Genomic DNA, 144,179 nt, shown 5'->3' on the forward strand with positions numbered 1-144,179 from the left:
AAAGATAAAGAGTGGACTTTAACAGCCAAGGGAGGAAAAGCAACCTTTATGGGAAATGGAAGCACTACCAGCCTAAAATAAGGAACAGAAAAAGTTACAAAAGATGACCAGAATCAAATACCTCTGAACGTTTTCAACATAAAAGAGATATATCTGCATGGATCTCTTCAGTTTATCCTCAGTGCCTTAGTCTGCAAGGGTATCTGGCTAGCTGATGGTGAGATCTTTCTAAGGGCAACTACATATCATGGCTTAGTTTTGCATAGTTGTGTATGTATTAGGCAAAGATCACCTGTTAGAGGATGAGCTGTGTCCTGACTATKCAACTGCCTAGATTTAGCACTTTGGCAGCAGCAGCATTTATTGTTGTTGCTCTATATATTGTTTGCTGGCACTCAAGTTTGTTGTGTGAAAAAGGACTGGAGAAAGAAGTGATTCTTCTAGAAATCCACAAGCTAAGAAYATTCTGATAGTCATTTTTTCCCTGTTGCATTGATGTATGTCTCAAAAAAGGACCGAAAACCTGTTATCACATTCCACATTTCCTTATTGCCTTTCTCACTTGAAACAATACTGTCTCAAAATAAACATGTTGTTGCAGAGAGCTTCAGAAGAAGAATGGCTGTCTGCCTGCTGTCCAGTCATAGCAGAAGATTCTCTATCAGTGTCAAAAATGTCATTTCAGTTTCATGGCCTGAATGACTGACTCCAAATTGTTTTAGATGAAGCATTGATGTTTTAGATAGATGATGTTCTCATCGGCCCTTTTATGATCTTTTCTATGAGCTCACTGAAGCAGAGGAGCTTTGGATACTAGGTAGCACAAGCTGTTCATTCAGTGTTAGTTGAATCATTGCAAGTTTAAAGGAAGGAGAGCTCCCTTCTCTGAATTATGGACTGGCTTCATTATAGTCATTATTATGGCCAGTTTTCCCATGTCTTTTTTTGCAAGGCAAGAATAGTGTAGTTAAATTCTGAAATCTTAGAGATTGATCTAGCATCCAGAACATCTTCATATCTGGGAACTGGAAGATTGCTGAATGGATATAAGCTATGTACTGTTTAAGAAAACTTCCCAAATGCAGTTTTTTCATCAAAGTGAGATGATTTTTTATGCTATAGATTTTGTAACCTTAAAGGCAAAGAGGGACTGGCTGAAGAGAAGGGGGGTTTATTGTTATGACACATGTATTTTTATGTCATTATCATATGTAGCTTACAATTTCACCACACAAAAGTTTTAATTCATCATAAAAAATTTTCAGTGCTCAGACAATGTTCTTGGGTCCCTGCTCTTCCAGTTTACCTGAAACACTCAGCTTATAGAATATTATATTCTGAACTAACATATACTTATCAGTAATTATTTAGTCAAGTATGCATATTACATGACATTTGTTGTCTTTTGCCTCCAACTTCTATGGCCAAACGCTATGGATAAATATGATTTATGTCATTATACAATAACTGATGAGTGGGTTGATTTAAATGTCAGCTGATGTCTATTTATATGCTGTTATTTTTCTTTAATTTTCTTAAGTAGGTAGTAGGTATAACTAGCTAAAATCAAGTACAAGCTACATACATACTAAGTTTTAACRTATTTTCTTCCTCATTCCTTCCCCCAACAATGATAGAAGCACTTACTAAAGACATGGCAGAATACAGTAATTTTCAATCTGACCTCTTTCACAGGCAATTACTTTCACYTTTAAAATACTTTCTGACTGAATTATTTGACATAGAGCAAGACATTTGGTAGATGTAGGTGGCATGCAGGAGTTTACTTTTTCAAAAAACAGCTAACTAACACTTGACTGTGATGTCTAAATACGTCCAAAGTCTTTACTTGAATCTAAACCTGGGAGCTGGACTTACAAAACAGGATCAGTCATGCACCATATAAAAAAGGAAAGCCATACACATTTATAAGCTTAAAATAATTTTTCAACTTTCTTTTTTAAAAWTTAAAGAAAAAAAGGCATCATATCTAAGAATTGCAGAAGGTGACAGATACACCTCCATTTTTACATTTGTGCTTTTATAGCCTTTCCAAGAGAACAAAAATCTAACATAAACAAGCCTCATCTAACTTAGTGATTTCCTGAGATAGCTACTGGGTTTGATTTTTTTTTTTTAATTATTGAATAGTTAAACATGTAACTCATAGCAAAATTCGAAACAAAGTATCTATTCTTTATGCTAGAATCATTGAAGGGGTTAACCCCCCTTTCAAAAAAAAGACTTCTAGAAAGTTCAAACATTAGTGCCATATGTTATATATAATTATATATATCATTGTACACACATACACACATTTGTTCTGTATGACTTACATAGAACATATTTATATTTGCTGTATTAGCCCCATCTGGTGAATTCTTACTGCACTGCAAACTCATCAGACTTTGTGCTGAATTCCTGTGTCCAGTCTCTTTAGGTGGGTAGTCGGGCACACACAGAGACCCATATTATTTCATTTGTCCACTGTAGAAACAATAGAGGCACTAAGGAGAAATCACCATTAGTATAATATTTCCATAGTTTCTAAGTTTCTCTTCTGCTTTAATGTATTCATCTTGCAGGTTAGGGTGGTACCATATTCATTTGCATCCAGAAACACAAAGACTCCTGTAAGGTACTTCATTCACAAGCTCAGCTATCCTTCACTTCTGTTCTCTAGTGTTGAGCTGGGGAAATCTGTGACGGAGCAGAATCACTTTCTCTCTCTCTGCTGCTCCTGTAGAAAGTTTAGCATTAAAATTGTTTGTGAGAGGGCTGTTGCCATTTTACGTGACTGCAAAGGGGCATTACCCATCAGTGAGTTCCTTTTAAAGGGGCTATTTGTCCACCCTTAACATGATCATTTATATTTGTCTGCTATCAGCCTAAGCCAACGGTGTTTTGACTAGGTTGCATTTTACTAAACTTCTGCAAGTCTAAATGATTATAAACATTCTTCTGAAGTGCAGGATCAGGATTATAGTTTCTAGATAACAAATGAATAAGGTGCTTGTCTTTAAAATACAGGTTAGCAAACCCAGTCGTCTGTTGATACATTGTATTTCATAATAATGTACTGTAATGGGCTGTCTGACTGGAAGTCTGACCTTGCATTCCTCCTGAGACTTGTTCAGTTTCTTTCTATTCYCTTTCTTCTGCTGCATATCTAAAGCAAGTAATAAGCTTTTAAAGAACAGTGTTGTTTGAAGGTTACCTAGGTAGAGCAGGCTCTGTAGAAAGATGAGTGATGACTGATTCTTTTACTGCCAGACTTAGCTGATAAAGATTAGTTCCTCTCTGCTAAGGTAAGTTGAAATGTGGCTACATTGTGATTCTTTCCATCACTTCCTTTTAGAAAATTCAAACATAATCTTGTCATAATCTTTTAAATCATTCTGGTCGGTCTAAATTATAGTTTATTCTGTTTCTTGTCTTCTTTCCTTCCCACAGCTGTTACAGGAGGGAACTGTGGCAAAGTAATGCCAGCTAATAAATAGTGAGACACTAGGCTCTCATGGCCTTTATTTTAAAAAAGGTGAATAAATGGAGTTGTTTAAACATATCTTAAACAGCAACATTAAATAGGAGCTTATCTTAAGTAGGAACTCTACATCTTTAAGTGATTTCAGCCTTGGTTACTTTTATATGATCAGCACAGGAGGAACTTTAGACTGTAACATATCACTTCAGTACAATGTGCTTCCTTGCATTCTTATTCTGTCTTGAATAGAATATAAGCAAGCTCATATTAGTCTCATCATTATACCAACTAGGCCAGTATCTCTCATTTTCCCAGAATAATTTTGTGTCTATTCTTTAAATTAAATAATTACTTCAGAGGTTCCACCCAGGCAGAGTTTCAGTTACAGGAGACTAGAGTGAGGAGAATCTCCAGGCTTTGTCATTCTGTCAGTGTAAAATTTAATGTAAATTTTGTAAATGTAAATGTAAATTTTAAACTCTGGGGTGTGTCCCAGAATATAAACATGAAAGTAATTAGCAGTAATAAGTCAGATCTTGAGATGATTTTTCTTGCTTTATAACACAATGTAACATGACTATTTTAAAAAGCCTACTAAATCCTCTTGATTAAAGAATTATTCTTCTTATGCTATCTTCATTTTAAGCAAGAAAATAGAAACTAGACAGGAGTGAAAGTCCAAAATATACAATGAAGTGTTAATGTTACATCTGAAACAATAATTATATTTCTAATTACTTCATTCCCAAGATATATTTTCAAAATTATTTGCATTTTTCACTCAATTTTAAAAGACATATGCCACAGTCAAGAGATAGAAACTCAGATGAAACTAGGTTTCAGCTACATTTATCCTTATAAACACTGAATCTGTGCAAATTCAAGATCAGCCAGTAGATAAAGAGGCAAAGACTTTTGCTTCCCTGGCTGAAATAGTGGATCTCTCTGCTCATCAATGTTTTCTGCTCCAACAGAGAAATCTTTCTGAGGGAACCAGTTTGCAATTTGTTGGATGTAAGTAATCTAGGTGTTAATATGACTCAGAYAGTTAAACACTGCCTAGGTTTGTAAGTGTAGTCTGGGAATGATCAAGCCCTTCACCTTGTTGTGGTCTCAGGACAAAATCAAACATGAGAGGGTGACTGATCCAAACAGGCTGGATTCTGAGAATAACTGATCCAATAAGCACAACTACACTCTGACCATCATGGATTCAGGGTTAGGATCACCAAAGCTGACTCTGTTACTACTGCAAAGTCTGGCAGCAAAGCTTTAGTAGAAACATTGCTGGTGCTGATGTCTCTGTGAGTGGCCGCTTTGGGGTTGGCTTCTTCTCTGCCTATCTGATTGCAAAGCTGACTATGATCACAAAGCAGAAAGACAGGTAGTATGCATGGGCACTTTCCGTGCAAGGCTCTCTTGCCGCCACAGTTGATAATGATAAAAGTTTGTGAATGGAATTCACTGTGCTCTGTCCCCTGGCTGGCTAATGTCAAGGAGAGCAGTAGGATCACAGACACACAATCTGGTATAATAGTATACCTCTACCTTTAGTAGCATATTTCCCCTGGCTGTACTTCRTATGTAGCAGGAGAGTGAAGAGGTATCATACAACATAGCAGCACTGCTGCTTTTCACTTATAGTAAGCTTAACATTTAAAGAAAAAAGACAAGCTTAATGAACTCATGTGTGTTAAACTCTTTCTTGCAATTCATATGTTGCTGTATACTGCCCTACTTTACTAAGATTCTGAAAGTAGGGGGAAATGTTATGTATGGAAATGGTMTAATCTCTGTTGTTGTTGCCTTTTTTGGAGTGCAGAGTAGGTATAGAGCATCAGTTCATAATTTTCAGGTAGTCAGTGATAATTAATACATTTGTAATGGGACGATCTTACTTAATCTTTTATTTTTGAAAAGAAAAAAAAAATGCTATTTGCCCATTTGTGCTGCTATCAGAAGTCTCAGATTTCACTCAAGGGTAACCCCTGGCCTGTAGAACAAAGATTATCCTAAATCCTAAGGGAAATCAAAAAGAATACTTGAAGAAAGGTGAATCAAAGAAATTGTGAAGAAGCATTCTCAATTCATCAGCTGTCCAATTACACTCTTTTTAAGTGTTTTGTTTGAGATGCTAATAGTACATACTTTGAAAGACTAGTTGCATACTTAATGTCCTTGCAGCATTCCCAGATGCTACTAGTATAGCATTAACTAAGCTGGCTTTGTACTGTTAGAATTAATATTTACAAGAATAAGGACTCTACATTAGGCTGTGTGAGAATTTCTTTTTCTTCCTCCTTAATGATCTCTTAAAATGTACTATCTATGTAGGGTAGAGTTATGCTACTTATCAGTTAAACTTAGATACTGATCTTCTAACTGAACAATCCAGAGGACGTTTTATGAAGCTACCATTTATGTTACTGGATATAATAAGACACAATTCATGTTGTTGTTAAAATCTGGACTGCATAAAGTTCCTAAAAGAGTTTTTCTGTTGAATTTCAAAGTCCAGTATCAGAGATACTATTCTCTTTTGCCTCAATGGAGGAAAAACTAGGAACATTTGTGAAAAACATACAAAAAAAAACTCTATTGATCATTTTAATTATATRTTAGCTGGGTGTCTTGTGTAGGACCATGTATAGTCAACTGCCTTTCTATATGAACTATCTTCATCTCAAGTACTGGCATTTTATTGACACATCACAGATGTGTATCACTAAAACAGTAAAAAGATACACTCTTCAGGAGAGTAAAAATCAGGTTCAAGTGTCATGGCCTTAGCTTTTATAACTATAGAAGATATAGGTTGATCAGGAAGAGACCAAGTTTTGATCAGTGTCTCAGATCATATTATCAGGGAGGATACAATGAATTCTGTAGGAATCTGTTCAATTGTGGGAAAGACTACTTGACAATTAAAATAAGTATTTTTAGCTAAAAATACCAATTATGTAGCTAAAGTAATAAACTGCAAATGGTTAAACTATATTTTGTACTGCTGTACCTTTAAGCTCTATATTTTGGGCTAAAAAAGCCTCCCAAAGCAGTTAGATATACTTCTAAAATAAGTCTAATTGGTACCGATTAATTTGCAATGTAGGCTTTAAGCAGCAGTTATTATGGCARTAGCTCCAAACCTGAAAACAAATGAGCAGAAGGCAATTTAGAAAGAGACGTAAAATGCCAGGTGTATCAGTATTATCTCCTGAATGTATTTTATGAAAACTTAAGGAGGAGCTAGAAATACTTCTTACATGACTAATAAGGGTTGCAACACTCTTGAAAAACAGTGACATGCGGGAAAGTCAGTCAAGATAATAGGAGTGTGAATGCAGAGGTTTATGGAGAAAAGAACGCTCAATTCTTTGTAGTTTTCTACTTCAGAGAACTAAGGAGAAGGAAGCCAGATAACCACAGCTATCGCTGGTATAAACTCAGAGCTGTATTTCTTTCAGATAAACAAACTTGGAGCAGTTCTACAGAACTACAGGTGAGACAGATAAATCTAATWTTGAACAAATGGTCTGAGGAAATAAAATTTTAGATAGGTCATCAGGAATAGCAGCTATCCCTGAGGAAGAAAGCTGCAAATCCCTTGTTTTACCGTGCTAATCCTCTACTCCTCCTTCCTCCAACTTAGCTTTATAGGTCTGCTCTGTAGATTTACACTGTCTGAAAGATAGCAAGAGATAAAAAATGCACCTTTACCAGTTTTTCCGTAGTTTCATTTTAGAATAAAGAACTTTTCTGGTTAAAATGAACTTGCTGCTTTTATTTTGTAACAAATTTAAAAAGACATATTTAAAAACTAACTTGAATTTGACAAAATAAAGGTACTTTCACTATTCCAGAAATATCTGCCCTAAATAAAGTGGGTTTGCAGATATTTTGGGCTGCCAACATCCAGAGAGTGCTCAGCTTCTGAATCATGAGGTCAATGTGATTCCCACACAGCTGAAAGAGTCCTTCTGGAGGCTTTTTCTCTTTTTTTGGTCAACGTGAGAAAAAAGGTGGAAATCTTTCCTGGCAAGTGTTAATCAATATCACTCTGGTTAAAAAATAACTCATTATTTCTAGTAACTCTAGTCTGTCCTACTTTATAAAAGTAAAGCACTGTAAAGCAGCTGTATTACACTGACATGCATATTAACTGGCTAAGAATACCCTTGCTGACTACAAAGCAGGATTTCAGTATAAATGGCAAAGTTACTTCAGGAGATTTGCCTCAGTGTGGCAGGAAGCATCTCTTGAGAAAAGTAAACTGACTTTCCCTCTAATTCRCTGTGCCTGGTTACTGTAGTCTACAGATAGATTTGTACATGATTAATCAAATACTTACAGAGCTCTTGACAAAATTTCTCAAGCATCTACTCACAGTCAGCTTGCATCAGAATTATTTTACTGCTACTGTTTTTTTTCCCCCAATGTCCTTTTCTGAAGAGAAAGCTGAGATTCAGAGCTCCCCTGATTTTCACAAGAAATGACTCTTTTGATCTATGGGATATAGCAAAAAATAACACAAATTATATGCGGGCAGAGTGTTCATCATGGATAGCTGTGAAGACTTACTCACTGATTATTTGAGTAAGTAGTCCATAATTTTAGAACCTTGCTTTTTCCTTAACAATATATCTCTAATAAAATCAAAGTACCAAGTCTGAAATATCCATTTACCTTTAAAATGTTTGCTAAAATTCTGTATATTTAATGAGACATCAGCAGGTTTACATGTGCCTGATTCACATAATTTCTTAAATACACCTACTGCATTTTTTTATTCTATAATTCAACTCTTCATAATTAGATTAAAAAAATCCTTCACTGCAAATTCTACAAGCAGGTTTATCAGATTCTTTTCTGCACCAGTTTAAGCTAAAGTTCTGCAAGATTCTTTACTTCTCTTTTAGTTTGGTAATTTCAATTTCTGTGCCCTCTTAAAAGCAGGATGGTTAAGGTGATTCTATGCTTAATATACTCATTAAAATGTGTAACTGATATTTTTTTACTTGGTTTACCCTGATTCCAGCCCTCACTACTTGGTAAACCTACATTCTCAGCTCCTTAACCAAGTAAAATTCCACTTACAACTAGATTTGAAAGTCTAAGTGATCTGCACATCTCTTCCTTCTCACTCCCTGAATCCTCTGATTTCCAAGGTAAATCTTTCTTCAAGGAATTTCTTCTTTCTCTGTAGGAACTCTGCTTATTAAGAAGTAACTGCTTCAGAACTGCTCTTTAAGTCTGAAGGCCTTTTCAACCATTTTTCTCCTTGCTTATGCTGAAGGCACCAGAGCCCTCTGATCCCAAAGATGTTAGAAGTCTTTTATATAAAAATACTTGATCTCTCTAGTGCAGATGACTACATGAACTACTTCCCTCAACATCTGCTTATCCTCTTAAAATCCAAGACTTAAATTTACTTCTGTGTCTATTTAAAATTAAGCCAAGATTTATTTTCTATTGTCAACTTTTCTGTCATGTTCTAATTATCCAGCTAACTCAACTCTTAAAGGTTTGTGTTCACTAATCTGAAAAATAAATACTGTCACATTAAGAATAAATCAGTCCTATTGTTAGTGATGAGGTACAGAATAAATGCTTCATGACATAATTTTCAATAGTATATAGCTCCCTAGCTTCTAATAATCCCAAATTATTGACCCTGGAGATTAGTAGCAGACTTTACTGCCATGTCAGGAGAAACTCGCTTATTTTTTCTTCAGTCATTTGATCCTAATTTTCATTTACTAGTATTACAGATATCTTAGTACATTTTTGCAATCTCTATTTTGTTATGCTGAAATCAGTAACTTCTACCACAACCTTTTTACCTCTTTTTGGAACATCCAGCTGGCTTAATGGAAACCTCACACARAACAGTTATCAAAGCATAGAAGAAGAATAATGGAGAAATTATGGTAGAACTTTGACTATTGAGTGTAAAAATACTCATATTCCTGTGCAATGTTTCCACAGTGTCCTATCTGAGTGGATGGCAGATCTCTAACAAGCTGCTTCAACTTAGCAAACTGCTAATAATTCTTGCAYGAGAATACTTTGTTTCTAGGTTGTGCCCATCTGATCAAATACTTCTTTATGCTGTGCTGTAATAAGCACATACGGCAAGAATGCCAGTATGAAGAGGATCATGAAAGCACAGACATGAAGAGAAAACCCCATAACAGGATGGAAAATGGTCTTGAGCTCACTGACGCATGAGCAGGATGCAAACATTAAGGCAGAAGAGACAAGCTGACAGGAATACATTTGTGAAGAATCTGCCTGCCTGGTTGTAAAAGAGAGTGCTCTTGTTTTCTGGCTTCAGTTGAAGGATTCCAGATGCAAATAAATTGTATTTATAGAATGGTCATACTTGGCCTGGATAAGAAGTCATTCACCAGGAATTCTTGTTAGCATGCACCTGCCTGCAAACATTTCAGCTAGAGCACTTGCTCAACACTTCTGAGCTACTATCACCCTTACTTTTTTTTAGCTATGAATAACTATTTTCTGAAATCAATTGGTTCTGTTCCAAAGCTTTCTACTGTGTACAGATATTAGYCACAGATATTTCTTGTCCCACCCCAAATATATGCAAACTTTAAGTATTCCTCTTCTTGAGGTATTTGATAGTCAGGACCATTTCACTATCAGTAGTAACAGTCTTGTTTCGGTTGTCTTGTTTCATATCTCTTCCAACGGTCCTCTTCCAACCTGCTTTGAATATTAGAGGGACTTTAGRGCAAGTTTCTTTACAGTGTGCCTAGTGTTCACACATTAAGATAGGTGAGGAGACTGAGAAGTATCTCAGGGCTTTCACAGTGGCACCTTTCCATGCCAATAGTTCAAACATTAGATTTTAGAGTCTTAGTTCTACTTTTTTGAAGCTGTCTTGAAGGATATGGTGCTGTTACCAAATCTGCCTGACATACAAAATGATGTATGCAAGTACCCCACAGATACTCACACCTGCTGTAAGTATGCAACAGCATTTAGTTCCTGCTACCTGTACAATGACTGAGCAACCTCAGTGACATCTTTTTGAGCCAAATGCTTGATTAATTTGATTAATTATGTATGTCACTTTTCCATTACTGCATACACTGTATAACCTACATAATCTAAACCCACAACCTTTACTGTTAACTGAATACAAGTTCTTATAATTTGAATATATTCAGGGAGAAAGTATAAAGCTGTTGATGCTGAGTCTCTATTATGTTACTTTGATGTAACTTTATGTGCACTCCAACTTTTTAGCACCTTCATGGGAAGTCTAGAGGTTTTTATTTCTTTGAGTGTTTTTTTAGTCAAGCCTCCTGCTTCTAAAAAAGTTTCTCTCTAAATTTCTTCTTTTTCTGAATTAGGATATTGAAACTTGTGCCTATAAAAGAAAAAAAGGCTCTTAATCGTAGATAATAAAGTTACAGTTGCCACTATATCTGTTATTCTTTCCGTAAAACTAACATTTATTATTCCCTATTATTTCATGCTTTAAAAAGGGGTTCTAATGGGCATGGTATTCTACTGCCATTCTCCAAACTGCATAACTATATGTACTGGTTTTTGAGTATAATATTAGACAAAGAYAGCATGTGTTTCAGAAAACAGGTACTACAATCATCCTGCAATGCTCTTAAAACAAAAAGCAGAATCAAACACTGGAAGAAGCACTTGTAACTATGTGGAAGACGAAGTGTCCTTTTTCTCTAAACCTGCATAGGAATAGTTATTGTTTTGTACATGTAATTTCAGCTGGAAAGTGCATAATCATATACTTATGCCAGGTAGATGTAAACTGTGGTATAAAGCACAAAACTATAAAGACAGTATCCCTTGCTCCAGGCACAAGGGAATATTAATGGGGGGGGTGGAGGAGAATATCAAATTGCACTGGTTATAAACTTAATCTACATTTACTTCATTTTGCGATAAACAGCATATAACACAATTTASGTTCTTATTCAATAATAATGCTGGAGCGTTGTTAACACTGCATGAATCTAGGCTTGTCCATGCCCATTCTCTCAGCCTTTCCTGTGCAGCTGAGCTTTTATTATAAGTTATATTTGGTGTTTGTTAGTAGTGGAATTATTGACTTTTGCTACAATAAATATATTTAACAGTTGAAGTTTCCTCACCATTCCTTCTGAGAGCRGTGACTCTGACAGTTACGACACTCCTTAACATACACTTCACAAAACATAACTGCTTAAAAGCAAAAGTGCACACATACTGCTCTTATTCCAGTTATTGCTGCCACCTACAGTTCAAAAGTATAATTTCATTTTATGAGGTCGATTTTATTCTGTAGTTTCTTTTCATCACAAATATTGTAGCTTTCTGACTATCAGTCCCATTTCTGGTATGAATCACTTTTTTCGCAACTTTAAGATCTTATGATCACTTCATCTTCCAATAAGACATGAGAAAATAGGAGACAAGACAGCCTGAGGAACAGTTCCAAGAAAGCACAAAGTTTTGCAGTCAGAGATCCCTGGCTGGCTTTACATTTCATTATAGTTATACAGATTCTCCATGCATAATCGTATGTGTTAAAGAAAAACAGACACCTATTTCCACATCTTTCTACTTATGTCACTTTTCTGAAATCTACTGCTTAGGTTATTTCAGTTGCTGTGGTTTTATTTTTCTTAACTAAAACCTGAAGCACTGAGACAACAAGATGACAAATCTGTATCAGAACTTAAATAGAATGAATTTATTAAGAAAACATTTTATAAGGCATTAAGGCTGGAATTCAATTCTCCAAGTAAATTTCATTGAACTTCCTCGAGGCTTATGAAAATAAAAAACTTAATTCAGCAACACAGAAGAAGCTTGTGACAGAATCAAGAATAAAAACCAGTTTTCCTGGGTGTTACTTCAGTGCTTTGGATACTAAATATCTTTGTTTCTCTCTTCCTGCCTCTTTTACTTTGTTCTCTGTTAATTTTGTAACTTTCATGGGGCAAGGAGTTCCATGAAACTCTGTAATTAAAAACAATTACAGTGCAAATGTATATGGGAACAAGTATGGTGTTCATCTTTAGGAAATCAGCAAAGACAAGATTGAGGCCTATGCAGCTAGTGTGGAGTGTATCTAACTTCATAGCACGTTGTTGGTACGGAACAGCTTTTGGATAAAGAAGGCCTGGTTCTGCAACATTTGATCCAAATGTGAATTTTCTAAGAACAGAAGTTGCTCAGATTCAAACAAGAAAAAGGAGAAATCAACTATCTGCCTGGGCTTAGACTGAATATTGTGGGTTGTTGGTGGTTTTTTCACCTTTGTACTTACTTCTGTAAGTAACCTCTGAAGTGATAAATCTTACTGAATACACAGCAGTTTCCCCATGTTATTTATTTTAGTACTGCATCAATAGGAAAAACTGAAATCTCGTGTAACCATCCCTCAGACACTGGCTACAACAGCTATTAAAAAAATGGCAAGGATGTTTTTAGTCTAGTTCCTAAGGAAATGCAATGTACGCAATATTATCCCTGTTTGCCTGGCCTAACTGCTAGGAGACAACAGCTAACTAGTCACCAAGCACACACGTGTGCACCAGCCATAGTGCGTACTGCCTCTTGCCCAGGCTGGAAATCAAAGCGAGGTAGATAAAGGATAGGTGAGTTTAGGAAGATGAGATGTCAGGGACGTCTAGGCGACATGCGCCTGAACGTGCCAGGAACATAGGACTTGAAAAAATCAGGTGTCTGCATTTCCCCTATTTGTAGAAATTTTGTCATAACAAGAAAGTATTTTAATCCTTTGTTGGAAAAAAAAAGAAGAAAAAAAGAAATGTTTTGCTCAGATTTCCTTTTTCTCTCCCTCCCCTTCCTCCCCCTAAATTAACTCTGACAGAAATGATGTCTGGAATTTTTCAGCCCTAAAACTGAAGCAATGCAAAACTAGAGTCAATTAAAATGCAGCAACCATGGGAACAAAATGCCAATCCTAACTAGCTATCAACAGCATACCAGAACAAAAAGAGTATAGCTCTATTCACAATTCATGAAGAAAATACTAGCTTTATACAGGCACACAAGTACAAGAACTTGGGTTAAGCAGAGCTGGGAAAACTGAGATGGTTTGGTACGAGATTACTTTCCCCTAGTGGAGGGATACTAACATTTCTGACAAAAAAAAAATCAGTCTGTTCAAGGCTGCTTTTGAGAGTTAAATAACATAAATGCAAAAAAAGAAACGGCATAATATGAGTATTAGATTAGACAACATAAATTCAGGTCCAGGATCCCGCAGACATATGCAAAACCTTCCACAGGTTTTCATATGCTTAAAAATAAGTAAATCTGTAAGTCTGAATGACTGAATCTACAGTAAACAAGGGATTATAATGGAAAAGATTTTCCCTGAGAACACCTTGAATACATTCATCTTACTATTTTGAACTTCTCAAAAGACATACACACAAAGAATTTTAGGAGAATATTCCTGGAAAAATAATTAGATAGATTTCTGTAAGTTGTAATAGCTTAGCAGTTTTCTAAAACATAGAATTTACTAGAATTTTTTTACACAAATGTTAGAAAACAATCAAACATTTCAGTTGACAGAATTTGAATATAAGAAGGTTTCAGTCTAAGAGGCCTGTCCTATACGAATTTATACACTCAGATTATATTTAATTGAAGAAAAATGTGAAAGTTACACTCATGCTTGGTTTTAACTGCCACTCTTTATTAAGACAGTGGTAAGAAATCATTAAGCTGCTTTACAGAATCAAGCAACCAAAGCAGCAGCAGGACCATTCAAAAGATAGGTGGTATGATAACAAAAGATCATGTAATACTCAAGAAATGATTTTGGTGTACATTATTTTGTACAAGTGCATGTATGTTAGAGAGAGGAAAAAGAAAGATATTGAGAAGCACCACAAAATCAGACCTGCATTAGACACAGAAAAGTAAAAAAAAACAGCCAGAATAAGCACCAGAAGGTGACCCCCACAAAAACTTAGAACTTTCTAGGCTGAGTGCTGGCTGAAATCCAGCTTTTTGCAGTGGCTTAGAACCGTGAGCAAGTAACTTCACTCTTACAGTTCAATTTCTCTTGTGTGCTGAGAAACAGCTCACTTGACACCCTCTTAAGTTATTGTTGACACCTCAGGGAATTTTTCTGTCCAATCAAAATAACCACAGGACCACATATTTTGGCTAACTGCTTGGGTCAGAGGTGCAGCAACACTATTTGAAAGGGTAGAGTCCTGTAAGTCATTGCATCAATGCAAATTCTGATGCAGACACTGTAGAAGTGACAATGAAGCAAGAAGCCGCTATYTTAATTCCTTGACTGATTCTATGTGATGCCTTATCCTTCATGCATCTTCTTGTTGGAGAAGGTACCCAGAACTACTGAAAATTCCCTGAAAGGCATAGCACTGCAGCAAAACAAGGCCTGTAGGCCACAATCAATCAGATTTGTTTGTCTAGGTCAAACTGCAGGATAAAGGATGTTAAAGGATGTTTTGTTCCTCAAATGAATAAACAGCWATTCTTTTGAGCAGAGGGACTGTCTAGATTGATGTCTACATCAGTCATTTGTGACACTTAATATTTATATCCATAAAAAGTAGAACAGCTCCAAGAAAGTTTTAGAAACTTACTTGGGAACACATGTGATGCAAGTCATTCCCCTGGGAAATAGAAGACCTGCATTTAACTCCCCATTCTCTATTGGGTAGTTCAGGATTTAAAAATAACCTCCCTTGCCGAGCTAAGTATCTTAATCAYAGGGCTACTCAGTTTAATGAGACATACACTCAGCAAAGTCTTTATGCTAGATCTCAGTCTGTAGGTGTGCCCTCCAAATATCAACTGAGATATTCTCATTAACATCATGTGTTAAAGGCCAAATCCAGGCTAAGARTCCCAGGAAATTTCAGACTAAAGGCTCTCATAAACTATCATTGGCATCCATCTAGTAGCYACTGTTAGCACCTAAATCCTGAACAGAAGTAACTGCATAACTATGCAAGTCTTCTAAAACTCTTGGATTTGATCCCTTGCCTCTTTTTATCCCAAATAAATATATATACACTGAGAGAAATGGTTTAATTCAGCTCGCAGACGACTGCTACTTGCTCTGCGAGAAGCCGTTTTGTTTTCCCGATTAGGTGAAGTGCTCTACCACAGCATCCCTAAGCCATGATTCACGCRGCTACGCCTGGCTGAGCAGGCGCGCCCGCCCGGGCTCGGGGGRCACCTTGCCCGGCAGGGCAAGCCTGCTGCGGCCGCCAGCCTCCCCGCGCTACCCCACAGCCTCGGCCAGAGCGGGAGCAGGGCCGCAGCCACCTGTGCAACCGGCTTGAGGGGAGCCACCCCTGCGCGCCCCAACCCGCCCGCGGCCGGGCGGGCATGGCGACCCCGCTGCGGCTGTGAAGCGGGAGGCGCTCAGTTCTGAGGGGAGCCAAGGGCGGCTTCTCCCCGCACGCCGATTCCGGGAACCCTCCGGGCAGGGAGGGCGGAGAAGACCGGCGCTTTCTAGCTCCTTCTCAACGGCACAGTACGGCGGGGCGGGGCGGGGCGGGGCAACCCCCGCGCCCGCGCCCGCCCCCTCCCGCTTCTAGGACGTTCTGAGGGGCGCGGAGCGGCAGATGAAGTCACCGCACCGCTTGCGCAAGCCCACGGACCCCTCCCCCGAGCGCTGCCCGCGCCCAACCGCCTCCCCGGGCGGCCACCACGCATGCGCCTCCCACCCCCCTACCGGCTCCTCAGCCGGGCTGGCGGTTGGACAAATAGGAGAGCGCGCGCTCCTGCAGCCTCCTGCGCATGCGTAAAACTCCCCCCGCCCTCACATTTGAGACAACGGCAACGGCGCGCGCGAGACTTCCCCCCTCCGCCCCTAACGGGCGCCTTTCGCGGACGGCTACTACTGGCTGCGGCGGGCTCGACCCCGCCCCCTGGAGGTGTGGGCGCGAGTCCCCGCCCCTCCTCTCCCCCCTCCCGCCCTCCGGCTTGCCCCCTCCCCCGTGCCTGTCAGTGAAGGTTCCCGATGGTTCTGGAAGGAGGTGGCCCCGGACCTATATAAGCCGAGCGGGCGGCGGGGGGCGCGCACTAGTGGAGACGGTGCGGTGCGGTAGAGGGCGTTCAGCGCTTGACTGAGGAGGCTAGCAGCCGTTCCCCCTGCAAAGGTGAGCGGAGGAGGTGGCCGTAGCTGGAGCCGGTGGCACACAAAGGATAATTACTCTAAGCGCGTATTTCCTATTTAGATTTGAGCGGCTGGTGCCTCCGTGTGGTGCTGTAATGAGGGTTAAAGCAGGCAAGCGCGTGGCGCAGGGCACGACCTTCTGGCTTTAGTCCCAGGCAGAGCAGACTTGGAAGGGTGGTAGGTCTCGGGAGGTCAGGGTTTCGCTGGAGGGAGGGAGCTGTGGTGTCTGAAGCTGTGTCTTTCTATGCTTAATTTCCTCTTCCAACAAGGTAATGGAAAGGGTAAGAACAGCAGGCAGCTCCTCATCAGGAGTGGGTGGAGGGAGGCTTAAATGGTGGAAAGATTTTTATATGTGTGTATGTATGTAACTCTTTGTCTCGGGGAGGGTTGTCCATTTGTCCATGCGGGCTCAGATCGATCTCTGCTGTGCGGCCGGGGAGCGCTTTGTGAGGAGAACTGCTCTCGCCTCGCTACAGCAGAGCGGCTGGGGGAAGGGGAGGCGGAAGCTCCGAGCTCAATGAATGAGCTCGGCCATGGCGGCACAAGATGGAGGGACCAAGACGGGCGGTTCTTGCAGGGAAAATGGATGAGGAAAGCGTGGGGTGCCGGGAGGGGAAGAAGGGAGGGAAAGCTCTACTCAGCAATGTGCTCAGCTCGTGGAGGAGGGTGCTCGCTGCGCGGGACTGGTGCTGTCAGCGAGTGGGTGGAGGAAGGGGGGGCGGTGGTAGAGGAAGGCTCTGGCAGTTTCTAGAATCTTTCATGGTTCTAACGGGAGCCTGCAGGGGGCGCCGCGCTGCGCCGCGCCGGAGGCTGATCTCGCTCGGAGCCTCTCGGCAGACAGTCGCTCTAAATCGCTCTTGCGAATTGTTTAAAGGACAGCTCCCATCGGAGGGCTTGCAGCCATATGCGATACTTGACTGACCTGCTTATTTCTTACCGTATTAACCGGAGTAGTTACGGATTAAAAGAAATCTTGGGGGGTAAAGTGAGGACGTGGATGGAGAGTGCCTTTTGTATAGTTTGAGTTTTCTCACTGGAGAGGGATTCGTAAGTAATAGATGGTGAAGTTTGAGTAACACGTGTCTGTGTGGCAAAGTCGTTTAACCAGACTGCTGCTCGCATGGTAAAGGGTTCGGTAAGTTCTGTGAAGATAATTGAACAAAACAGGAGCTGAATGGGACAAAGAGAAATCATTCTTTTACGYTGAGGCTTTTAATGGACTGGAGAACAATTCAACCCTTATCTCTAAAACATTAGGTCATGCTTTCAGTAGGATTTTTCTTTCTGGCAAAAATACGCAGTATTCAGCCTGTGGTCGGGGGCGAAAAAAGTCCTGAATTAATGAACAAATTTTACAGAGGAGAGGTGATGTTGTTCTACATTATTCTAAACAGTATGAAACAAAGTGAATGTCAAGGAGAGTCTGTAGTTCTAATTTCAGATTGGTTCTCAAAGTTCAGAAAAGTTTAAATTATTACAGGAAGGAAGCAAAAACTTCTTAACTTACTGTTGTTGAGTGTTGTATTAGAAGCCACATAGTATCTTGACCTCGAAATCACAGAATGGTTGAGGTTGGAAGGGACCTCAGGAGATCCTATGGTCCAATGCCCCCTGCTCAAGCAGGGTTATCTAGAGCATGGTAGACAGGGTTGCATTCAGGTGGGCTTTGAACATCTCCAGAGAAGGAGACTGCACAACCTCTCTGGGCAACCTGTTCCAGTGCTCCATCACTCTCACAGGGAAGAAATTCTCCCTCACGTTCAGGCGGAACTTCCTGTGCTTCAATTTCTGCCCATTGCCTCTTGTCCTGTCACATGGGACAGCTCAAAAGAGTTCATCCCCATCCCCTTGACACCCTCCCTTCAGGCACTTAGAGACATTGATGAGATCCCCCTTCATTCTTCTCCTGGCTAAAGAGGCCAATGCAATTGTCATTGCTTGTAGATGGGTATATACATCAAATGACAACTGGTTCAGATGGAATTTCAACTTGCCTGTCCTTTACAGATGCCAGAAGCTGTGCAGACTCAAGATCAACCAATGGAGGAGGAGGTGGAGACTTTCGCCTTCCAGGCTGAGATCGCTCAGTTGATGTCTCTGATCATCAACACTTTCTACTCCAACAAGGAAATCTTTCTGAGGGAGCTGATTTCCAATTCATCAGATGTAAGTACTTGACCTCCTAGAAGAGCTTGTTTCAGTATGGTTGCCAGAATTCTTTGGAGTAGTCAGGGAATATTAAAGCCTGTCTCTTCTCTTACAGGCATTGGACAAAATCAGATATGAGAGCTTGACTGATCCAAGCAAGCTGGATTCTGGGAAAGATCTGAAAATTAACCTGATTCCAAACAAGCATGACCGCACTCTTACTATTGTGGATACAGGCATAGGGATGACCAAAGCTGATCTAGTTAATAATCTTGGTACTATTGCTAAGTCTGGTACCAAGGCTTTCATGGAAGCACTGCAGGCAGGGGCTGATATATCCATGATTGGTCAGTTTGGTGTTGGCTTCTATTCTGCCTACCTTGTTGCAGAGAAAGTGACTGTGATCACCAAGCACAACGATGATGAGCAGTATGCTTGGGAGTCATCAGCTGGAGGATCTTTCACTGTCAGACTTGATAATGGTGAGTGTTCTATGTTTCTGCTCTAGTATATTTTCAAAAGATACCTGTTACTCAGGTTCCTACTCCAGATACTGTACAGCTCAGTAGCGTCAGTATATATAGTATGGGTATTACTAGTCACATGGCAGATGAAACACAGCTACAGTGGTAAGTCTCTTCATGTTCCATTGTACACTGAACAACCGTTCACATGCAATGGGGGAATGGCTGCATTAAATGATGCATTACAGTGAAGATGAAGCTTTTTTTAGCTTGAACATGGAAATATTCTTGTAGACTCCTACAGCTCTACAGTTCAAAAAAAAAAAAAAAAGAGCTGATTAACTTGAGAAAAGTTTATTCCAAACACTTGTTGGATATTTGCTAGTTACAATAGGCGTGACTGGAGTATTTGTAAGGTGGTTTCTGTACACAGAAGCTTACATTTTCTCCAGTGGTGAAGAAACTCTTGATACGGGAATACTTTTTATACAAGGGTACTTTAGAACCTACCAGAGCTCGGTCAGCTTTTGCACAACTAAAACTTCTAAACTCCGTTCCAGGGGAACCTTTGGGCCGTGGAACAAAAGTTATTCTGCACCTTAAAGAAGATCAAACTGAATATCTGGAAGAACGGCGAATCAAAGAAATTGTGAAGAAGCATTCTCAGTTCATTGGCTATCCTATTACACTCTTTGTATGTATTTTTCTTGAAATAATTGTCATGTTAAGTGAAATTTTATTTATAATACAGAAAAGTGGTTTATGCTAGATGCATTTCACTAAATTTGTTAAAGATACTATCTAGATAACTCTTGATCAAATACAAGTTTCTTAATCCAAGCTTTATTTTTCAAAGATTAGTAAAAGTATTTTTTCAAGCTTGAGGTTTGGGGAGTGTGATACTGTGTCTTGATGTAGTCTCACTGTAAATTCAGCATGGTGAAATGAAGTGGCATAAGCTATCAAGCAAATGAACCAAAACACCATTTTGTCTGRCACCAGAACATGAGTGCTTAATTGAATCTAGGAGAAAAATTTCACAGTGGGTTCATGTAATTTCCAGCTTTGTTAGACTGCAAGAGATCTTAGAGCTATTCGGAAAAAGTTTAGGTTTCTTAATGATCTTTTTTTGTAGGTGGAGAAAGAACGTGATAAGGAGGTGAGTGATGATGAGGCTGAGGAAAAAGAAGAGGAAAAAGAAGAGAAGGAGGAGAAGACGGAAGATAAACCAGAGATAGAGGATGTTGGTTCTGATGAAGAAGAAGAAAAGAAGGATGGAGATAAGAAGAAGAAAAAGAAGATTAAGGAGAAGTATATTGATCAGGAAGAGCTCAACAAGACCAAGCCTATTTGGACAAGGAATCCAGATGACATTACCAATGAGGAATACGGGGAATTCTACAAGAGTCTAACCAATGACTGGGAAGACCACTTGGCAGTCAAAGTAGGTTTTTTGTCAGTTTCTCTTTTGTAGTCAAACCCTATTTGCTAGAGCTGGAGGCTGTCTAAGCATGCTGCTGAACTTCAGTCCACTGCCTTGGGTATTTTGTGATAAGATGCTCAATTTTTGGAGCAGTGCTATTTTTAGAACACTTCCATTATGTGATAGTTATGCTTACTAGTAGAGTTACTCTGGCTGCTGCTAGGGTTGCGATTATAATATTCATCAGATCTGTACTTCAAATCTATTGCAAAGAAATGTGAGTGGAGCTGTTCTCTCACTTTGAATAGCTTAGTAAAGACTTAAAAAAAAAAAAAAAAAAAAAAAAACTTTAGTAAAGACTAAGCAAATTAACACATAAATTGCAAGTAAAAGTAAATGCAGCTGTTGCTTAGTTCTAGAAGTGTCTGTAGCTAAAGGGGGATAGAGAGGTGGTCTGAACAGTCATCTTGATGCAGCCATAGAGGTGTTAATAAGAATGCACATCTTTCATAGAGCGTCACTGTAGAATACAGGGAGCTAAGCATGTTTTTGGAATCGGTGTACTTACTAATAGCAACTGAACAGAACTTCAGATGTCTGTCTGGAGAAAGTTTTTGTTTTTGGTCACTGTCTCGCCTACTGCTAAAAAGCTGGTGAGAGCCCTTTCCTGGACTACTTTAATTTGGGTTAATTAATATTTACTTCCTGCATTTGAAGATAATGTTGAAAGAGTGTTTAAATAGGAGCCATATAAATTGCAGTAAAATAAATGCTTAGTCTTGTTTTTTTACAGCACTTCTCTGTGGAGGGGCAGTTGGAATTCAGAGCGCTCCTGTTTGTCCCACGGCGTGCACCCTTTGATCTGTTTGAAAATCGGAAGAAGAAAAACAACATCAAGTTGTATGTACGCAGAGTTTTCATCATGGATAACTGTGAGGAACTCATTCCTGAATATTTGAGTGAGTATATTCTTTTAAAGAGAATGTTTCCTGTAATGCTAGAGAAACTATTTAGGCCATTTCAGTCTATCTTCATGCTTYAAAGGAATCTGGGTGGAAGACCAAGCTGTAAAAAGCTGATCAGAAAATGTGTGAGCAGTAAAGTACTGTGTGCTTTGTGTTGCCCAGGATTCTGCAGAAGCCAATTAATAATAAAAAAAAAAAGGTTAAATTAAAAGGTGGCTTAAGTGGTGAATTACCTGTTTCTCTTGACCTGTGAAGTWAATTCTCACCATCTTGTTGCAGACTTCATGAGAGGTGTGGTAGACTCCGAGGATCTGCCCCTAAATATTTCCCGTGAAATGTTGCAGCAAAGCAAGATCCTGAAAGTGATAAGAAAGAACTTAGTGAAGAAATGCTTAGAACTTTTCACTGAGCTGGCTGAAGACAAAGAGAATTACAAAAAGTTTTATGAACAGTTCTCCAAAAACATCAAGGTTCGTAGTCTTTCTGCTTAATGAACATCAGTGAATTAAAAAAAAAAAAAAAAAAAAAAACTAGTGTGTTCTTTAGTATTTGTATAATACTGAACTACCGCAGTTCAGTTTTGAATCATCTGGTAGTTCTGAGTTTGTTTTCTTTTTCTAATTTTCAGCTCGGTATACATGAAGACTCCCAGAACCGCAAGAAACTGTCAGAATTACTGAGGTATTACACATCTGCATCTGGTGATGAAATGGTTTCTCTGAAAGACTACTGTACTCGAATGAAGGAAAACCAGAAACATGTTTACTATATTACTGGTGAGTTGGTACTGGAAATAGTATGTGAAAAGTACACACACACTTAACTATTCTTATATTCTTATCTCAAATAGAAACTAAGTTACGGTAATTTTTCCTGTATTTAGAAAGAGAAATTACCTTAATTTAAGTGGAGAATTTCTTGATGCAACAGCGTAAGCCTGTAAAAAGTTACTGATTTCAGTTGGTATGCAACCAAGTTGCATTGCACATAGGTCATTAGTCGAGGCAGCAATTCGGATACGTGATAGAGCAGTCTTAGCATGCCTCCTGAGAAGATGGAGGTTGCTATGTAACTTATTGCCATGTATTTTGACTTCAGTGTTCTTTGGCTAAGATAAGAGCATCTGAATTACACTTGAGATTCAAAGTTCAAACTAGTTTAGCTATTTGGTTAACAGATGCTGAGGCTGTTCTGAAAAGGCAAATATCTAGAAACTAAGCTATATAGGGCTTTTCATTTTGTTCCTTTGTTCTCCATCCTTGGCAGGAAAGGGAAATTTCTTCCCTAGCATCCTAGGAAATTCAAACATACTTTCAACTCAGCTAAGTGTTTGAAATTGTGTTGAAAAGGATTGAGGCTCTTCAAGCCAGCCTGATCATTTCAGCCTGTCAAACCAGCTTAAGTCCTTAGCTTCCATAGGATGGCTGTGAAGCATCAATGGAGACCTACATAGGTTATTGTAGAAAAGAAGTTGCCATGTTTTAGTGCTGAGGCTTGAACAGAGCTGGAATTCTCATGTCTTGCAGGTGAAACGAAAGATCAGGTGGCTAACTCTGCTTTTGTGGAGCGTCTCCGCAAACACGGCCTGGAAGTGATCTATATGATTGAGCCTATTGATGAATACTGTGTGCAGCAGCTGAAGGAATTTGAAGGCAAGACCCTGGTTTCTGTAACAAAAGAGGGTTTGGAGCTTCCAGAAGATGAAGAAGAGAAAAAGAAACAAGAGGAGAAAAAAGCCAAGTTTGAAAACCTCTGTAAAATAATGAAAGATATCCTTGAAAAGAAAGTAGAAAAGGTAAGTATAATACTGCTCATACTTAGCTTGTCTGCATGTAGCAAAAAAAAAAAAAACCTCCTTTGCAGATAGCTCAGAAACAAAAGCTTAAATGTAGTATCTGTAACCTCCTTTTTCTCTGAAGCCACAATCGTTCTGCAGAATATCTTGCTTTTACACGCTTAGCCTTTAGTTTTGTGAAGTAAGGTGTATCTTGAATACAGTGACTTCATTATTTTAAATTCTTCAGCTTTTCCATGACATTGATGCAACTTCGAAATGTTACTGTTGCTGAAATTGAGTGTATTTGCTCAGGTGGARGTACTGAAACATTTAATCTCTTGCTTTGTTCCTATCTCAAGGTGGTTGTGTCCAATCGTTTGGTTACTTCTCCATGCTGTATTGTAACAAGCACGTACGGCTGGACTGCCAATATGGAGAGGATCATGAAAGCACAGGCATTAAGAGATAACTCCACGATGGGATACATGGCAGCAAAGAAGCACCTTGAGATTAATCCTGATCATTCTATCATTGAAACACTGAGGCAGAAAGCAGAGGCTGATAAGAATGACAAGTCTGTGAAGGATCTTGTCATCTTGCTGTATGAAACAGCACTCCTTTCGTCTGGGTTCAGTTTAGAAGATCCTCAGACACATGCCAACCGTATTTATAGAATGATCAAACTTGGTCTGGGTAAGTTAAAAACGTGTTTTCAGCTCTCCAGTAAGCTCTGATTTGGCTTACATGTGTTTTGGGGCAGTCAGTGTCTCCAAAACAGTGGAGTACATGGGTACTTCGAAAAAAACCTGTGGAAAGGGGGGATCCTTAGGTATTGGAGTAGTAAGATAACTAAAACTTCTGAGTTCTGTGACTGGCATTAATTGTTTCTTTCTTCTACAGGCATTGATGAAGATGATACTGCTGCAGAGGAAGCTAGTCCAGCAGTTACTGAAGAGATGCCACCTCTTGAAGGAGATGATGACACATCACGCATGGAGGAGGTGGATTAGAACAGTTTACAGGAACTCATGAATGTTTCCTTGGCTAATATGAATAAGTTATATTTTGTATATTATGAATGTTACCTGCCAAAAAACAAATCTTTGACAACTTTGTCTGCATTCCCTCCTTATTTTCAAAGATGTTATACCTTTATTTTTGTTACATTGCTTTTTTTCAGCTGATGTGAGATACAAATGCCATTGAGGGAATACTTTCTTTAACACTGTACAACCCTAGACAGGCAAGCAAGGAGTAGTTATTTTTGTCTGTATTAGCTGGTTGCAGGTGGCAGGGTTTTTGACTTATTCTTAATTGCCAGAAATTTGGGAAAGAAGTAACAAAAGATGGTATGACATCTGGATGCTAAAGTTGTAATAAACATTCTACAGCTCTTCAACTCTACATACATCTAACCTACAGTACCTAGTAACTAGGTATCTATGAGAGCTGAAATACTTGGGGAGGCTTTAACCCTTTTGCTCCTAACAAGGTCTTGATGTTAAAAGTTGTTTTTTATACTGTATAAGGATTCTGGATTGCACTCTACCATAGAATAGAATCCACTGTAAATCTCTATTGTGACTTAATGCAACTTTGCATGTACAGTTCAAACCTAGAACTGTAAGAATAAAAGTGTTATGAAAGAATTTTGTGACTGAGTTGTCTGTTAACACTGAGAACTAAAACTTACTCTCCTAGGCATTGGTTGCTACTTTGGATTTCAAGTATTAGCTGTTCTCTTACATCAACAGGCAGTACCATTCGCTCTGCACTGCCTCTAGAAACTTAGCAGGAACGTAGAACTACTTTTCAAGGAGCTTAAGATAAAGTGATGGCTTTTCTGCATGTAGAGTACTGCCTTGTTGTACAAGTGTTTCCTCTCAGCTTTTTAGAAACTACAAAATTGTGCCAAGTTTTGCATTCACTGCTTTTCCTCGAAGGAGAGTAATGAAAGGAATTGAAGGTGGTTGACAGCAAACTTGAGCAAGCTTTATTGGCTGCTAAGTGCCTGTTGCAGATGAATTAATTGTAAACTCCATTTGCTTAAGTATTCACAATGAACTTGTTTCTACTTCAGCATATGTACTATTAGTCAAGTACAAATAAAAGCAAAGGGTTGGAGATAGATAGTTTTCCATTACATTTTGTAGAGGCACAGTAGCTCCTTCAGCAAGTGAACAGTGAAATACAGGTTACCAGCTGTAAATGTGTGGTGGAGGTTAAAGGTTCTGGAGTGATACAGCCAGCAATATAGCACCAAGATGGTGCTTAATAACTTCCAATCTGTCTTGAAGGAGACAGGTCAGAAGCTACTCTAGTTCTCCTCCCAAGTTTGGAAGTGCAGAGAGGGGAAGATCTGAGCAGCCTTTCCCTGCTAGGTTTCCTGTTCTGATCGGGAGCTCCTATCTGTTTCTAAATCATATAAGAAAACCTGCATTTGGAGGTCCTAAGTTTATTTGTTTTTTCCCCTTATATAATAAAGTAACATTGGTTTTGAATGTAATACTGGCTTGGTTAATTTGGTTCTTCTGTTCATAACATAATAGTATTTTTCAGGTATCTAAAATGATAAGCTTTTTTCTCCAAAGATGCAATTTTTAACACTATATGTTGTTGCTGGTTCTTCAGCATATTGCACATTCATGTTGAAGTTGTGTTTTTTTCTGGAGATAGATGAAGTCTCACATGCGCAGTCCATAGAATAGACAAATAGGTACATTAAAGCAGTTCTGCTAGCTGATGGGTTGAGACACCTTTTTTGGTACTTCTTCAAAGGCTAACATTCTGCGTTTCAGTTTAGTGGATTGATGTGTTAATTTTTTTCTAAATCATTTTTCCCAATGTGAAATCATGAACTAGGTTATGAAAATATAAAGCACCTTCAGTACTGTTTAAGTAATCCCTAAAGGCCTAACATACCTTTACTGAAACTTTTTTACTGTATTCTTTGAAGTATGCTTGAATTAGATTGTGCAATGCTACTGCAATAGATACTTACACTTGCCATTGATAACTGGGGTTATGTACCATGAAAGAAAACAGGTATCAGTGGCATCTATTTCCTAAGTTTATGAAAGTAACTTGCAAAAGACTATCCTCTCACTTACCAGCGCTTGGTATGTCTCTTCATGTGCGCAAAGTTGTGTGTCCCCCCTGCCCTGTGCCTCAAGCTCTTGCTAACTAGAGGAATTGTTAATTTTTTTAGCATTTGGGAGACGGCTAAAGARAAAAAACAGTCTGTGTGGTGTTTGTCATCCATTCTTAATGGAAGACATTAATACTGTGTCGTTAAAGTGTCCAGGATCATTTTGCATTACAGGCATCTAAAAAAGATTGCAGAAAAGATTGATATTTATAAAAGTTACACATCAAATAAGCAAGGTAAAGGTAAGAGAGGTCAGAAGATAAACATCTTTTTTACCGGCTTGAAGATAAGATCTATTCCATTTTCAATGTCAGTATTTATAGTTAGCAGGTATTGAGTTCTGTTCTTCAGTGCTCTTGTTTAAGCAGCATTAATAGGATGAGATGTCTGTTTTATACATTCATTTTCTTCTGTTGCTATAGTAATGAATGTGACATCAAAACAGTGCCCTGGTGTCTTTAAAGTTCTAAGAAGAGTTGCACAGTAGGAGATGTTGGTATATCAGCACTAACTTGCAGTTTGGGACATGATAGACATGATGATCAAAAAAGGTAATAAACGTGTCTTGGGTGATGCTCAAATATTAAAGGTTACAGGGTTGATTGGTTTCAGTCAAATAGGTATTTTYTCCAAAGTCGCTGGCAGAAATTTTTAATTGGTAGAACTAGTCAAAAAAAAGGGAAAAAAAGGTTTGTGTTTCAAAAGTTGAAAGAATTAATTCTGATTCACACTTGAGATACTGGCATGGAAGTTTTCTGGCAGACTTGCAGCTAACAATACTGTCTGCCTTCAGGGACAGGAACATGACTTAGAAAATAATGACGATCAGCATTTCTAATCTTTGTCAGTGAAGTCATGAGCTCAAGCTTTCACCTCCCTTGAAAATTGTGCCTGTTAAAAGATTTATCTCCAGCATTTCTTCGAAGTGTGAACCTGTAACTTGCTCAAAATGCTGAGTACAAGTGGATATTTCAGAGTTGTTTCCTACCTTACAGCATGAGAGCAGTCCAATGTTACACATCTTGTGAAAAGACTACAAAGGCAAAAAGTCCCGCTTCTGCACAGTGTGGAGATCCCTTCTCATTTATCATACTTACGCTGAAATATGTAGTATGTTAATAAACCCATAATCAAAAGTTCTCGTGTTCAACTACCTTTATGCTGCAACAAGTCCCAGTATTTTTTTTTCTGTAGCACACATTTTGTTACTATTACAAGGGTTCATAGCTGCAGAGCACCATAGTGAAACTTCCAGGAAAGGCAGCACGACACCCTATAGTAATTCTAGGGGTTTCCAGATTCATGGTGAGTACTGCTTGGCGTGCTGCTACAGTGAGGCTCGTGGTACAGTGTTGCGTGGGGTTTACAAGTTCATTTTTTCCAAGCAGAAATGCACAACAAAGAGCAGAGGATTAGATAACTGTATTAAAAATGTTTCTTGTTACTCAAGCTRCACGACACTGGGGCCATCACTCTGAACAGTGATTACAAAAACCTTTTTTCATAGTGTGGTATTGTGCTCTCTCCTTCCTTGCCATCCAGATTAGAGACTGCACAACTGACAATCAGCGGTTTCTTTTAGACTCGTCAAAACTTTTCCCTGCTGATACTGTGTCTTAAAAAATCAGGTAGCGGTTAAGGCCTTRGGGATACTGGCTTCAGAAGCGTTTGATTCTACTGCTGTCTGAAAGGAAACCTGCTCCACTTACGAGTTTGGACTTGCGAACCTCAGGAGCTGCAGTGCTGGTGCTCCTGTGCTCTGATGACCCTCCAGCACAGTTCAGAATTCACATGAAGGCCGAAGGAAGGAGMAATGGTTTCCGTTGTCCTAGAAACTGGAACAATTGACTGAATTTGATGTGCTTTCAAGCATCACAGGGGAAAGAGCAGAATAAGGAAATCCTGTCCTGTAATGAATGAGGGGAGACTGGATTTCACTTCACAGAATAAAAATACATCTAGAATGTGCTATTGATAGTCCCTGCATATGAGCAGTGCCTGTTGTATAATGAAGAGCACTCATTGATACGTCTTACCAGAGGAAGGGTCTGTTCACATAAGTAGCGTTCATCTGCAGTTGGATCTGAGACGCRTTCTTAATCTGTTTGTGGAGTCTTACGATTTTTGTAGAAGAAATTTCAGCAAATATATTATTTTCAGATAATCTGCCTGTGCCTAACTGAAATTTTTCTCCTCTCAGGATTTGCTTAATACTGAGGGAATGATGAAGAGTGACATGAATTTCAGGTATGTTTGTATGTTTCTGATGCTTTGTTATGTAGTAATTTTGTTTAACTATTAAACAAAGCAAACCACCTAAGAAAAATTCTAAAAGTAAGTCGTATCTAAGGATGAAAAATACTTACAGACAAACATTTCTATTGTTTTAATGGTACATTACACAACTAATCATTTGTATAAAGCATTGTACTTTTTTAAAAATTAGGGTAAAAACCTTCTAGTGAATAAAACTCCATCCAAACTATGGTGGATCCAAGGAGGAGCAGATGTAGTTATGTCAGAGAAGCATTCGGTGTCCTTAGCAGCAGCACGAAGATGATGAGATGGAAAAGCACGTTCTTTCATGCTAAGGTGCTGTGAAGATTTGGCGATGAGGAAAGATTGGGGCGGGGGAGAAAGGATATTTGGTGAGATTAGGGTTAGCATTTTTACAGTAGCTCTGTCTCGGAGGGCAGACGATTCTCTTGAGTAGTTAGATGGCTACAGATCAAGTAAATTCTAAAAGATGATGTTGGGTTGCCTTTCTAGGTTAGGAAATACRTTCCGTATATTTTTCTATAACAGCTTTTAAAATAGCAAAATCTTTTTTCTCTCCTGAGGAGAGGTCTTTCCAAGTACTGTCTTTCTGTTTCACTAGCTTTTCCTAAAGCTGTATTTAAAAAACTGTTAACGAACTTATGTTGTAAAGTAGGAAGTATACAAAAAGATCTATACAGTAATTTCTAAAATGACAAATGTGACAGTCTTTCGTGCAAAATATCACTGGGATTATGTTCTCTTTCCTAAAATGCTTTCCAGCATTCTTGCTTTGATTTTGCTGGCCCTGAAGGCAGATGGTTTTGTCAGCTGTAAGTCTGCAGGAAATCTTCGTGCCAGTATCTCAGTGATTCTGCTGGTAGGAAGTGGACATGACAATATAGAGCTCATCTAATTTACTTAGACTCATTTTATTTTAGTTTTTAAATACTTCTTCTAGTTACTCAAAAGTTAGCTCATTTGGACTGCATATGAATTTCATTAAAGGTAAACATCACAAAGAAATGAAACCTTTACTGGTGCACGAAATGCCAGTGGCAGTAGCTTTGGGAGATCTTTTCCATTTAGAAAATCAACAACTCATTCTTACACCTGGAAACTCAGTCCTTCCAGCATCCCACAGTGATGTTTACATGAAACCAGTAAATGATTTTAAACACCAATGGAAACAATCAGTGAGGAGAAAACTGCTTTTCCAAGAAGCTTAGTTAAATCGTGCAAGCTGTTCTAGAAATCTAGAATTACTGCRGAGACTGTATGGCCATAGACACCTGAATTTTCATCACTCATGGATATTGAACCTTCAAGATCTATGGGGTTTCTAGAGAACTCTGTTAGGGCTGCTATGCAACAACCTGTGCTGCACAAGGGGGATGCGTGAACAAAGAGCGAACATTTCCAATTTTTGAATGCACTGGTTAAAAAAAAAAGGGGGGAGGAGGGGGGAGAAAAAACTTCACATGACCTAAATGCAAGCGKGATTATAGATTACTTGTAATAATATCCCCAATACTTCGTCTTGTGATTAATATCTTGCAAAATTTCTTAATTTATCTAAAGCATAACATTCCTCTGTGCAGTGTTTGAGGTTGTAGAGTAGAATTAAGGTTTTAAAATCACAATTGCTTTTGTTAGAACTGGGTCCTACTAATTTATGAAATCCTATTGAAGATCCAAGCTGAATCTATACACCCAGGCAAATACAACTAAAGGCCTTGTTAAGTTTAGACAACTAGAGAAGGTCAAAGTCCATCTCTCTGTCCTTGTTATTGCTCTTTTTCTCAGGATCTGAAAAGAGGTGCACATTGATGGGATTGGAAAGGCAAAACTGCTGAGAGTAGCAATTCCCTCCTTCAGTCTTCTATTTATTTATTTATTTATTTATTTCYCCTAGGTAAACAGGTTTAGCTAGGTATGGAAACTTTGGTTAGAATTTTTGGTTAGAAATAAAATAGCAGATGTGGTGGTGGTATATCAATGGCTGAGATATTCCAGCTGTCTTTTCTTCCAGGTTTTTACTGAGGAGTTTAAGGCTATAAAGGTAGAACTGTATGTTGACTGCTGCTTGTTTTCTCCAGGTTCTTCAGTGGATGAGCTATAAAGTTTGCCAAAYTAATCTCTTCTGGAATTAATAACTTAAATGCATTAGCTATATGTTATGTGTAGTTATAGTACTAGTTTTGGTCACAGCTTACATATGTTGAAGCAAACTTGGAAGTGAAGCATCAAGGAGTTGGGAAATACACCTTTTAATCCACTGCAATCCTATTCGTGTCGTCAYAGAAGGTATCTAACACTTGAGTGCCGTGGAGAAGGTGAGGTAGGAAGGACATTTTCTACCATTGATCATGCAAATCTCTATACAGCATCTTCATTCCCAAGAACTCTCAGTTGGTATCTGAACTATTTCCAGCCCCATCTATCATAAGAGATGGCCAGATCACTCATGTTGTTCCCTATCTTTTCAGAGAATAAGCTGGAGCTTTTCTATCTCTATGTAGCATATGTATCAGCTTATTATGTAATAACTGATGAGAGGACTGTGTATACTCCTGACGMAGTAAAGGTGTTTTGAAAGGTTTAGTAAAGCTTGCTAACTAGTCAGAGAAGTAACTGTATTGCAGGAAYTCAATCCTGTCCTTCTTAGTTCACAAAGCCCTATTCAAACTGTATACTATATGTCAACTGCTCACTCTACCTGTCAGTAGTATAACCAGAGTATAATGGTAGTATAACCAGAGTCCTTAACAGAAAAGGATGAAACTGCAAACAAGCAGCTGATTGATTAGAATCACTTATGCATCTCTTGATGTTCAGTCAGCATGAAATTCATTGGAAGTAGCGATGCAGATAAGTAGCAGTCTTTCCTAGAAGTCATGCACGTATTCAGGTGAATCAGAACTCCGCGTGTCAGAAAGCAAGCCCGTAAATATGACAAGACATTAAATCTGTTTATGTTAGAAGTAAAATTTAAATGGACCATAACATACCTAAGAGATGTCTTCAGAGTAACTTTATCTTTCTTCTATTGGGGTTAGATCAAATTACACATAGAAAATAGTGGTGACTYTGGCACAGCAGGGATGGACATGTAGAAAATTCAGAGTTGCAGTACCCAAATACTTAGCTGTATTATAAACTGCTCAAGCATCCAGATTACAGCTCATCATGTAGGTGGAGTGACTTCTGTCACTGTTCAATTGGGACTTCACATCCCATTTTTTTCGTATGATGTAATTACTGATCAGATTGAGTGGGAATGTGCAGAGGCTGTGTGCAGAACAAATGCATGTGACTAGTGTGTAACTGAGCTTTTGGAAATGGATCCTGTTCGTTCACATTCTGATCACCTCCCTTGCCTCTTGAGTATCCTAATTACAGTCTTGTACTTAAGGAGAAGACTGAGAGACCCGAGACAGCCAAAATACCATCCTTACTTTTATAGCCTCACCCTCAGAGAAAGGAAGGAATGGGATGCAGACAATCCAGGGATATTACTGCAAAATGCTCTGTCTTCAGAACCGCATCAGCCTCTCGAAGATATCTCAAGATGACTGAAGAGCTGTATTATTTCAAGTCAGGCAAAATATTTCCTCCCTGGTCCTCATGAACAAATGTGTATACCTGAAAATAAAACAGCAGTAGTCTGGCAAGTATCTAAAAAAATGAAGTTTCCTCTCCAAATGTAATTAGGGCTTTCTGGACTGTCAGAACAACTCTCAAGTCTTGGAACATATTTTCTGTAAGCTGTCCACTGTGTGCATCAATAACTTAGGAATTTCCAGGCAAAGTGCATCCGCTGATCACTGTGGGAGCCTGTGGGAGCAGCCCTTGGCTTCAGAGCAAGCAAGTGCTAGGAAACTTTAAACGTAACACCGTTACGACTGCATAGAAACGCTGTCATCAAAATATTGCAAAAAAATGGTCTGCACTGTAAAATCAAACTGTGCTTTAAAAGAGTAACTTAAATACACGAGGAACAGTTGGCTTTGGATTGTGTTTCAGCACCTGATGAGCATGTGCTCCTGTAAAATGAAGTCTTGTCTCTGGCCATTTCACTCTGAGCATGAATGATTCACAGCTTCACTACATAGAAAGGGGTATGAAGTAAAGGATAAAGCCAATTACTGTTATGCAAAACAGCAGTAAAGTGTTCACAGTTTGATGTTAACAGGAGGTTAGAGTCTAAAAAGTTTTCTACGCTGTTCATGGGTGGGAGCACTCATGAAGTATGAGATGAGACCTTGCAGTTTTTGTAGTATCCTGTTTCTAGCTTGCCACGACAGTATCCTGCTTGACTGAAATGTTTTTAATTTGATTAGAATGCTGCAGTGGATTGACCAAAATTCCCATGTTTTTACAATCATAGGCCTTCATACTGTGGCGCAGAAACTACAGGAGCAGTCCCTGTSCCTTCCCCTTGACAGCTCCTGGTGCCTTCGTTAGGTGTCGCTGACTACCCCACAGCTGGACTAGGATGTTTTCTATGGTAGGTCATCCACATTTATAAAAAATTGTATCCGTTTCAGAGCTAAAAATACTTGAGAGCTGTAGAAGTAGACATTTCATTCAAGAACCCTGTTACTTGTTTCAAACTTGCGTTCATTTTCCTTCAGGTGAAAGAACGGTACTTTTGACAGAGGTGGTATTCTAGGTTCCTCACCATGGAGACTGGCTGGGGTATGCTACACCCAGCTCCTCTGCCAGCATTAATAGTCAAGATCTTTCTAGCTCTTTTTGCTCTGAGGGAACCAGAGTTTTTACACTTTTCATCCAGAGCTGCAGAGAGAAAGAGTTAATATTTTCCCCAGAAGGGCTGCTGCAGTGCCTGATGAGTGCAGTATAGCAGCTGTGAGATGTGACTCCTTCTCTGGTAGATACAAAGTAGCTCATTTAAGAGGAAGGAGATTTCCTAGTTCCTTGAGGACATTGTATCTCATGTATCCAGTTGTGTAGGAGAGTACTGCTGTGTGTCTGTGCGTGTTCGGACTGTCCCTATTGGCAGGGCCGAGGAGCTTGGCACGGGGCTCATAGCTCTTGCTGGTTAAGTGTACCCATCGGAATATTTTCCTGRTGTTTGATCTGGGAGATGTTCTCAGAGCAGATCGAATGCATGGGTCTCAATACTCAAAATGCTTCTCAGTCATACTGCACCAACTAGGTGCAACAGAAAATTGGAAAGTTTTCTTGATAATCACATTGTGTATGTGCTTTGGAAATCAGAAACACAAAATCTCCCTTGGTGATCTACTTGTTATCTAACTCTACCTACCTATACTATATGACCCCACACAGGCTGGTGCTAGCAACAGTTTAGCTGTTACCATAGCCGGAACAGAGTCCTTCTTGTGAGCCCTGCTCTCAACCTTATGCTCAACTCACTCAACCTAACGATGAATCCCCAGTTCACAGGGCCACCTGCTAACAACTGTTGCTCGTAAAGGATCAGTAGCTCATTTTGGGTAGGCTTTTGGGGGAGAAATGACTCCAAGCCATGTGCTTGGATTAAGGCCCCTACGCGCTCATTCAAATCAGCTGGCACCACAGGCCCCAGCGTAGCACTTCTCAGATCCCACCTCACTGGTGAGAGGAGCTGGGCAGTGTTGTGTACGAGTTTTTGGACTAGTTTCTGTTTTGTTGTGAAAGCAGATGGAGCCCCCAAAGAGAGGAACTGGCTCCCACGCTGGTCCTTGCCTAGGAGCAGGAGGTAAGGGCACGGACGTGGAGACGAGGCGTGGGCGGCGTGGCGCGTGGGAGACGTGGGACGGGCGGCTCCGGTGCCCGCGAGCTGCTCCTAGTGCAGCCGCTCGTACGCTCGACTCTCTAGGGGCTCCCTCCCTGCGCCTCTCAGCGCGAACCACCGGTGCCGGGGTGAGAGAGAGAGCCTCGTTTTGCTGAGTCTTCTATATTCAGTTTCAAATTAATCTGAAATACTAGTATCTTCTTTCTGCTGGGAGGTGCAAGAAGGGTATGTGTCAAGGAAGGAAACAGTGGGAGGAACAGGAATTTGCTTTGAAAAAGTAAAAACATGCTTGGCCTCTAACTATTTCCTAAAAAGGAGGAGGTAAGGGGAGGAGTGCAGTAGCCTGCGGCAGCAGAGGTTTGCCGAGGTGCGTGTCCTCAGAGGGTCCAAGCAGCTCTGCCTCTGGGTGAGAAAWGAGCCGGAGTCGCCGTTCTCATGTAAATCTGAAAAAAATACTATTCCTTGTATTTAAAAATAGCAAGACTGTCAATTTTGACGATTGTGATCTGTTTCTGTGAGAAAAAAGGTCTGGAAAAGGTGAAAGGCACGGGAGGGGGGAGGGAGTGACTGTTTTTGGTCAGCCTGAGGGTCGCGTGAGTGAAACGGGGCTACGGAAAACCAGTCTGCGCGAGCAGGGGGGAGCGAGGCACCCCCGGCCTCCGGGCCTCCCCGAGTTAACTAGGAGCGCGTGTGAGCCTGCGTGCACGTACGTGTGTACTTATCACACGCGTATTTAACGATTGTACTGCTTAAACTGCTCTGCTACTTTCCGTGCATCGCCACTATCGGCTTTTCCGCACAACCTGCTCGTCCGACCTCGAAGAGCAGCCCGGGGCCTGTAGCAATGGCACCAAGCACGTCCTTCCCCCTGCTTCGCCCCCATCTTTTTTTTTTTGGGGGGGGGGAGGCAGGGAGAAGTTTCCATTTGCAGGGAGGTGGGGGCGGAGGTGGGGCCGGCGCCTATAAAGGCGGAGGAGGCCGAGGCCGCCGCTGGGAGCGGGAGCTGGAGCGGGATGAGGGCCTCGGCGGAGCGGGGGCCGCGGCGAAGGAGGCGGCGTGGGGCTGGGCGGCCCGCGGCCGGTACGGGGAGAAGGAGCCCCGGGGGGCTGGACGCGGGCGGCGGGCTGACTCCGAAGGCGGCTTCGCGTTTTCCCGCCGGAGGTCTAGGCTAGTTTGACGTCCAGGGTACAAATATCTCTGTGAGGCTTCAGAAAACTTTAGTACCTTAAAAAAAACACTTTGTAGAGTGTAAGTAAGTTCTTTTTTTTTTTTTTTTTTTAATTTCTCATAATGCATGAACGACAATGAATTATGTAATTGTCATGGTAGCAGATGGTGGCTTTTATTTTATTATTTCATTTTTTTTTATGGAAGCCGTAATTAACAGCTTGGTGCAGACTCTGTGGAGGATTAAGAAACCTTGCTAATATAAAGTGAGCTCCCCTGTCTGGGTAACTTATCTATTAGAAGAATTTTGCTAATATGCTTTCCTACCCTCTTCCCATTTTAGTAGATGCTCAGGAAATGAAGGATTCTGTTAAAAGTACAGACTACATAGAGAGACTGGCACATAAATACATGGTAATTTTTTTTTCCCTCTCCCCTAATTGTTGCTTCTATACCTCCACATTCAAGTATGGTTTAGGAAGTGTTAGTTGCATTATTACTAGCAAATAGTGGTGGAACATGAAGAACACATGTRAATAAATTGATACAAATGGCATCACCTGCGAAGACATAGGAAGGGAGAAGGCCATTCTGGTCCTGTGCTACTGCCTGTAGAAAAAAGGTTTTTTTTTTTGTTGTTCTTGTTTGTAAGATCTCTGTAGTAAGGTGCTCAAAAAAACTGAAGATATAGCTTTAGTGACTTATCTGCAGTTACGTTTCTGAGACACACGATTTTATTAAAAAAACCCTCAATGAAGTTCAAAATGCATTTTTGTAAAGCTGTTTTCAAAGCTGGAATTCCTAGTAAATGCAGCAGATGTTCTCAATAGCTTCCTGTTACACTTCTATTTTTGGGGGGGGAGGAGGGGAGGGAGAGATTCTTACTTGTGATGATTAGGTAAGACATTGGCTTCAGGTGCTTAAAAAAATGGGAAAATACGACATGGATAGTTTGCCCTAGAACATCAGCATCAGTCCAAAGCTGTGGCAACATCTGGTTACAGATTAGTGTATATATATGTATTTTTTTCCCTTCTTCCTCTCCAGCAAAAGTGCATAGTAGAGTCAAGCACAGAGTCTGAATCCGAGTCCAACACTGAGGTAAGGCCTGATGCCCTGGACGTGATATGATGGTGGTGAAATTCTCTCACCTCTAACAGGTATTTCCAGGCTCCCTATAGTTTCTGTAGGGAGCATCAGAGATGTTCGGGGTGGTTCTTTCTTCGGTGGTTGTAGAAGTGCRAGGGAGTAGGGAGACATCCCTTTCCACCCACCAGACTCTTCCTCACAATGGTTACTGAGTTTAGCAAAGCTGACTTTGGGGGGGAGAGGGCAAGAATGTACCAAAGCTTCAGACAGCAAAGCAGTGCTATGTTTGACTAAACAGGACTTAAAACTGCACTGGGTTGTCTGAGGTGGTGATTAACTTTTGGCAGTTAAGCTCTAGTGCAGCTGTATTTCTGCAATGCTGGCTGGACAAACTCCCCCTCCTTTTTCTGCAGCAGCAGGTACAGTAATTATTTGCAGGTGTCAGATTGTTCTCTGGACAGCTCAGGTGGCTCCTTGTAATGGGGCAATTACTCTGCACTAAATATTTCTTCTTGTGTGACTGCTTTGTACCTGTGGTTTGCTTTTAAAATGGCTTCCTTACCCGCATGGCTTCTGGTGGGCTTTTGTGTGTGTTTAATGTTTTGTCCTTTAAATAGACCTAGATGATGAGCATTATTTTAGAACTGTGCAGTTATCTAACAGATAACTTTCTTCATCAAGTTCTGGATGAGTCCCCACTTAAGCATAGGAAAGAAGCCTGCAACCTCAGTGGCAGTACAGCAGTAACACTGATTCTGATACGAAGGACCTAGTTTGACTGTGTTCCCAAGAGTAGCAAGTGTTCTTAATTTTGCCAGTAAGATACAAGATTTGAAGTTTTTCAGCTTGCTTTTTCCATTATTACTTGTAGATCAGCTTCACTAAACTTAGCTATGTTTTCCTCCTCCTGCATGTATCATGTAGAGGTAGGAAAATAGAGAGGAAATAGGACAGAACGCAACTAAATAATTGTTGTGAACTCTGGTTTTGGTGGTGTTTTTAAGTACTTCATACATTTGTTTTTGTATCTGGACACTTAAACCGAGCTTCTAGCAATATGACTTGTAGGCATTATGCCAAGAACAAGTACAGGGCTGGCCAGGGCCTCAGACTCTACTCCTACACAGACAGTGTCTGTGCTGACCTCCATCACTCCTGTTGGGAGTTCAAGTAGTCACAGAAGGGCCTAAGAAAGGTGAATTTCAGAATRTCCCTATATAGAAGAATAAAAGGTAAGTTAATTTAGAGAAAACTCTAACCTCTAAATTACATCATCTCTACTGCTAATTCATTCCTCTGGTTATTAGATATACAAATACTCATCAGTCTCTCTGTAGTGATATCCTACAAGTTGGAAGACTTACTTACCCTAGCTGCTCTCATTCCCTCTATTCTAGGCTAATTTTTTACAAGGCCTTAAAAGTTAGTCTAAGTTAGACTGCCTGATACACATTTCCACCATGTTTTAGCAAGGCAGCAATCTGGCTTCTTCTCCAGGACCTTGTAGGCTCTGGTTTTACTTAAAATTAGTAAGTCACAGGAAGATACGTTATAAGCCTATCTGAACTTTTCTTGAATAGGTCTTGCCTAGCCCACTTGCTGGAGGACTCAAGAAAGCACGGAAGGCAAAGGGACAGCAAGTAGGTTTGTTAACTTCAGCTACTATTTAGCAGTCTGGCTCTCAACTTACCCACTCTGTACTTTAATTTTTGGGTGGTATGTGTGGATAAACAGAACTTAAACAGTAAGTCTGTATTTTACTACATTTTAAAAAGAGGTGGCTTTAGCCTCGTATGTTCTCTTGTATTTTCCTTCAGACATATTAAGCATCCATGCTGTTCAGAGAGACCTTTATTTTAGTTTTTAGATCCTTATGATGGTGATTCAGAAGATGCATCCATTCAGTCTGACTGCAGCTTGAATTCTTCAAATAGTATAAAAGTCACACCATGGGTGAACAGTACTCCAAAAGCAGCTGCTTTGGAAGCTGCTGATCCTTCAGAAGATAGAGTGCTTTTCTCTAAACCTTCAAACTGGCACTGCCCAGAAACAGAAACCAGTGAAATTCATGCCCAGAGAGTAAATGACTGCAAAGCACCCATGGAATTTCCTAGCCAAGAGAAGGATTTCCCAAGAAACCTGTTACAACCACCTGAACTGACCAGAGCCACAGAAGCACTCACCTCTGTGTGGCTCACACCAGACAACTCCTTACTGATGAGTGTTAATCCTTCAGCCTGTGCAGATTTGCTTGCAAGTCCAGACACCAGTGCTCCACAGCCCATGCTAGCAGATGACTATGACACCATGACATGCAAAGAGCCACTGATTAAAAGAAAACAAGGGCTTCCCATTTCAGAAGGTGCTGGTGAAAAACAAAGAAAGAAATTGCGTGCAACCTAATCTGAGGTATGAATAAACTAGAGCAGGCAAAAACCATTCAAAAGAATGAACTGGTTATAGCTCTTTTACAGATAATACCTGAACAAGCTTTAAGTGAACTAGCTTAAGTCTGATACAAGTGCAGCTGCACTGCTTACTGCAGGCTTTGAGGTCCCTCTGAGAAGATGGACTCAACTATGTGAGTTTTGAGCAGTGATTTTAAGTGGAAAACCAGTGTGCACCAGAGCGCTATGTTGATGCCTATGCTTCAGGAAGCACCAGATTCCTGCAGGTGATGCCTGGTGGCACTTGTTTCATTTTGATATAATTTCAACAAGTATTACTTAGAAGGGTGTGTTGGGAAGGGAGGGAAGAATGACTGAATAGCTGCAATTAATTTTCAATAGTTACAGCTTTCTTTCTCACTGTGTATTTTCTGAAGCCTACCACACAGCTGCTTCACTCCAGTAATTTGTTCTTCATTTGTCAGACAGGTAGAAAGTAGCTGTATGATCAGTGACCCTAAAAGTTTGACTACAGACAACTAAATCACATTGTTGGAACTAGGGCAATCTAGCGTTCTTCCTCTCCCCTGCTCCTTAAACAGTTGTGCTATTAATGAATCTGTTCTTGTAAGTATATATTCTCAGTATATCTACCCATTTGGAATTTATAATGTAAAAATCTAATGCTGAAGGCATTCACTTTCCTTTATGAAAGTAACTGCTTAAGAGCTGGGGAAGTGGCACACTGATGAAAGGCCAGTTAAGTTAAGAAAAATAGTATCTCTGATCTCCCTCCTCTATGAGCAGCTGTAGTTGTCTTTTACATGTGGAAAGGGAAACTCTTTAGAAAAGTTAAAATGATTGCCTGGACTGGGTTTGTACAACTGTGGACTCTATGACTGCTACTGATATGTAATTTTTTTTCTTTTTAATACTAATAAAGGTGGCAAGCCACTTACAGTACTACTTAACTCTTAGGCTTGTACTATACTAACAACAGCTGTGTATTTGTTTCACTATAGAAATGTGACTCTTCTCCTTTATCACCGAATTGAGAAGCAGAGAGTTCTTAATCAACTTGGAGACTTAGTTAATGTTCAGTTGGTGCTTGCGTTCAGCCTTATGTAAGGGGAACGCAGTCTTCAACTCCTGAAAGACAGTTGTGAGGYTCACTGCATAAGAACCCTTGTAAATGTACACATCTAGTGTACTAAATCACAGCTCTTCCTAGAATTAGGACATGTATTAACAATATAATTAAGCTTTGTATTAACAAAGCTTTGAAAATACTTCACTACAGTAGAGCAAGCCCTTCAGCCTCCTATCAGGAAAGTTGTACCATTTTAAGTTTTAGCTACCTGCTGACTTGAATGATCTTTTACCACTTCATCTGAGATGAAATAAAACTGAACTGCAAGAAAAGCCAAGAGAACCCTGAACTCCTCTAGCTGAGATTTTAAATCAGTTTTGTTACTTTGCATATTTAAGTAAACAGTCTAACAGAAAAAAATAAAATAGGAAAAAAATCAGGAGAGAAGAAAGAAAGAAGGTAAGTCACAGGGGACAGCATTTGCTCAAAGTAAAGTCCTCCTTATTCAGTAGATCAGTCTAACTCTTGACTAACATCTGAACTGAAAATACACTTTTCAGTAATCTAGGCCTAATGTACAAGCTAACATACAGGAGCTGAATATAGTTTGGAAAGCTCTAGCTTCCCCCTCCCCCTCTGCCCCCAGCATATTTGAGACAGTCTAGATATCATCATTTATAGATGGATGAAATCAGCAGTCACCACCTGTAAGGCTTAGCTGAAGATTTACAGTAGTTGTAAGCTGGTMTCACAGGCCCAGGTGCTGAGCTATGCACAGAAAGGAGACACTGGATGGTGTAGCTTCAGCTGRAGTTTAGCTGAGCTGCTAATAGCTGAATGTGCTGAAGACAGCAGTTATACTTCAGCTAATATTTCACACTTAAGTTCTAATTAGTACAATCTTGGAGGGCATCTGCTTTATTTCTACRCAACACATTTGAAGGGAGCCGGGAGAGAGAGAGAGAAGGTATGCTGTTAGAGAGCTCTTTGTTCTGGACAGGATCGTCAGAACTGATAGAAAATGTCAGTTCCCATTACTCAGCAACAGCTATATTTGAGTCACAACTCTGTTTAAGCACTTATTAAATACTAACCTTCTGGGCTTAATTAGACATTCCTGAGCTTAAACTAGAGGCTTGTTATACCCTAAAATAAGCTTAGGGTAAGAAAGTCTCCTTTAGGATGGTCTAGCTTCTGCATGCAGCTCAGCAGTTGCATATATGCAATTTGTTTCAAGCAAAAAGTTTTGTGATGTTACTCTACACTTCCATATCTGGCTGTTAACTAAGACAAGAAATTCCAACCAGAAAGAACTGTTCCAGTAACTTAATATAATTCAGAGTTTATAGCAAGTCACTTCATGCTTTGCTTTGTGTCCTGTTAAAGACTTTCTACCCTTTTGATAAAWGATTTTTGTTACCTAGAGTTAGCTGAATAAGCTGCTGAGCTGTGCAAAGGTATTCAAGTACACTATTAACCAATTCATTACTTCTTATTTTATAAGAGGATTACAGAGCCTTTCTCCCGAAAAATCACCTTAAGAACAATTATTTCCAGAAAGAGTCATAGTCTGGCTATAGCTTTTATTTTATGTAATATGACCCATCAAATGTAACACATTCCAAAAACGATCTAAAAATCTCATCCAATTTTCCCTCAAACACGTTTAGTCTAACAGCTTAGCAATACACTGCTTTCTTGCTACTCAACTTTACACTAGTCCATTTGACAACGTAACTGTATCATATACGCAGTACTGGAGAAAACTACAYAGAAGACTGACAATTACTACAATATTACGAGTTATAAAACTAGTCTTGTTACTCAGTGCAGAGAACTGCGACACCACGTTCATAGAAGCTACGAGGGTCTTCCTTGGTAGCTATTTCGAAGTCAACTGTGAAAATCAGATCAGCACGAGTGAAGTTCAGATAAACTGGTAACGTAACCTGGAGAAAAACATGAACACAGAAGAAGGGTTATGCAAGGTAGCTGAAAAGAGCAAGAGGTATCTATACCATTAGGCGGTATTTATGAGGTAGGAATTAATTTCAGGTAGTAATAGCCAAAATGGGAGGTGCCTTCAGGATGGAAATCAGGCCCAGTAAGTTCAATTTAAAACACAGCATTGTTTATAAGYACAAATTCAAGTTTTGGCCTGAGTAACATGATTATTATTGGATGCCTCTCCCTCTTCTTACCTAACTACAAAGGCAAGACCTAGTTAATATTGTGTCTATCTGCAGCTAAGTCTAGAACATAGCCATCAGTTTGCCCYGAGAACAAGAGAAATGAACAACTTTCGTGGTGCCAGACATGTAAGAGGAAGTAGCTGTGACACATCAGAGAAGTTAAACAGACAAAACAGAAAGCCTAGGCAGCAAACCACTGGGAAATCTAAGCATAAGGGTTTTAATTATTTTTTAAAAAATCTCAGTACTTACCACATTTGCTTTTTTATCAGCATTTGTCTGCTTGATCCAGCGAAGCTGTGTTATGGGCAGTACAGTTGAAATAGCATTTGAAAGTGACAGCTTGTTATTATTGCATGTAGCTCCCTGAAGCTTTAGGCCTGTAAATTAGAATATGCTTTAGTTCTAAGATCTTTCATACATCCARGCAAAGCAAGTCTCCATGTATAACATTAACTGAATTAAAAGTTATCCATCCAAGTTTGCAAGACAATGCTTTAAACTACAGCCATTCAGGTTCACTGCTGTCTAAGCTCACTTAGTGGGAGACAAGGTATTTGGTACCCCAAAACAAAGTTCACAGATACGCTACCCAATATTGCTTAAATCTGCACTAACTTGACTCTTGAGATCTCTTTGTCAGCATTAGGGAAGTACCTAAAACTAATATCAAACTCATTTTAAACAACTTTGCAAGAGTTAGACTCTCTCCAAAGAGGCAATCTTTATCAGTTGATGCAGTCCATTTTAATACCAGGGGCTTCTGAAAGTGCTTTAGAGCAAGCACTTCTTTCTTTTCACCACAAGTTTACCTGTGACTCCAAAACTGCACGCATCCAGTACTGCATTCTGTGTAGTTGTAACATTGACCTCAAGACAAAGTTCTTCAAGGGACCAACTGTTTGCTTGGGCAACATACTGTCTTGTGGCAGTGATGTAAGCCTCTGGTACAAACAGGCCGCCCAGGCACACATGGATGTTCTAATTCGAAGTGGAGGAAGAAGAAAAGTCATCTGCTTTAGTATGTATGGCTGCAGCTTCTCAATAGTCAGCATTAATTCAACTTTTAAACTATTAAGACTTATCATACCCATTACTTCAGAAATTTAAGTTTACGCAATATTTTTCCTGTTGCTATCTGAATACTACCCAAAATTGCTAACCTGCTTTTTCCTCTAGGGCTATGGTTTCTGCCATTCTAAAATGTTTTCCTCCACCATACGAACTCTTAGTTTGCTAAGTCTCACCATTTTGAGATCAGGAGAAGCTCAACAGCATTGACAAGCACAATTCAGAGAACACTGACTGAAGCTATTTCGCTAGAGGAACTTCTAAAAAGTCTTTGACATGAAGACTCCTTAGAGTAGTTATACAAGCCCACCTGAATTCAAATATAACTTCTAGGTGAAGTAGGTACCTTCAGTTCTTTTGCTCCACCAGAAGCAGCTGCCTGGGAAATATTCTGCAGTTGCTTAATGCGTTCACTGAAGTCAGACACCCACTGAATAACAGTCATACCAGCCGGCACCGTGTAATGAGACCAGCTACGAGGCAAAATACCTATGAATAAAATAATCAAAGTTAAGTTTTGTTTACATACAACCTGGAATTATGCACTATTTTTACACTCTACCCATTTCTTCTCCTCTCCATAGCCATTTAGGTATTGGGTAAAGCTTTCAAACGAGTTGTCAGTAAATAAAATCACTTTAAAATATTACAAAGCCCCAGCTTTCGTATTTATTTAAAATGCCATCCACATATAAAAGCCCTTCAACAGCAACCTCAGTTACACATAACTATATACTGCTATAACTGACCTTCAAGTTTACTTGCAAATTTGAACCCTTTAGAAAGAGGTCAAGTTAATGTTTTAGAAAATATTTTGTTCAAAGCTGACTTCAGAATGATATTCATCAATAGCAGATCCTAATGTTACTAGAAATAGGATGTCTATGTCTGTAACATTCCTTCTATACTTAGAAAATTCCGTATTTACCTGTGGTCTTGAAACAGAAGTAGTTTACAAAACAGACAATTGCTAGGAGATCTGATACCAGGAATATCATTTCCATTGTACAAATATAATAAATAAATAAATGTAGAAATACATTTATTCTACCACTGTTCAAAAACTGAACAAATTTGTTAAATTTTCAGCTTAGAAATTAAGCTGCTGGCTTAAACAGTACAAACAAGCCTATTACCTACCACAACTTGAAATCTGAACCAAACTATCTGGATTTTTCTTACGCTTGACTCAAAAAAGGCTGCTTTCGTCAAATCGTAAAGCCAACTGATTTTCTGGCTTAAGCTGGTAAGCGTAAGAGCCTTTAACTTTCAAAGTGCAAGACACAAMCAGAAAAATGGCAAGTCCCTAGTCTGAATTACTTTACCTTTCACCAGTTCATTTATAAGTGTACGTAAGTAGTTAGTTTGTTTCTTTTTTCCTTCACACACTTGAACCACATCTGCAAGGTCTTGACGGACATCCTGAAGTAGTTTAGCTCCCATTTTCACCTCTCTCTCAAAGAATCGGAACAAAGGATCCTGATTTTCAAAACATTCAAAGTAAGTTGCAGATCAAAGTACAAGCTTCCTGCTGAAGAACAACATTATCCTATTACAAAAATCTACCCAAACTGGATGGGCTGGCCAGTGACATTGACTAAAGCATTGAACTTCAAAATGCAACCTGTGGTGCAGAAAGTGACTGTAGAGATTGTTTAACAATGCACAGTCTCCTTCCCTTTGAAGAAGCGAGGAAATAAAAGACTTCTAGTTAATACAGACTGCCTCTGCAGCTTATTTCAGTCAATTCTAGATTTTCTTCAAGTAGCAACAAAATTTTCCCCCTTGTTATCCCTGAGTAGGTCTCAAGAAGCAGTTAGCTAGTACTGCATTTATTCTACTGTGGACCTGATTCCAGAGTTAGAGCTTAGGTTACTATTATCCAGATCTCAAAGTTCTTTCCTCCAACCCCTAAAATTTCTGTTCCCAGTTAGCAGAAGCTGCTGCCCTACTCCCTCTCCCGCTAGCTATTTTTAAATTTTAGCATTTGTGTGCACTGGCTGTAAATAAAACATTTTATGTAGCTGTTATTATGTAGCCATAATAGTCAGAATCAGCATCAATACAGGTTCCACCTTTCCCCTGAACATTTTCACTCACTCATACTTGCAATCACAAGGTACTTGTTCCAATGCACTGGAACTTGTGCTCTTATAATGCTCACGTTCGACARAACTTAGTTCTTGCCTTAATGTTTTCCACAGTCCGCTTCAAATGATTTAGAGTTTGTGGGATTAGGTGAAGCCAGTTAGAAGCTGTGGTATGCAGCGTTCTCATCCAGGCTGGACGACCATCTGATGTGGAATCAGTTCTTGTCTTCTTCTCAGTTTCTGCATAGGCTAAGTCATCCTCATCCTCTAGCATCTGCATTTTCAGCATTTTACTAATCATATCTATGCCTAAACCAGAAGATAAGCTGTTAGTCAGAGAAACAGTGGGATAAAGATGAAAGCATCCTATTATATGCAAGAACCAATCAAGACCTAAGATTCAGAACTGTCTAGCTACAGGAACGTCTAGAGTTGACAAAACTTTCCAGCATCAAGATGGGAGCTTGACATCTCGAAGGCTGAATTTAACTAGTTCTTGAAYTCACAAGCTTCTGGTCAGTGTTCAGAATGCTAAGGTGTTACCTGGCAGAGGTTAAACCAAGTATGTTGAGGGAGGAGGGGAAAGCCACCAATTCTTCAGCAGGATTTAATATCTCATCTGTTTTTTAGTTTTAACAATATCTCATATGATTAACACAGACAGGTTAAGTTCTGTTTTTACCTTGTGTGGTGAGAAGAACTTTCTCTGCATTATTTGGCAGGCCCAGCCATGAAGGTGTCTGTGTATCTGGCAGCATCTCAACCCACTGAACAAATTCTTCACGTCTGTGAGTCAGAATTTTGGTATTCATTAGAAGGTTTACCCTATTAGAATGACAAGGTAATTCTTCGCCCGAGATAAATATTTATGTAGCTAAGTTCCAGCACAGAGATGCAGTTTAGGTTCTAAGTTGGTAGGATGTTTTTAATTGTTTTTTAAAAACAGCTTTAGGAAGATATGGAAAAGATACCTGATTCCATCTGGCATCTGAATATCTTTGTGTCCATCAACTTTGCAAGCCAGTTTGAATTCACTATCAAAACTTAAAGTAGTAAACAGACGTTCCAAGAAAGTGTTTAACAAACGCTGATCRAATTCGTTATCAATGCGACCTCCGTAGATGGACTGTGCCATCAGAGTCTTTAATGCAGACCAGGGGATTTTATCAGGTGAAATGTTTTGGCGGCCCTATGAGTAAAGTGCAATTTAATTAGCAGGAAAGAATCCTTTTCACCTCTCCTCTGATAAAAGAATCAAATAAAAAAAACCCTGAAGTTAAATTACCACCAGATTATCTGAACCAACTTATCTAAGCTACTAAATGTTTCCAGAACAGACTACCTTTTTGTGAAGATCTTATCTAATTTACCTTTACTTAAGTACACAAGACTACTTGCCTTTGCTGTATCATCCAACCATGTATCTACTGTGTCACAGGCAGATCTCAGGTCAGATTCTCCAAATTCATACTTCTTGGACCAGCCCAAGGGAGCATAGCGCAAACGCTCTTGGATAATGGCATGGAACCACGCAAGAAGAAAATACAAACGAGCACGCTCATTTGGAGACTAGGAAGTGAAAGAAAAAAACCCACACTTATTACTCAAGTAAATGGTTAATATTAAAATCAGCTAAAGGGCTAGAAAATGTCACCTCCAACAGTAGGTCACTACTTAACTGAATACACCCTATCACCAGAAGGTACAACTACTACTTTACTGCTTTGAAAACAGAATATGCTATGCAAGTCTTAACAGTTGAGTTTTCAAGCCATCTTTCTAAACCAAGACCTTCACAAACACATTCAGGTATTTCCCTTCACCTACACAAGCCTCAGCCTTACCTTGCACATTCTTGAAACTGGAATGCTACTGAAAGTTCTCAACATGTTTGCCTTTACACCAGGAGGAGGTTCAAACACAAAGATCCGGCCAGCACGTAACAGGTTCACTGGCACCTAAAAGACAAAGATCGTTAAACTCAAACCCAACTCCTTTACTCTTCACTAAATTCAATCCATCTAGCAGCACAATTTAGGTTAGCATCAAAGCCTCATTGCCAGCACATGCAGTGAAGTCCATCTTTTCTTTGGAAGGGCAGGGGAAACAATGAAAGGAATGGTAGGAAGTTTTCAGGTACAATCAAGTTTTCAGAAACCAAGGCTAATAACTGCCCTGACAAGCACATAGTCTTTCTTTAGTCCAGGTAAGTCAATCATGAGAAATGCTACCCTAGGTAGCATTCTTGGCTCTGCAAGCCAGTTACAATACCAGAGCATCAAATTTCAGGTAATTGTTACCTTGGGGTTAATCTCCATTGTAAGGAAGAGTCTGAAGCAAGCATGAGGTTGTAGGGAATGTAGCTTCTTTTCTAGTTGCATCAGCCAACCAGGAGCCAAGTGGACGTTCTTCAGCATTACCCATCTGTGATTTTTTGAAACAGAGTAAGTGCTTTTGAGTTTACAGCTTATGGATTGTGACCATAATTACCAGAAGTAACAGAATCTGATGTTAATATTATACATTTCCTCCTTCTTTTAAGTATATTCCACACAGAATCAGTTACTGTCTACTGTAAATGGGCTAACTTTCCTGTTTCGCAGATGCTACCTACCTTTCCTCTTGAAAGTATTTAAACCAAATACAAGCTGTGAATAACTGTGTTTAAACTGTTTAGGAACTGAAATATGGACACAGTCTCAGTTTGTTTTCCTTCTGGTTTAATCGGTTTAGCCAACAGATTATTTTACTTATTTTACCCTTCTGCCACCCAGTACTCTAACTAACAAAAGAGACAGAACTTACCTTCCAGATTTTACTGCTGTGTTTATTGCTTTATCTGCTTGGTTAAACCCTTCAGCAGAACCTAAAAGACAAAAAGTAGCTAAAGCTCTTACCCCTACCAATTTCATTTATGCTTGACTGATGAAACGAGGTGTGCTCTTACCAATAGCAATAGAAGTAATCTGTGTGTTCTGCTCAGCTGCAAGGTCTTCAACATGACCACTGGCATCATAGCCAGGTACAGAACACATCAGCACAGGAGTATTAGGTTTCACCTATAGTCCAGGAAATTTAAAAGGATAAGAGGCAGGCACTATACAAAATATGAGAATGCAGTAAGCTCAGTCTGTCTTCCCTTTGTCAGCTAAAGGCATAATATAAACTCAAAGTAGCAAAAACAAATAGGAACACAATCTATTCCTATGGAGAGAAAGACAAATGGAAGAAAGAGAAATGGAAGAAATATTTCAATGTATGGTGATAAATGGAAGAAATATTCCAGTGACTGGTGTACTTACTATAGAATTCATGCAAAGTCTATCTCAGGATATCAGCCTTTCAAAAAAAGTCAGGTTACCTCAGTGTCTACAATGTGTGTTAGGTCTAAAGGCTGCTCCATAATGGACATGAAAGACTCTCCAAGATTTGTGGAAACAAAGGTGTGAGCCATTGCCAACAAACGATCTGGACGGAAGGCTTGGATCAGCAGCAAGCGATGAATAGCCTGTCCAATAGGAGCTGAAAAGGGGAGATAAATTAGATGGATAGGTCAGAGAATGACCCAAAACCTTCCYCTTTTCAATTCTTATTTCATCATTCATCTTGTTCGGACAACTGGATTTTTAGAGAAAAATTATCCCTTTGAAGTATCTGCTGCATCTTACTAATGRAGTGATCATATTCCCTTTTCACTTTGTCAAAAGTTAAGCTTACTGTCTTCAGCTGGTTGCTATGAAGTCTTAATTATCTGTTCAATTTCTTTTGTTGCAAGCCCTTTAGAGGACTGTATTAACAAGATACTTTTGGATTCTACTGAAATGCCAACTTTATAAAATCTACAGTCTGGAAGCATTGCCCTTAAAATCACTTAAGGGCAATGCAAAATCACTTAAGTTCCCGTGACAGCAGAACACTTTATACCCTTTCACTAATTCAAAATCTAGTCTGCGGTTAGTCTTTGAAATATCACTCCTGGCTAGCATAAACAGGTTAGATAACTTAGATCTTTTAAGTTAAYTGTCAAGCTGCTTTACAGTAGCTACTAAATACAAGCTTAGAATGCTTAATTTAGAAAATCACTTACAGAAACACAGCTTGAATAATCACAGCTGGCAAACATTTCCTTACATTACCTTCCTGCCCTTCAGCTCTTCCCCCTATCAGTAGTTACCCTCAAGTTGTAAATCTAAGAAATTAGCACTAGCAACTAATGYAATAAGAATTAAAACTTCACACTTAGATATAACAACTGCAGCAGTAAATACTCTAGTAGACCTTGTCCTCAGAAAACCTGTGTTGAAGTTGAAGCTTTTTAGAGTACTGAATTGCACCCTTGAAATGACTAGGGTTAATCCAAACTGTTATGTGCTCTAACAAGATTGTGGAGAGACATTTTATGCTCAGTGGAAGACTAGAACACAAGATACGAGCAGGAACTAAGTGTCGTGGTTGCTGCTTAGAACCTCAGTCTGCTGAAAACACTTCTCTTTCACAATCCCAAGGTTGTCATTTTCCCATGCATTAAGGTCTACTTTAGAATTGCCTTGAAAATCTAAGTAATTCTACATAGAATAAAGTTGGTAGGATCAGTGGGGACAATAGTGCAACTCAACTTACTTGCAGGTTTCTCTTCAGTCCAAAGGTATGGTACAGTCTGCTCTGGTGAGCTGCTATCCAGCCAGATGCAGAATTGCTGTATCGAAAGAAAATGCAAATTTTGAAATTGGAGTTTTGCAAAACTTGGAGTTTAACAGCTTCAAGAGCCTGCTGCAAGGGCTCTATGCTGTACAAGCGTAACATAGGTGAAGTCTGTCCAGATCCTGCTCCTGATACTAGRGAGGTTCTCAATCTCAGCTTTAAAAATAGAGCATTTTTGTATAATGTACTGCAGAAATGTTCAGCTACGTAACAGTTTTCAGACAGAAATAACTCTGCGCAAGGTATGGTTGAGCTTGGCACTGTCCAAGCTCCACTAGTCTTCGATTTTCAAATCCTTTATTGATTTAAAAATTCGAATAAGTAGCTGAMGTGTTTAATCAATGAAATCCACAGTTTTGTAAGATTTTTACCATTTAATGCCCATATCCTAACATCCATCTTTAGAATAAAAGCTTAGATTGAGTACTAAGCATTTGAGTGATGCAGCATTTGAGCYTGTGAAGTAGGACAGGGCTAACACTGTTAAGCAGGAGCATTCTTATAACAGACCATTAGTCAAATCAATTTAATTGAAGGAAAAGATTAATTTAGCCCAGGCTACTAGATATAAGTGGTCTGAATAAGACTGACCAAAACTGCACGTGGACCATCACATTTAGTAGTTCTTGAGTCAAGTTTTCTTCAATGAACTTCCGAGTTTATTTTTTTTTTAAATCAAAACCCGTATCTAAAACTTGAATTATGCTTCATCCATTACACTCTTTAAATCTGTCTAATCATTTCACTGCTGTCCTATAACCTTTGCATTTCCCCCACCACTGATTCTACAGACTTCTACCAAATCCCAGCTGAAGCTATGAATTATTTCTCCCCTAAGGCTGATGATTTTTGGACTGCTGAGAAGATTAGAGGCAGCAAAGAGAATTCAATTTTTAATATAAAAACTAGACAGGGCAACCAAAATTAAATGCACCATTTAAGATATGGGCGCATTTTTGAGTACGGACTATCACAAGTCAGAACACAGATGTATTCTTAGGACAATTTGCTCTTTTATCGAAGATAATACTTCAGTGTAGCACAAAGCTCTTAAAGGAAAAACCTAAAAAGCTAACCAGGGCATTTAGTGCAGAAGCAAACCCTACCCAACACTTACCTCATCAGCTTGAACCTTTGAAACAAGGTCCTTAAATGCAGGAAGGCAGCTCAACCTCATCATTGCTTCCGTTTGCTCTACAGTCAAACCACTGATTTTTGGAAGAGATGCAGTATTTAGTACTATCTCCTTCCCTCTCAAGAAGTGCTGGAATTCTGCATCATATGTAGGTTCCCTAATGGTAAGAGAACAGAAGACTTCAGCAAGGTGCTGATTTCAAGATATCTCTTGCTTTTTCAACTATAGTGAACTGAGGAAATAAACGTTTACCCAATAGTGCCTTTCAGTTTAATCCGAGCCAGCAACATAGCAAATGTTATATGATCTTGATGTAGCATGCCACGTGCCACTCTATTGAAAGCCACCTACCAACAGAAGAGTAATTTTAGTAGTATAAGGAGCCTTGAACACTGATCTTTTAAAAATGATTGAAGAATCACATTTACTAAATAAAATATGGAACCTGAAAGAGATCCTTTGTGATGATCGAAAGACGCTGAGTATGGTCTGTAATTCCCTTGAGGTTTGGGTTCTCATACAAGACATTGTGATAGATGTCCAAGAAAAACTGGAGAGAGTACTGGTACAGGAAATGTATCTGAAAGACAAGGGAGTTCAGTTTCCTTTCTGAAGAGTCCTATTTTTTGATAGTTAATGGCTTACGCTCACAGAATTGCAACATTGCAGCCACGGCTGGAATTAGACAGTACCTACTAAGCTTTGAATAGGAAATACATGAAGCTTCTGGTAGGGAGAAGAGCTCATCCTACCTGTTTCAGTGACTCCATAGTAAAGTATATACTGCTGCATGCTGTAGAGAGGGGCAAGTACTGCTGGGAGACGGTCTCTACTTCTTGCATGACAATATCAGTCTCTTCTACTTTTCTAGTGACCTCTGCTGCTTCCTTCTTCAGGTTCTCAAGAGTAGTAATGATGGTGTCATCATCCAGGATACGTCCCTTCACTTCATTGAGCGCCTGCAGCAGGGATTTTTCCAACTGACGCAAGCGCAGCTGAAATTCACCTTAATTAGAACAAAAACTAGGTTATATATGGTACAGATCTGTTAGCCTTTATGGACTGTATGACCTATATATGCTTTGCCATTGGACACCCTGAAGAAAGCAAGAGCATCAGCTATAAAGATACTTTAYAGCTGTATAAAAGCTAAATCACTGTATTTTTTGATAACAGGATGAAGTTACTGTAATTCTGAGAAACATACCTTGAAGCTTGAGGAGATCAGAGCGTTTTTCATCAACATCTGGTCTTTCCGCTTTCAGGACCTCATTCAAACACTGGCTCTGTAGGCTGCTGCGAGTTACTGTGAAGTTCACAAATGTAACACGAGAGCAGAGATCTGGTGGAAATTCAACCTATCACAGTAAACATAAGAAACATTTTTCAGCTCTCTGGCATACCATTTCTGCAAACAGGATAGCTCTGAGTTTTACTTACTGTTGGATCTCTGGTGGAGAGGAAGATAACAAAGGACGGTGACAAGTCAATATCTTGGTCTCCCAGGGTAATCAGAACTCTGCCTCCAGTTCTCCGGACTTCACGATTCAGAACAGGATTCAGAACTGGATCATAGCTCTCCACATCCTAAAAGAAGGAACATATTAGTCTGGTACTCACTTCAAAATGTCTCAAGCTAAAAATCCTGATCCAAATGAGGCTTAAGTGCTAGCAGAAGTCCATTTGCAGTTGTTTTGGAACATGGATCACATTCAGGGGGTATTTCCACTTCAGGTTTGTAGTTTAGCTACATAAGCACAAAGTTTAGGCCATAACCATACAGAATCCTAGAAGTTTAGGCTGTAACCACACAGATCATTAACAGTACTGCTAATGGTCTAGTTGCTTTGACGTATAATATAGGTCCTCTTTGCAGCACAAGCAACGCAGTTACTGATCCTCACTTGTGAGCCAACCATTCTTTCTTCTACTTCTGTGCAAAGAAACTAAAATAATTCATCTCARAAATTAAAAGCAACTGTACAAAAGACTGACTACTACTTTATATTACTAAAACATCTTCCTGCTATTCAAAGCAGATTTAATTCTGGATAACTAGTGATACTAGCCAATATTTTAACCAGGACGTCTTCCACAGAAGAAAAAATGGTATATGAGAACTAAGTAACAGACATGCAGGTTTTAAGTCATTTTAGAGACTGGAGGTAGATCATTTAAAAACAAAAGCATTTAACCATAAAATGGTGGAAAAGGGAAAACATACTCATCTCCTTTTGACGGCTTACCTCACTGATTATAGTTTCCTCAGGACTAATACCTCACTTACTACTCAGTATTGGTTATCCCATTAAATTACGGTTTGAAAATGCAGTTACTTGCATGTTACTAACAAAGCAAGTCCAAACTTTTCTTGTACACAAGATAGAATCGAAGACTTATAAACAGTTTCTACATGATCACACAACTAACCTGAACCAGAAGAGGGTTGCCAAATCTCAATGCGCTTTCCAAGTTCTTCCTGAAAGCATCATCCAAGAAACTAGTACGAGTTATCTTACGGTCTTTATATTCATTCATGATAAATTCTGTAGCTTGTCCAGAGGGATCAATGATCAATGGATACCTAAGTTAGTAATAAAACACTTCCATCATTTAGGTTTTGATTGCAGACAACCTTTAAGCAGTTTTATGAAGTTAGGCAGCATTATTAGTCTCAACTCTTCACAAGTCTATATACAAGTCTTTAGATTTCTATATTGCAGAAATCAGTTGTCCAGGTTCAATGGCTTACTTTCTTCTGGAGTTCTCAAAGGTCACTTTGTATTTGGACAACAAAACAGCTTCAGTTTAAGCAACAGCTAAGCACAGTAAAAATGCAAGCAGAGATGAGTGCTTACTTTCAAATAGCTGAAACTAACTTTCACAAATATTAAAATCTCTTACAACAGTGAAACTCAGTGCTTTCAATGAGTTACTGTGATTCTTTGATAGGTTCAAAAAACCAGCCTGCAAGAACATTGTTTTAGAATTCTGTATCCTAGAATGAAATACCTATTAAATCGCTTGAGCATGATGGCATTCTCAGTGCACAGGTCATCTGCAGGTAGAGAACTTGCTTGCCAGCGAAGCCGCTCATCTGCATTGGAAAGGTACTCAGTTCTTGCAATGTCTGTACGGAACTGAAAAGTACCACGTCGTTAGTATATGACTTAAGATTCTCCACCTATCTGGTGAAGATATTTTGAGTAAAAGCAGCTCTACAAGATAACTTTTTGCAAAAGCTCCATTCTGTACTTAAAAGTTTTAAGCTTTAAACTGTTGCAGTAATTTGATTTATGATTATGCCGTCGTGACCCTATCATTACCTGGATATTTGCTTGCTGCAAATGGTGAGACCATGTAGTGAACAAGTTCTGACGCATCTGCTGATCAAAGTAACCAGCATAAGCAATAAAAGCTCCTGAAAGCAAGCAGTCTCCTGCAATAGTGGACATCTGGTTCTTGAAAGTTTCACTTGTCTTCTCCCATCGTTCACGTTCAGCAGAGAGACTTTTCAAAAGAGCTGTACTACGGTTTACCTGGAAAAAAAAATGGTGACATAGTCTCTTTAGGTGATGCACTGTCACAGTACTTATTCTGGGGAGAGTTACATTGAGTCAAGGCCCAACTTAAATTGAAAAGCTTGAAAATGAATTGTGTTCCTTCACTTCAGTGTTAACTTATTATGTTGGTATTCCACTGTCATGTTGAAGAGCTTAAAAGCAAAAGTACTTGCATAATAGTATGTTAATGATTAGATCAAGGACATTGAAAAGTTTTAAAAACATAAAGAAGTCCTGTTAAGATATTACAGTACATCCATGACTATTTCTGTCTTCCAAGGGCTTCCCACTTATTTTCAGCCTGACATGTGCTGTTTGGATGGCCAACTGGCAACATGAATTGGTACTTCTATCTCTAGCAAGGTTTCAATAGCTTAAGAAGCTTCATGAGACCCAGGGATGAAACAGATAGCCCAAGTGTGCTAGCAGAAGCAGCCAGGTTTGTTCAATAAATGCAAGTTTGAAAAATAGTTCCATTTCTGACTATCAAAATTGAAAGAATAGAAAGTTGCTATTATGTAACAGAGTCTTACTTTCGCTTCTACAGCAGCCAAGTCTGCCTTAATAGCTTGTGCCTCCGAAATCAGTACTGCATATTCTTCTTTGTAACGTGCAATGCTGGCCTCAAGATCACGTATCATCTGTTCCACTTCATTTGCTTTCTGTTGGTTGTCTTTGGCATCATTCTCCAGTTTCTGCAGTTCATTACGTAGAGGTTCTACTCTTTTCAACATATCAGCATAGTTCAGCTGTAAACAATAAATAGGGATTTACATTTTCTAAAATAAAATGTGTTAATAAGGATCACAGCATTCAGGCATATACTACTGATTGCATCTTTTCAAGCTTAAGTACTTGTGATACATAACTATGTGATAACATAAACTTAGATTGTCTATGGTTCACTAAGACTTCAGTTTAAATCAGGTCCAGACGTAATACTAATTGCTCTTTTTGCTCCTCTGTAGACTCACAGCAAGACATTTGAAAGGTTTAGACCACATAAATGGAATCTGAAATAGTGTGCAATACTGTTTTGAATACATGTACAATTGGGTCTCCATACTGATACTGACCTAATCTGCCTTTACCTTGGTAAAAAACAAACAAACAAAMAAACACAAAAACCCCAGCACTGTCAAGCCACAGAACCAGTCAATTAGCTTGAGTCCTGATAACAGGTTCTACCTTTACATGCCACTGTCATTCACAGCAGGCACAGCTTTAAAAACAAACATACTATTGTGCTGAACGCCAGCAGGTCAGTAACCCATCCTTAGGTATCTCAGCATGAAGGCTCCTTCCCCAAAGCCTATTCCTTTAGGAAACTAGTCAAGCTTTTTTTTTTTAAAAAAAAAAACTCCATCTGTAAGTCTTTGACAAAGCTGTGTGGGAATATGCCCCATTCTGAAGCAAGACAGAAACTGTGAAAGTTTCGTTAAGAGGACTGCAGTGTATTTTCCAGCATTTGTCTTCCAGAAACAATTGTCTCGTACTATTAAAGGATGACAAGAGATAGAGAAATCATTAGCTAGTGTTTACTGTAACCCTAAGCTTCTGATTGCAAAATGTGCATCACAACTGACTATTAGTTCTCTGGCACAGTACTACAGAACCCACGTGCATTCACCCGAACCTTCTACCAACTATTTTTGAGCAACATAGCTTGCTGTATTTAGCTGAATACTGTTAAACTAAGAGCCTTCAGACTCTGATAGTATCAAATTCAGGTTGCATTCAGTCACTTTACCTGTGCAATTGCCCATTTCACCATAGGCCCACAGGCCAATGAAGCTCTGTTTACAATTTCGTAGTTGTAACTTGGATTTGACAAATAGTTTTTCTTCATCTTCTCCCGGATGGCATCACTGCAAAGGAAAARTTTTTAGAGACAGATTCAGTACACTGGATGTCAACGCAAAGATGTCAAGTATCCCATTATCTGGTCTACTGTCCACATTTGGCAAAAACAATTTCTAGTAGTTTTGCTGACTAGCAGCTGAGATATTTTAATTAGTTGAAGATGTTTCAGAAATTACAACATTTAACAAGTTTTTAGTATTACTCAGTACTTTCAACTAGTAATAGGGCTTTGACAGGAACATACTACTTTGCAAGAATGCCAAAATTAGCTAAAACCAGCTGTTTTGTCCTGATCTGCATCTTTGGCCCAGTAGCCTGTTTCCCACCTCACCTGTACATTCATTACATGCAGAACTAAGGTAGTCTCAGAAGAAGCAAAATTCTATTAAAGCAATTACTTGGACAGAGGAAAAGTCCAAGATGACCTTCCATGTCTTTGTGAGTAGTTTATTCACATAATTCACACTTGCATTTTACCTGATTTCTTCAGCAGAAAAGTTAACGATCGTTGGAATGAAGTTTTCTCTCATAATGACTGAACGTATTTGTTTCCAGTCAGTTGTACTTTCACCCAACAGTAGGCAGATGGACTCCAATGCCAGCTTCACCGCTGCTGGTGGGTTAGCCATAGAACGCACCTCTACCAGGTGCTGTTTCTTTATCGACTTCACAGCTAACCAGTGCCAGAAAGACGATGAATTTTCATTGGGAGGAAAACAAACAATTAGCGAAGTCTGTTAAAATATCTTGGATCTGTAAAGAAGTTTCAAGCTTCTCAAAGGAATTCACGGTTATTAGAGAAGCAAATACTAGTGGATAACATTTGACCTATTGCATCATAAGATAAGCTTCTGTGAATGTCAACCTACCAACTGGCCACAGCCAGTCTATCCTACTGCCTAAAAACAATTCTCTTGAAGTTTATGTAAGCAATGTTTCCTCTACAATTTCATGAAGGCACAGCTTCACTGTCACCTTACCTATGAAGTAATAAGCAGAGTCCTTCAGACTATGAGCCTTCTTCATAAATACATAGATGGAACAATTAAAGCTGGTTTGCCAGAGAGGAAGTAGCCAACTATAAAGGCATCTCAATTATCAGCCTATATACTTTAGTTAGAAAGGACCAACTCAAACCCCACTAACACATGTTCCCATTGACTTTGGTTATAGGTCCAATCATAGACCATCATCTCTGCAGGTACTGTACCATTCTGAGCTTCAATGACAGCTGGCTCTACTTTGTCAAGATCTTCTTTCACACTCATCTGCTTGTCTGCAATCACCTCCTGCTGCTTGTGCAGCTGTTCCTGAATCTCCTGGCTCATGACCTAGGAGAAAATTCCACAAAGAGCTGCTTTTCAGAAGTTGAATTTCCTCAAGTAGTTGCTCTGCAGCCTGTAATATTTTACCAATAAGAACATTTACTATTCACAAAGATTCAACAAAGATTCTTACCTTTTTCTTCTCAGCTTCTTGCTGATCTTTCACCATCTTTTTCAGCTTGTCATTAGCTGCTGCATTCTTCACTTCCAGCTCCTGACTCTTTATTCTTAGGTCACGCCGTAGTTCTTCCACCTGAGATGGATTGTAAGATGTGAGAATTCAGACTAAGCATGGAGACTCATTTAGTAGCTCTGCTAGGCTTATAAAAGGCAAAGTTGTAAAGATATGAACCTGATCAACTGTTTCCTTGATTTTTCTAAGGCCAACATTCAAATGCATTTGCTGTTCCTCTAATTCACTTCGTTTCTCATTGAACAAGTTGGCATAATGGTTGATGAAATCCAAATAGTGGCGTGGTGTAATTGCCATGGTTCTGCCTCCTCGCTTTGCCAGACGAGCATTAGCCTTTAAGAATGAAGAAACTACAGATTATGCACCGATTTTCAATCCATTCAAATACCACAGGTTTTTTTTGTTGTTGTTGTTTTGGGGTTTGTTTTTTTTGAAACAGGCACTTGACATTCTAACCTGGAGATCAACACCAATTAATCACTGTAGTAAAACTTACCTGATGAAGAGTCTGATGAACAAACACACAACTATTAACGATAGCTTCCCTGTGCGATGGTGGTTGTGGTAGCTTATCATACACGACAGGCATGTAATCAGGCACAATATAATTTGGTTTCTCAAGATCCATTTTGCTTGTAAACTCTTTGCCAACTTGGTATAGTGCCTCAGTTGACCAGTCTCCAAACCAGTTCAAGACACACCTGAAATACAAAGMATTTGTTAAGCCTCCCCAACAAGCACAATTTTAATAGTATTTGTAAGGTATTTTGAATATGCAGCAGTTACCTGTTGAAGAGAGCAGGAGAGGTAGCTGCCCTGTCCTTCAGGCCCTCAGATGATGGATTCATGGTGAACACAACATGGAGATTACGAATAACTTGGCTAGTGAACCATTTGTAGAGTTCTTCATGTGAATCTAGCATTAGGCCTTCTTTCTGTGCTCCTTCTTTACACTGAGTCATAAGAGTGGCATATTCATCCCCTTCAAAGAGACCAGGCACCTAATGCAAAAGAGAGTTTTGTAGTAGCTTATAGCTGTAAAAAGATGCTTGAAATATTTACTTAAGATCTTCTTACCTCTCCATTGGCTAGAAGAGTGTTCATTCTCTCCAGGAATCCAGAATCCAGTACATTTGACTCATCCATTATAAAAGCTATTTTTTCATTTTTACAGCCAGAACGTCTCAATACTGTCCTCAGGTCCTCATCAAAATCTTCACCTGTGTATTTTCTATGAACCTGATGAGATTAAACACTGGCTATTAACATTTTATTTTAACTTTTCATGAGATTGCTTAGAGATAAATATTTAAAAAGCATGAGTTTTGAACAACAGTTTTTGTTAAGTGAAGCAGGTATGCCAACCTTAATTTGGTAGACGCTCAAACCGTTCATCCAGGCAACAAATCTTGAGAGGGTTGTTTTCCCTGCTCCGCTGACTCCAATAAGCAGCAAATGGCCTTGTGGTTGACGAAAAATTCTGAAAAAGAACGTAACCAAGCATATTGGACTGACAGTGTTATCAGCTTCCTGAAGATTTTTTCTTGAGCATCTAGACTAAGTCAGCACCAAAACTGGTAACACACATTTCTCCAGCCAGGATCCTGTTATCTGTAGGCTAGAGCTAGATGATCTGTTGACAAGAATAGGATCATGCTCCACTCTTATTTAGGCTTAACTAAGGTTACTCTATTTGAGAGCAACTCTTTAGATACCATTTATATGAACAACATCAGTCTCAACTTACCGGTCAATTCTTAACACGTGATCCAAGACTTCRTTGAACAGAACAAGTGGTACATCAAGTTCTTCTTCATAGAAGACTTTCAGCCTAGCTTTTACATAGTCTCTTAACTCTTCCTGATCCACTGGAATATAGTCCTAGAACAGTCAATCAGTACAGTATGGAATTTAAGATTATGGGAGTTTGCTTAGGAACCCATTTAGAATAGATGAAAACAAAAGTACTGGAGTATCATATAATGTAGCAATTCCCTACAAAAGCTTAGGAATGCCTGTGCATTTAACTAGCACAGGAGCATGTCTACAGCTTAGAGCACTACACATAGCAGCACTGGGTTTAACATTAAATCTACTAGCCATACAGTAAGTTGAACCTGAGTTRCCAGTCACCAAAGAGACTGAGAAGTAGCACTACAGACTTGGCCTTCTATGGTTATTTTAAAGTCTTTCCTAGGCATTTACTATTGGTCACAGAGATATGTAGCAGGCTGGATGGACCTTTGTCCTGATCCAGCAGAGTATCTGCATGCTACCAGAAACAGTCTGCCATAAAATTTACAACATGAGTGTTGTTCAAAGATCATTGTTTTATCAAACAGATTCCATATGCAACATCTGTCAGCAACACTCAGTAGAGAGTATTCCTCTCTACTCTGGAAAAATATTTTATATTGCCTTTATAATTAGTGATGATAGCTCTTACAATAGCATCACTGGCGTAATACCTATTAACTTTGTGGCAGCATTCACTTCARATAATCAAAGAACAAACTTCTTATGGATTAGTTTAATTAACGAAGGACAATGATTATATTAAGAGAGTCATAAGAGCCAGATGGGTCAGTGGCAAAGCCCTGCTCAGATTTCTACCCCAACCCTTCACCTTTGATAGCCAGTTGCTGTATAAGATTGGTCTGCTCATAGCTTTTTCTTTGTCAATGTTGGGGAAGTGTTTCAGAGCAACCGTATCAATGTTCTCATCAGTCCAGCGCCTCTCCTCATCTTCCACAAGTCTGGATAAAGAAGAAAGGTCAGTAACTACAACTCCTCTGTGAAAGGACAGTCACCTCACACGGCAGTACTACTCTTACACTATGCTTCTAGTTAGCTTAGAAACTACTTTCAGAAGCGTGAAGTTCAACTGAAGGAAAAAAAGTCTAATTTGTATTTTGGCCATTTAACAGTAACCATGCTTCAGTTTGGTCTTCTAAGGAAATGTGATAAGGAGTGGGAAGAATTCATTTTGCATCTTTCTTACCATCTTATGCTTATTTTACCTGTCTTGGAAGAGACGTAATGCTTCATGGGCCCAAATCCTGATAAGGCCTTCAACTGGTAAGGTTTCTAGTGGTCTTAATGCTTCAAATATACCTCTCACCCATCGAGTCATTTCACGAGGTGAATAGATGTAGTGTGGCTGTGTGTCTTGAGTGAATCTCTCCTGAAAATTGAGATAGTTAATTACTGCATCCAGAAGTTATGCCATGTTTTTACAGGCATATCTTGTGTTGCAAGATATTGCTTTGTCATCCTCATTCAGTGGTTTTCACCACAACTCAAGCAATTGTGTTCTTATACACATTATCCACATGAAAGGCAAACAATGCACATTAAGCGCACATTAAATGCCCTCTGCAACAAGGAAGACTAATCAGATTTGGGGCTGTATTCAATAGTTACCTGAGACATTGTGTAGAATTCTACCATAGCAGCAGTGAGAGGTTCTGCATATGTGCGAAGCGATGGGATGAGTCGCAGCATTGCACGATTGAATGTTCCATATATCTGAGTAAGTGAAGCTGGTCCAGGATAGTCCACATAAACCACAGGAACATGTCTTAAAAATCTAATAGATCGGTGTGTCAGATACCCCAAAAGATCAAGTTACAGTTTACAGTATTTCAATTAGTTTTGCAAGAATTAATTCACTGCTTGATTCAAAATTTTCAGCAGTAACTACAGTTTGTTTGGCTGATCCTTAGTGTCTGACTCAGGTCACAAAACATCCTGAAGTAATCCACGCTATTTCAGACAGGTTATTTAAGAAACGTAAGGCCACTGACTGGCTAACAACCAACTAGTAGTAGYTTAAAGCAAAGAACACAGCTTCAGTATAGCTAATATTAAACAAGTATATTACGAACAGACTCGACAGTCAGTTYTTGAATTTGTAGCCCTGCTCTTTAGCTATATAACTGTTACTAAATACAGTACCTGTGTGAGAGAGGTTTTCTCCCAGGATCAGTAGGTGGATTACATGCACCAACAAACTGAATTCTCTCCAGTTTCACCCATGTCTGGTCTGATGTACGATAGAATCCTCCATGTTCCACCATCTGAAAAGTAAACAAATATCCCAGTCAGTGTGGCATTAGTTTTTCCGGAAGATAACTGTATTATGAAACAGTTAATTTCAAAGGAAAACAAACCTGTCTAATGAAGGATATGACTCTCTGCGTGCCATACTTATCCATGTCTGGCAAGTTAATTTCATCACAGAACAGCACCAACCACTTTCCTAACTGCACAGGAGCCAGAACCACTCCATTAGGTGTACGTCTGTATTCACAGTAGTGATCAAAAGTTTTCAAGAGCAGTTCTGGAGTAGTAGCACTAGAGAAGTTGAGTCCAACCACCTTAAAGAATAGTAAAGAGAAAAGAAATAGTTACAATATGCTAAAGCTTGAAAGAAAAGATACTAAGAGTCCTGGAAATAAGTATGTTATACTTGACTTTTGCAGAAGTATGTATGTCACCTGTATCTCAGGATAATGTCCACATACTTATGCTTCCCTCTGCAGTCTCCATTTACCATGCAGCAACCCCTCCTGCTCAGCCCTGCACACACAGCCTCACAATTTTGTATCATTGTTATTCCACCTAAATACACTACAGCAGAAGAGCACTTGTTGGACATTACTAAAGGTTTTTAAATACCACTTGGACAAACGCTCTTCTATTATTGAAACTGGATAGGAAAGAAGTAGCTTTCTGGATAAGGAGTTTGAGCCATGAATTTAGATTCTACTCAAAATATTTTTTATTTTTGCTCCACTGAAGAGCTGGTTAGCAAATCACTTAGACACTAGGCAAAGACTGCTTTAATCTTTAAAAAGGTCAGAGATTTGTTATTTCTCTGTAATTCATACAAGCACACACAAAGATATACCTCCATATCAGGCAGGGCTCTGAGAGCACTGAAGAGGGTCATGGTCTTCCCAGAACCTGGTGGGCCACAGAGCACTAGAGGTTTATGTTCTGCCAGCCAAGTATACAGCAACGCTTCGTGACGAACTGTATCTAGGGTTGGTACCACAACATCAGGAGCTGCAACTTTGTGTGTCTCAACTTCAATTTGAGGAACTTTGGATTGCCATGGCACCCATTCACCTGTAATGGACACCTAGGAGCACAGAAACATCATTGGACAGATCAGAACAGGAATGCAGTTCAGCCTTAAAAATGGGCTTTTTATTCTCAGAATAGTTTGTGGCATCAAATTTGATGCAATTAGTTAAACAGCAAGCTTATGCCACTGTTCAGAGACAGGCCGGAAACTGTAAGATTCAGGACAGTTTAGGGTTTTATATTCCTTTTTTTTGAATTTTACCACTGAAATATAACGTAAGCTCCTAAAAACACAGAACAGCAATGCTTCTAGCATAAGAAAGTTTTTACCTCATAGTCAATTATAGGTATGTTGGGTGCAGTCGGCAGTGGCACCGTGGTGATTCTTCTAATATATTCTCCTAGCTCTGCTCTCATTTTCAGACGACTGTCTCCAGAAAGAGACCAGAGTATTGCATAGACCAAGTACCTCTGTAGAAAGCAGAAGCAGCCATTACTTGCATAATAATGGAATGCAGCTTAATGAATAATAAATCAATCTAACTGCTATACTGACACACCAAATACAGAAGTCACTGTTAAATTTACCTGAATATAACGTTCTAGTTGATCTATCTGCATTGGAAAGTCTGGATGATTAGCATTATACTGGGCTACGTTGCGGCAAGCTTGATGCAACATGGAGAASAGAGAACCAAGACAGCGCAAGCGGGTAAGATCCATAATGTGTTCCAACTTGAAAGCATGTTCAAGTGCTTTAGTCACCAGGCCGTTAGATGTGAAATATGGCTGCATTATAGTTGCAGCATCTCTTTGAATCTGTTGGGGGAGACAAACACTGCTGAAAGCACTTGCTTCTTATCTGATTACTAGGCAGCAAAGAGTAATTTATTTAAGATTTGAAATGCATCATATTTTAATACTCTTCAAAAAAAAAAAAAAAAAAAAAGCTTTTCTATTACAGGCTGTAACAAGTCTGAAGTAAACTCTACTCTACTCCTTGTGTTCTAAACCACCCCATACCTGCAACATTGGGGATGCTGCTTCTTCTCCTTCATCCTCTTTGCCCTTGCGCCTGCGCTGAGCTTCTTCCTCACCTTCATCCAGAGGAATGCTTCTTAGTCTGGCTAGGAAGTTATTGAATATCATGTCTGTACTGAGAACATCCTCACTGAACCAGACCATGCCACACCTTGACACAGTAGCTAAAGTGGCATACTTCAGATCCTGTACCTCAAACATGATACGCACCTAAAGAGTAGAAATTTAAAACAGAGTTTGAAGCTGAAACAAACAACCAACAGAGCTTTTAAAATAATTTATACTTAGCCTCTAAAGAGTCAACAGCAACGTAACACTGTGCTAAGTTCATCATAATATTACTGCTACCCTAGATTATTAATATAACGTGGAGTTTGTCTTATGAGACTAAGCATAACATGAAATGTTTGTTTCCCCAAAGCTCTTAACTCCAGCAAAGAACTACCTCAAATCTGCTTCTGAGGATAAAGACTGCACTAGTAGAATTACAGTAAAAGCAATTAAGTTTGTATGTAAAAGTAAATTTTATACGTAAATATTGTGTGAAAGCAGTAACATTACATTTGGCGGAAGGCTGAGACGTTCTCCATTTGGCAGAGTTAGTAGTTTGTTGTCATCCAAAACAGAGTTCAAATTTTCAACCCATTCAGGATCTACATCACCATCAAAGATAATCCACTGACGTTTCTGCAGCTCACCTCTCACGTTGTCTATGATCCTGCATTGAAGGAAACGTTTATTGTGGTTTTACAGACAACAGAAAGGAAGCTCAATAAGGGCAGACTATTCAGAGCACAAATTTACTGGCTATTTTTTCATTTGTGCTACTAAAGACTCACTTTCTCAGAACATGTGTAAACAAGCCATCTGTCCATTCTCTGGTATTTGGATCCAAAGTACCATAAAGGTGATCTTTGCTGATTGCTTTTGGATCAATAATATGAGCAACACCTTCCACACCCTCCAGCCGTTCCAGGGCTTTCAGAAGCACTCTCCAAGCCATACTCTTTCCACTTCCAGAGGGACCAACCATCATCAATCCGTGATTTATCTGTGTAATTTGATACAGCTGAAGAACCTGTGACAGAAGAAGTGATTAATTCTTAATTAAGTCTGAAGTTCTGCAGTCAGTCTTAGGCATCTACATTACTGCTTGCCTAAAGGAGTGAAATAAAGCCCTAACACTTTTCATAATAAAAAAGTAAGTTTAGACTTATGCATACATTAATTTCTGTTCCAAAAAAAAAAAAAATTTGCAGTTTTACAATTTACCTTTTCAACCCACATRCCACCAACTTCTTCTCCATCACCATAGGTAAGGTACATTTCCTGACACACTTTCTTAAGCTCCTCTCGCAAGGCTGTCATCTCCCCACGATGATACTGCACTCCAGGGAATACATCAGACAGGAGACTGAACAGCAATGGAATGTCTTCTGCAACCAGTTTTGGTACCATAGTTTCACATACACTCTGGATCAGAATCTGCAGAGAAAGTCACGTTTTGGGTAAAATTTTTTGTTAAGTTTACTTTGGTGAATGAGTTTGACAAGGAATATTTGACTAAATATTTTAATGGTAGAGCATCAGATGAGAAATTGGCAGCTCTATTACAAACCTCAACAGCAGTAGGTAGTATTGGTAAAAACAATCATTGATGAGCTTCAATTTCGAAACTATGCAATAGACKGCTACTGGTTTATACAACTATATTTGCTTAGATCTCCTCAATACGCTTTTAGTATCAACTGCAGARGAACTGAGCACCAATAAGAGTAATGAATGCAACACCTCCTAAGAATAAGTCCTTCACTACTACGCATCCATAGTCTCCTAAATTCAACTCTTTTTTAACTTAGTGCTTCTAAGGTATCAAATCACCCTCTCCAACTAACATTACTTCACTTGCATGGCTTAACACTAAGCGCTTAGCTCTGCAAGTATTAACTCTGTTCAGTGTGCATGCTCTACTTTGTCACAAGATTTAGGAGTTCACACACACATTACCTCTTGTTCTGGTAAGTTCTCAGCAATTTCTCCCTCATCCACAACTTCACCACGCTCTTCTTTCTCCCGCTTTATCTTCTGAATCCTCTCCCTCTTCACATTACCTGCGCTAACCAGTACGCTCTTCAGTGCTCTCAAGCCAAAATCATAGTGACTTTGAGAGGACAGCTGTTCATCACAAAGCCTAAGAATCAAAAGAGGTAAAATACAATTTCATTCTCAATAGAGACTGACAGAAAATTCAAAAAAAGTGTATGTCATCGTTTATTCAAAATGAATGCTGCAAAACATGTAAATGAGTACAGTAAATGAGTTAAAGARCGTTACAGATTTGAACAATTAATTCTGTTTTTACTGAATGGAATCAAAAATATTACTCACTTGAAGAATGGCACAATCTTATTGGCAAGCACTTCAGCTGTACGGAAACCTTGTGAGTACAACATGACTTGGGCAATCAGCTGACGATCTGGTTTTGTCATTGCCAAGCTACGGAACAACTTCTTCAAATTGTCAGGCAGATTTGATCTGCCTGCATAGCCAGGGTTCATAGTGATGAAGATAGCCATGTCAGGGCTCACTTTGACTTGTTTGTTCAGCAGCTCACAGGTAATAGGTGTTGCAGCTGAAAACACAATACATTTAGTTACAACTGAGTCAGTGACCACTTGAACTGACAACAGAAATCACAATTTTAGCATTCTATTTTAGTTTGCTACTGTAATGAACAGCAAGTCCTCTTCAACTGCAACTGAAGTTATTTGATTTTTACCAGCTGAGAGCTACTTCAAGATTTTAAGTTTTGATGGAAAGCATCTTCATTCTTGAATTGTTTCAGAGAAACGTAACTGAGCAACAGAACAGCATGAAGGACAGTTTAGAGATGCAGTACAACACTATTAACAGGTACATACTTTTGTCATAGTTGGGGTTGGAATGCTCTCGCAAGGCTTCCTGGATGCACTGAACTTGCTGTGAAACAGCAGAGAGCATACGTTCCTCTAGTCTGTTGAACTCATCAAAGCAGCCCCATGCACCTACTTGGCAAAGCCCCACAAAGATGCGTCCCATTGCCTGCATGCGGAGAGGAAAAGTTAACTGAAGTTCCAACTGCACAGGCAAAGGGTACAGAGAATAGCACTTTATAATAGGCACCCTAAAGGTAGGGAGGAGTTGTATTTGTACATGGGTTACCATCTTACAGTACTGTAAGAGTCATAACAAAGCTTCAAATGGACATTCAGATGCTGCTTTCTGTTACTACTATGGGCAAGCAATAGATTATGCAGTGGACTTGACTTTTTTGTGAAGATACTGCAGTATCACGTGTAGTAACAGAAAACAGCAAACATCTGATACTACAGTATCTTCACAAAACAGTCAAGACACGTCCACTGCATAATCCATTGCTTGCCCATACTATGAACACCAGGTACAGTTCTAGTTCTCTCATCTCAAAAAGGACATCAGAATTGAAAAGCATTTAAGAGCAGCAAAATGGATGGCCAGAGTATGGTATAACTACAGAACAACAGGTGGAGTCCACAAAAGGTAGCCATCCCTGCCCCATTCTACTTCTTCCCTTCCCTCTGTTTGCTTCTACAGAACCACAATTCCTAAACCTTCCCCCAGTTTACTGCTCCATTTTTGCTTTTTTATTTTTTAATGATAGAGCATCTGCACAATTTACAGGTATCTGCTTAGCTAAATGTTATAGGTAATTATTTTGAAAGTAAACAGTGCTGGCTGTTGTAGAGTTCTGAAGAGACTCCTAATGCTCATCAGCAGAGACTATATTTTTAAAAATGAAATGATTTACCTGGAAGTCAAATGTCTCATCACAGTTGAAAACCAACACAAACCGGCCAAGCTGATGTCCAAGAGCCTTAACAGATTCTGTTTTACCAGTACCAGCAGGACCTATTTTTGAAGCAAGACAGACGTTTTTCAGTAGTTACAGCATGAGGTAACACAGCTCATCCATCAGAATCTGCTTTTTGGCAGATTATGCGGTCCCTTACAACAGAGTTCAATAAAACATAAAACTGCTCCTCCAAAAGATTGTTTGTTCTTCAATATCTTAGTTACAACAATTCTCAATGTTTATATTAAAGATATAAATTACAGRGGATAGGAACTTAAGTACTTGTCTGATGTGTTAGTTTTACTTTGGTACAAACTTACCAAATGGTGAGCCTCCAAGTCTTGCCTCCAGAGCTTGAGTCATTGTCAGGTAACAGCGGTCAGTAAGAGGAGTCTGTACTAGTTTATCTTGAACACCAAGGTACTCAAAACCATAGTTGAATTTGGCATTTGCCATCTGAATGGAGAGCTGTTGCAACACATCTGTCTGTTTTGGGTCAAAGTAGAACCGCATTTGGCTAAGCCACTCAAAGGACTTGGAGTTGTCAATTTTGCTTTTGATCAGTGATCTTGTAACATCTCTCTGGTGTACCAACTCGGTAATCTGGAGAACAAAGCAACTTCTTAGATCACAGCAACACAACCAACGAAGCCAGGGATTCTACTGCTTTTTAGAACAGAATTGCCTTCACTCAGAAATCACAACCCCCCAGCAGCATCTAGCTTAAAATCTGTTGCTATGAAGACAAAACTAAGATTATGTTAACTGTTCTTGTTAGGGACTTATCCAGCCTTCAGCAAATTTAGTCCTGTCTACAGTTAGGCTGTTAAGCCATTATACCACTAAATTTGGTATTTCTCCTGCCAGAAACTATGAACTAACTCTTAAAATGGACCAGATTTTTTCCTTTTAGAGTGTAAAAGATTAGCCCAGGATGATTTTACTTTTTCCCTCTCAATCCTTATCTACAAATTAAAGCAGGTAAGGGCAGCTGAGACACTTTAGATAATAAGATGTTGTACCTTTGAATGAAAAATAAAGATCAATTAATGGCTTCTGCATTTAGAAGAGTTAGTCTGACTATCAACTCAGTGATCTAGTTTATAACATGCTATCATGCACTAAATTGATTAGAGTTAACAGCTACCACCACCTGCAGGACCAGGWCTTCCTGAAATAAGAAATAATAATCTTAGACTAGCTAACCTCTTCATTAAATCTTTAAAAAAGCTCACCTGCTAACCTAGAAGATGAAAAGAGGTTATTACYTACCAAGTGTTCCAGTTTCCTTCTGCGAAGGGGTGGCTGCTCCATCAACACAGAGTCCGCTAGGACATTGAGTGTGACCTCAACGTTGGCTAGCACAGAGTGGAGAGGACTGCTGTCCCCACCTCCACCCATACCATTGAGGGCTGACTCAACATTCTCTGACCATGCAATCTGGGCTGACAGGACAACAAGCTGAGCCTGTGTAACGAAAATCCTCATTAGACAGTTGTTCTCACTACAATAATGAAGCTACAATATGTTTAAGTGATCCATATTGATACCTGGTATTTGTCAATCCAAGAGATGTAGACTGCTGGATCAATTGAAGTTGCTTTACCAAAGATTTCTACTTCAGTAACAGACTCTGCAAGCAGTTTAGCAAGGGTCACTCTCATTTCTCTCTCAACAAGCGTGAGCCACTCATTGATCTTGGGATGYTCTGTGATGGAGACAGGTGTTTTGAACAGCACCTGCAAGAGTTAGATTTAAGTCAATTCTTGTTTTTAATAAAAAGTGTGTAAGTATGTGAACAACAACAAAACAAAACCMCCAAACAACCGTAGCTATACCTCCTCTCCTTCACGTGAGGAGATTCCCAGGACCACCGAGTTATCTTCATTGAGAATTATGCTAGAAACGCCAGCAAACATTTTCTTGAAGTGCTTCTGCAGTTTGGCAACGTTTTTGCTGTTTCCAATAATTTCAAGCAAGTCTTCATCACCAACAAAATAAAACCTATTAATTAGATAAAGTAAGATCAATACCACAACTGCAACTATCAATTATTATTTATTTATTCTTCACAGATGGTCATTATCTGGGAATAATTGATGCGTCCTTCCCCGATACGGTTAGAGCTCAAGAACCGTAAATATGCTAGAAGTTAAAGCTCAGTTCTAAGCTTAAGCCTCAGCTCTAATGGTCTGTACCACATAGCAAAAGATGCATACATGCTCCATACTAGGAGCTCCATACTATCTACCCAAAAGATCCATAGCAGTGCTTGACATTGAACTAAGTGTATTAGGTAGGTAGGAAAAACATGGTATCTTCTTATGTGGAGTTACACGCTTACTCTCTCTCTCATGCTGCAGAAGAGCATAGGCAAGTAGGAAAACAATTTAAATACTTGATTGTGACAGTTTAGACACTGTCACAAACCAAATGCAAAAATCTAGCAGTTAATCTAATCTGTAAGTTTACAGAAAACAGCTGAAATAGTTCCTTGAGGAATTTTAGAGTCATAACCAGCCATGAATGATTAAGTACAGGAAGTTTTAGTTCCACTTCCCGAGAAGTAGCTATGACTATAGTCTTTATATAAAGGACATGAATTTATATGGTCAGAACATCTTTTATTTTTATAACATTTCACATTTTAATGTTTATTTATATATGAAATACATAAAAAACTGGCAGAGGCTTTACAAAATAATATGCTGCTCCTGTACAGAAACAAATTATTTTACTTCAGCAACCAACTGAAGTCAGCTTCTTACCGAGGGAAGGAGGACCTCTCCCTTTCCAAGTATTCTCCCAGTGCCTTCTGGATCTTCCCAAGCAAGTCTGCCAGTCTCTCTAGTGACCTCTGCACACCTTGAATGTTAAGAACATCCATCACAAGTGGAGATTTGGACACCTTTTTCATGAGTGCCAGAAATTCAGTACTGATGCTGCAAAGGAAATGACACAGTACCTTAGTGCAAACCAAGTAACCAGAAGTCTATAGAACTCCAAAGTTATTTCTAAATGACTGCTACCCCTCTAATCATTGTGGCTGTCCTAGGGAATGGAGGCTTAAACTCTCACAGTAGCTCTCCATCTACTTCCAGACAATAGCAATCTAACTTATTTCCAATGCTAAATCTATAAATTCCACTTCTGAAGGTCAACTTTCTTCATTTCCTGWAAAGTAACATAAATCTGATTCTTTGAGCCAAGTGAAAGAGTCTAGAATGAATGAGGAAGAACAGATACATTTAAAAGCAGAGAAAAAGAACACATCATTGGATGTTGACAATAAAAGCTGAGGCAATAGAGATAAGCCTGCTTTGTATAGGCACAGTGCTGGAGAAGCCCTGAGGTAGCTGGCTGAAACCAGCAACAAAAAACACCCATCCCCACCCAGTCTGAACCATGATCATTATTTAAAAATTCCTATGTCAGCCTGTTTTATGTGYCTTTTTCTTCCATATTTATCTACAGGCATCTCAGCATATTTGCTTGCTTCACAGACTTAGATCTACAGCAGCACTGAAATCCAGCCAAATTAGATAAAAATACAATTAATATTCAAACTTCCGTGAGCACTACACCAAAGTTACAAAGTTGCAGACCTGTCCATAATGTGCTAGGAGGGAGGCAAGAGGAGAATACAGGGGTTAAAAACCTACCTCTGAAACCGCTGGGTCTCTACGGGCAGCAAGTGCTTGATGTCAGCACTACCAGTAAAGATACCCTCCAGGTAGACCCATCGTCTTTGGACATCTATCCAGACATCAAAGAGTGCCATGATACGRTTCAGTTTATCTTCCCAGCTAAGGGCATCTTCCTCAAACACCTGAAGTTTAAATGCCATATTAATATTCAGTTTGAAGGTGTCTCGAGTTCAGCTGCTAATAACTGTTACTAGAAAAAACAACAATTTAAGAGTTTCACAAAAAAAAAAAAAGCATATGCAATTAGTCATTTGTCAATCTATATGTGCTGACAAATACACATTCTAAACAAGAGAGGAAAGCAGAGTTAATTTACTTTGAAGTAAAGAATTTTATTAAGTAAAGAATTTGTTTAGCTTTCTTTCCCATTTTACCTTGTAATATGGTGACAGCTTCATGGCAGACACACTGTTGATGTGYTCTTTTACTTTGTTGAAAAGGTCATCCCATCCACGAATCAAACGACATTTGTTCTGGTAATTGACCAAATCCAGTTCGTAAGTGTTCCAAACTTCTCTTATCTAAAACAAAGAGTGGTTAAAATATGACATCAATCATTTTTGGTCCAAGCAGCTATACAGTATGAACATATTATAATTTAATTTTTACATTTTTACCCAAAGATTCTGGTTTTACACTCAAGCTTTTGGTAAAAAGATTAAGGATATGATACTACCAAGTAAAAACTTCCACAGATTGGGGGTTTTCTGGTCATTATCAAAGACTGCTGTTCCAAAAAAATGCAAGTTACATCAGAGGACGCTTGCACAAATTTAAAGCTGTTTCAAAAACAGTGACAGAGCTCCACAGAGACCCAGCACTTTCATCAACTGCTTAGACTGACAAGTTTACTATACAAGTATCAGCCACCTGATTGAAATATTTTTATTTGCTATTGCATGTGTGTACGCTAAAGTTGATACTAGCCTGTTTCAAGAACTCTTCCAAAGCCATCTCTCCCTGAGCCACAAGCAGTACATCTTTGACAATTGCTTCATTTCTCTGCAAGTCAACATCCCAAATCTGACCCAGGGTCAATTCTGAGACAACCCAGTTAACATGAAGCCTCTTCATTAGCTGTTTCCAGTGACGATCTTTAAGAGCCTCAGATTTCAGTTCAATGACCAACATGTTTATCTATAAAAGACAAGAAACTAAGTTATATCCTTGAATTTAAAATTTAAAGTGCACAGATTTTAGAGGTGAGTGTAACTTACCTTCATATAGCCCTTCAAAAGTCTCTGAACATATTCATAAGAGGCATACTGTCGCAGGCGTGCAGGGAAGTTTTTCAGTTGGTTCAGCAAGCCATCTAAGTTTTGTCGAAGCTGTCAGTAAGATAAAAGCAATTAAGTATTTCTTTAAGTTCAGTATATGCAGCTGTACTAATAACAGCTCTCACTTATCCATAATTTTTCACAGAAATTTCTCTCAAACGAGATACTAACTATTGTACAACTCTACATTTGTGTTTAATGTTACATCTATTTGCATAAGATGCAGTTGGTTTATAGGGGAGATGCTGATTTTCTCTGTCCAATTAGRACTTAGGAGACAGGACTGTCACAGGCTTCTTGTTCCCAGTATTCTCTAAGTTGCTCTGAACACCAAGCTAAAACTGATGCTGTTTATACAACCACATCATGAAGTTTCTCTGTTGAGGTCTTATAGCCAGTTTAAAAACAGCACAATCCCTTCTCTGAAGATACAGTCAAATCTCATTTTCAAAACTACCGGAACTGCGTAAGTCCCCTGGACAATTACTTAAGTTGTGACAGAGACCTGTGGAGCTTTTTAGCTTAGCATTAAAAAAAAATGCTCATGAGAAACTGAAAAAGTATCTATGCACAGAAAATGATCTGGAATGCGTGGTACAATTAACACGTCTATCACAAGAAGTCTAATTCTTAATTCACATACACTTGCTATAGTTACGCTGCTGATCTATATAGAAGCAAGTACCTTGCGAGGCTGTACTGAAACCCAGGGTTGTTCTTTCATTTGGTCAATCTGTTCCCAGACCTTGGAGAGTTCAGACCAAACTCCTTTGAGATCTTGCAACTCTTCTAGAGCTACCTGTAGTAAAGAATATGTTGAGCATTAGCATCAAGTCCTACTTTCTTCAGTAATTAGCAGAAGGGTGAGGGGAGGGGGAAAAGGGAAATGTGTGTTAAACAGAGCACTTCTAATACATTCAAAACCTTCAGTTAGCTTGCCMGTTAAACAAAACTGCAATAGTCAGGGTGCTCAATGAAATTCTTGCATCTCAGGTCATGTAACAACTTTGTAAAAGCAAGCCAGTCACTGAAAAGACAACGGGCAGTCTCTTAAGGCTAAAACTGAATGAGCCCACAGACTGCGTACTGGCACTAGTAACTTACAAGCTACAAGTAACTATCTTAAGGAAAAGAGAGGCAGACCTGAAACGTAACATTTTTGTTGTTGAAACCAGTAAATTATACAAGTAGGTTGTACCTGAACTCGTTCTTCACTGCCACTGAGTAGTCCCGTATCTGTTAGTTCCAGGGCTTCCTTGGCCTTTGCACACTTCTCACGATCATCCTTCAGCCTACCAAATTTTCCTTCGTATATTGTAAGAGCTTGAAGAGCCTCTTCTGGACGTAAGTTTCCCTAAAGTTCACATGGAATATGTTAATCCAAGCACCCTACAATCAATCTGGAGTTATGCTAAAAGTAAGGACTAGACACTAAACATCGATTTATCTGTCCCATTATTTCCTATTTCCAATATGTTAGCAATATGGCTATAAACTTATCCAGAAAAAGAAGTCTCATCCCAAGTTTAGATGGAGTTTTTGGCTTTACTGCACATGGCCTTCCCTCCCACAACAAAAGGGCAGCTTGCTTTCTTCTGCATCCTCCTGAAGGCACATCTCCTATTTCAGCTAAAGGTTTATTAGTAACTGAAGCCATCTTGCTTCTTGCATCCATAGGTTCAAGGGTAAACTCCCCCGCACCATCATCCAAAAAATAATTAACTGAGGGTTTTCTTAAAACTTGCCAAAGACCTTCAACATAATGTGTAATGAAAAGTGGTACAGAAGCATCAAAAGAAACTGCCTCTCCTTGTTGCATGCAGAGCAGCTACTTCACTTACAGAAAGAACACTAGTCACTACTTACTGTCACAGGCTTCGTTTTCTCCCAGTCTGTTAACAGGTCAATTGTTCGGCTTTCCACTGCCCGATCCTCTTGAACAATCTTCATCTGCAAGTTTGCTACTTGTTGTTGAATGGCAGAATCCTTTCTACGCATGATGTCATTAAAGGCACCCCACTCTCCTTCAATGTTATCAATGTATAGCCAAGAGGATGGAAATTGGAACCTCTGTTTCTCAAGCAAGCGCTGACCATTGCGGTAAAGCTACAGGAGACAAGTATTGTAAGGTAAAAATATAAAATTAGCTTAAGCCACAAGCTAAATACTCAACACGTTTTGACAAGAGCTCACTACATAGTTTAAAGGATTCTCAGGATGTGATGTTGAAGACTGTTCTCAAGCAGACTTCGATATCATGAAGTTACCTCTTAAGAGGCAAGTCTGATATCCCAGGAAGTAACAGTCATCAGCAAGACAACRTACCTCAACCTGCTTTTCAAACTGCTTGATTTTACGTTTCAGGGACTGCACATATGTGATGAATGTCACCGCATCTGATGTGCTGGCTGTGTCCACTGAATGCTGCTCCAGTTCTTGACGTGACTGTTTGGGGGAACAAAAAAGTCTTTTAGAAATCTAGAGTAAGTTGATCTGAAAGTGAAAATCTACAGTTTGGACTAATCTTACCTTAGAAATTTGTGAATGAAACTCTGTCATATTCTGACCAAGCATTTGACCAAATTTGCTGAGTACTTCCTTGTGCCAGGAGTCGTACTTCAAATTCACCTTTGATTGTACCTACAATTGAGAAAAGTTACATAACAGTAATTCATTGGCCTTGCTATTTTTCTATTATACAGCCATACCGAAATTCAATGTATTTGTCACAGTAACAATAACTTCCATTTCTTACCTTGCCATAGTCTATGACAACAGGTCCAAATTCCTTTCTGGTTTCTGCATTGTCAAATGTTCCTCTTGCCTTTCTTATCTGAACTAAAAGGGCTTGCCACTTATTTAGATCTTCTCCAAGACGGTTGTATATGTTTTCAGCCTGCATATCCCACAGACACTGGTACTGCAGCCAAACCTAACGAAGATATTTCACAAAACAGTGCTCAGAACTTTTCTAGTATATTCAAAAAAAGTGTTTTCTTGTTCCCCAGAACATCCTTAATAAAGGGAAACTAAGAGAAAAAGTTCATGTTCAGCTTTGCCACAGAATCAGTTGGCCTCCTACCTTGACATATTGCTCCACTTCAGTTACAATTCCCATGACAGCAGAGTACGACTCCTCCAAGGCTGCAGGGCCATCAGGCATCCGTGTTAATGCATTGCGATAGAATTTCTCTTCCTCAGACAGCTCATAATGCACTCCCACCTGAGAGAGACAGTTACACGTGTGATATACACCTGAGTTTCTAGTGCACTCAGATTCAACCCTAGAGCAACATAGTCAGATATTTAAGCACAGTTAGGCAGAAAGACACTTACTTGATATCTCTGACTTTGAATTCTTGGCAGTGACAATATTACCATCTTCCAAGAAAACATTTCTTGATAAAGCTTGTATCTACACTCTTCAATTGGGGGATTCAAGTATATCACCTGGTTGGTTATCCTTAGTTCATGTACAATGTTCTGCAGAAACAGTCGACACATTCAGTTTTACTGGCAGATACTACTACAACCCACACTTTTGACAAGAATTTTGGACTTCAAGAAGCAGTCTTTTGAAAGACAAAACACTTCTTGCACTTAATGAAAGAGGAAAGTATTCCTCCAAAACTAGATGTAGAAAAAACAGTAAGTATTTTTACTTACTAGTATATACTGGTATTACATACTTAATATATAACGCCTTCCATAATAGCTTCAGATGTAACATGTTAAATTCTTGCACTATATAGCTGACAGCAAAAGAAAGACAAACTTACTTTGATCTTGGGTTCTCCACCAGGCTTGTGGCTCACTTGAGGAGCATCTGTATCCATATCCACTTCTGCCTTGTCATCTGCTTGTCCGAGAAGAACTTGGGTCCAGGCCCTCAGCCCAGCTTGTAAACGAACACCTAGGATTCTTTCAATCTAAGAAAAATGACAAATGTTTGGGGAAAGAGCTGCACATTCACTGCATAAGGATCCCCATTATCAATATACTCCGACATCAGGCAATCTATGGTCAATGTAGCCAAGGTCATCTTTATTAAGTCACCAAAAAGTTTTGGTAGATTTTTCAGCTGATAGTCCATGAGAATGAGAGAAACTGTGAATGGCTTTAAAGAAGTTAAGCAATTTTAATTGCTTTGAAAATGACCTAAAGTGTCAAAAAACACGAAACCATTAACACAATGACTGTTTGTGTAGTGCATCTTCACCATCCCTTACCTACCCTTATTTTCTTAGGTATTCAAGCTGTATCAAACCTTTTTGTTCAAAAGGGTAAAAAAACTCCCCTAAAATTTCAACAGCTGAAAACAAACAGGAGCTGCATCTTCCACGTGCACACACATACACACAAAAACAAAACAGAACAACAAAACCCAGAAAACTCCAGTGACTTGTCCTCTGACACTAGATAGAGAAATTTCCCTAGGTGACTCTGGAGAAGAGAACATCAAACATTCTGCACCTGAAGGAAGTGTTTCCTCTAAATACATACAAGTCCTCGGTGTCAAACCTACCTCCATATCCAGCTTATTGACCCAGATTGGCAAGTTGGAATAAGAATGAAGATTTAGGTCATCCACAGCTTTCTGAACCCTGTTCAAGATTTCAGAGAAAGTCTTGTGATCATACATGCATGTTTCCAATGATCGCACTTCCAGATCTATTTTCTCTTCAATTATAAGCAGATCATCCACCTAGAGTAGTTTAAGAAAGTGGAAAGTTGACATGTTAGGCAGAGGTAGCAATACCTGTGGAGAAGTGGTCACTTCTCTTCGTTTATATACAGCAAGTTCACTGTTTTGAGAAGTGGGGCTAAAATATCCATAGAGTTGGACAATTTATGCCATCTATCAACTACTTAAATGAAGAGCTTTAGAGACAATACAGATTAGGGCATCAGCTATCAGATTCTGCTTTTGATTAACTACATGCTAATGAAGTGAGAATGCAAAAATTTTGCAGTTTGAGTTTGAAAAAAAATTGAGTTTGAAAGACCAATAGTAAAACAAACCTTTTCCTGGAAACTGAAGACAGTCTCTGCTAAGCGTTGTACATACGGATCAAGTTTGTATGACTCCCACACAAGTGCAATTCCTTCTGCAATCAAAGCCTGCACCTCTCTCTTCAAGCCAGCAACCAGAAGTGAGATGGTATTACGCTCTTCTACTTTCTCACATGTTCGTTCATACGTACGGACACTTTCAATGAGAGAAATAGCAAACGGGTACAGCTGGTTGGCTTGGTGAGCTTTGTTGACAATTGCTAGGGGAACACGGAAACCAAGCCACTTCAGGTTTCGGACTTCTTTTGAAAGTGTAATTATTTCTGGAAGGAAGTTGACTTTCAGTTTCAGGACATTTCCAGTTCGACCTCTAACGCGAGTGCTTTCAATAGTGAAGATACGGCCAGACACACCAAGATTGCGCTGCTGAACTTTTCTTGCCCAATCATCAAAGATCTCCTGAGTGTTGAGCTTCATGCGAAAGCTATCTCCATCTTGCTTTAGCTTCTGGCCCTCAACATGGTTCTCCCAACCTTTGCCAAGCACATCTTCAACACGTTTCATGTAAGCCGTGAGCTGTCTGTCGATCTGTTTTGCCCAAATTATAGACCCAGACACTGGAGGTAAGTCACGAACATGACTCATTTTACAAGCTTGACTTTGTGGGTATTGTACCTTAAATTTGTCATGAAGAGACTCAATATCATCTTTTACACGCTGGATCAATTGTGTTTGATATTCACGAATGGCACCTCTAATATGAGGTCTGACAAACAAGGCATTGAACCGAGAGAAGATCCTGAACATTTCATTGGCATTCTTTGCTGTACCAAGCTGGTCTCTCAAACGGGCAGTGATTCTTGTTTCAACTCTATCAATTCTTTCATCATATCGTTTCATTGCTGCCTCCCATGCTTCTGTACCTTCTTTGGAAACATCTAAACCATCTACTTCTTTAACATTCTCATAAGCAAGATTTACTTCTTCAATCGCATTAGCATCTGCAGCATCAAAAAGAACTTCTGCTACTTTCATATCCTGTGGTTCAGGTACATCTCCTTGATTTTGCTGGGCAACAGCAGTTACCTGCATTAAAATCACAATTTAGCAAGTTGATTGCTTGAAAAYTTAGTTCAAAAGGATAAACATAGCCTGTTCCAACAAGCACTACAAAACCCTGTAAATTAGTACTGAAACCAAGTTTTAGTTCTATTTAAGATTTCAGCTCCACTAGGAATAGGGCAAAATAGTTACCTTATAAATTTCCGCTATTGTGCGGCATAATCTCATTTTCTGCTGCARTTTAGCCAAGCTCAAATATTTACATACTATGTAGTCTCCTCTGTGGCAAGTCTAGACTCACTGTTTTATTAACATGATCAAGACCATGATGTACATTAAGTACATCTAAGGTAAAACTAACACTGTTAGTAAGAGTTGAAAAAACAGACTGAGTTTTTGGAAATAGTAATACTGAATGTTACCTTACTTTTGTGCTGATGACATTTCAAAGCAAGACTGAACATTCCTTATGCCTTTTCAGAAGGGAAATCCACCTTCTTCTCTCATTTAAAGAGAGCCTTCCTGCATTTTTAACTGTATTCCTTGGCCTCTTAAGAGGCTAGATCTGGAAGCCTAGTCTCGACAAGATTACAACCGAARCTTCTTTTCTCTTCCCTTGCTTTTTTTCTGCAGAGTTTTAGTAGCAACATTCAGGCACATTAGACTATAAAAAACAGTCAATACAATAAAAATTACCAGAGTTGGAAGAAACTCAACATTTCATGCTGAGAACCTTGGATTATGCATTTGCAGTTACCTGAGACAGTATAACACCTCTTTCCTCTGCATCATTAAATATTGCCTGCAAGTAAGAGAAAGAAAGCTGCACTGCTTTTCTGTCTGATAACAATTATTACCTGAGGTCGCAAGACTCTCACAATAACTGCCCTCAGCTGCTCATGCTGACGCCTGAATTTCCTCATTTGATCAAGACGAGCTTGGAGCTTCCTATGAGCAGGATTGATACGCCACACCATCTTCAGGTTCTCTTCCCTTTTCCTTTTTACAATATCTCTCAATAGAACTTGTAGCTTCTCATATTCATCATCCCAGGTTTGGAAAACTTCAAAACATGAAACCATTACCTGAAAAGAATCTTAGAATAAGAACTCTGGCTTGCAAGGCAAAGGTTTCCTTGAAGTCACTATTCAATGCAAAAAATACAGCCTGTTTGTATCACAACACAACGAACATACCTTTTCAAATTCTTCATAGGCAACATGCATCAGTTTTCTAGTTCCCAGTACTTTAAGTAGCTGAGAGCTCAGATCTCTTGAAATAGCCTCCACTAAACGCAATGCCCTTTGGATTGGGTATTTTGTGTTTCTGATTTTTCTCAAATGGGTAAATATTGCAACAAGGGCCTGCCTTATTTTGTCCAATTCAGTTGCAGACAGCAAGTCATTCAGAGGAAAGTCTTTCATCAGTGGATTATAGTCATTAACAGTTTCCAGAGCCTGTTTTAGACCTAAATACAATACAAGAGATTTTGACTTAGTTTATCATTTTGTTAATCCAATCCGTTTAAGACAGTAGCTTTAACTTGACTTAGGCTACTCTAAAAAGCACTGTTCTTTGTACTACAGTGTTAATGTTTGATAACTGGTTAAGTTCTGTCAGATGTAGCAAGAAATTTTATCGAACAGCCGTTTTACCTGTGTCTGTATCGAAACTGACTGTTGCATGAAAACGTTTGCCATGTTTTAGAATATCCAGAGTTAGAAGAACTTCTGGACTTTCACGTTTCTCCTGAATGCGATACAGAGCACGTTCCAAGTTAAGCCAGAAGCTTATCTCTTGTAACGCAGTGCCTGATGCAGGATCCCGATCTAGTTTGGTCACCTTAAAAAAAAACAAACAAAAAACCCCAAGCATTTAGTTTACATGCTACTGCACAAGCTTGCTCTATTAGTAAATACAGCTGAGACACGTAGTATCTAATAGTAGGTTTTAATACTCCAACATCAGTTTTGGCAATCATTCTGCCACAAGTATAGGAATTACAAGTGCAACAAGAATCAAGGTTTGGTTCCAGTRTATCTGTAACTTAGTCATGAGACCTCTGTGTAGCAGCTTCACCACAGCTGAAAAAGCTGTCTCTCCACTTCCCTGATTACTGTCCGTATTTTGATTTTGAATGAGAGATGAGCCAGGCAAGCAAAGAAACATTTATCCTCTGGAGTAAGAAGAACTACTTGTCCACGAACAATAGGTGTTTATTGTATTCAGAGAGAAAAATAACAGTGATAGTTAAGATGCTGGTTCCAAGCGAGAGCAAAACAGCAGAGTTCTGAAAAATAACAGCCAGGACTGTAAGAGAGTATGACCTATAAGTGGAACAACTGTTTGGAGGAACTGTTTAACCTAACTATTAGAAGGTCACAATCTTGCATAGGAAAAGAGAATTGCTTTGGGAAGTAACAAGCTGTATGTATGTGGGGGGGAAAAAGCCCCCAAACCACGACCTGTTTCTCAATTCAAGAATTGTTAGAAACTTCACAAGTTTCTCAATTGAATGCAGAGAGTAATCTGCCAGTCACTTGAATCTGTTTGTTCCAGTAGAAATAGGTTAGTCACAGTCTTGGCTCCCTGCAAACCAATTTAGAGTAAAATCCCTGGTGGCTCAGAAACTAGTCTCAAGATCCCTAGAATATCTTGCATGGAGCAGTATTTCACCTGCTAAACTGCAAAGAAGATACACAAAGGATTTTTTCACGTTACCGCAGAGAAGTTCTTATCACATAGTCGGGTACTCGTCTCTCTCACCTTTTGTATTTCTCTAATCCAGCGATTGACTCCAGATTGTAGCTGATTGAGAAAGGTTGGATCCTCAACCTTCTCACCGAAATCTGTAACCTTTGGTTTTTCTCCACGTTCGTAACACTGCTTGGCAACATTAGTAATGATTGGATGAATTGGTAGACTAATCTCCGGAATTTCAATATTCTGCTGCAGATGTAACAGACCCATTTCAAGTTCTGCAATCTTTTTCTCAACTGAAGGAGCCATCTTATCCCCATCTCTGAAAAAGTACAGATGTTTCCAKATAAGAGGCCAAAACAAAAACCATACATGAAGCACCTAAGTCATCTGAACTACTTCCCAGAGTCAGTAACAGTTTTATATATGCTTAATGAATCTCRCACATGACTTGCCTTGAATAGTCACTGTCTTATTTTTTCACTGGACACCTATTTTAATTTGTCACCAGAGAAGTAAAGATTTTATACCAAATTACCTGTCTGCTTTGCCAGATTCTCTGATATAGGACTTGAAAAAGGGAGCAACAGCATTGCTAATGAAAGAGTGTAATGTTTCATAAGGAGAATCTTCACTGAGAGTGAGCACTCTCAGTTGGGAAGACACTGGCTTGTCAGCATCAATTACTGGTGTTCGCTTAATGAATGCCAGGCTGTAGAAAGATCAGAGAAGACAGTTACCAAACATTTGAAACTCAATGTCAGTTAGAAAAGCTTTCATCTGACTGCAAGTTCAGTTCACTGGAGTCAGATGCTAACCTGTATCATCATAATCTTGCTTTTGAGAGGCTTGAAAAACAAGACTTTTAATAACTACATCTTTATAAATCAGTATTCGGCTGAACTGAGCTATCAATAAGCACTCTGCWTCATGGGCACAGTAAGGAGACAAGCCATTTCTCATGAAGTTTCAGAGATTCAAACATGCATTCAGGAAAGTGACAAAAACTCAGAAGTCAAACAATAACAGATTATTGAACTTTAGTTGTACACATTATAAATAAGCCTTTGTTTCTTTTATTTAACCTCAGAGCTTGAAGTCCTAAAGTCCATTCCTTTCAGGCTTGTGATACACCCTTATTTTATTACGGCCTCCACCTTGAAACACTGAATAAACACACTAAATGAAGGAGTACATAAATACTAATTATCAGGCTGACTAGCTACTAATAACTTAGCAGGTTTCACTTTCTTAAGCCAGAAAAGCTAATAACTATTTTAACAGCTCACCTGTTTGATTTTACTCCATAATGAATGTCAGTGTTAATATTGTAGGAAATAAACTCTTTTTCCTCTTCTCCTTCATCTCCCACATCCTCTGCAAAAAATAAGCTATGTAAGAAATACTTTAAGGCATTTGTCAACCCACCATCTTTTGACCATATTCTGTTATAACCAAACTATTATCTAACCTTTAATTTCTACACCAACTTACTCTACAAAATAGCTGAAGTTAAATTTAGCCTTGCAATATCTCTCAGATCCAGGGTGGGTTCATTTGTTTTCTAGCATAATTCTATTATCTTTTCTACATTATTATAATGAATCTACAAATATAAAACATTACAAGCTAAATGTAGCCCACATTCTGTCTGTGAAGCAGAGTGAAAATTTCARCAATACAGAGAACGCATTTCTAAAGATACGCTACTAGGATAATTACACTTCCATGAAGATATGAAGCACTTGCTTTTTTCTTTTATAAGTTTCTTTTCATATTAAAGAGAAAATATGAAAATAAAGTCTCTGAACCACAATAAAAGCCCATGGGAAGTATTCAGGCATTAACTCAGCTATTGTACCACAGATGATGTAATTGCTGGGGATGCTGGCACTTGTGCTGCAATGCAGTGATTTCAGTGTAGAAAGCTACTCCCTGTTGGGGGACACACCCCAGCTGGACACATTTACACTGGACTCTCACTCTGCTCTCATTTCATTTAACCCTTCACAGGAGATATAGTATCAGGCTGTTATGTTTATGATACTAAGCACCAAAAGCCTAGTCACAAAACAGAACTGTGCTGGACACCAAAGAACCTGTCTGAAAGCTGTTTACAAGCTGTATAGCAAGTGATACCACAATAGTATTTTTCATTAGTTAGAAATACAGCTTCTACTTTGCTGTATCTATAATTAATACCATACTTTAGAAGTCTATGCATAAGTTTCAATCAAAATATTGCTTTTAATCATCTCAGAGAAAACAAGAACTCCATATGGTGTACATTCCAAACACAGTTAAGATTTCCTGTCAGTCAGGAAATTCACTTTCCCCAAATAACTGCTATTAAACTAGACGATATTGACAGAAAATGCTTCAGTACATACTATACATTTTAGAAGCTAAGTATTAATTTACTAAGTGCCTCAATTTGATTTTAATCACACACGTGATAATATACCCCACAAGCTTAGAGCTAACCATTGTTCCCCTTACCATTTTTAATCTGAACTAAAGATAATTAACCTTCTGAAAGAGAGGTAAGAGGTAGAACTGTAGAAATTATTTGYACAGCCTAACAGTGTCCTATGCATTCCTTTAAATCTTGTCAAACATTGTAACAAGCATTTAGAGAGATTTTTCTTCTTCCTTTTGGAAATTCTAACATTATCTCCACTGAAAAATAAATTTCAGACTTTGGGATGGGAAGGAGGAGGAATAAGACAAACAAAGGCAGCATGCCTCACGTTCACAGGGAGGAGTCAGCAAGTACAAGAATCTCCCTCGAGCTTCTCCCAGTGTGCAGAAACTGATCCAGTAACTTGCGCTGTGATGCATGCTGATGCGACAGATAACACAATTTGAAGTTTGACTATATTAACATTTGAGGTGCATCTACTGGGGCTGAAGCATCAGCTACTGAGAAGAGAGATTCAGTTTAATACTAAAGTTCTGAAAGCTCAAACAGGCAGACATATATGTACGTTTATGTATGATTTATGTACGATTAAAGATCTTCCTTGACAATAAAAGTCTGTGTTAATAATGAAGTCTAGTTATATTTTATTGTTTTTTATTAGTCCACATTCTGTGACATGAAAGGCCTATTTAGTGACAGATTTGTTTATGAACTCAAATAAAAAGATGTTTCCAAAAATACAGAGTCAGTAACAGTGGCACATAAGGGACAGAAAARTTTCTTGGGTGGGTGCCCACCTAGCTGCATTATTTACCGCAGCGTTCAACAAGGTTTCTTAGCACTGTTGTTCGCGAGCAGCCTGGCTGCTGGCCCTTGCTAGCTAACAAAGACAACGCAGACAGTCTACACTTTGATTTATGAACTTTGAGGTGTTGCTACTTAGCCGTGATGGAGCGTTTTTTTTAATAGCCTGATACAGTTATTTTTTTCTTGGTCCAGATTGGTTATGTGTCTTGCTAAGAAACAGGTTATTTCCAGAGCAGAAACGAAGCAGCATTACGGAGTGACTACAGCATGCTGCTGTAGTGCTTTCAGCTTTGTTCTAAGAGGAACACGCTACAGAGATGCGGCGCATAAAGAAACCGCACTCACAGGACGCAGCGCGCGCTTGTGCTGCGGCTCCCGAGCAGCTAAAGTTAAAGCACCAGACGTGGGAAATACACAGGCAGAAGGGCCTGGGGAGGCCAGGCCAGGCCGCAACAGCCAGCGCGGCATCACGCCCGCCCGCCCGCCCGCAGCAGCAGCGCCTCGGCGGCGGGAGCCCGCAGCGCCCCGCCCGGCGGTAGCCGCAGCTCTTCCCGGCGCTGATCGCCGGTAAACGGGCCGCAGCCCCGGGCAGGGCAGGGCCGCCGCAGTGCGGCGGGAGCGGGCGGCGGCAGCGCCCCTCCCCCGGCAGCGGCGGCCGCCGCCATTTTGAGAGCGCCGCGCCCCCGCTCACCTTTGAGGGTGGAGCGCTCCACCAGCACCGTGTGCACCTGCGGGTCGGAGAGGAACTTGCGCATGTGCTCCACAGCGCCCTTCTCCTCCAGCGCCGCCTCCAGCGCCGCCGGCGCCTCGCCGCCGTCCTCCAGCAGCAGCGGCACCAGCTTGCGCAGGTGCTTCTGCAGCACCGACACGTCGGCCACGTTCTGCACGGCGGAGCCCGACACCTCCATGCCGCCTTCCTCGCCGCCGGGGCCGCCGCCCCCGCCGCCGCCCGAGTCAGACATGCCGAGGCAGGGACACAGGGACCGAGCCGCGCTCCGCCCGCTCCGCCGCCGACTCGGCACTGAAGCCACCGCCCCCACAGCGCCGCCCTATAACCGCCGCCTCCCCGCCCTCGCCGCCGCGGGGTACTCCGGGAGAGACGGTCCGCCCCGCCCCTCCGCTCGGGCCGGGCGCACGGCGGGAGCGGGCGGAATGACTACGAGTCCCAGCACACCCCGCGGCTCCGGGCGCATGGCGGCGGCGCGCCCACCCTTGGGACCGACCACGCGGGAAAAACAAGACCCACGGTGCCCTGCGGCAGAGCCCGGCCGCAGCCCCAGTGCACGCTGGGAGTTGAGCTCCCTGCCCCCCGCTCACCCCCCTTACCGCATCCACAGGGGAAGCGTGACAAGAGCCCGTCCCTCCACCCCCCCCCGCAGCAGCCCTACCCGCAGAGGCAGTCATCACTGAACACGAATCATCACCTCGTGTTTTATTCAAGTAATTTCCTCCTAAAGACAAGGCCAGCAGCAGGCTGACACAGCAGGCATGCGCGAGTGCTGCAGTGYGAACACAAGAGAGAAGTCCAGGCCCGGGCTTCCGCTCCTCGCTGGGGGAGAAKGAGGCGCAGGCACGGGCGACAGCGAGGCAGCTGGTCCCGGTCTTCATGCACCAAAACCCGCTGTGAAACTGAGTTCTGCCATTTCCACCGATTTACCTGAAAGCTAAGCGGTCCCTTGGCTACTTTCTCCAAACAAGAAAAGCGTTGTTTTCATGTTAAAAATACAAAAAGCTGTAGGAAGAGGTAGCAAGAGGGACAGTTGTACATGAAAACTGGCACCAGTCAGCACTGGCTAGCTAAGGAAAGAGCCAAGCCGCTGCGGCATGGATCTGGGTAGGACTGAGGCAGGTGGCACTGCAGAGTCCCATCCATGAGAAACCAGCAGGTAGAGACCAACCTGGACAGATCACATCTTAAATGCCACTCCCTTTCTCTTTTACCTATACATCCAGTTCATTTGCTACCTACACATTTGATAAAATTTAATCAATCTCAGGTGGACACACACAGGCAAATGAGTCTTGAATTCGTGTGCAGAGATCATCATACCCAGAATCTGTTCGCATATATTGCACAAGAAATAAGAAAGYCTGATTAGGATATACTGTTTGACAGAGGCATATAAGACACTACATAAACGTAAATGCATTTATGTACATGTAAACACATCCAATCCCAGCCAGGGTACTAGGTATCCAGGAAGCCCAGCCGTGTACCCCACCTACTGTTGAAAACAGGTGTTCTTCCCCATTGATTTCTTCTGTAGATCTAAACCTAGGCATGAGATCTGAGCCAAGAGCTTTACCAAATCTTGCTTCTAACACCTAGAGTGGAATACACTATTTATAATAGGATTCATGAAGGGAAGAAAGTCCTTTCTGAAGTTTATACAGAAAAGCGTGCCTATGCTCCTATAGGCTCCTAAGGGGTTCAGGAGTCCAGCTGAACTTGGAACTGGTTTCTAAAGTAATAGAAATCTCAGGCATTTATACTCAGCAATTGTATTTCAACTACAAGCACCAGAACTGGTAAAGATGATTCATCCAAAGCTGATCTACGAATAAATACATATATTTTTTTTTTAATGCCGCTATTAAAAGTGAATTTTATTTTCAGTGAAAAAGAGAGGCAGACACTTGAGTCATCTCAGTATTGTATATACAGAGTACTGTTACTGAGATACTAAGTGTTTAATACAACATTCAGCTATCTCCTTTCCATTACTTTTTTGAATTTCTGGTTTATTCACACCCTATCCTTCTTCTACTTGCAGTTTATGTTTGAGGATGACATTTAATATGGAAAAAGACCTTGTCTTTACATGGCTCTGAATTCTGCCAGTCTATCCCACATTGCCCGACTGCTTTCCAGTGGGGAAGGAAGTAGCTGCTTCTCTTACTCACATAGCAAGGCYAAACATCCAAAAGCACAAGTTACATTAACATCTTAGCCTTCAGGTTGTTCAACAGAAGACTCTACATAACTTAGCCGCATTCTGAGTGTAAGCTAGCACCTCCAAAAAGCTTAGCTGAAGCTGTGTTAAAGTGCCAGTATGCTCATTCTTCTAAATGGCCATCATCTGCTGCACCAAAATGTCACAGGATGATGCAGCATCTCATTTCTGTAAAATTCCTGCCAGAAAAAATAACAATAAGGGAAGTAAAATACAGAAATAAGGAGAAGAAAGAATGGCAAGGATAGGAAATAAGAATTCAGGTAATTGTTTATATACATTGCTACTGAATCACAGAGAAAACAGTGTAAAAAGATCCCAGCAAATCTGATCTTACTGTTGTTCCTTAAAAACATGTCATACACAGTATTGCTAAGACTTTACAGGAAAGAACAACTCTGGTGTTCTGATGTTTAAATGCTAGACTATTTGCAACTAAAAACCGTTTTAGGTAAGACATTATAAGGGCAATTATAATAATTAGCTTCATCTACTGTGCGAAAGGGTGTGTGTGGGGGGACSGAGGGAGTGTATTTTAACTCAAGTTAAAAAAGATTATAGCAAGGACAAAATAATCTAGCTTTCTTTGTACATGTTCTCAGGTTTTGTTAATGCCTATGGAAAGAGAATAGGCTTTGGCTTACTCTGTCACCGTGAAAACTAGTTTGCATTGATCTATGTCAAGTTAATTATGAGTATATATATATATACACACACACACACTCATAATTATATATAAATATATATATAAATATATATATATTTTTATATATATATATATATACACTCATATATATATATATATATACTCATAAATATATTTTTATATATATATAAAACATGAACCAGGCCCTTCTTGCTAATGCATCACCAGCCATTGAAATCAGCCATCTGAAAGGCAAGGTTGTCAATATTACACGTTTTCCCCCATAAACATGAAGTTTTCCATCAGATAAAGATACTTCTTTTATAAAACTACATCTTAATATATTAAAATGAGCAAAATCAAAATTGAATGTTGATCCGAATAATAAAGGAAGAACACCTATCTTTATTAACCTCAAGAAATTGATCTCTGTCCTCTGCAACAGAATCACCACAGCTGGCAGTAAGGAAAACAGTCTTAAAAAAAACCAAAAACAAAAACGAAAAGCCCTGTTGTGTGTATATAATCAGCAGTGAGACAGGCACAAAGAAGAAAAAAAGCATGCCAGTTCAAGAAATAAATCTCTCTCCATTGCAATATAATGCTACCTTGCTTTATATTTGTACAAAATATGCATGTGCTTAAAAATATCTAATATAAAACCTACAAATTAAATTGACAGTTGCTGCTAAGTTACATTAGGGCCTTTATGGTATCAAAAGGAAGTTTTAAAGAACAACTAACCTGCTTATTTCACTTAAGCTTACACTTCATTTTTCAAAAGTAACCTTTCACAAAACCTGTGTAGTTGTCTAAACATTGTCTACAGAAAGGCTAATTTTGTACTATACACTAAGCTGTTAGAACTTAAAAGAACCTTTAAGGACTTTTTTTTTTTTTTTTTTTTTTTTTTTTTTGATAGGAGGGTATGAATTGAGTGATATGTTGAGTGAGTTTAGTAGAGTTTAAAAATTCTACACAATTAATGCATTACTAGTGTTTTCCCATATATAAAACCAGCTATGGTTTTAAAATACTGTCAGATGTTTTATACAAAACTTTACATTGATAAAGACACTTGGAAATTTCCTCAATTCTTCCACATGTAGTATAACAGTGGTTTTGTTATCCAAATTTGATGTAAAAAACAGATTTTAGAACACAACTATACCTGAAGTGACTTATCTTAGTATAAAAACAAGAAGAAAGATCCGTGACATTGGTATCAGAATCCTGGTGTTTACAGAACCTCCCCACAGGCATTGAGGAAAAAGAAATTAATGTGATCTTCCTCATCACTCTGTTATTAAAAAAGTCAGTTATCTCAGTGACTAAAGATCAAAAGCAATCTTTGTTCTCTCCATTCTGGTACTAATTTTTTCCTCTGATGATCTCCCTCATCTTACAGTTCAGCGTCTTCTACGTTTGCTTTATACTTTGAAGCCTTTTTTTTTTTAATCTAACAATGAAAAGAATTAGTAAATTTTTCATTCACAGATGTTATAAATAAATGGAGAATAATAATACTGAGCAAATTTATGAGAAAATATTTGATCTGAAAGTATAAGAAGCCTAGAAAAATCACTCCACAACTACTGTGGATTAGAGTGGTTAAAACAAACATCACATCCAAATTAAGCAATGTCTCAAATCGGGAGACAGGGTAATGCATTAAGAGCCCATATTCAAAATAAGTGAACTAGGGATTGAAAAGGAGAGAAAAACAGGCAACTGCAGACAAGATATTAATCTCTCCATGTACACTTTGGAGTAAAACTTGCCATATTTAACTTGAAAACATAACTTGAAAAATGGGAATATCCCACAGCAAAAAACAAAAAAGCAGGAAAGCCTCCTCAGTTTCCTGTTTGTTTTTTCTATACTTTTAACCTTCCTCCATTCCCATTGCGCTTCAGCTTACTCACATCTTACTTCACTGGCATCTGCCAGTTCCTTTACTCTGAGTGGCACCATGCCAAACCAACCCATTTGCTCCTCCCAACTCCATTCCCAGGGAGGCCAAGAACTGGTCACCTAACTTTTCAGCAACTCATGAGCACCCCTCTTTAGCATTCAGCCATGCCACCCCAAATTTTCCAATCCAAGAGGTTTATTTCCCCTATCTTTGGACCTTCWCCTGTTTTGCTACTTCCTTCAAGCTCAGAAAAAAAACACCAAGCCAATCTTTACACTGGAAGCAGGACAAGAAGCAGCACGAAAATGCTGTTAGAGGTGGCAGACAGTCAAAGACCCTGTCTGTTGACCGCAAGTGCATTTCACTTTTTTTTTTTTTTTTTAATATGATGTCTCCCTTCTGCTGCTTGTTGGGGATATAGATTAAAGGCAAGACACATCCTCTTCCTCCAAAGAGGATAACTGCTCCTTAATGGAGCAGCACTGAGTCAGCAGACATCACTAGTCTCAGCTAGTTATTGAGCATCAGTATCTCCAGGTATCTAGAATGGTTAAACAGGTATCAAAATAACTTTGTGGGCTATATATATATATATATATAAATATATATATATAAAGTTTCAAGCTGAAAAACAAGAGCAAATAATAAGATATGACATATGTAGTATTAAACAGATACATAATGCTCATTTTATGGCATGCATATAAAGAATTTATACCATCCCTCCCCTCACATACATGGTGGCATAAATACATTAAGAATATGTTTAAAATAAGGAACTCTCAGGCTAAGGAAGACTGAACTTTCTGACAAATTTAAGTATTTTAAGAGAATCGTAATGAAGATTGGAACTTGTCAGAAAAGACAAAGTTTGCTCCCAATAAATGCTGTAAACATATATAAAATGAAAAGTCTTTGCATAAATTGCAAAAGAAACCACTTTAGCAAAAAATAAAAGCTGTATTTGTTCAAAAGTAATTTGCTAATATTTCAGGCAAAAAAAAAAAAAAAAAGAACTCCAAAACAAGCAACACTGAAACAAAACAAACTTCATTTGTTTTCCCATCTCTAATTCTCTTGAAGCCATTTTCTACTGACAGAGTACTGGAAAAATGCACAGTCATTATTATAGCAATTCTTTCATACCAACAAACCTCTTAGTTTGGTCTTCTGGACCACACAAATGCCTAAAATAGCTTGAAGCAGATTATGTGAATACCCCTTTCCCCTTGTATCAAAAGAGTGGAAACCCCCTCTCATCAAAACTCCAGAGATGGATGCTTATGAAACTTCATCTTTTGTGCTTGCAGTTCTCCACTTGTGCAGGACTGAAAGCAGACCCAGTTTGAATAGCATTGGAGGAAGGGAGCTGCAGTTGTTAAAAAGAGAGGGATAGTGTATTATCTCCCTCCATTCTCCAGTCAGTTTTCCCTTGGGATTTTTTTCATACACAGTATTTAATTACATCAAAGTTTTATACCATAAGGTAAAGACACTCCAAGCCAAGCCAACTCATCAATTAAAAGAAATTATAACCCAGGGAGTCAGTGATGATAATCAGAATGGCATTTCTTAATTAGCTATATGCAACACAAGCCTCCACCATACGCATAGTAAAAACTAGACACACCGAGCAGAAATGCTTCGCTTTTAGGTGAACTGGCTCTGTATGCAATGGATGAGAATGGGTCAAGGGCTTCCATAATGGAACCAGAACCATCTCTCCATAATCTGGAATGCTGCCTACCTCCTAAAAGCATACTTTCCACAGTACTAAAAGTTTCCATACAGTAAATGAACAAAAATTCAACTACAAGTGTAATGGTGCTGTGCTACCACCTTCCTTTACGCTTCAAATAAGTCTAATTAAGCTACCAATGCCAGACAAGTTGTTTAGAGCCCCGAGTTTATTTCCCTCAGAAAAAAAAAGGTTTCAAGTTTGCTTCTTCCATTTGTTAAAAGCACTCACAGTTCAAAAGGATACTTAAACATACCTGCATATGTATGCATGTGCATGTGAGGGTGCTATTGTCCCTACCAACACCTACTATTGAATTTTGAGAGGTACTTTGACCCTATTTTTGTTGACAGAATGACTTAATTCTCAGTTATTTTAACATCTAGGTCTTGGTTCATGATTAAACTTTCAAGTGCATCTGATGAATTTACTTCTGGGCTTATGCAGAAAACAACTTCTTTCCACACCCAGAGGCTTCACAGAGCAATGGCTATTGAATTTAGGTGTCTGCAAGGTTAGAAAGTTTTTAGTTTTGGGGGGATTTAGTCTCATGTTTCTTTAACTCAAGTCAAAGTTAGATTTTGATCCCAGGCTTACAAAAGGTAAAAATAAATAAATAAATAAATAAATAAATAAATTAAAAAAAAAATAAAAGAAAAAGCAATCATCTTCCCTTTCTCCCAGTCCTCCCCAAATCTGGGATCAGCACAAAAAAACAGAACATCACTTTTGAAAGTCAGCTTTCTGTGAGTCATTACCTTAGTTCTTTTGTTTATGGAGACTTTTACTGATTCTGGAGGGAAGGAAGACACTTCCTATTGTGGAGTTACAAAAGTTTCCTTGCCATCTGACAATGCCTCATCTACTATGCTGAAATCCTTAATTTTATGGCTGCTTTGCTGGAAACCTGTCAATAGAGAATGTTATAGGGGAAAATATTATAGTATGAAAGGTATGTCTTCCGTATTTGTACCTAGATTGGAGATGGGATCAAACTCCCTTTAGTACTGATATCTGTCCTAACAGTCAGGTCTGATTTTTCTTCTGAATATCTTAATCTCCATATTTCTTTACTAACACATTTTCCCTAAAATTTCTTTGTATTATTGCTATTATTTTATTAACTCATGTAGCTAATTCTGAAGGCTGTGATAACCTGAACATGCACCCAGAGGTCCTGTGCTAAATTTAGTTTCATAATAAGCAAGTAAAATTCACATTTCTTTATTTGTCCATATAATACACCATTTAAAAAAAATTTAAAATTAGATAAAAGCATATTAAATGGCAGGTGTACGAAGTTCTTCAGAAACAATGTCAAAACAAAAAATTGAATTACAAAACATTAAAAAATATGTAGGTACATTTGAACTTAACATTCCACTAAAGCATAAAGTTACAGATATAACCTAAAGAAAAATAATTGTGCCACTTACCTATTTTTGCTGTTTCTAGGAACCTTTTATTCTGTACATAGGACGATTCTGTACAAAATATGAAGTCTACATTTTTATTACTTATTACCATAAAACAAGGTACAATGTATGTACAATATTAAAATGAAGCCATACTAAAGCCACACTAAAAAGACACTTGTAATATTACTTTTGACATTCCTGATGTACAGGTGTAATTTTGGAAAACAAGAGGAAGGTGTCAAACACAGAACTTTATGAAGAACAACAGTCACCAAAACTCTGCTTTAGTTTTTCTTTTTATTTTGGATGTATTAGTTTTAGAATGGTTTAGTACAGGACTGTAAGAAATATATAAATGGTGGTAATAAACATGCTAAACCATTAGCGGTGATAAATTTTGGAATACTGCCTAAGCAAACTTCTGTGGTCCAAAACCTCAAATATGAATTTGCAGAGAGCTTTAACCCTCTGAAATACCACAATATTTCCCCTTTTGGTGAATGTTTATCTTCAATAAAGAACAGAAACAAAATCTAGACAGTGAAAGATGTTCTTATACGTTGAGCATCACACAATCAATCAAACATTGATATACAGGTTTTCTCCTTGGTAAAGTAAGAATGATTCCTTCCAGCAACCTCTTGCACAAACATACTGAACACCCAAAATCAAAGGTATCTGATAATCTACCAGCTAAAGATGGAAGTTCAAACAATGGTATATCAAAATACATAGACATTGCTTTATACAATTAAAAAAGCACCCTATTTCCCTCAAAAGGAGAAGGCATCTTTAAACTGTTTTAATATAGTTCATCATAATGGTAAAGCATATTCTTTTTCAAGTTTAACAGGAAATGTTTTCAGACACAGTGGACATTCCACTTGAAGCTTGGGTTGGTTTTAAATTTAGTTGTTGTAAGCCAATATTTACCACCCCTACTTTTCTTCCAATAGACAATGTAACAAATATTGGAAACTATATGTTAAATGCAACCAACAAACAGCAGGCACTACATCTGCACAAGGTTACTATGAATGTCTGCTTTGCGCAGCATTTTTTTTTCAATGGATGCAGGAGACATTACACTTTCTTAAAAAATAAAACAAAACTATTTTTAAAGAAGCCACTTTTTATCTCTTTATGCATCAAGACATTAAACATTAAGTTATATCAATGTTACTGCCAGAGACAAAGAGAACTAATCAACCATTTAGAATAGCAGAACACATTTCAAACAGCTTGTAAGCAGGATAAGTAAGTCAAAATACTGGCCACCCTGAGAGAAATCAAATATTGAAGACAAAGCACTATATTTTAAAAAGAGATTTTCCTCCCGTGCTTTTCCATCTACAACAAAAAGCTCATTACATGCAAGTAATCTCGTGGAATATATAGCAGCATTTGAAGATCATCAGCAATTCGGATGCATTTTCAATTCACTTGTGAGGTGTATTTGCAGCACATGTGCTCTTTACAACAACAACAAAAAATATTTTCACGGTAACATTATGGTCACTATCTCCTCAGCTCTTAGACTCATTTAAAAAGAGGCAGAATGGGATTCAAAGGCCTGTTCTTTTATTGATTTTACTTTATTATGTAAGTTTATGGTGTTGTGTTCCTGAAAGGCCATGTTCATCTTCCAGATAAAAACTGATACAACTTAAATGACACAAAGTATTTGCCACAGAATACTGAACTCCTAGAGCCCAAGAAAAAATGCTGAGTATTAAAAGCTCAGATAAGGGAGAAAACAGTGAAAGAATATTTTATTAACTTGAAAATACTTAAACTGAAATTTCATATTCAGACTACTCCCAGTCAGGGTAAACAGGTTTTCTTTTTTTTAGGAAAAATTCTTCTACCAGTTCATATCTGGAATACTGGTGACGTATTACACACTGAAGACTGGAAAATATGGCTTTAAATATACATAAAGTATTAGGACATGGTGTGTGTATATATATATATATATATATAGATATATATCTTTATCCTAAGTAGAGGAGAAATAAATTTACAGAACTCTTAGAAAGGAATCATGATCAAGGATTGTCATGAAAGTTACCAGTTTGTAAGCCATGTTTTATACTACGAAATAATTGTGTATTTTCAAAACTGCTGGTATATTACAAGACAGCATTTATGTGGAAACAATTGTAAAATTGAGAAATCCTAGAAAAAGTTTAACACTTAAATTTGAAATATTTTGCTTTTGAAAACACACACTTATTAGTACCAACCATTGTTCATTCAAAGGATTTATTTAGATGGAAATAGTTTATAGAATGCTCTTCTCAAATATGACTATATAAAAACTACATATGTTATCATTAGCTGATACTATGATAACATCTCCAGGAAAATGTGTTCATCTGATTATAGACAACCCTATGTTCTGCATATGGAATTGAGAAATTTACCATTGTTTGAACTATTAATCTTGAGCTGCATACTCTAAATTATTGCCTACAGAACTGGGTTGAAGAAAGCTTTGACTTTGTGTGTAACTGATTGGTATGGCACAAAAAAGTTAAGTTCTACTATAGAACTGAGTCCAGAGGAAAAAAAAACAAAAAAACCAACAACTTTTCCTCCAAAATAATATTTCACTGTAATAGTCTAATGCCCATCATGTGATATTAATTCATCAGCTCTGCAATGGGATTCCAAGGCTTTCATGGTATAGATATCCTGAGGCAGTTCTGACTTGCGTCGCACAAGAGGACGATCTTTTTTCTGATCTTTCTGTGCCTGGAATCAAAATGGAACAGAGTTGGCCAAAAATATTACTTAAAATATTTCTTACATGTCAGTAAATTCACTTACAGAAAATGGATTAAAATACACACTGAAAAAAGTTACACTTTCTTCTCTTTATCTCACCTACTATCCAGTTTCAAGTCTTTGAACTACTTGTTTTTGCTAAGTGAAGAAGAAAAATTAAAAACAACGAATTCAAAATATTGAAGCTATTTGCAATCATGACATTACCGCCATTGTCACTTGATTATCTTTCTTCAGCTAAAACATAATTATGATCTATTGTCTCTACCCATTTTTTTCCATTTTGCTACTTCCAGGAGCAGGAACTGGAAACTGGTTCTTTGCTCTTAACTGACTGCCCTAACTACTAGCATATAGTCATATGTGCTTTTGTTCTAGAACTACAGTTAGAGCACTCTACTTTGAGAGAGGATGTACGAGTTTTAATTCCCTCAGGCCAGTATAAAAAGTGGACCAAGGTCTCATACATCTTGAATGAAGGCTTACACTAGAAAACAGCATATTAAAAGATAGATGCTATCATCAACACAACTCTAACAGTAGCAGTGCTCATCTCTTTGAAGAATGCTCATATGTGCTGATCTCCACTAGAATGGGTTCTGGGCTCTGAACCCACCARAAAAAGGCCTCCCAGGCGCATGTGAGCCTGGCTAAGCTATCTAAGATCCGAAGAACGGTAGAGTTTTAGAATCTTTAGTATGCCCCATGCTTCTTGGTGACTAGCTCTAGTCAGCATTCCCATTCACGGGAATGCTGCTCTTCATCCATTGCCCTTGATAGGCATGTAATTAGCCATTAAGGTTTACATTTCTTGCACAGGGTTCTGCAATCCTCTCCAAAGGTAAGTGTTTAAAAACAGCCATCACATAACATATCTTGGAAGCATTCCAGTATTTTTGTACTTCAACCTAGTAGACCCAAAATGCCACAGTAATACAAATTATAAATAAACTATAATCTTGCAGGATAATCACACTGGGATTTTAAGAAATTAATGCATGAGGTTAGGTTGACTATGTATTTGTATTTTATTAAAAATCTCATTTGAGATCTTAGTTAAAATTAACTGAATTCATTTCTGATCTCAGCTAATTTCTGGGCTCCAGATTAGTTCTGATTTTAAATTTGCTGGATATAGAGATATTCACATTACYGATATTCCTACCAGACATTTTAGTTGTACTGTAGTGCTCCTTGGCACTTCTCCATTTTCCATCAGCTCCTAGTTTAAATAGTTCTCCCAACCTCTATTTTGTCTGCCAGGACTCTTGTTCCACTCAACTAAAGCGAAATAAAAAACACCTGACAATCACTAAGCATTAGCTAAAGACAAAAAGATTAGAATGACCTTGAGACATTTTGCCTTTGTAGTAGGTAACGGAACATGACAGATGGTGGACTGAGGAAGACTGCCCATTTGCAGGCAAGACTACTTCAATATTATAGTAGACATCACATACTTTTTCAAAAGATACTGTCTTTAGACACTAAGAACTACAGACAAAAAACTCCAGATGTCATCATTAGAATGCCCACATTTTACACAAGTTTGCCTTAGTGCAAAATAAAAACTGAAAAGAGAACAGAACATGATATGGTATATTTTAGCCATTTTTTCAATTATCCTTAAAACATAACCATTGTTTCCATCATCACATGAACAGCTATTTCTAGGGGGGAAGGAAATGAAAGTTTCTACAGAAGAAGTCTGAAAAAAGAGCCACTGTATTCCTGGTATCACTGTGCTCCTGGCTACTACAGTATCATTTTAAAGTGGCAGCTCTAATGAATTTTATTCTTGTAGGACTCAATGGTGGAAAGGCTAAAAATAGAATCTAAGTTTATTTCTAGGACACACAGTCACTTTAAGTAATTCATAATTTAGAGTCACTTTGCCATATTTATAGATTTGCCAATTCAGTTTTCAAAGAGTGGTTTGCTATCTTCATATGGCTTTACCTGACAAGCCTCTTCTTTCACTGTCTTTTTCAGCGTCTGCAAATCTTCAATTAAAGGCCCATCTGTTTCCATTGCAACAGGACTGTTCAGCAAACTCGTGTCAGTATACGTTGGGTACTAATAAAATGCAAAGTGTTAAAATAATCATTCTTAGTAGTAATACATAAATACTAAGAGTGATTTAGAGCATTTGAATGCCATGATTAATTATTTGAGATTGACTTCATTATCTTAGGCTTCCAGGTACCCAGTAATAAATTATCTAACAGTGTAAATGAAAGATGGAAAAAAATAGAACTCCAAAACTTTCTTTTTGGCAGAAACGTCCTGTTGAAATATACAGTTACAATAAAAAAGCTTTGATCATCTGAATTTGAATTTTACAGTATTCAGATTTTACCAGTATTCAATTTCAGTTTTGCCAAACATTTAATTCTAACCTTATTAATATATTGCTTAATGATCTATGAACAATGCAGCACTATGGACATATAATGATTTTACTTGCTGGTGCAATTCTGTATTTGAAGAGAAAAATACACTGTTAAATGGTCAAATTAGATTAATATAGATTTAAAATAGTTTCTTAAACAAAATATTAAACTATTCCTTTTCGAGAAATTAAATGCGTCACACAACTCTTTTGGGAATAAAAACATCCTGAAAAAAACATACTTGTATAGTATCTAAAACACTGTATAGCAATCTCAGTATCTTAAATTCTATTCTAATTCACAAGAAGTGAATGTGCTCTTGAAACCAACCAACAAAGCTGATTTATGAACACACACATACCCTCTCTCATCCATTTTCCTCATAAATACTGCAGCATGAGTGTGCCAATAACTTAATGCAGATGAGACAAAATTAGAAAAGAAAATTGAGAACAAGGATTTAACAAAGATAATTATCATGATCTGAAATAAATCTTAAGATTTATTGTGTCATGCAGAGTCAGAAATAGCTCTGAACAAACATGAATTGTCAAAAAAATCAGACAAATTAGATAAAGGTCAACAGAAATTCTGGGAAAAAAAATCTCTTCAAATCCAAATACAGAGTACTAAAAGGATACACATCTTTACGTCAGTTCTTTATTCAGCAAAGCATTTGGTGTTTAAATTATTTTTATTTTAAATTGCTTGCAACTATTAACTGTCTTTCAAACATACTACAGAGAAAGAATATTCTTTACAGGGTGTGCTAACCAACTGCAGGAAGTTCACAGAGTTTTAAAAAATTGCTTGGGAAGAATAAGGAGTTTACACTGTGGAACTGTAAATTTATGCCTACAAGTCAATCTACTTATTTAGCCAGACATGCAAAGGAGTTTGACTTTTCAGTCAAAGCTGTCCTATGACATATCTGATTAGAGAATGTTTGTTACTGAAAGTCAATCACTGCTTTCATTCACATGGTTCTTTTTAACTGAATTCAACTGACCTATTGTCAGCTGACATATTGTCCAACTTTAACAACTGGATTTTATTTGAGTAGTTTAGTAATTGTACCCTGAGAAATGCCAGAAGAGGAAGAAAAAATATTTTATGAAATGCTTCCTTGTTATAAAAAATGATGGCTGCATCCTTTATGATATCAATGCTCTTTTAGAACAGAAAGTGACCCACTCTCATTTATAGAGCACAGTTATTCAAAGTAACTGATACATTTGTATTTTTGCCTATAGCAGCAATCATCATCATCAAGATCAAGAAAGACGACCTTTTTGGGAAAGGAGAGAGAACTGGAAGCATTCCCCAAAGCATTTCCCCAGTAAGCAAAGGAAGAAAACAAAGCAAAACAAAAACAACAAAAAACACCTCCCTCACCAATCCCAGTCCATCCCCTCCCTCCCGCAATACAAAATACCCTGAATAGTCAAAAGAAACTTTTGTTTATCAAAATTTCAATTATGTCAGATTACTTCAGGAACTGCCTGATAGAATGTTTTACTATTAGTAAGAACCTGATGTGGAGGTCACCACAAATCAGGCCATCTCAAGTATGAAAAACAAATGCAGCAGACAAGAAAATGCAATATTATTTTAATCCATTTGACACAGGAAAACTGACCAGTCATAACTCACAGTTTGCAGAAAGATCTCGTTTGTAATATATTGTTTGTAAAACAGCTTTTCAAGAGAAACCAGTTATGGTATCTCTATATTTTCCACAATTTTGAACAATAACTTTTCAAACCACAATATGGTATATCTCCTACTATAAAAAAAGGAAAAAGTACTTCACATCATACTTTCCAGAAACTTTTTTTTTTTAAAAGAATTATTTGCACAAGAGAAAGGTTACAAATTTTAAAGGTATTTTTATTGTAGATCTTTCATATACAATTAGTGAAATTGTTTCATTTCCAGGATCAGTCAGACTTGTTTCCCCCACTGATATTTAACAAAACTAAAGTACATAAACATGAACATGTTAATCTTTTCTAAATACCTGGGGATTTGATTTGGCTAGATTTTCTATTTTAACCCATGCTTCTTCTCGTTCTTTCAGTTTTAGCTTCTCTCTGAAAAATAGTTCAAAACCAAAAATGGCAAGAGAAGCTTGATGAACCATRTATCGCAATCTGTTTACTTTCTTAAGCATAAGAAAATTCACTACAAGAATTAACAGAATAAAATATTTAAGCAATATCATCCATTTCAGCTAACTGCCCACTTATCATTGACAGGACAGTTTGCATCATATCATTACCATATCATATCAAAGCAACATTGAAAGGTTAAAAAAATCTGTATTTTCTCACAAAGACAACATATCAAGTGGACGATATCAGTTAATCTTTTATAATCGTACACTGTTGCAATTAAAACAGAACACTTCATCTACACTGAAGTGTTTTTGGGTTTTAACTTTATATTCTAAGTTAAACTCTAAGTTAAATAAGAAAAATTACTTTTTTTCCCAATATTAAATTGAAATGTAAGAAACTAACAATGTGATTATATAACGTGGGCAGAGATTCTTAATGTTAGTCCAATGGCTTCAGGTAATAGTTTTAAGTAAAAGACCCAAAGACATGTTTGAACTGAGCATTAATGGAGAAATTAAAAATTAAACATTTCACTTTGCAGAGGGGCTGCATGAATATATCGAATTCATCAGGATTATTCTGAAAAATAACGTATCAATGCCCTGTATTACAAACCCTGTATTTTTCATAGGTAATTTTTAGTTAAAAATATGCACATGTGCACACACAGAATGCAATGCACTGGAAAAGTGTTTTGTGAAGAACTCCATGAACACTTGAAGCATTCTAAACTAAACACAGGATGTAAATTATTAAATCTTTTACACTGGGCTACAAGATTAGCAGTGTCCATCTCAAAAAAATAAATTTTAAGAAGACGGCCACCTGCAACAGTTGTACCATAACCAAATAGGCATAAATTTCCAGTAAAGAGACAATTGTTTCTCAGAGCTAAAGCACTCTGAACACATTACTCAAGAATGGACACACCGACATGAAAACTTACTTCAGTTTTTCTGCTTTAAATTGCTGTGTGCAGTCATCGAACAGTTTTTGGTTCATCTCCATGAAGAGTTTCAGAGCATTGTATATCAAGCCATGTATTGTCCTATAAGTAAAACTTCTGGTTGAAACTCAGAGTACTTTAAACTTTGAAATCTATTTTTTCTGGTCAACAGTAGCCAATAGCCTACATAACTGGAAAATTACATCATTTCAGAATATGTGGAAACAAAACTAGATAACGGAACTTTCAGTTTACTGCATAAGGGCTAATCAAGTTATTAAAATCACTAACTTTGAATGCAGTTTAGTTATCTATGGTATTACTTCTCACACTTTTGTTGTTTTATCTTCATTTTAAAAAACTGTATGTATCAATATAGGACTAGTTTTGAAATTTAGAAGTTGACACTAATCAAACTAGAGCTATTAGAGAAAATACAAGATGACATTAAAGATCTAGGTATAAGAAACTTACTGTCAAATGACAAATCAGAGAAAAAAAATAGCCTAGAAAATACATCATTCTTTTGGAGAAAAGTCAGAGCAACAGCACTCATTTCAACATAATTATACTGTGACTCTTTAGAAAAGTATTACTATCTAAATGTAGAAAACAGACAAATTAAACAGAAGAAATCACCTGCCTTGTACAGCACTTATTTTTACAGAGTAATATAAATTTCTGTTCTAATCTGTTCCAAGTTACTGATCATCAAATCCAAAAAGTAATCAGTTAAATGATTACTTTGCATCAAGCATATGAGTTACTAGTGCAGGTGTACTGGGTACCACGACATCACTCATGCTCAAAACAGAATGAATGGATGGTCTTGACAAGCAGAAAAGCAACCCAGAGCAATTCGTATTTGTTATGTACAACTGCATCACTAAATCCTCATTTTTTTTAAAAAATGAGCACATTATTTGTTCCTGCTTGCATCCAGTGACAGCAATCAATTACTTTGACCATCGCTATACTTTTCATTTCTTTTACTATGTCTTGTGGTAGATTCATTCTGCATTCTTGGCCAAAACATCACCAGTCTCCTCAATTCACAGCTAGTACTAGTCTGTGGGACTTCAACAACCCCAGCAGTGTAGCAAAATTTTATTTGCACAAGTGTTTCTTACTTGTTCCAATGTGTCTTTGAATTCCGGTACAAGGATGGAAACATGATGGGTAGAATCTTTGCTGCATTATCACTAATTAAACTCATAATATATTCATTATTCCAGTAGTACAACGCTCGCTCCGCAACCTAAGACGACATAGTGGGGGGAGGAAAACACACAACACTTTCAAATGATCTCTATAGCAAATAATTGAAATCTAACAGAAAAAAAAAAAAACAAGGGAAAGGTGAGAAATATACAACTTAGGTTTAGACTTTTTTCAGGGCAAACTAGAAGCCTCTGAGGGAGCTGATGTGGGGTGGGGGGAGGAGAGGGAGGATTCCTTTTCTCCTTTATAGTAACATGATTCAAACTACAGCAAATGAACTCTGAAATTCAAGTTATTGCAGAAATGCTTTGCCAAAGAAAGTGTATTTGTAGAACTTTGTATTACACACAGTGAAATTACATACTGAAAGTGCTCATAATGTCTTTGGATCTTTATATATCTATTATAATGGTTCTTTCCTATGGACAGAATGTGGAGAACTTTATTGAACAGATACTTCAGAAAACAGTGAGATTTTAAGCTGAATGTTATGACACTGCACTGAAGTGAATTATCCAATATGAACTTACATAGTGTACTCCTGTAAGGAAAACACAAAGCTAACATTAGGATCCCTAAAATTTGACCTCGAGACATGACGACATTTTTCTACAACACGCAAAATTCGTTACAGTAAATGATAGTAGATAACTCATCCTTATATAAAAATTCTGATATTATTGAACCTAAGTATAGTAAATACAGACCTGAAAGTGTGGACTGGACACACATTTGGCTAGCTGTCTGAAGAGAGGCTCCATAACTTTTACAAATTCAGATGGTTCAATAACATCTAAAATTTCTTCTAGTTCATTTAAAAACATGACTTCTTTTGGACTGTGAGTCTTTGGCCAGTATTTTAGCAGTGCCATTACAACCTGTAGAAACAAAGTTTGCAGGAAAAATTGGATATAATTTTCAGAGTAATATGCCTTTGCCTTGTACTAAGTTAAATGTCATTAACAAATTTGACGTTTTATTGAACAGAACAAAATATTCAAATTTCTTGTCCCACAGGACAGATATGATTCGGTTCAGCGTCACAGAAACAACTGCTCATACGGTTAAAAACATTACAGCAGAAAACAAAGTTACAAACTTAAAGAGAAATTTACTTTTTTCATAAAACAAAGGATTAGAGAAAGTAACCAAGAAATCTAACTTAACATGATCAACAACTGAAAGTGCGAATTTGTTACTATGCTATAAATAGCCCTTAAAGTGCAATCAGTTTTCAACCTCTTGTTTTTTGAAGGTGTGCTCTAAAGCTTGAGAAAAGAAGCTTCTATCATTATATTTTAAGACAAGACTTACTGTGCTTTGTTACGGTAGGATGACGCTTTTTCAAGGATGTTTAAATTTGTTGTTACTTTAAAAACTATTTTTCCATCTACGGAAACCTAGCAATAAATAATATCCAAATAGCAAGACATCTGCTTTTAAAAGGTACTGAATACACGTTTTTATGTTTTGTAGTTAAAGACTTCAAAATCTGCACTTGGTGGAAGCTCTGGACATTTGCATGCCTATTATCAGTGAGCAGTTTCCAGCTAATGCTGTTTTGATACACTAAATTAACAGACAAATTGATAAGCAACTAAAAGCTGCCATTTACATAAACATATTTAATGACTAAATGAATCTCTTTGTCAACAAGACAATCTCTCCCCCTTTTCTATTCTACATTTTGACTTACTTTCTGGGTGTATATAGAAAAATTAATACTTCAAACACTTTTTCCTCTGAAATTTTCCTTTCACCTGAAATTTTTTCATCTTATATTGACTTCTTTTTAATCACTAAATTTTACCTCTTTCAATAAATTCTTTAAAAACTCTCTACCTTTTGTTATTACCTTGGCTTGATTAGCACTAACTAAAGCCTCAGATATCCTGGAAGTAAGAACATGATGCAATGTACTTTTGGGGAGACAAAACCACAGCACAGATCATGTTTGAAATTAGAAAGTTACTGTGCACATACAAGTGTCAAGTGTACACACAGCACTCAAAAGCCACATAAAAAACAAATGAGAGTGTCTGTCTAGCCCTAGGGATAGAACTGTAAAGTTAAAAAAAAGTTTTCTTAAACTCTTAAAACAAATTTTATATGCAGCTTCTGATGTAGTTTGAAGTTGCAACAATCCATTATCCATTCTTTCAGTAAATTTTCCTTCTCATTTAGAAAAAGGCACAGTCTCTTTTGTCCTCTGAAACGAGAGGAATTGATAAAAATGTACTTTTCAAAATAAATTAAAAAGTTATAAGCAATATTTAGTATTAGTTAGGCAACAGCACAGTGAGAAATAATTGTATCTTCAAGTATGTATCATTGGATTGTCAAGCTGGACAATATGTTCTTAGTGAGGCCTTAGGAAATTTATGCAGACTGTATTAAATAATATGACAAAAGTCTTCTGAACTACTTCATGACAATTACAAGGGGACACAGGAAACAATTTCATTTTGTGATGACCAGGATTTCCGCAGGGAACTTAGTACTTGATTGATGTATGTGATAAGTTTTAAAAAATAATGTTGTAATCATTACGCAGTAACTTGGGATCAAAAAAAGAAACAGATTTGGATGCTTATTAGTTCAGAGCTGTAATAGGAAATATGTAGCATCGTAACTGATGTCTGGAATGCAGCTAAAGTTTTAAGATCTTATACAGCATGAATGGCAGAAACAATGTCTGGAATTTGAAACCTTAAGAAATATTAAAATCTCCAAGTAGAGGAGTTCTTGCATAGTTGTACTTCTGATTTGTTTCAAGGATCACAATTTGCAGACGAACTGTCACTCAGTCAGCTAAAACAAAATAAGCAGAGCAAATTCTGGTCTATTTGTAAAAGGTATAGTCTTAATGTTCTCTTAATTAATTCTAGACATTGTCTAAACTGCTGAAAAACGGCACTTGATTGATCAAAATGGCTAAATAATTAGCTCTTCCTAATAAAACCAATTATATATGAATATTTTGTCCTCAAAACCTTCTTAAAAAGTCTACAGATGAAAGGGGTATTAATATTTCAAAATATGTAAGAATAACAAGATAAACTTACTGGTTCTGTAAGTGTGCTGTCCTTTTCTAAGAACTGAACGACACAGTATGCCAGCTAAAATAAAGGAAGGAGGCTGTATTAACATTCACCACAAAACCACACTTTAGAATCACTACCATAAGGGGAAGAGTTCTACTGAATTCAAATAAAAAAGTCTTTAAAAATAATTTCTTTAAATTATTTGGCAGGCAAATTAAATGCAAAAAAGTAACCAAACTTTACTGATACTTTCCCAACCTTCCCGCATCTGCTTTCATCTTTCTTCTGAAGATAAATCTTCAAGATTTATTTTATCATATAGACAAACACATAACTTTCAATTAAAGTTATCCAATACTAGTCTCTTAAGAAAGCAAGAGTTCAGAGAAGGAGAATGGCTTCAATGGAAATTACTTCTAGTTTTTTCTTCTCCCATTGTATAGTGGATCACATTTAACAGGAAGTTTGCCTCAAGCAGCTGCCTAGAACAGTATTGGTATGCAGTTTCTTTCCTCTATGAAGAGCCAGTTTATTTCATACAGTGGTAATAGTATAACTAACAGAAAAATAAATTTCCAGGATAAAGGAACACACATAGTTTACCCACCTCTGTCCCACCTTGCTCAAATGCCCTGCTTGTTCTACACAGTTTTTGTCATCTTTAATTAAACAGATTAAATTTGATTAAATTATAGACAACTAATTGCTCACCTTAATACAAATACAAGCTTCAGAACCTCCCTGAACCAAATAGCCAGTTGGAGGCCAGTAGTGAATCAGCTCCTGCTGGCAGGGGAATAACCTCCCCATCTGCAGGTGCCTCATTTCCTTTGCCACAAGGGAAGGTGAACAGCCTCTCTTCTCATTAGCAATGAGAAAATGGACATGCACATGCTGAACACGAGATTCCCGAGCAAGGAGGGGAATTTGCATATACTTTTGGCAACGAAAACATTCTGCAAACTACTGCTCTAAATTTGAGATCTCACCTCTTTATTATGAAGGAGAAAAGGCTTATAAATCCCAAGAAAGTAATCCTAACGCACAGAAACCTTAACATTTGGAAATGACAAATGTGGAGAAACAGTGTAAAAAGCTGAGAGAACACAACTGGCCTCATTCAGCCCACAAATGCAAAAGACAACGTTCTGGCTCCTAGCCGGCCTTACTGAGGCCACTGGTGAAAAGCCAGAAAATCCCAATAGCTGACTTCAGTTAGAATTGGAAGAAAGTCTTGGAACAGAAGTCTTTATTGAAGACGCCCATGCCTACAAGCTGCTTACTTTAAAGATCTGAATGCCCAGTCTCGCCTTTCATATTTGTGAATCTGACGCTTTCTTTTTAGACATAGTACTTTGCATTTCAGCACAATCCATCCTTTTAAAGATATGATTTAAAATTACAATCTTGTCCTATAAAGTGCTTTCCACTTCACAGCATTTTTGTCAGGCACCTATTTATTAAATGCTTTTTATTTCATCAGCTAGGCTGGTCATAAAAAATACGAACAATCGTAAGTCCTAGGATTTGCTATACATTAAAGTGAACTGCTGATAACTATGCAGAGTATTTTTCAAGCAGATACAAGCCTAGACTGAAATATTGTATTTACCAACTTCAGTTTTGAGAATCTTTGCCTAAACAGTCAATTATCACATCGCTTTTATCTATATTCACATCTCATGAACTGTTTAACCATTTGTTCTAATGCCTTTTCATTTATTGAAGTTTAGCTGATCAGCCTAATTCCTGTCCTGTTTTTGATGACAGCTACCAAGAACATCTCTAGATAATGTGAAGATAGTACAAAGACTATTATAACTAGTGCTCTCAGCTATTCTAAAGTTAATTTGAACTGAATATAGAGATCAGCTTTCTTTATGTATATCCAGTCCTTCTGAAAATCTGCCACTGTTGAAGCATGAATTTTTGTGGTTTTATTCTACTGTTTCAGTAGACTATGATACTCTTGTAGCATAGACAAAAGGGAAGTTCTGTCCTTCACAATGACAGAAAGCAAACCTTTAAGTCACAAGCAAGTTACTCAGAAGTTACTGTAGCACACAGAGAATTTATGGCCACAGCAGTAACAATTTGGTGTTTTAATACTGGTGTTTAAAAGTTTCTTCAGGGTTCCAACAGCTGAATACAACATATATGCCTGTGCCACCACTGTAACTGAAGACTGCTGACATTTTATTCACTCTAGATCCTGTCAAATCATTTGTCTGTTTCTTAGCAGTAGTCAGATGTTTCTTCTGGAATCAAAACCTCTTAGGAGTGAAGACAAAGGGTAAGCCCACTTGCAGAGCCTTCCCATTTCATTCAGCAGGACACGTGAGAGTGAAGAACAGACTGAATTGCTGAGAAACAACCAAGATGCCTCAGTAACCAAACTGCACTAGCCCCAGAAACCTGACACAAACACAAACAGAACACACACAACATCATAAGCTTTGCAACATGGCCATTGCATCTGGATAGACCAGCATGGCTAGTCTCAGCCAAGCCACTACAAGAAAAGAAGTATCCCCTCCGTCACTGTTGTGTTTTTATCAAGTACTAACAAGGATGATAACCATGACGAAGAAATGGAAGTCACCTGAAGGTTTAGAACCATTAGTTTGTGAAGCAGGGATAAGTAAAGATCCACCTATCTCAGGTAGGTTACAACAAAATTGATCGTCACAACGGATGTCTGTAGCAGGAGGGATTATAAGAAAGGTCAGGCTGGCCACATCCCAAGAGCATGATGGGGTAGAGGGGGAGTAGAGGAGGAATATCAAAATGGGAACCACTCTAGTCTGTTACTTCAACAAGAAGCATTGCAAGTCCCAGTACGCAAGATCTAAAACAAATGCTTATAAGCACCTTTAATTGTCAGAGATTCACACTCAAACAAATACTATTAAAAAATTTTCTAAATTGTTATCAATCTTATTTGAAGAAATGGTACTAAAAATCTGGAGTATGCAAACTGATATAGAAAACGTTGATTTTCTAAATTAAAAATAAAGCCATGWAACAATTTTTTACAGAGATAATTTCAGAACACCATAATACTTTGTCTTCTCCAACTTCGTATGATTTCTCACTCTTACAGTGATTTTGGATGGAACTAGAACTCAGTATGCAGAAAATGCAGCTTGTTTAAAAGTGTAACGCAACTTGAATACCCCTTTTTTCCCTGTGTACTTCTAAAAAGGCCCATTGTATTAAATAATTACATCCTATTTAGTGCCAACTTCCTTTCAAAACAAAAAGTCTTAAGAAACTGAATTCAGCTGAAATTCTCCATGTAGTTTATAAAAACTTGTTCAAGAAAAAATATATTTTTCTGCAATTTATGTATTTTTACACATTAAAAGCAAGAACATAGGTATAGAGAGATTAAATAAATTTCCCCAAGGCCACTTAGCAGACAAGTGTCAGAGCTTAGAAGAGATTCCAAGTCAGGATGACCAGACACTTTCTGACTTTTGTAGACAAACTTACTTTTATAATAATATAAAACAAGTGTTGAACAAACAACTTACTTGTGGATGGTAGACACTGAGTGATTTCACTTTGTGCAATGGTAACAAAACCTTCAATAGGAATATTTTGTGCTCTTCTTTTAATGGTAAGGCAAATCCATTAATTATGCTGTCAAGGAAATAAATTTAATCATAAAAATCAAAATATGCACTACAGTACAGGATATGGCAAAACTCTTCTTTTCATCACTTCTTTAAGACCTCCTGGAGAACATGATTCCATCGAAAAATTTGTAAGTTAAACATACATCAGAGACTAGAGACATGAACATTCTTAATTTTTTTTGTTACCTAATTCTTTAAAGAACACAAATTAACAGAATAATCAAATCCACATCTGCCCACCCCTCGCTCAAGTCTTTCACAGGCTCCAAACTCTTCTTTCAAGTAACTTACATGATTAGGTTTTATTTCAGATTTTAACTTTCTTATTCACTACAAACAAAGCTCTGAATTCGCTATGAACAAAGCTCTGAATACATATTCCTCACAGCTTCTTCACCTAATTGAAGAATCAACGAGACACTGTATGCTGAGCAGATCAATCCAGGACAGCAGACAAATGAAAATATAGACAGATTGCTGAAACATTACTAGTTCTACAAAACCTTAAATGTAACCAAATGGCATTTCTCACACAGGATTTCCCAGGTCCAGGTGAGTGCTGATGTAACTCAATACAGGATCAACAGCATCTTCATCTAGAAAGACAGTACTAGAATTCTGTTCTGTGTTCATTCACTTTGCTGGCACTAACTTCAGCCAATACATCCAGAATCTTATTGCCTATTTACTATTTTAGGTCTTGTGTTATTAATTCTAATGTTTTTCTCTCCAGCTAACAAGCACAGAAGATAGGCATGCAAAAGGACACTGACAAACTTGTATCTTAAAGAACACTTTTAAAGAATTCAAAGTAACACACAATTAAGATTTGATTTGCAATTCAATTCCTCCTCTTCAATCTTCTGTTACAGGTATCAGATCCTACGCTTTCCTATTCACGCTTTCCTATTCACTTCCTTTCAGTTGTTTCCTGCCTTCTCTCACTACCATGCACTGCTCATCACATATCTTCTCTTGAACACACACATACAGCCCAAGGACAGATTTTTGAATTGCTGAAAGACCACCTTATGGGAAAGAACTAGACAGTCCTAACTTTGAGCTGACAGCACCACAAAATAGGCAACAAAAGCAGCCAACAAATCAAGAAGTAAAACTGAAAAGAGATGCCTTTTCCAGTCTCTATTTTTAGAGAGTTTTTTCTTCTTTTTTTAATAAAGAATGTCACCAAAAGAACTAACTATGGATGCAACTGATATCCAGAAGATGAAAAGCCAAAATCCAGGAACCCAGCTAAAAACTGTTATTCTGAGTTGCATAAGAAGCTCTGTGTCAACAACATACTGTTTGAAACTCCTTACTCAGCTGAAAGAATAACCGCTATATAATTGCTAGAAATTTTGATTTAGAGACTTGAGGAAAAAAAGTTAACTAGTACTTAACTTTTAAGTTTGTAAAGCTCTTAAATCTAAACGGACAAACTCTAAAGTTAAAAAGCTCTTGGCTTAATAGTTTAGAACAGTTAGTTCCATATTCTGAGATTTCAGTTTTACACTCTTCACTGTAACTTGATAGGTGATCACTTGATTACAGAGCATTGAAATAAAGATGGATTTGTAACTTCTGTTAATTGTTGAACATTTCATTGAAAATTAAATAAAAGTAACTATTCTGGGCAGATAGAGAGGCCTAAGAAATGTTAGAACATTTTTCAAATTTCAACAACAACCTGGGCTACATTAGGAAGAGCACTGCCAGCAGGCTGAAGGAGGTGATTCTTCCCCTTTCCTCAGCTCTGGTGAGACCCTATCTGGAGTACCGGGTCTTGTTCTGGGCTCCTCAGAATGAGGAGGACATGGATGTGCTGGAACAAGTCCAGCAAAGGACCATGAAGATGACTAATGGATGAGAACATCCATCATACAAAGAGAGGCTGAGAAAGCTGGACTATTCAGCCTGGAGAAGCCTCCAGGGGGAACTTATCGATGTGTATAAATATCCGATGGGAGGCACTAAAGACGTGTCTCACTAGTGCCCAGTGAAAGGACAATATGCATTGGGCACAAACTGAAACACGGGGAATTCCATTTATATGCAAGAAAACACTTTTTAACTGTGAGGGTGGTTGAACACTGGAACAGGTTGCCTAGAGATGTTGGGTGGTCTCTCCTCCCTGGGATACTGAAAACCTGACTGGACATCCTTCTCTAGGTGATCTTGCTTGAGCAGTGGGGTTGGACGAGATGATCTCCAGAGGCCCCTGCCAATCTCAACTATTCTCTAATTCTGTGAATTTTACATATTCCTAAAAATAAATCACCAGTGTCATTAAGCTATTCATTTTTAGGTACAAAGATATGGAGAAAGTATGAAATAAATCTAACTATTCTTTAAAATACATTAATATATTTAAAACAAAATCTTGCACATTTATTAGCGAAATCAGTTTATAAAAACACATCAGTTTGGACTAAGCTATTGGCTTTTAAAGTTGTACAGTTTAAGATTCAAGGGCTTTCAGATAAATCAGTAAGTTTACTACAGAATAAGATTTCAGAAATGTTGTTTTGTTAGATTTAATAACTTACAAATAACTGACTAAATAACTTCTGAAGATTTAATAACTTTTTTCCTGTGTTTATCTATCATACATTTATTGATGTTAGAATAATTTTAAAATAAATTTTAACTTATTACTTGCTAAATAAATAGTTTCATTACAACCAATCTTAATCATGGGAATCATAAACTAGAAAATAAGACTTAAAAAAATAAGGTTTAACATTGTGACATCCTAAGACACTGCCATGAGATTGAAGCTTTGCTCCATTTTTGCAATCTTACAAAAACATTCTTAGTTGCAGCTTTGCCATATTATAGGAAGTTTTTATTAACCTCATCTCAAAACAATCTATAATTGTCAACTTTATTTTTAAAATCTCACCTCTGAAATCTAGCGGGTTGAYGAGTTTAATTAGACAAAATCTACAACTTACCTTCCGAGTATTTCCAGTAATTCTGCTATGCCATTGTGATGTTCTGTTTCATAAATAAACCTAAACAAACAAGCAAAAAACAGTTTTACTCAATTATACTCAGTTAAGGGAGAAATCTACCACTAAGATACTGACCTAACATTACATGTAGCCTTAACCTACCAGGTTTTAGTCACTTAGTAAAAGGAAAATAGAAACACACAGTGGAAAAGAAATCCTCTGCAGAGTTCATGAAAATATTTTAATAGTGTGAGAAATTTTTCTAAAATCCTCAATTTAGAAATACATTTAATTTCTGGATAATTGTATTTTAAGAATTACTTTCTTGCTGTACTCACAATGTTCTAGTGATGGCAGTAAGTCATTTTGAGTATTCTCATACTTTAGATTATGAATTGTAATGTCCCAGTGTTAAAGACAGCGATAGCTTTTGTTTTCCTGAAGCACGTTCTGTAGATGTGCGTACCGTATACAGAAACACAGATCAATAGCACATCAAGCTGCTTTCAACCTTCATACTTGCTTGCTGTTTTCTCCCACATTTAACAAYAGTGCATGCATTTGACTATTTTTCTAGCAGTCATATTCTATGCCTTTTCAGAAAAGCAAAGCTGAACACAAAAACGATGCTTTAAATATTAAGATAATGCAGAGCATTTGGTACAATCGAATCATGGCTCAAACTCCTGCAGAACAGGTCAGCACAGGATGTTCAAACAGTCCCTACTTATGGATCTAAAAGGCTCTCTGGCATCACAGATTCTACACATACAAAAGGCTCTGTAATAAGCAGAGGAGGCAATTTTTTCCTGAATTTTCTTTTGACAGAGGTGCAATTTACACCTCAATCTCCTTTCCTCTTCCGTTCTTCTCAATTGCCTGAATGCAACTTTGAGAGACTTCCACACACTACTTCAGTTGTTTTGTAGATAATTATTAAAAAATTATACTTATTAAAAATAATTTTCTATTTAAAAACTTTTCAGATTGGCRCACTAATAACTACTTTTAATTCAGAATATTTCGTATGACAGTTTTGTCTCCTTAGAAAGCATCCTATGTATAATTCAGAACAATGATTCCAGGAGAAACTAAATACACTCACATGGAAATCTTAAGTAAACAGGAACATACTTCCCCCCACCCCCCAATGTAACATACAAGAACAAAACATTATCGAAACAGAATTTATGTACTCCTTATGCAAGCCTAATCAAAACATGAAGAATTGCAAAAAAAGTACAAGAAAAGTAAACCTGAGAAATTCTTTGCATACTGTAAGAGCTCATCATGCACTCGACTAATTCAAGACAGAAGTTGAAACAACCTTCCTTCCTGGTGTTCACGTTCAAGAAACTAATTTACATTCAGATGAAAAAAAAAAAATCAATTTCTGACTCCTAAACATTAAAAAGCTGAGGATAAAAAAGTGAGAGGGCTTCCCCCTACCCCTAACTTTGTACAGAAAAGCAGTTTCTACAGTACAAATGACATAATTTCTCACATAAATTTCAGATTAAATTAAATTAAAATTTCAGATTTTTTTTCTTTTAAGTACAAACCATTATAAAGTTGATGTAATAACTATATTAAGTCTTTGGAAAGTTGTGCTAGAATAAACTAAAGTCTAAGACTCTATTTCCATTACTTCTGAACGTAACCAGTGCAAGAAATAACAAATAAAATGAAGTTCAGAAGTGAATCATAATAGACTATGATGTTGGTGGATAATCTGGCTCAAATATTATATGAAATCACRTATTTTAGAATTAATAAAAACTAGGCACAGACAAAAGAAGTTTAAATCCTTTCATTCGAAAGATATACCTGTACCTTTTTCTCAGCAAATAYTGGCTTTCCACATGTCCAATCAAGAGCTGTTGTCTGCAGGACAGCGAAGACTTATTCACTATTTTAAAGCAGCTCCTTCAAATATCCTCCAAAGGCTTACTTGCTACCATCTACGGAGATAAATTCCCTCTACAACTGATACTGCTGGGTGCCATTCATAAAACAGCAAAAAGCTGTCACACATTTGGTGCTATTTTCTTAAGGGTGTAGCACCATACATTCATTTCAGGAGGAAAACAACAGCAGTAGAGCAAGAGAGAAGCCTGATGGAAAGCATCTAAGCCTGCTACAMAACATATCGACTTTTATGGGAAAAAAGGTATACCAAAACTAAGAGACTTTAAAAAAGCCTTCTGTTGTCTCCTCATTAACATGAAGTGTCATAATGCACACTTAAAAATGGAGAAACAAATCCAAACTGTGTTTTAGTAGACATCAAGATTCTTGTTGCACACTGTGAAACCCAGAAACACAGAAATTACTTGCAGATGGCACCAATATGTTTGGATATCTACTTAGTAGATTTATGTTAAGCATCAAATGGGTTCCCGTATCTGCTGACTAAATGTATGGAAACAGTAACTTCACAGCATTCTCAACATTACAATACACTCTTGTCTAGCTTTTGCTTTCTCTCTTTATGATCCCCATGAAATATAAAGGTATTTCCAACCTCTCTGTTTAAGAAAATTAAGCACAGTATTTTAATTACATAGAAATCTGCTGTAGAATAACCTGCCGATATCCTTATTTTGCCTGTTTTGTATTCAATATCGTTCGTGCAAGTATTAATTTCAGTAACACTGACAAAATGGAAGTAAAAATCTATTCAACACATACAGGTAGTAAAACCAGCTGTTGAATTCTATAATTTACTGCACTGAGAACTGCAAACCCATGGTGTCTATCTGCTTTTTCCAATACTTTAAATTTGTATTTATTGCACTAACTTATGTAAGTTCCAATTTCTACAGCTTGTAAATACAGTAATTTTCGTTATGTAGCAAAACACGTAAGGGAGGGGCTCTATCCATGATTAAAGCTTTAACTGCTGAAATAATACACATTTGGTCTAAGATTACACAAGTATTCATGGAGATTATGCAGCAATCTAAATAAAATTCCCTAAAAATACTGTCCATAATCCAGAGGAACAAACATTAAGAACAATACCGAGGAAATAAATAGGCAGGCAAGGTCAACTGTATGTTAAATTTCAGCTCTAAAAAAAAAGTCTATACTGGTCTCACTTTTCAGTAGTATATTCTAGATGGTAGCCTTCAACTCTTGTGAAGTTCAGTAGTATTGATTTGAAGTGTTCCAACCCTAGATAAGAAGGGCATTCAGGTGATGACACAAGAATGCCAATATATTCTCTTAGCTTTCAAAGTACAAGCATCATCAATTAAACAACAGTAACTGAGCACCTGCAGCACCCAATTCCTTTAAACATTTCTTGAATGTTCCAGTCTTAGGGGTTCTCTCAATTCAAGAGGGGTTTGCTACAATACTAAGCTAGAGAATTTGAAATGGTACTGTAATTTTGTATTCACATCTGATACAATGGCAATGAAAACACACTTTAAAGCAACTTTAGTAACACAGTAGGTTAATTTTTCATCTTAGATGTTTTTGGTTTGGAGTAAAACTGCAGTATATTCTATAGCAATCAAAAAAATAAAAGTTTTCACCAGCCACGAATGGTATATCTTAGTTCTGAGGAAAGAAAATGCAGTAAATGTGTTCCTTAAAACAAATTCTAGATTTCTCAGCCATTCCACTTAAGTAGCAATACGTGTGTCATGAAGAAATACGTTTTATTAAAACACTACTGTAATAGAAATACTACTATGATAAAAAGGCTTATAGATAAAGACACCAAGCCACCCACTGAATTACCAACAAATAAATTCAGTTGCCAAATGTTCTATGCAAGACTTCCCTAACTTGAATCTCCCAGACTGGCTTTAGCTATTATTAGATGTAACATATAAACTTACTAAGAATAAAAAAACAAAACAAAACAAATTTGCTAACAGTGTTTTGTAGTGTATTTAGTCATATACCTGATTATATGTATCATGTGAAGATAYTGACATACCTATAAAATATATTATTAATTTGTTTCCGGATGTAAGCTCTTAGGCCTAAGAATTTCCCATATATTCTGTGAAGAGTAGTTTTAAGAAAATCTCTTTCACGAGGATCTTCACTGTCAAAGAGCTCTAAAAGCTGCAAAGAGGCAAAAGAAAAGATGCACTTTACTTGAATCTAAGGCATTGTAGAATAATTTTGATTTAAAACTTGAAATTAAAAATTCTTTTTTTTTTAACCTCACCTGTAATACAAACTTCTGATCAATATATTTCTTAGCTATATTAGGTTGGAAATCTGGAGATTCTAAAAATCTTAAGAAAAACTCATAAACAAGCTGCAAGAGAAAAGAATAAAAAAAAAAGTCTTTTAAACCAGCAATAATTTTATAAACAGTACCTTGCTAGATTAATTAGTTGCTCAGAAATGCACTATGTTTTTATTTATATACTACTGTTTTAATAAAAAGCTGTGTTACACTTAACAGCTTTGTTCCTGCCCTCCCCACATAGTATGTGTTTATACTTTCCCCCATGCCCTCCCATGTAGCAGTACAACAAGAATTTATGTTAGATTGCATTGAAATTCTACAGAAATGCATTCCTAGATTTTACTCAGTGATATTCAGCAACCTAACATTTATCATGCTCAGCACTATGTATTCGGAAAAGTCTGTTCTCCTCTGTTTGTCTCAGTGCCTCTGAAAAACAGAGCTGTGCCAGAGTCAGATCAAAGCACTAACAGTGACAAACTGAAGCTCATTTAAAGGCACAGCAGTTACATTTGTACCGCAAGAGGCAGGCAAGCCTTTGACCTCTAATATAATAAACCAGATTTTTAGAAAAGATTATCAATGCAAATCCAAGAAACTCTTTAAATATTATAGACAAATATAATTGATTTAGCTAACTTAAGATGACTGCTGAACTCATTCCCCAAATTACTCTGAGCCAACTAAAAATGACTTCAGTGTCAAAACTCATTTAGACTATGACATCCYAGTCTCCATTAAATACCTGTAGATGAGGCCACGCAGCTTCTAAAGTTGGTTCATCTTCCTCTGGATCAAATTCTGCTCCCGTAGGATTGGAAGATGGTGGTAATGTTCGAAACATATTAACTGCAAACTGAAATCACATGTGACCTTAAGAACTCAGAAACAAATTAACCATTTAAGAACATGACTTTAAGATGTTTTTGCAAGAATTCTTTATGTGAACTATTTCAAATGTACACAAAAATACAGGCTACATACTCCAGGTAATTTGAACAAAAATAAGCTACAGTTATTTTTCTTTAAAGATTTTTTTTTAAAACTTGGAGAACACTTTACCATCCAGTACTCTCTAAATTACAAACCTGACAAATATTTTATAAAAATATTCCTCTGATTTTATTTTTTATATGTGTGTGTATACATACAAAATATATATATATTATATACATATAATCAAACGAAATAAACATAACAAGTTAAACTAAACAAACACACAAATATACATGCATACATATGTTTTGAAAGTTCATGTGAATTTATAAAAAACATTTTTACAAGGTCTGGCAAACAATCTTCAGAAGTGGAAGCCAAAACCAGACATGCAAAAATAAATACTAGCTGCAACTGCTCTTCTAAGTATTACTAGTGTTTCATTTCACGCTGTGGATACATATCTGTGGAAACACTTTAAAATTGAATTCTTCTCTCCCCCTCCTAGTGGTACTTCCCAGTCACTCTCTTAAACCTTGCCCATCCACCTAACATCATGAAGATGGAGGGCCTGGGAGAAACACACATGCTGATCTTTAACCTTACATTTCATCTCAACTTTCAAGCTTTCCAATAACCATTAGCATCCTCACGGAAGGGGAGCAGACTACAGGGACAAACTGCTTTTCAAGATATTTATGTACACATAGGTAAATGGTATCTGTGCTGCCAAGTGCTTGTCCACACATTCATACTGTGTGTGGATCCAAGTAGCAAAATCTCTTTAATTTGAAGAGTGTTTCAAAGTCTTTTCAAGGAGGACAATACATGGCTCAGCAAACATGCCAACATAGGGCACTTCCAGGAGCAGTTAGGGAATGGAGAAGGAGAGAAAACAAAAACAAAACAAAACAAAACAAAAAAAAACCCCAAAACCCCAAACAATCAATCAATCAAACAAACAAACAAACAAACAAACAAACAAAAAAAAGAGAACTCCCCAAACCCCTCACACTCACAATCCTCTCTCCCCCTGGAAAAGCCGCTCACACGAGAGACGTGAGAGAGCACACATGCGCCTCTGGAACTGGCACTGAACCGAATGTCTGACGGCAGGATGCAAAAGAACATTTTATTTTCTTCAAAAATGGAAATGTTCCTACAGTTTGAACAAGTATATAATATAGTTCAATTTAAGAAAAAAAATCCACAAATTTGAGTTATAAGTCTGGTCATTTTTAATGTAACTATTCAGATCAGCAAGGCCTACTCCAACATCATACTTCAATCTGCTCTTTAATGCCATAATGCCAGTGTTCATCCTTTTCAAGTTGTACTGCAAACAATCACACACAGATATTTTTGTTACTCTTCCCACAAAGCTATTTTGTTGGTTTGTTTTTACAAGCAGTGTCAAAGCTTTCTTGTTGATCATCTGCAGATGACCCTAAAGCTCTGGAAGATTAAGGTGCAACAGCTTAAAAGATATTATTTAGCAGAGGAACCCTTTCCGCCCAGCTTTGGTGGACTCTGGGAAGAGCAACAGAATGACGTGTCCCTCTTCACGCTCTGCTGACATCCCCATCTGGCAGTTAGGCAGAGCAGACAGCGGGAGGCAGCAGCAAACTGCATCAGTTAAATAGCACAAGAATTAGCACATCACATTTCCAAGAAGGTAAAGTCATCCTGAYGCTCCTTTCTGAATATTCTTTCAAGAATTGAGATGCAGGTCTGATACAAACTAAGACTGGTATATCAAAGTAACGATTTTTTCAGAGAATTAGAAGTAAAGCTAAGACATTCCCTTTTTAAAATTGCAGGCATTAAGCAACAAAACCTCTAGCCTTTCTNAGAGAGAGAGAGAGAAAAGAAAATCCCCCCAAACAAAAAAAACTTTAGCAAGGTGAAAATTCACAATAATCAATGGTTTTCCAAGAAAAACTCAGAAAGCTAAACTTGGCATTCTCACTTGCTGAGGTGGTTAAGCAAATGGAAGAGTAATCAGCCTTTTCTGAATGAAAAAGGCTCAGCCTCCAGCTATATTAAAAAAAAAAAAGAGAGAGAGAGAAAGAAAAGTGTGTTGCAAAGTGCAATGTTTTATATCATTTAAGGTGGGGGAGGGAAAGGAGAGCGAGGAGGGATATCAAATAAAGAGTTAAACTCGCAAAATGTGGAACAACTCGTTCCACGAGCACTGGAACCAATTTCTTCTTGACTGTGCTCTATATCCTTGGCCAACAGGACAGGAAACCGCTCAACTGAAGCTGCAGCATAGCACTGAGGGCACAAATCAAAACTTTCACCTATCAAGCCACCAAAATTTCTGAAGATTTACAAAGAATTAACATCTTTAAGACCTCTGCCTTTCAGTTAAATGACTGAAGTCTTCCCTAACTTCTCAACCTTTTAACCAAACTAAAGAGACTCAAACTGCAAAATCCAATTTCCTTTGAGAACAAGGCCAAATTCCCAGAAAAATGCTAAGTAAATGTGGTATAAAGCATTAAATCCTCCTCCTCCAATTTAAAAAAAACACAAAACCAAACCAAAAAAACCCCCCAAACCTAAGTCCAAACAACCTTATCAAATCTAAGTTTTACTGAACCTGGGCTAATGGGCCTGAAKTCTCCCTGTGAACCATTAGCATTAATGGTTCTAAAATGGTACTTGGCTCTAAAAGATGCAACTTAGGAGGACTGGAGAACAAACAAACAAAAAAAACCTCAAAAACCTTGAATTTTCACAGCTTCACAAATATGTTTTATATGTAGTTATGCCCTCTGTTTTTCTGGTGGCCCATTCTGCATAACAAGGGAGAACATTTTCAAGCAAGACAGTATCACAGTGATATTATACTCATTTTCACCTCCCTTCTGCTGAGCAGCCTGAATACTGACATGAGTAGCTCTGAATGACAGCTTTAAAATCTGAAAGTCTGCGCCTTCCATATTAACAATAAAGACACCTAACAGATAAATAAAGCCACAAAGTGTACACTTTTACTYACAGTATCACCTTTTACTCTGCACTGAAGATCAGTGTAAAAAAAAATAAAAATGAATAAAACAACCCCCCCAAAATCTCCCAACAGACTCCCCTGTATATAAGTACATCATTTCATTTCCACAATGTAGTGAGAATTGCTTTAGCTGCCAAAATTTCTTAGTTAAAATTAGACCAGTTTATATGGATTTTAAAAAGGACCTGAAATTAACTATATATTAACTATATAATTAACTATATATTAGGAATTTAAAAAGTAATTAGTCTATGTGCTTCATGAAAATATTAATTTACAATCCACAAATACTTCATAATCATCATTATTTCTGTAGCTCTCAGAGTAATTTCCTTAATTTAGCCTTATTCTTATGAAAGTTTGATCTACTTTTTTCTTATAACACTACAACTCYAGATCTTCTCCAAATCCAGGACTTCCTTAGCCTCTTCTTGGCTCCCTCTGGTATCATCTCACTGGTTTGCTGGACTCACGAATATTCCTATTAATGTTCACTTTGATAATCTGTGTTAAAATCAATACTATCTGTACATCATCCATACTTTCCTGAGATAGAAAATAGAATAACTTGGGCTTGTATTCTATATAGAATCACAGAATCGGTAAGGCTGGAAGGGACCTCTGGAGATCATCTAGTCCAACCCCCCTGCTCAAGCAGGGTCACCTACAGCATGTTAGACACGGTTGCAGCAACAAAGACCCCCCTTGCTGAAGCCCAGGCTTGAACCAGAGACCTTTAGACCTTCAGTCTAACGTTCTTCTAGCTGAGCTATTTTGATATAGCTATTAATTCTCACACAAGTTCTAGGAATCTAKCATCCTCAGCTTCTACGCTCTTGACAAACCAGCTTGCAACAGAACAAYCTCAAAGCACGGCTTTCTTCAAAAGATAGGCTAAAAAAAAAAATTCCTGCTAAAGGAGAATCTGTAACTGATGTTTTTATTTAAATATCTTCCAGTTTTGGAGAAAGGTAAGTTCCTGCTTTGAGGATAATCCATACTAACTATAATACATGTGAATAATCAAACATATTTAAGTGCTCAATAAAAATATTTCCCTTCACATCTTTGCTTACAGGTGTAAAGAGTATTTAAAGGATATGTCAGCTGGCTCTTCAGGGAAGGAAGTGAAGTTACTCTTGCATTCACACTGGAGAATAACATTTCAGTCATTTTAGGAACTTTTTTTTGATTTTTTTTAAAAAGGAAAGTTATGATTTACATCAAACAAATAATGGAACTAAACTGCCAGATAAGTAAGATCTTATTATAAATTAATCCATGACAGTTAAAGCAAGAACAGACTGAGGCGGGAGCATAAATGGACATGACGCAACCACTAGAACTGTAACAAAAATTCAGAGGATAAATACACATTTCTCTTCTATCAGAGCAAAATAAAAATTGAAGATATTGAAAGGGGAAAAAAATTTTAATGTAGATTATTGCTTGTGAATTTCATTGCCCAAAGTGTTTGGCCTAAATAGTATATTGACAAATTCAAACAATAATTAGACATTATATAGATAAGTAACCTCCAAATTGCAAAGCTGTACAGAATGGCATAGTAACGTCCTAATTTCTAAGCCAACTACCACCTCAAAGAAAGGAGGAAAGAAAAGCAACCACAAAAAAAAGACTTCATGTTTTACAGCAACCTCTACACTGAACTAGATGGATTATTACTCCAAGGTGAGTCCTAATATATACAGGAATCCATTTCTTACTGCCCYAAATCCATACATGACTTTATAAACTGTTTTTAGAAGGTAAAAATTAAACATCTATGTCAAAACAATAAAAACAATACTAAGCAAATTTTAAATGGCTGCTTGGACTCCACTATAGTCAGAATTTTGAACACCCTCAAAGATAAGTCATTGCAACTGTTCTGCAAAAAACTCTACACACTTGAGTCAAGCAACTTACAGTATGTCCTTAAGCTTTCCAAACCAAGACAWCTCTTGCCAAATCTGAGTATTTCTTGATAAATGCACTCTTACTGGAAAAATTTCTTTATTAATAGAGTTTAATGGAGTAGCAGCACATTACTTACCAACATCTCTTGGAAGAGTCTTAACATGTGTGAACACCATTAGATTTATTTCTCCTTAAATTCCACACATAATCAATTCATAAATCTACTACATTCGTCCATAGAACTTAGCAAAAGTACACCTCTGTCTGAACATACGTGCTTGAAAGAGAGGCTTGTAATATCTCCGCAGGAGGAAGACAGTTGTTTCAGAATAGGTGATTGAAAGAAAAATGTTCCATAAAAGCAGCCTAAAAAAATGCCATCAGAATTCAACCTCAAAATACAAGTCCTGGTGCCTTCACTGACAATGTCTATCACAGTGCTGTATACATCACATGCCAGAGAATTCCAGGCCATTTAGAATCTTACACAATAAAAATATTTTAAATTCACTGAAAGACAACTGTCAAACTGAAAGACATATTGTACATATTGTCAAGATGCTGTGTGCGCCCAGTAAGAAACTGGTGATTAAGATGACAGCCAAATTCTGCACTAAGATGTATTAAAGTGACARAAGTTCAGACTACATTATCACTAGTTGCACCTGAAAGTGAAGGAACTACATATTCTCCAGGACCACTGCAGTCACAGCTGCTTAATGTAAGAGAAATTAACACAGGCGCATAATGCACAAGTTATGAATTTAGGGGTGGTTAAAACTTCATACACAGAGCAAATCCTAATGTCAGACACTGAACCTCTCACAACGAGCTCAATTTTATCTAAATTAAATCTCAGCAAATTTATTCTCTTTCATACCTTCCTTAGTGCCAGATATTCCAAAAGGTGCAACCAAATAGCAAAAAAACAAAAGACAAATAAACTATCAACATGCAGAAAAAGCCACGATCCCGTGCCTCTCCTTTTTTTTTTTTTTTTTTTTTTTTTACATTTACAGTTATATGCAGTCCTGTAGAAAATAAATTCTGCATCAGTAAATACTTAGGAGGCCGACTTAGGCAACAAGTAATCTTCAGTATAAATGAAGAGGTTATATTCAAGCCATACTGTAAATCCTTAGAATCTTTCTGAAGGAGCTTTAAAGTCTCTATGACTTGAAGCAGGACCTTAACATTCGATTGAGTTCGTGTTTATGTTAAAGATGTGCTGTTTTCTCATTCCCCTGAAAATTCACCCCAAGCTATAAAGTCTTGGGAAAAATGTCACGTCACACATGCTGAAGAGGTTTGTGTGGACTTAGTAGTTAACTACTTCAGAAGATGCTCTCTGTTCTCAGTGTATTCCCAGCAATGACAAGGCCTGAGGCTCAACAGCTACTCTGGGCAACTGGTGTGCAGGCACCACCACACTGAGAGCAGAAAGACTCTGCTAGTTTCAGAGCCTCTTCTGCCCGAGTAGACAGACAAAATAAACCGTGGCTAGGTGGCCAAAATTTGGATAGCAAGCTGGGAAGAAATGGCACAGGTCTAAATAGTTTACATAGCTTGTTCCGAAAGAATCCTCATTTTTCATCCTGTGTACCATATAAGGTCTGAAACTCTATCTCAGCTCTCAATACTGAATTAAACCAATCACTCATGGGTACTGGATGTGATCATATAAGTTTAAGTTTCAAACTTGTAAGGGGATCTTRATTCTAATCATCTTAAGATGTTTCTCAAATTCTCCGTTTTGGAATCCAAACGTTCTTTTAACTCTGCATCTGCAACTTTTCTCCAAATTTTATATATGCCTGTTCAAAAAATGATTTGTGAAAAGAAAGCATTTATAAGATTTTACCAACTTAAGCCATAACTCTGCTGTATATAGGCACAACAATTTACATCTTACAAAGAGGAGGAATTGACACTCGCAACAAGATTAAAAAGTATTACTTTTTTTTTTCCAAATGTGCAAATGTATCGAAATCTTTATAATAGGGATCAACTAAAACTTAAGATAAATTAATAAAGYCAAAGAAGCAATTGTGAATTAAAAAAATACAAAATGTTCTAATTCTTAAATCACTTACCATATGTACTACTTCTGGGTAAATAGGCTCTGTAATCACATTGCGATTGTGTGTGATATATTCTACCATTTCACTTAAAGCTGCTCGTTTTACTTCCTTCCACTTTAGGTCACTTAGTGGATCAGAAACAAAGTCAAAAAGAACACAACATTGTCGCAACTTCTGGATAAAAAGCTTTTCTTGATCAGCAGGAGGAACATCTGAAAAGTGAAAATAATTGGTTATAAATGATGTTGTCATTTCACTCTTCACTCTTGTCCCCATTTTATTTCCTGAGATGCTAAAGTAACAGCAGATAAGACTACAAGCAAACATTCTGAATGCTCAAGCAACTTTCAGGAATCCAGTGGTCCAGAGTCTGATACATGACAGGGTAACAAACAGCAACAGTGATGTGCACTTGTATTTCCCAGAAATTGTTTTTCTTTCCATGCAGTAACTAACAAAAAACCCTCCCCTCCATATACCTGAATAACCATCTATCAAAGAACTTCTGAAAGAGCTCATTTTTGTGTACAAAACATACTAGGTCAGCAGAAAGACTCTTAACTAGGAGAGATAAATGGGTAGATCCTCAGTTTCTTTGACAGATTTAATCAGTCTCACTTTTCTTCAGGAGCTACCACCTCACAAATTCCTTTCCTGTCCACCTCCATTTTTTTTATTTATTTTTTTATTAAAAAAAAAAAGCAAGTGTTACTACTGCAATAATCACATCAAGGCAAAACAAAGTTCACAAGTTTTCAAAACCTTCATTAACACCAGAAATATTTAAAAAAGTGATAGAACATAGCCTAGGGATCTTCAACTGTTTGGTCAATTTGTAAGAATATGGACTATTTTGAATGTTTGTTTTGCTGCTGGAGTTAGACTTAACAATCTTTGTAACCTAAGTGTCTATTAAGTCCACAGCTGTGGCCAGGACTGCAGGATTAAAACAATATTGAGTCTCTAGAAAAGACCACACTTGATTAGCGATTACAAATCATGAATTGAAACACCCATTTGGAAATAACATTTTCAATTCTCACCAAGGTGAGTATAAGATACGAAAAAAAGATTAACAGTATTTTTTAAAAAAATCTGTAAATATCTMGTTTGATACTTATTATTTAATCATCGTTCATCTGGTAAGAAAACACATTAATTAATAGAAATGCTAACGTTTCTATCCCTCTATCTTCCTTTTAAATATGCCAGTCCCTCCTCTGCTAAAGAGCTTAACCTTTCTTTTCTGAAGCATCTTTGATTGACCCATGACGCCAGTCTCTATTTTTAACATTTTTGAACAGGTATGCTGGTGCTTTGTTAAACTGCTCCTCATGTTTAGAGCACCTCTTATCAAGTGTGCTCAAAGCAGCTTAATTAATTTCTCTCTTCCGTGATACTTATTAAAAATACTTAGCAGGCTTCAGATACACTGAGACCAGTATCTCTGGTCTTCAACAAAGCACCCCAAGACAGCAGTGTTAGTTCTTTTGCAAATGCTTTACAATTCGTTGTCTGTATTGTTGCTTTATCAATTTATACATAAGGCCTTGAGACAAAGGCGGTTTGCCTCCTCCTTGGAAGCAAAGGAGGGAGTCTTTATGCAGTGCTTTGGGTAGTGATATTTTAAAGTGTTTGACAAGGATACCTAGTTTCTCTGAAGAGTTTAAATTACTGCCTCCCTATTCTTGCTTCCTCTGCTTCACGCCTTAATCCTCCCTGGTGATCCTGAGCCATTAAATATTTAGTGCTCGCATGTAAAGTRAAATTAGATTGCAGAGTTCAAACGTGATACAGAGAACTGATAAGCACACAGCTAGCACTACTTTTACCACAAGCATTTTCTAAAGTATTGAACCTTCAGAAATTTAAGTGTATAATCAATATGTACTCAACAATTATAACTTGAAATGAAAGGATTTAAGGTAAGACTAAAATGCTTTGGAGTCCACTTACAGACACAGTAGTTTAAAGATACTGTTAGGAAAAAAAATACTATTGTTTATAAATACTCATATAAAAAGTATTAAATTGTCAACTTATTTTATGGCTAACACTGAAGCAGCTAAAAAACAAAGTTCATGTATTTTAAGTATTAATGCACATGAAATTACATAGCACTGCACACTACACAAATTCTGGACCAGGACTTTAGCTTTCAATACTTTGAGTAGTACTTTCCCCATAGGACACTGAAGGCAGTGGCCAGATAAAACAAAGTAGTATCATACTTTGACAGCAGCAAAAAATTTATGCCCAATTAAAACGGCCATACAACCACAAAAGAAATTTTAAGACAAGAGGAGTGAATACAAACAGTCTGCACAAATTAGTGTTGTAGTAACACACTGGTTTTGCACAATGACTTTTGTATTGTTAGAGATGAACTGCAAGGGCATTAATAGCTTGTTAGAAACAAAGCAAGACTAGACTGTTATTCTGAATACTTCTACGGTTTGCTTCCAAGTCTTCCAACATAGTGTTTCTTTTTCCTCAGAGTACCATAAAATGCTAAAACTTTCTTAAACACAAGCAGCAAGAGCTATCATCACTACAATATATCACAAATAGCAGTACTGACTACATATATATAACTTCCATACATATACGTTCACATACAACATAATAAATTGAATGTTTTGACAGATTTTAACTAGTTGAGTAGTTAATACAGTGAGTAATTCTCCTTTAAGTGCCTGACAAAGTTAAGAGAGCAAAAGCTAGAGTTCCCCCCCCCCAAAAAAAGTTGTTTTCAGAAGTACTTTTTGTATAACAAACCACACACACATTCTCATTCTCTTCAAAAAAAAAAAATAAATAAAAATAAAAAAGTAAAATAATGGACCTGAAGAAGCACATGGAAAACAAACACCCAGGATACAAGAAAGAAACCATAACCAGTTACAGACTTCATCAGTGTGTCTCAGACACCACCCACAGCGAAGACCTCTCTAACTAGAGAGAAAGTGTTAAGTGACAGGAGTCCTTAACCAGAGCAACAACTGCCTAGCAAATACAACAAAATTCTAATAGCACGACCAATTTGAAAGTACTGTTAAGCAACATAGACATAAATTTTGTATCTAAATATACAAATGTTCTCTATTTTGATTAAAAGCAATAGTAGTAATTTGTCCTGGAAAGATTATTTAACTGAGCAGTCTGCATACAGGCCATAAGTACATCTGGCTTTCAGTATTTAAAAGCTTCTGCATGCACAAAGTGGTTAAAATGCAAACTTCTTCCAATTAACTGTCAGAGTGGCTCAGCCTGAAGCATAACAACACAATTTCACATAGAGATATTGTGTTCCGAGCATGCACTACAAAATTCAAAGCCTAAATAGAGACTGTAATTATACATTTAATGGGCATATACTTACTACAATAACTTAGAATACACTGACCTGAACAGAAAGGAAGCATTAAATTACCGCTAACCTTTGAAGTCACAGACTGACAACTAAGAGGGTCAAGAAACACTCTCAGAATACAAGCCTGACCGTTTATTTTGAATTGGCTTGATTTCTTCTTCAAGCACATCAGTCCTTGGGCATGTTTTGTATTACTTAGTGTAGAGATATGTTTTTGCTGCAGACTTGGATCCTCATGCATTTTTGAAAAAACTTTTCTTTCCCCCCTCCTTATGAACATTCATCAACTGCTTTCAAATGCGCAGCTGTCAAATCTTCTGTAACATTCATCTGGAGATTGTTATCAAATCAAGATCATCTCTACTTTTAAGGCTTAAAAGGATGATTTTCATGTGGTAGAAAACCAGGAAAGCGKCTAAGAAGTTGACTTGATTAGAACATAAGTATTTCTGTGCAGAGAATTTACGCGTATCTGCAAAATAATTCTGAGATGCTCCAGAGTCATTTATCCTTAGCCTCATGCTGAGGACTATCCGGTGACATTCTTTCAGACACTACACAGCGACTGTTTCTTCTATATCGTCTTCTATTTCARTTAACTGACAACCACTGATTTCTGACTGCTTAACTACCATATCTGAACAGACTGGCATTAAGTGAAACTTTGCAACTGAGAACTCTAGTGTTGGATTTCTCAACGACTGAAAAGTCAGCGGTTATTCAAAAGCTACTTCTTACCATTACTCTGAGCGTGACATTTGGAGTTATTCACTAAGCAATACTTTTTTTAAAAAAATCCACTTGCTAGTCACTGTTTATATTATTCAATACTTGCAGAATTTGTTTCTAAATAGCAGCACTATTATCATCTTGAGACTGYCTGTTCAATTCTGCACACCTATCCTTATCAGTAAGGATATTTTAAACAAGAGTACTATTTCTAGTCTTCCTTTGGAATAGAAACAGTTTTTCAAAATCAAAAGTCAATCAATCTCACATTTAGATCAAATTTCTAGCAATTCCTAACACAGGTTTACATAAATGAATACCGTAATGACAAACTTTGTGCTGAGACCTGAATTAATTGTCCTATAGTCTTTCTTGTGAAGTAATTTCTAGTATGCTAGATAATACTTACCTATTTTTGATGCTTTATGATTGCAAGGTAAGCCTCTGGGCTTGAGGGATTAGTGTTTTTTCTTGCTAAGAGGTATTTCAAAGTTTCCCTCTGTGCAAGCCCTGTGTTCAATAACTAAACAAGAAACAACCTATACATATGCATGCATGTTCTACTCCTTCTATTTTAATGTATTTATTCAGAARTAACAATTCAATTTCAAACTTTTAACAGCAACTTAACACCATGGCATTGCCAGACAGACTTGCTGATGAGTGTAAAACAATTGATACCAGCTATGCTTTTATTATTGTGTATAAAACAATTGATACCAGCAATGCTTTTATTATTATGTTAAATATACCAATATCCCACCCTTCAAAATGCAGCACCTTCAGCTGGTATTCCAGTATGAAGCAACCAGAGAAAAMCTAGGTACTAAGTGGACAGGACAGTTACTAAGTATCTACACGTAACACAAAAAAATTGGTTGTGAAAGATTTAAACAGCCACAGTTTTATGCAAACAAATTCTCTGGAAGCCTCAGGTAAGCCTTCAACACTTCTTACTGTGCACCAAAGGTAAATTAACTCAACTGTAAAGTAACAGTGCATAGTGATAGTAGATGCTCTCCTTGCCTCCCAGTCAGTATGTGGCATCATTCTGCACACGAGCTACAGACTGTTTTAACCGCTACAGCTTTCTAGGAAACCATTGTTTTAAGTCACCTCATATAAAGAGGGTTAGAAACGGAAAATGAGCAATAAYCTAACAATAAAACAAAATATTTAAGTTCAGGTTTTAAATGCTTGTGCGTAAGTGCAGTATGTGTATGATATGTGAATATTTTTTTGCAGTGTAAGACTGGAGAGCACTTACTGTTCTCTGGATAATGTTTCTCATGTTTTTTCAAATAATAATAATAAACAATACACATTTAGGTGTGTATTTTTTGTTATTACTGGGYGTCCATGACTGACCTATCCTCTATCTTCTCCATAGAAGCCTGCTGCTCTGTGATAGCGGTGYGGTTTAGTTGCTGCTGAACGGAGGAAGTAGGTGGCCCGGAGATGTGGCACTCAACAGCTGCTTTCTCATACCAATTTTAGCTGAAGGTTAGAAGTTCCTCCTGTCCTCACAGGAAAAACAACTGATACAACTTTGACCACAAAACCCTTACAGTACAATATACGGCCAGTAAAACAACCTACATTACATCATTTTAAAAGCAGAAAACAAGAGCCTAGATTAACAATTTGCAGAAAACGTACACAAAAGAAAAAAAATCTTTTCCATTGTGCAAGCACTTTCTTGCTCTTCTATAAAGGCCCAGCCGAGGCCTCAGTTTCACTCAGCTGACAGCTCCCATTTTGTCAGCAGAAAAACAGCTCTCATTTAAAACTGTCTGATATCAACAGTTATTGATTAGACTACATTGGCACAACAGGAAAAAGACCCCTCATTTTAAATGGACAACTATTTTTTTTAAACACACACATGCACATTACACGCATACACATGTATAAAAAATATATACACAGACCRTTATACTGAGGAAAGTGATAAAACAAGGTCATAGAAAAAAAGACTAGCTAGAAACACTTACTAAAAACYTGCTTCCTTAAGAAACTGGTGCAGAACAAAAGTCCTAATGTATAAGGTGACTCTTGCTYGTAAATATAGGATAAATCTTGTGAAATGTGTTTGCAAGTCTGCTGAAGATGGGTCAGGGTTTAATGGTATGAAACATCATCATCTACCTGGAAATTAGGATGTTACTCAGAGCATACCACCAAGTTTGGTGATAACTGCTAGTCTAAAGCAAGGCTTAAGGTCTTTCAAATCAGCTACCCACTGGGGAAAAAAATTACAGTGTGGAAGCTTGAGTGAAGCTTTGCAGTTTGCACTATATAGCTGTACTTCAACAAGAAGAATCCAGTATGTTCTGGGCAATCTGATTTTTTCTGATGTTTCAGTTTAGTGCCATGGCAGCACTTTCTTCAAAGAATAAGCAAGGTTCAAAATCTTTACTAAAGAAAATCAAAATTAGACATGAAGGTGGAGTGACTGCAGAACATAGGTAAGGGAAGGAAAAATAAAAAGACAAGTCTCTGTCCAAACATGGKTTTAGCAGCACTGGCCTTTTTTCTTTAGAATTAGCAATCTAATGCTTAAAAAGAGACCACCATAAGATGGTAAATGAAAATAGGGGAAAAAAAGGGTTATAAAAGGTTGTCTAACATTTGACAAAATTCTATTTAAAATATTTAGCTTATTTCTGAACAGTTAGGTTACTATCCTAGTCTGAAGTAAGAGATGCTATTTTGGTTATACTTAATTTCTATTATTTGGGCTATAACACAGAGTTAAAACATAGTGAAAACACAGTTTTCAGTGATTTTATTCAATAGATTTTACTGATATCATGACAATAATTAACACTACTTAGCACGAGACAAAACTCTCCCAGATAACAGTATTTTAATGTAATATGTAATACCGGAAATAAGGGAGAAAAAAAAAACTTCCAATTTATGCATGGAGAAGTTTAATTAGTGCTATTTCTTACTGCAAGATTTAATTATAGTACTAAAATGTATTGCATATTGTACATAAAAATAAATAAAGAATACAAGGAACTATTAAAATTAACTAGCAACATACGAAATGGGAGTAAACCTTCCCTGTAAATAATTCGAAGTAAGCAAGATATTGCTTGTGTATACATTAAACTGGAAAATACATAAAATATCCTGATGCTGAATATAACTATCAATGTCATTGTKTTATTTGGAACATTATTGATCTRGCAGAAGCATTTCTTCCAAAAAATAAACAGTTAAAAATAATARTAAAAAAAGCTACAATGATTAAAGTAATGGGAACACACAAAAACATGGACTGCTTAGACACAAGAGAACATGATTTCTATTAAAAAAAACATAGAAAAGGAGTAAACTTCTTTATCTCACTACTGGAGATAAAGAGATGCCCATGTAAGTGAMGTAATATGATGTACAAGAACTCAGGTTTATTCACAAAGAATTGAGTCATTAATACAGTACCTCATTCCTGCAAGTTGAAGGTCCTCTCTAATTACCATATATCATACTTCTATATGCTCCTATTGAGAGATTCTCAATAKCTTTCTTTGACACATTAATCACATTTGCTGTTGGAAACAAGACACTGAAATTTGCATGGACTTTCAGCCTGATCTAGAACAGGACAGTCCATGATCCTTAAGGAATCTTTATTGATAATTAAAAACACTTCATAGCTATTTAGAGCTTTTGCAATGATTATAATAAAATGTTTAATATTTCAAACAAGTAATATCACAGTAATAACAAGCATAGTTAGAAGGTGAACTGAGAATCGAAGACAGATTTATAAGGGAAGTTACCATCACCCAGCTTCAAGTAATTCTTGTACAGTAGACTGAACTTGAACCTTTAAAGCACGACCCTCTTCTGGATCAGCTGTCTTCATGCAACATCACGATTCTCAGTAGCRGCGCAGGTGTTCAGGACAGCGAGAAATGATAGCTATAATTACTGGCTATGCCCTCTCCGCCGCCTCAAGGAACTGAGCTGCTTTCAGAAATATCTTTCAGCATTCTCTAGATAACATACACTTTACCTGGAAGTAAGAGCTTCTCATTTCCCTGTTTTGGGGGAAACAGCACTGCTACCAACTGCTGCTGCTTCACATTCAGTAACATATCTGCACAGGACTGGCACTCAAAATGTAAAAAATATTTCCCTAGACCATGATAGAAAATAAAGCTTATAAACCTAAAATTCAAAAGCAAAATGCATTTTAATATGTTTTTAAGTCATTCTGTTTTTTGGGTATTCAGGTACTCTACTGGTTTTATTAAAATAAGTTATATTTCTAGAAAACAAAGTCCTAGCTAGTGGTAGCAAATGTTCAGCTATATCTGAAAGGAATAAGAGGCRCTTGCTTTGTAGTCCTAGAGCAGCATTTAAAACAGGTGCTTCACAGCACTAATCCACCGTCTGCAGGGAATCTTGCATCTAAGTTCCTGCTTTACACAAAGTGTTACCAGAAATCAATCAATATTTTTGTAAAAGCCGCATGGAATGAAAAACAAATCCCTGAGAATAGTATTTTTAAAAAAATCTAAAAGAAATGAAGATTTTTACCAGATTAAGACATGTTTAAGAAGAGGGAGAGAATAGCAAAAGTGATAACTGCATAAATTCTTGAAAGGTTATGCGCTGTAAAGAAAACAGAAATGCTTATACTGGAAATGACAAGTGAAACAAGCGGAAAAGGGCTTGAGCTAATGAAATAAAAATTCCACTTGAAAATTAGGGGAAGAAATGACAGCAAGAATAATCAGACAGACAACGAAAAAAAAAAAGATGACCCAAGCACTGTTTTAATAAGGGAATAGAGAAACCAAACAGATAGACTTCGCAATAGAGCTTTTTGTCACGCATACAATTAATATGGCTGCAAAATCCACCATTTTCAACCACTTGAAGCACTGACAAGAAATTTAAGGGGAAAAGTGCCCCTTATTTCCTAGCTATTGCTGTATGCTTCAAAAGATGCGCATAAATCTTGTATCCATTTTCAAGAACGCAATAATCTTAAGCTTTATGTAAACTGGATTTATAAAAACAAATGCATCTGAAGTTTTGTATCCACTTACCATTATGCATCATATTCAAATGTATTTGAAAACATTAAAATTATTTTTTTTTAAATACATAAGTTTGAAAAAAAGCAGGTCAACAATATCAGTGAGACTAGACTTAAGTTACAATATAGAACATAATACAGCATTCTCAGTAAGCTGAGTATAGGATACAGATTGTAATATACACATTAGATGGTAAATATTTAACATTAGCTGCATATATTAGGTGAGAAATAGGCATGATGTAAATTACAAAGAGATTTATATRAACTAAATACTAGAAAACCATGTCTAACATTAAAACTCTGCCAGTTTTAACACTTGATTAGCTGGTATTTCTTTCAATTAAGTTTAAGAACCTGCTATAAAGTAGAAGTACAATTTCCTGCAACACACCCAACTTGATATACAAACTTGTAATTCTAGATAGATATAACTCAAAAGTCTGAGTAATTTGCCAATCAATATTAATTCTGTCACACATATATGATGAATATAATCCAATGCATAGCCAACCATCAAAACRGAAAATAACTTGGTTACTTTCTAAGAGCGTATCAGGTTGGTTCCTCTTCTGTTGACCTCCTGTTAAACTAAATCATGTGGTATGTTTTCTATTGGATTTTTTTGAATAACAGAACACATAAATTTAATGATGAGATCGAGAATAACAACAGATATCTCAAGATTTCATTGAACAATACTGGGCCACATTTTGGCTTAAAAAGAGATAATGTAATAGATTAGAAACCATGAATAAAACCATTCAGAGTTTTCTACAGTCAAACTAAAGTATATCAATATCCTCATAAAACCTAAGTGAAATACACAGCCTCCCATGCAAGAAGTCTCAGGTAAGTTGTACTGTGAGTACAACTATATGCACTTTCTACTTTGTTTGAAGCTAACACTTATTTTTAAAGTAATCCCACACTTCCATAACCTTTCCTTGATGACACTACTAATTAGCTTTCCAAATTCTCTGTACTTTTGAAAATCAGGCATCAGATGGGGAATAGGAGTTTATAAATCTTTGTGAGAAGTGTATTTGAAGGCAGCCCTTTGACAGGGAAGGTAACCCTTGGCTGAGATACAAACTGAGATCTAGAACAAGTACAGTCAGCCCAAATCATCATACAGCATTCAAAATTTCGCACTCATTGCAAGCTTTGTAAAAGTACTGCCAAATACTACCAGAACTTTTTTGTTGCTTTCTTTACAGTCATTTCTTAATAACTTATAATAGACAGCTAGTTCCACTCTTTTCTTGCAAATGCCTCAAGAATTCTGCCTTCAAATTCAGTACATAGCCTTTCCTGTTGCTGTTATAAGTAACGTTTCCTTTGTTCCATATGCTTGTGAAATTTGGAAATCCTGTGTGATGTGACATACCAAAAAGAAATGGTCAAACATGATAGCAATACTGTTATGGGAAGAATTAAAATAATCATAGAGCTGGGTCAGTACCTTGCTTAGCAGCCAATGCTGACCATGTCAAATGCTAACAATAATTACAAAAAGTATCCTGCTGGGAAACAGAATCATGTTTCAGCAAAGAAAGCTTTGGCTCAAATATAGCAGAAAGCCAACTGTGCACATTTCAGAACGTACCAAAATATCCTCTTTCAACATAATCATATTTTAAGGAGATTAAACATGTAATATACCTGCACATTTTTTCAGGAATAAAGTGCTTACAAATTTTCCATTTAATTCAAACAACCCTTACGAAAAATCCTTATTGCACAATCCAACATTATTTTCTTCATATCACATTTATCTCAAAATATATGTTTCTCTCGAAGAGGTATCTTTAGTCTCTAGCCAAATTAGCCTTCAATGTCAAAAAGGAATTCGAGTAAGAACAAAAATGGGGCTTGTTGGCAACAGTGTCCCTAACGATGTTGCTTAAGCTGCCAAAGGAGTTGACATTCTAACAATAATTTACACCAAATTTCTACCACTCTTACACAGCAGAAAAGAGTGGATAGTTTCTCTACATAATAAATTGAAGCATCTAACACTTTTTTAAATTTACAAAGTGCAAACAAGTAGCTCAGCTGTATTAGCTATGCATCCAAGATCAACCTGTCCAGAAACCCTGAACAAGTTTCTGAACATCTCATTTTCTTCTAGATTTCCCAAAATATAAACTATGATTATTTTTAGCTATGGTTTTCTTTTTAACTGAAATTATTGAGATGAGTGATAAAAAAACCCTTCATTTTAACTCATTCTATTTAAAATAAGCTTTAGCATTCTTTAAGCTACAGTAATGAATACTGAGCTTCCAAAAAGGGGGAGGGATAGGAATAAGGCAGTGAAATATTTGATCAAAATTTTACTTTAGACAGCATGTGCATACTCTGATTCAAAGCTCAGTAAGATCTTAATGTCCTACTGGAAAAAAAAAAAAAGTTTTATGGCACATAAACTAACTGAACAGACAGTCCTCCAAAAACCATGTGCATCAGTTTTTACTTTATGTAGTAGATTAGACCTAAGGCAAAGARAAGAAAATGGGGAGTAGATTGGAAGAAAGTTTCTGGCATTAAAGCTATACTTCATTTGGAAAATATTTTCAAAGAAAAGCTTACTGTACCTCAAAGACTAGATAAGAAACTATTTCCTCATTCTATTTATGGGATATCAAGCTTTGATCAATTCTAATCAAGCTTTCTTTCTACTATGGCCTGAATGAATATAGGACACCTTTGAAATATCAGTGACATTGTTATGCTTTCATTTTAAATATGAAAGCAATGCAAGAATTGGGTTCTAGAGGTTGTGTAAAGATATGTAGTTGGTAGCTTAATCCAAAAATACAAATTCAGAGTCCTCTACAAAACAACTCAAAATGAAAAGTAGTAAAGTAGTAGACTGCTACTACAACCAGAAAAGTCCCCTTATGAAGAAAGTAATTATCTGAAAGTAAATATCATTAAAAAAAAAAAAAAAAAAAAAAAAAAAAAAAAAAAAAAACCTTAATCTCTGGTATCATGAAAATTGAAGCCTGGCATAAAACTGTCACTTTCCACCCTTACCAATAACGATGCTGAGTCAAAAAAAGCACCCAAATTTAACTGCACTTGAAATAAACTATTAATTGGCAAATCACAGCAGAATTTGTGTTGCGTGATTTGTATGTGCTTTACACGGAACTGATTAAAAGTGGTGCGCATTTGGTTTTGAAATACCAAGCACTCAGAACCCAATTTCACTTGGCTTCATCATCGTAGACAAGCGTGCAGGCAGAAGCCGGGCACAGCTCCGTCAGGCTGACAAGACGGTACTCTCAGCGGCATCGGCTGTTTAGCTCGCCATAAAGGTTAGAAGGTACAAGCTACTGTCAGCAGAGGGACGTCCTGCCTGAGTATAATATATAAACATTCCTGTCTCTGCAAAATACTGCTTGAGCATCCTTAATCTAGATGGTTTACAATACGGTTTCAGTAGCTATCACTATCCGATAGCCCACGGAGAAAATTAGCTGACTTTACAGCAGTTGAAATTAATTATTAAAAGCTTTGAACACAAATGGGAATAAAAATTCCCAGAAACAGATTATACTGAAATTTAATCTTAAAATGCATTTCACAGTAGCAATCACAAAACAGAAGATTTCTGATATATGAATAAAAATTGAGAAAAAGATGAATTTATGCTTACGTAATTTTGCTTTAAAGGGCACATAGATTATACAATTACTCCATGAACTTAACTTAAAAAATTCCAGATAAATTGTAGATTTAAAAAAAAATCCAGAATAAACTGAAGTCTAGTTGAACAAGAAGTCCCTTCCAAAGGCTTCTTTTAGAGTCATAACCTTAAGAATCTCTAAGGAAGTGTGAACACTTAACATCCTCATTGTTTCCAGCAGCCATCTGCATGTACAAGTCTTTTGTTCACGGGACACTAACAAAAGATCTATACAAAGGAGAAAAAAGTGAAGTACAAGGAATGACAGCACAGAATACCCTGATACATGGAATAGATGAAATAACAAGGTTAAAATACATACTTTGATGCCAAATGATGCACACTAAGTGAAGAGTTAATAAGCATGTCATCATGTCAAAATCAAAATCAGCAGGTGTGATAACTAATCCTCCTTTAAGTCTGCTCTGGGTCAAGTATTAAATAAACACGTTCCCCACCAGCAGCCCTACATTATAATTGTTTCAGTCRGGAAGTGGTGACCGAGTTTTTAAAAAAATAAATAATAATAATAATAAAAGGTCTATGGCTATGTACCTTCTCTGGATGTTTAAATTACTTCTAAAAATCTAACAAAACCCACCATAAGAGGCAATAAAGTAACTAGATCATTTATCCTAAACATATTTATCAATCCATTGATAATTTAGATAATTATCTAAAAGCAATTGATGAAACTGTTTCAAGACACATTTCACAATCCTATTAGATATGATAGGACTAGGTTAATTAAGAACAGAATTGCTACTTGTTCTTGAGGAGGAGAATTTTATCTCTCCTTCTGAAGCAACACTTTTAGAAGAGAACAGTAGATGGGTTTCAAAGCTAAGAATTCAGTGTACAACTAGATAGCCAATGCTTTCAGAAGAGCACTGACTGGTAACCAGCTGCGAGGATATAAGAAATCCATGAATGAAAAAGGATGCCTTTGACCAGGAGTTGGCCTGAACATTACTGGGGTCAGGGTTGGCTCTGCGAGAAGGCAAAGGACGAGCCCAAACAAGCAACCCGTTCTTACTTTCAGATTATCAGACAGTAATTGGTTCATATGGGAGAAAATAAGAGCAACCATTTTCATCTCCTTTAATTCAGCCAACGTTTATCCTTTTGATTCCATGATCCAAAATAAACAACGGCAATTATGACCCACAATCACCATGGAAAATGTGCTGGCCATGAAAAACCTTATTAATTGTATTAGCAGACGTGAATAAAGTTTTGAAGGTCTTTTGTATAAGACTGTTTCCACGGAACTATGAACAAACCTAGAATTTTTAGAAGTAGCCATAGATTTACATTTTACGTCAACTGAATTAAAGGAGAATTAGCAAGGCTCATTACCTTGACGGAAGCACTTCTGAAGAAAAGAATCAACATGCCTACCCCGTGTACCTTTCTTCCCAGGAAGAGTTTACTCAGTTACAACAACAAAACCAAAGAAGATCACTGTACTTTAAATTTTAACTTAAGCATTTATTAAACTTACATTTAGTGAATGATCAAAGAAAAGGAACTAAATTTCAAATAAATGCACATGCTCAAATCCATCAAGTTCATAATCTAAAAATACCTACTTATGTGGAAAATACAAGATGAGTATGCAAACATTTTCTTTCTTAGCTATATCAGAAATATATGAAAATTAACAGAAGATGCTTGATATAGCATTACAATTTCCACCAAGATAAAAGGCCTAAGCTCCAAGTTTTAGAATAGACACATATTTTMTTTTTTGAGTAGTTTTACATTTTGCACACTAAAACTCTGAGTAAATGGGACTAGAAGACATCTGCAATTTGCCCCTTTGAAATGCCTATAATCTGGCTTGAATTTCCTTTCCAAGTGTTGATAACCCTAGGATACAATTTAAGAATTACTCTTGAAAAATAACAATTATGCAGAAATACTTCTACTGCATCATGTGCCAATACAATATGCAAAAGAAAGCATTTCACAGTAAACCCACATAAATGCTTGTTTAAGTCTATGAACAGCAGAGTTTTGAAATTTCAGTAATTTCTTAATATCACAGTAGTCCTAACCTCACCTTATGAAATTAGAGCATAAAGGCTATAATTATACAGGAAATACAGTGAAAATAAAATAGATTCATTTTCCATTACAGTCTACACTAACAGCAGAAAACAAAAGTAGCACAAAAGATGACGCTGAGATTTTCTACGTATACTTCCATGATCAGTTTGAGCCAGTTTTAAACTGATCAACTTTTATTATGAACTGTATTCATAATAAAAATATGAATACTAAGAAAGAGAACAGAGCATCTGTAAAGGAAATTATGCTTCAACTTACCAGAGCTCTTGGAAAGTGTTAGAAAGATGGTAAACRAAAGTTCTCTTTGAATTTTTCGGAAGGCGTTTAATGTAATAATTTTTATAATGGCAGAAGACTACCAGAAGCATCATGTAAAGACTGTGACAGGATCTATATCATTCAACATTTTCATAAATAACATTGAAAGGAGACAAATAGTTAGGTCACAGAGTCTGTCAATGCAGTAGTCATTGTCAATTTAAAGTAGACTCCAGAGAAATACAGAAAGATCTCATAATACTGAGCAAGTAAATTATGTATATTACATTTATCAGCTTTGGGAAAAATAGAAAGAAATTAAGGTGGGGAAAACAGCTGACATTGAGATCTAGCTTATTACAGAGTTATGCAACGTTCTCAGAGAGAGAGAGAGAGACCCTGCACACACACACACTTTTTTTTTTTTTTTTTTTTTTTTGACTTCTGCTGAGCTGTTAGCAGAGTAATAAAGGAACAAAACAGTGTTTCAATATACCAGTATTTCTAATAATGCATGCAGTTCCAGTCACCCTATCTTTAACCGTACACAAGAGCAGAATAACAATAAGGTAAAATATGGTAACAGTTTTGGGGTTGGGGGGGAAGAGACAGATTTCAGTTCAGTATTGCTCTTTGAACTTTAAGWATATTGAAATCAATGTTACTTTGTATTTCTTTATTAACTGACAGTAAGGCCAGTCATTTTTCAGTCTCACATGCAACAAAGAATCACAAAATAATTTTCTTCAGAAGGGATCTTCTGAGATCTTCTAGTCCAATCTTCCACTCAAAGCAGGGTGAACTGGACAGCTGGGGCTGCTCACAGCATTGTCCAGGCAAGTTTTGAGCATCTCCAAGCATAGATATTCCACAGCTCTTCTTGGCAGCTTCTTTGAGCATTTAACCACTTCTACAATGGAAAAGCTTTTACCCTTATACACAATCGTAACTGCGTATACTGTGTTGCAACTTGTACCGGTCACCTCTTGCTCTATCACCCTGCACCTCTGAGAAGAACGTGGCTCTGCTCTCTACACCTTCCCATTAGTTAGTTCAAGACAGCACCAGCATCTCCCCTTACCCATCTCTTCTTCAGGCCAAATGAAAACAGTTCTCTCGGTCACCTTTTGCAAATTATGAGGTTAACAATTACTGTTTTGCATGCTGAATTTGGCCTATGTTATTTCTGAAGTGTGAGCTTCCCTTTGCTTCCCATTTAATTAATTGCAAAATGATAAAAAAAAAAAAAAGCACAAACAATTCCTGCCATCTTCATGATTTTTAGCAAGTATGGCTCAACAGAAGCCATACTTGTCAATTATTTTCAAGAAAGGGAAACATGCACTGAGTTATTTTTTAAAATTAAAGCCTCTCATGTTTGAGAAATAAATTATATACTTCAGGTTTCAATGCATTACACTGCTCAGTATTTTAGAAGTTGCTTCCTGTATTTATTCATTGTCTGAGGAACTTGACCATTTCATAACCAAGTACAAATATAAAAAGCAAGTGAAAATGCATCTTGCAAGATTAGCTAGCTAGCACCTGGTTGCTTTAAGAACTTCCCAGCAGTGAATAGAGATTAGATAACCCTTTGCATCCAGATCAGTAGTTCAAAGGCAGCCAGGAGCAGGCCACTGACGGTGCTTGATGTTAYGCTAGGACATCTAGCACCTAACACAACAGAACAGCACCTAGCACAACAGAACAATGATCCTTCATCAGGCTCTTACAAGAATTCCAATTTCTACATAAAATACTCAGATACTGACATCACAAAGATTATATTACTACTGACATTTTTGCTGTCACTCCATAGAAAAGCACTATGTGAGTAGGAAATACAAACTATTCATCTCTTGCTCAAGATTAATTCATACAGGGAGCTCACAGAAAGAACGGRTCAAGTTAACATTAACACTACTTATACCATTTTTGACAAGAGTCAAGGCACCTTTTCAGAAAATCTAGAAAAAACCTTGAAAYGATAGAGAGTCAAGCCTTACAAATTGCTGCTACTCTGGAAAGCTGGGGAAAAGCCTGGACAATGAGGTATTTTAAACATATAGGTTACAGGGCTACAGGAAGTGTCAATTTGAATTAACACAGTATCAAGGTGTTCTCATCCTCCTTCCCACACAACTTTCAGTATGTCTTGCAAAACATCTTGAAAATAAGGTTTGAAAAGCACGAATAGATGTTACCAATTCCAGCCAGTCAGCAATTAAGTCACTGAAGTAGCTAATACCCCACAAATTCTGCCAGTGTAGATCAGAGTAGAGTTTTACCCATGTTCTGTTCAAGTACCTGTGTCTTGAGTTCATAGAAACACTGTCGTTTGAGCTACTTTTACGCTACTGATAAAACAATGTTCAGAGATTTTTCTCAACAGCAGTGAACTGTATGCCTAATAAAAAATTTGTGTACTGCCCCCTTGCTCTCCCCATCAATAGACATTTATAATCTCTCTATACAAAGAACTGAGATTAGTTATTTTTATGCAAGTGCTGTCCATGTTACTCCTACAGTTTTTTGAAAGAGAATGAATAACAGTAAATATGAACTGGTAACTCTGAAGTCTAGTGACAAATGTTTACTTTTGTCCTAATCCCTACTGCTTTTATAGTTGCTTTTTTTTGCTTGAAGAACTGAGATGGAAACTAAAAGGTTCTTATGTCTTCTCCCAAGTCTCATCTAAATTATCTGGATTCTCTTGTCAGGATCCCGAGTGCACTCCCATCCCCTAGGGGTTTAGTTGTCAGGAAAGCTTAAGGAGAAAGACCCATCTTGAAAATACCCTCCTGCTCCGCTTCCCTCCATGCTGTAAAATCTTAAATTCAAAGTCCTTAATAACCTTCTCTTCTGTGCTGTCCTAACATCATTTTGTAACTAGTGACCTGTCTGTACTGGCAGATCCTAAAGGAGCTCTCCAAGCTGATATCCCACAACCTGTTGCTTTAGATAGTTGATTTCTGCCACAATCAACTACAAGCTGAAGTCTGTACACAGGATGATAAGCCACGGCAGTTATTCCAGAGCCATAACCGCTGCTCAAGCTGAAAATATGACTTCCTCAGGAGCTTTGGGTTGTTCCAACACAAGGTAACTATTCACTTTTCCACAGTAATTAATTATAAGTATTTCAGCTGACCACTGTGTACTGTCCTCATACTCTAGAAAAGAGCAACGCAGCAACACTGTAATTCAGATCTCCTGGAAAATCTGTTGTGGTTGGAAGAGCCATGGGCTTCCCTATCCCATTAGGCTGAACAGTCATTACTCTAGTGCTTTCAGTATAAGCAAACAACCTACAGTCACGACCCCATGCCACTYGTCTTCACTATGGGCTCTTTGGGTGCCTGATGTTTCCCAGCAATGAGTCCAAAGTCATCTTTCACAGACCTGATTTCTACACAGTGGTCTTGAACAACTGCCAACAGTCTATGATTGTGCCAAAGGGCATGGTCCCACACTACCTGCACAGGGGGAGAAGTCAGTAGAGAGTAATCAAGGTCAGCCAACAGTCCAGTAGTTGCCAAACAAGCCTGTAGTGAAGAGGCAGG

General features: G+C 37.7%; 4 protein-coding genes across 4 annotated transcripts in view; 2 read left to right on the forward strand and 2 right to left on the reverse strand.

Annotated features, from left to right (window-relative positions):
• Window positions 1–16,542: 16,542 nt before the first annotated feature.
• Window positions 16,543–25,093, forward strand: HSP90AA1 (heat shock protein 90 alpha family class A member 1). The gene is made up of 11 exons (XM_085317434.1): window positions 16,543–16,650; window positions 18,675–18,833; window positions 18,931–19,297; window positions 19,840–19,973; window positions 20,415–20,723; window positions 21,496–21,661; window positions 21,947–22,137; window positions 22,296–22,443; window positions 23,194–23,462; window positions 23,804–24,137; window positions 24,345–25,093. The coding sequence occupies exons 2-11, from the start codon at window positions 18,675–18,677 to the stop codon at window positions 24,452–24,454; spliced, it is 2,187 nt and encodes a 728-aa protein (XP_085173560.1). The 5' UTR covers window positions 16,543–16,650; the 3' UTR covers window positions 24,455–25,093.
• Window positions 25,094–35,610: 10,517 nt separating this feature from the next.
• LOC146588668 (uncharacterized) lies at window positions 35,611–39,271 on the forward strand. The gene is made up of 5 exons (XM_085317437.1): window positions 35,611–35,707; window positions 36,123–36,193; window positions 36,827–36,880; window positions 38,449–38,508; window positions 38,729–39,271. The coding sequence occupies exons 1-5, from the start codon at window positions 35,626–35,628 to the stop codon at window positions 39,269–39,271; spliced, it is 810 nt and encodes a 269-aa protein (XP_085173563.1). The 5' UTR covers window positions 35,611–35,625.
• A 2,637-nt stretch (window positions 39,272–41,908) lies between these two features.
• On the reverse strand, window positions 41,909–86,502 carry DYNC1H1 (dynein cytoplasmic 1 heavy chain 1). The gene is made up of 78 exons (XM_085317435.1): window positions 86,161–86,502; window positions 83,530–83,617; window positions 82,779–82,952; window positions 82,307–82,562; window positions 81,196–81,382; window positions 80,737–81,008; window positions 80,398–80,625; window positions 78,488–79,564; window positions 77,991–78,170; window positions 77,245–77,394; window positions 76,802–76,948; window positions 76,548–76,688; window positions 76,221–76,397; window positions 75,995–76,105; window positions 75,791–75,910; window positions 75,332–75,571; window positions 74,664–74,819; window positions 74,151–74,264; window positions 73,406–73,516; window positions 73,116–73,325; window positions 72,563–72,709; window positions 72,144–72,310; window positions 71,250–71,423; window positions 70,320–70,485; window positions 70,032–70,220; window positions 69,754–69,948; window positions 68,802–69,084; window positions 68,437–68,537; window positions 67,532–67,691; window positions 66,999–67,242; window positions 66,618–66,801; window positions 65,883–66,095; window positions 65,450–65,688; window positions 65,172–65,328; window positions 64,593–64,820; window positions 64,158–64,388; window positions 63,900–64,040; window positions 63,391–63,624; window positions 62,651–62,857; window positions 62,436–62,557; window positions 61,902–62,067; window positions 61,499–61,662; window positions 61,105–61,234; window positions 60,226–60,359; window positions 59,844–59,958; window positions 59,556–59,717; window positions 59,265–59,479; window positions 58,975–59,179; window positions 58,638–58,811; window positions 58,419–58,538; window positions 58,171–58,291; window positions 57,438–57,633; window positions 56,848–56,965; window positions 55,631–55,846; window positions 54,861–55,073; window positions 54,547–54,674; window positions 53,965–54,118; window positions 52,975–53,121; window positions 52,742–52,892; window positions 52,287–52,540; window positions 51,980–52,114; window positions 51,787–51,881; window positions 51,517–51,691; window positions 50,319–50,394; window positions 49,060–49,220; window positions 48,646–48,757; window positions 48,504–48,564; window positions 47,999–48,122; window positions 47,543–47,656; window positions 47,097–47,267; window positions 46,670–46,887; window positions 46,381–46,484; window positions 45,796–46,007; window positions 44,934–45,087; window positions 43,955–44,097; window positions 43,350–43,518; window positions 42,790–42,917; window positions 41,909–42,294 (listed from the first exon to the last, which is right to left on the reverse strand). The coding sequence occupies exons 1-78, from the start codon at window positions 86,429–86,431 to the stop codon at window positions 42,166–42,168; spliced, it is 13,956 nt and encodes a 4,651-aa protein (XP_085173561.1). The 5' UTR covers window positions 86,432–86,502; the 3' UTR covers window positions 41,909–42,165.
• A 7,716-nt stretch (window positions 86,503–94,218) lies between these two features.
• PPP2R5C (protein phosphatase 2 regulatory subunit B'gamma) overlaps window positions 94,219–144,179 on the reverse strand; it is a 53,149-nt gene continuing 3,188 nt past the window's right edge. The window contains exons 2-14 of the mRNA XM_085317438.1: window positions 125,437–125,636; window positions 118,214–118,324; window positions 117,442–117,534; window positions 117,205–117,335; window positions 113,253–113,312; window positions 110,191–110,299; window positions 106,676–106,729; window positions 104,318–104,488; window positions 103,520–103,647; window positions 102,390–102,491; window positions 101,344–101,416; window positions 98,890–99,006; window positions 94,219–96,897 (exon numbers count right to left, since the gene is read on the reverse strand). Coding sequence (XP_085173564.1) covers window positions 96,766–96,897; window positions 98,890–99,006; window positions 101,344–101,416; window positions 102,390–102,491; window positions 103,520–103,647; window positions 104,318–104,488; window positions 106,676–106,729; window positions 110,191–110,299; window positions 113,253–113,312; window positions 117,205–117,335; window positions 117,442–117,534; window positions 118,214–118,324; window positions 125,437–125,636 — 1,481 coding nt within the window. The 3' untranslated portion in view covers window positions 94,219–96,765. The remainder of the gene's footprint in view (window positions 96,898–98,889; window positions 99,007–101,343; window positions 101,417–102,389; window positions 102,492–103,519; window positions 103,648–104,317; window positions 104,489–106,675; window positions 106,730–110,190; window positions 110,300–113,252; window positions 113,313–117,204; window positions 117,336–117,441; window positions 117,535–118,213; window positions 118,325–125,436; window positions 125,637–144,179) is intronic.

The sequence above is a fragment of the Rhea americana genome, unplaced genomic scaffold (genome assembly GCF_003343005.1).
Source record: "Rhea americana isolate MKP2758 unplaced genomic scaffold, rheAme1 scaffold_5, whole genome shotgun sequence".
NCBI classification, from domain to species: domain Eukaryota; kingdom Metazoa; phylum Chordata; class Aves; order Rheiformes; family Rheidae; genus Rhea; species Rhea americana.

What these genes read in the sequence shown, in the direction of transcription:
- LOC146588668 (XM_085317437.1), top strand. Translation starts at nt 35,626, where the DNA reads ATGAGGGCCTCGGCGGAGCGGGGGCCGCGGCGAAGGAGGCGGCGTGGG. An exon ending in GACTGGCACATAAATACATG is followed by an intron (nt 36,194 to 36,826) that starts GTAATTTTTTTT and finishes CTTCCTCTCCAG; the next exon opens with CAAAAGTGCATAGTAGAGTC. An exon ending in AATCCGAGTCCAACACTGAG is followed by an intron (nt 36,881 to 38,448) that starts GTAAGGCCTGAT and finishes TTTCTTGAATAG; the next exon opens with GTCTTGCCTAGCCCACTTGC.
- HSP90AA1 (XM_085317434.1), top strand. Translation starts at nt 18,675, where the DNA reads ATGCCAGAAGCTGTGCAGACTCAAGATCAACCAATGGAGGAGGAGGTG. An exon ending in CACTGTCAGACTTGATAATG is followed by an intron (nt 19,298 to 19,839) that starts GTGAGTGTTCTA and finishes ACTCCGTTCCAG; the next exon opens with GGGAACCTTTGGGCCGTGGA. An exon ending in AGTTCTCCAAAAACATCAAG is followed by an intron (nt 22,138 to 22,295) that starts GTTCGTAGTCTT and finishes TCTAATTTTCAG; the next exon opens with CTCGGTATACATGAAGACTC.